We start from the raw sequence: 144,179 nt of genomic DNA on the forward strand, positions 1-144,179 counted from the left end.
AATTAGTTCAAAGTGGTCAGTGAGACTGTTCTCCGGGAAACGAATTTCATGTGCTGTGACATTGCAGCTCGTACAGGGAACACTGTTATCACAGTGACGCTTTTTCGGAACAAGTGCACAGATTAGTGTCACACACAGCAACGAGTGGGGACTGGACCACACAATGTGGCCATAGCCTGGGGTGACCTCCATCTTGACTTGGTGGCCATAATTGAGAAAATGTTGGACTGCTGCAACGTGAGCGGATTTGTCCTGCAGGCAGCACCCATGCCATACAAAGCTTGGCCACATGTTTTGAGGAATGTGTAAGCTTTCTTCAAAGAACGACGTGTATTGCTGATTTCGTGACCTGCTCGTACGCCTAACAATTCGCCCATTTCACCTGTCTGGGATAACGTCGTTCAGCAACTTGATCCTTCTGGTACTCTTGGAACAACTATTGATGCTTTATGGCTGCTCCTACAAACCGCGAGGCAGGGTGTGCTGCAGCAGCATTCCAAGCCCTCTTTGATTCTACGCCTCGATATCTACAGGCTCTAAATGCAACATGTAGCATCTTCACAATATAATGATATCTGAGAGTCAAATTGTGTCTACAGTTCTGTACACATAGTCATTAGCGTGCTGCCACGTCCTGAATCTGTATAAGAATTTGACTGTAATTCGACGTGTCTCCTTCTTGGTGTTGCAATTTTCACGAAAAATAGTGTATATTAGATTTATCAAACTTTTATTTATGTGTACAAATAATGTGAAAATTACAGTATGTCATATGTAATATCACACATGTATTTCTAAAACATATGTTGTCGAAATTAGCTATTTCCACTAGCGGTAGCGTCTTTAGTAATCAAATGTCTTCGATTCCGCCTTCGAAGGCAACCACCGCATAAACTACGAATAAAAATCGTCAGCAATGGTAGCCGATTACTTCCAGCATAAGAAGTCAACCCCATTCCGCCAATAGGTTTCTCAAAGAGGGTGGAGGACTGGACAGAGGCTCAGGGCACTTTCTGGCCCTTGGGATGGGAAATTGTCCCTATAGGTCGAAGAATCAGCGATGACATATGAGAACGCACAAGGCAGTAGAAACCTAACATCATGTGTTACCACAGGATTTTTGGCCTGTACTCCAAAAAGTGTTATAATGATCTCTACATCGGCAAAAGATTCCGGAATAGTCCCCCATTCGGATCTCCGGGACGGAACTGTCAACGGGGAGGTGACCATGAGAAAAAGATTGAGTAACCAAGGAAAGGATAACGTTCCACGAGCCGAGGGGTGGAATGTCATTTATATATGAACGTGTTACGGAAAGTAGAAATATCAAAAAGGAAAGGCTAAGGCTCAATTTAGATATAGTGGGGGCCACTGATTACTTTCAGATGAGTGTAGGTAATATCAGCAGCAGCTGAAAATGGTATAACGAGAGTAAGATTCATTATGAATGGGAAGGTAGGGAATAGAGTTAGTTACTGTAAACAGTTCAGCGGTAAGGCTGGTCTCATCAGAGTAGACAGAAAGCCACCACAGACAGGTATACATCCCGACGTAGCAATCCGAGAACGAAGAGATGAGAAAATATATGAGGACATTGAATGGGTAATTCAGTACATAAGGAAGATCAAAATCCTATAACTATGCGGAACTCGAATGCGGTTACAGGGGAAGGACTAGAAGAAAAGGTTGCGAAGAATGTAGTCTTCGTACTAGGAATGAGAGAGAAGAAAGACTAATTGAGTTCTACAGTAAATTCGAGCTAGTGATAGTGAATATTCTGTCCAAGAATATCAATAGGAGAAGCAATGCTTGGAAAAGACCGGGAGAGAAGGAAAGATTTCAGGTAGATTACATCATAGTCGGCCAGATATTCCGAAATCAGATGCTGGACTGTAAGATCACAATTTAGTAGTGATGAAGAGTAGGCTTAATTTTAAGAGACTAGTCATGAAGAATAAATGTGCAGGGAACTGGTACGTCGAAGTATTGAGGAATGAACTGATGCGCTTGAAGTTCTGTGAGGCTACAGATGCTTCCATACGTAAAGCTCAGTAGGCAGTTTTGTTGGAGAGGAGTGGACACCTCTGAAGAGGGCAGTCACAGAAGGTGCGAAAAGAAACGTTGAGATAAAGAAAGTAAGTGCGAAGAAACTACGTGTAACAGAAAAAATTCTTCAACTGATAGATGAAAGAAGAAAGTACAAAATATTGAGGAAATTCAGAAATACAGAAATGTTAGTCATTTAGGAATGAAATAAATGGAAAGTGCAAGGAAGCTAAGGGGAAATGGCTCTATGAAAAATGTGAAGAAATTGAAAAAGGAATTATTGTTTGAATGACTGGCTGAGCCTGTACAAAAGTCAAAGCATCCTTCGGTGAAATTAGCAACCATGGGAACGTTAAGAGTGCAATGGGAATTCCATTGTTAAATACTGAGGAAAGAGCTGGTAAATAGAAAAAGTTCATTGAAGACCTCTATGAGGGGGAAGAGAGAAGAAGAAAAAGGAGTCAACACAGAAGGGGTAAGGGATCCAGTATTGGGATTAGAATGTCAAAGAGCTTTGAAAGACTGAAGATCGAATAAGGAGAATAGATAGATAACATTCCATCGGAATTGCTAAAATTGTTGCTGGAAGTGATAACAAAATAACTATAAAAGTTGGTGTGTAGAATGCATGAGTCAGGCGATAGAGCGTCTGACTTCCGGAAAAGTATCGTCCACACTTTTACGAAGATTGCAAGAGTCGACAGTTATAGCACAGTCATACCAACAGCTCATGCATCCAATTTCCTGTTGTGATACCCGCCACTACTAAATCTCCGCAGCGATCAGCGGCGCGCTCCATTACGCGCGGCCGAGAAATGCGTCGCTGGCTGCACTTCTCCGTGCGCGGCCCCCCGCTAGCATTGCAGGCCAAAGTCGTGCGCGAGCGGTTCAAAACGCAGCCACTGGCCGCCCAGAAAGTACAGCGCTAATGATGTCTACAAGCCAATTCTCATACTGCTTGTTTCTACTCCCAAGTCGGAAGTGCTACGCTGCGGTGGAGCTGATGTCAGATGTTGATTCAGCTGGGCTCTGGACTTAGAATGCTGTAGTGGAACGTGGACATCAACGTTCACTAGGGTTAGTATGTCAACAGACTTCTGATTTCCGACAAAAATATGCATTTCACAGGCAGTTCCTGACTTCGTACTCGTGGTCTAGGAGTAGCGCCTTTGATTCATAATCAAAACGTTTTCGGTCCCGGGTTCGAAACCCGCCACTGCCTAAATTTTGATAAATAATCAGTTTTGGTGGCCGAAGACTTCCGGCATAAGAAGTCAGCCTCATTCTGCCAACGGCCTTGTCAAAGAGGGCGGAGGAGCGGATAGAGGTTCAGGCTACTCTCTTGTCCTAGGGGTGGGAAATTGTCCCTAAAGGCGGAAGAGTCAGCAGTGATCAACGACATGAGGATGCAGAAGGCAATGGAAACCACTGTATTAAATACACGTAACGTGTATCCACAGGACATGTGGCCTGTAGTTGAAGAAGTGTCATGATTATCTCTCCATTGGCGAAAGATTCCGGAATAGTCCCCCATTCGGATCTCCGGGAGGGGACTGCCAAGGGGGAGGTTACCATGAGAAAAAGATTGAATAATCAACGTTCTACGAGTCGGGGCGTAGAATGTCAGAAACTTGAACGTGGTAGGAAAACTAGAAAATCTGAAAAGGGAAATGCAAAGGCTCAATCTAGATATAGTAGGGGTCAGTGAAGTGAAGTGGAAGGAAGACTAGCATTTCTAATCGGATGAGTATCGGGTAATATCAACAGCAGCAGAAAATGGTATAACAGGCGTAGGATTCGTTATGAATAGGAAGGTAGGGCAGAGGTTGTGTTACTGTGAACAGTTCAGTGATCAGGTTGTTCTAATCAGAATCGACAGCACACCAACACTCTCAACGATAGTTCAGGTATACATGGCGACGTCGCAAGCTGAAGATGAACAGATAGAGAAAGTGTATGAGGATATTGAAAGGGTAATGCAGTATGTAAAGGGGGACGAAAATCTAATAGTCATGGGCGACTGGAATGCAGTTGTAGGGGAAGGGGTAGAAGAAAAGGTTACAGGAGAATATGGGCTTGGGACAAGGAATGAAAGAGGAGAAAGACTAATTGAGTTCTGTAACAAGTTTCAGCTAGAAATAGAGAATACCCTGTTCAAGAATCACAAGAGGAGGTATACTTGGAAAAGGCCGGGAGATACGGGAAGATTTCAACTCAATTACATCATGGTCAGACAGAGATTCCGAAATCAGATATTGGATTGTAAGGCGTACCCAGGAGCAGATATAGACTCAGATCACAATATAGTAGTGATGAAGAGTAGGCTGAAGTTCAAGTCATTAGTCAGGAAGAATCAATACGCAAAGAAGTGGGATACGGAAGTTCTAAGGAATGGCGGGATACGTTTGAAGTTCTCTAACTCTATAGATACAGCAATAAGGAATGCCGCAGTAGGCAGTACAGTTGAGGAGGAATGAACATGTCTAAAAGGGCCATCAGAGAAGTTGGGAAGGAAAACATAGGTACAAAGAAGGTAGCTGCGAAGAAACCATGGGTGACAGAAGAAATACTTCAGTTGATTGATGAAAGGAGGGAGTACTAACATGTTCGGGGAAAATCAGGAATACAGAAATACAAGTCGCTGAGGAATGAAATAAATAGGAACTGCAGGGAAGCTAAGACGAAATGGCTGCAGGAAAAATGTGAAGACATTGAAAAAGATATGATTGTCGGAAGGACAGACTCAGCATACGGGAAAGTCAAAACAACCTTTGGTGACATTAAAAGCAACGGTGGTAACATTAAGAGTGCAACGGGAATTCCACTGTTAAATGCAGTGGAGAGCGCAGATAGGTGGAAAGAGGACACTGAAAGCCTCTATGAGGGTGAAGATTTGTCTGATCAGATAGAAAAAGCAACAGGAATCGATTTAGAAGAGATAGGGGATCCAGTATCGGAATTTAAAAGAGCTTTGGAGGACTTACGGTCAAATAAGGCAGAAGGGATAGATAACATTCCATCAGAATTTCTAAAATCATTAGGGGAAGTGGCAACAAAACGACTATTCACGTTGGTGTGTAGAATATATGAGTCTGGCGACATACCATCTGACTTTCGGAAAAGCATCATCCACACAATTCCGAAGACGGCATGAGCTGACAAGTGCGAGAATTATCGCACAATCAGCTTAACGGCTCAGGCATCGAAGTTGCTTACAAGAATAATATACAGAAGAATGGAAAAGAAAATTGAGAATGCGCTAGGTGACGATCAGTTTGGCTTAGGAAAAGTAAAGGCAATTCTGACGTTACGGCTAATAATGGAAGCAAGGCTAAAGAAAAATCACGACACGTTCATAGGATTTGTCGACCTGGAAAAAGCGTTCGACGATATAAAATGATGCAAGCTCTTCAAGATTCTGAAAAAAGTAGGGGTAAGCTATAGGGAGAGACGGGTCATATACAATATGTACAACAACCAAGAGGGAATAATAAGAGTGGACGATCAAGAACGAAGTGCTCGTATTAAGAAGGGTGTAAGACAAGGCTGTAGCCTTTCGCTCCTACTCTTCAATCTGTACATCGAGGAAGCAATGATGGAAATGAAAGAAAGGTTCAGGAGTGGAATTAAAATACAAGGTGAAACGATATCAGTGATACGATTCGCTGATGACATTGCTATCCTGAGTGAAAGTGAAGAAGAATTAAATGATCTGCTGAACGGAATGAACAGTCTAATGAGTACACAGTATGGTTTGAGAGTAAATCGGAGAAAGACGAAGGTAATGAGAAGTAGTAGAAATGAGAACAGCCAGAAACTTAGCTTCAGGATTGATGGCCACGAAGTCAATGAAGTTAAGGAATCCTGCTACCTAGGCAGTAAAATAACCAATGACAGACGGAGCAAGGAGGACATCAAAAGCAGACTCGCTAAGGCAAAAAAGGCATTTCTGGCCAAGAGAAGTCTACTAATATCAAATACCGACCTTAATTTGAGGAAGAAATTTCTGAGGATGTACGTCTGGAGTACAGCATTATATGGTAGTGAAACATGGACTGTGGGAAAACCGCAACAGAAGAGAAATGAAGCATTTGAGATGTGGTGCTACAGACGAATGTTGAAAATTAGGTTGACTGATGAGGTAAGGAATGAGGAGGTTCTACGCAGAATCGGAGAGGAAAGGAATATGTGGAAAACACTGATCAGAAGGGACAGGATGATAGGACATATGCTAAGACATGAGGGAATGACTTCCATGGTACTAGAGGGAACTGTAGAGGGCAAAAACTGTAGAGGACAACAGAGATTGGAATACGTCAAGCAAATAATTGAGGACGTAGGTTGCAAGTGCTACTCTGAGATGAAGAGGTTAGGACAGGAAAGGAATTCGTGGCGGGCCGCATCAAACCAGTCAGTAGACTGATGACAAAGAAAATGCACTTCCTGCTCATCAATTTATATAATTTTCCATAAAGTGTTCAGCTACTACTTGATGCTTGGTAACAGAATTATTTATACCAGTATTGTGTCAATAAACCGTAGAACGGTGATACGTTTATTACGTTATTCCGCGTTATAACAACTGTTAAAAAATGGCTCAAATGGCTCTGAGCACTACGGGACTTAACATGTGAGGTCATCACTCCGCTAGAACTTAGAACTACTTAAACCTAACTAACCTAAGGACATCACACACATCCATGCCCGAGGCAGGATTCGAACCTGCGACCGTAGCAGTCGCACGGTTCCCGACTGAAGCGCCTAGAACCGCTTAGCCACCGCGGCCGGCTATAACAACTGTCAAGGATAATACGCAGGAGAATGGGAAAGAAAATTGGAGATGTGTTAAATGACGATCAGTTTAGCTTTAAAAAATGTAAAGGAACGAAAGAGGCAGTTCAGACGTTGCGGTTGATAATCGAAGCAAGAAAAAAGGAAAAATCAAAGCATGTTCATAGGATTTGTGTACCTGCATATACGTCGAACAAAAATATTCAAATGTATGTGAATTCCTAAGGGACCAAACTGCTTAGGTCATCGGTCCCTAGACTTGCACATTACTTAAACTAATTTAAACTAACGCATGGTAAGAACAACACACACACTCATGCCCGAGGGAGGACTCGAACCTCCGGCGGGAGGGGGCCGTGCAGTCCGTGAAATGACGACTCAAACCACACGGCCACTCCGCGCGGCGTCGTAGAAACAATGAACAAAATAAAAGAAAGGTTCAAGAGTCGAATTAAAATTTAAGGTGAAAGGACATCAGTGATAAGATTCGCTGATAACATTGCTTTCCTGAGTGATAGTGTTGAAGAATTACAAGATCAGCTTAAAGAAACGAACAGTCTAATGCGTACAGGATATGGTTGCGGGCTACAGCGAAGAAAGACGAAGATAATAAGAAGTGACAGAGATGAAAACAACGAGGATTGTTGAGAACCAAGTTGATGAAGTTAAGGAACTCTGTTACCTAAGCAGCAAAATAATCAACGACGGACGGATCGAGGTGAACGTAAAAAGTAGACTAGCACTGGCAAACATTGCATTCCTGCACAAGGAAAGTCTACTATTATCAAATATAGGACTTACTTTGAGGAAGAAATATCTGAAAAATGTACTATTTGAGCACAGAGTTGTTAGTGAAACATGGACTGTGTGAAAACCGGAAAAGAGATTCGAAGCATTTTAAATGTGGTTCTACAGAAGGATGTTGCCATTAAGGTGGATCGATGAGGTAAGGAATGAAGATGTTCTGCACATAATCGGCGAGGAGAGGAGTACATGGAAAATACTAAGAAGAAGAATGGTTGGTTTGTTGGCTGGCGGTTTGTGGGGGAGGGGATCAAACAGTGAGGTAATAGTTCCCATCGGATTAGGGAGAAAGTCGGCCCCGCCCTTTCAAAGGGAGAATTTAGGCATTTACCTAAAGCGATTTAGGGAAATCACGGAAAAATTAAATCACAATGGCCGGAAACCTTTACGAACCGCATCTTCCCGAATGCGAGTCTAGTGTGCTAAGCATTGCGCGACCTCACTCGGCCAAGAAGAAGAGACAGGATGGTAAGACATCATTTTGAACACCTCGAAATAATTACTATTGTACTAGAGTGAGCTATAGAGGGGTAAGACCTGCAGAAGAAGAAGACAGAGACAGAAATATATCCAGAAAAATTGAGGATGTAGGCTGCGAGTGCTACTCTGGGATGAAGAGGATACATACAGCTGAGGAATTCGTGCGGGCCGCATCAAACCGATCGGAAGACTCAAAAAAGAAAGTTCAATTCAAATAAAGATCGCTTACATTACAGCGTACTACAGCCCATGTTCCTTTCATTAAGTGCTTCATTGACGCATCTGTGCTGCTCAATACATTAGGTCAGTGGCCGGTTAGCTGTTGAACTCTGCTTGATTGGCTGCCAGCAGGCCCACGATGATGACGCGGACACTCCAGCGAACACAAGTGGTCTCTTCATAGAAGTCAGCCGTGTGGTCCCTGTGCCAGCGGTTTGTATTCGACGACGGCGTACCTGCTACGGCCCCAGGTGACACTGGCTGCGCCACAGAAGTGTGAATGCCCACTTGTTAAGACCGGGGAGAGGCGTAGTGGTTAGGGTTGTCGCCCTGTCGTGGTATTTAACCGGTGACTTCTACTGGCAGATCTATGTTGTGTCCTCGTCTGTCACAGCCCCGTCATACTCATATGGCTACAAGACCAGGAGTAGTGCGCAGTATTACGTAGTTGGCAGCGGCGTGCTTGATGTTAGTGAGTGCCACTGCCAGTCATGTATCCCAAAACACGATTGCGTCAGTGAGGACATCTGCCTTACCCCTTGCTGCACCAGTCTGTGCAGTGCTGCCGAGTTCGTTGTTTCAGCTAGTTAACCTGCCTCGCAATACTGCATTACAGAGTCAACACCCTGTGGACACGTGACGTCAGCGCCGTTGCAATGCATCGCGCAAGCCCACACTGATATTCACGTAGATGGTCGGTCAGCTATATCTGCATTCACTATTTAGTCTCTCCTTGCAACCCACTGATCTAGTATTGTATTCCTCTCCCCTGTTTTTAGGTAGTCGTTGCCTATGCTCCCTTTTAAACCCTCAGAGACTTGTGCTTCTTTCGATTTATCAAAGTCCCTTCATCATTTTCTACTTTCCTGCAATTTTTTATCTCAGTTGATAACCAATAAATTATGGTCACAATCCTGATCCGCCGCTGGAAATGTCTTGCAGTTTAATGTCTGCTTTCGAAAACTTCGTATTACCATTTTGTGATCTATCTGAAACCTCCCATTGTCTGCAGGTATCTTCCACTTATAAAATGTTCTCTCATAATTTTTAACCAAAAGGTACTAAAGATAAAAAGAGTAATCTACCAGAGAACTATACAGGTTACCTTTTCAGGCTTTCTATGCAGTCAATGTTCGATGGCTAAGTGTGTAAATTACATGTGAAATCCCATAACCTTCTTACGATCTATACATACATAATCCCAAGAGAGAAATAATTTATAGTAAACAAAGAGATCAAGCTCATGTTAACGTAGAACGTTAGTTAAGGGCCAGAAAGTCCTTACGGTAACACTTTGGTTTTTATTTCGAAAACTGAAGATACACTACACTTTGTTTTAGACTGTTGAACAGTCAGCTGAATGTAGATTCCAATTAAAACGGGACCAGAAAACTTAGAATAACACTTGTAACTTTTCAAAAGGTAAAATACTTGTTTTGTATTAACGTACGTGTATCCTTCTGGCAAATGCCACCAAGAGTAGAATCGCACAAGAATCCAGTTTATTACATAGAGGTAGAAGTTGTCAGTTTGGAATGCCACCATTCGGACTAAATGTGAGTGCCGGAGTGTTTATTAATGCGCTTGATAACGGTCTTTGAGCAGAGCTGATAAAAAGAAATAGTGTGTACGTGAACAACATACTGAACGCCATGCCTACCTCGGAGTAACACTCTTAACCGCCTGAGAAAGTATTGTAAGCTTTCGGACTGTCTGGCGTTAATGCAAAGCTTACCGAGATAGAAGAACAGAATCTGTTCACACATCAGTGTATGCGCACGGAATCAGAGTAGTCTATATGCTTATCTTAGTTTCAAGCCATTATGGTCTGTTTAAAGAACGCATCCACTAGCTTCACACTTAGTGAGTTATATTTTAGACGGCAGGAGAACAATGCTAGTGCAGCGTAACCCCAAAGTACGAGTATAATGAGAGAGAAGAAAACATGAGTGAAGCAGTCATCTCACTGGCGCAAAAACAGAGAAAAATAAGAAATACTTCAACAGGAAGATTGGCCACGTGCTTTTCTGAAATTATCTGAAACTGTCAAGCTTGACAAAACTCATTAGAAAATTGGAATATGTGTATAACTGCTGCTGTGTTGTTGCATGGATACCTAATTCTAGAGAATTTTTACTGAGTTATCCAATATTACAAGGAAGAAAAGAACTATGTCATTATCAGAATTTGAAGCAGCTTTATAAATGATGGGAGTAAAAATGTGATGTGCATCCACATCTCATGTTTTGAATTTGTGTGTATGCCCATTTACTGTGCTAATCTTAAGATCCGATAATGAGGAGGTACCGAACCGAAAAAGGGAGCAAAGTAGTTTACCGCATAATTTCACCAAAAGAAGAGGTTGGTTGATTGGTCACATTCTGAGACATCAAGGAACGGTCAAGTTGCTGATGGAGCATGGTGCGTAATAATTGTAGAGGGATTGCTGTTCAGACAGGTGCGGGATGCAGTAGTTGTGCAGGAATGAAGAGGCCAACATGCGATGGAATAGTGTTGAAAGACGCATCAAACCAGATTGAAGACAACAACAACAATAGCCTGCATGTAGGCAGTTTGTCCAAACGTCCTAAACGAGTTCTTTGGGTGTGGATGAGGGGAGATGGAAGAAGCAAGCTCCGCCCGCCGACTCCCAGCGCCCTGGTGGAGGAGTGGCAGTGGCAGTGCGGGAGAATAAGCTGCGCATAGTTTACTCAGTGTTGGCGCTACACTTGTGCGTACTGGCTCTGCACAGAACGGCACGATAGCTGCTTCGTAGCAGCTGTAGTACACATGGGTACTGTATTGTTTTATCGCCCTGTTGGCAGTACCCAGGCACCAACAATTAGTGGCCCAAAGTGGACCTACCGACTTCTACCGACATCTGTCGATGTAGAAGAAGGGAGCCGTCGTTCTGCACATAGGAATAAACACTAAATAGCTGTCTATACATAATAACGAAAGGCGATTATTTTTTATGTCTCAAGGGTATTGATAAAGTTAGGCAAGGTGTTAATTTAGTTTGATGTAATTAGTCTGACAGCGAATTAGCCAGATGTCCAGGTTAGATTCAGACATAGCTGCTGGTAAACCTTTCGGGGTGTGAGGTCGTGGCCCAAGAAACTCTTCTGTTCCCGACCCATCGTCCGGGACTACGATGGACGTCCTCACAGCCGTTCCTCTGCTGAGTCTTACCGAATGACAGGTCGGAAGTTCGAGAGCGAGTTTTATCTTTGACAAGGATTATCTCTGCTCATCACGTTCTACTTCGACCACGCCCCCTTTCCTACAGTATATATGTCGCTCTCGGACGTCCGACCAGTCAGTCGGCAAGACTCAGCGGAGGAGTGCCTCTATGGATGTCCAGCGCAGTCCTCGACGAAACGTCGGGAGCAGAAGAGTTTCTTGGAGCACGACCTCGCATCCCGAAAGGTTTACCAGCAGCTTTGTCATCTGGTTGTGAAAGCCTTTATTCTATGATAAGATTCATACAGCCATATTTAGCGCGTAAAGAGTTTACCACAGGCTTGCAGGTAGTTGATTTAGATATCTGCCTTCGTCTGATTCGGTCTAATGCAGATGAACATTACTAACATGTTTAGGCAATGGCCTGGAATCTCTTGACATCTGACTCGGAGGAACTGTAAAATAACACAACTTATTTTTTTGGTACTGCTATTGTCAATACAATGACGAGAATGTAGGATTAGTTATAAATATTAGAGTATTTAACACAGGTTATGGTTTTTATTGGTTGGTTATATCATTGACAGGACAGATAAGCAGCTTCTTTCCTGAGAATCTGTCATGAGAGTGGCCTAACGTCATTTACTTGCCAATGAGATAAACTGTGGTATTGCTTGAATACAGAAACATAGTTCCTTGGGATTACTCTACAGTGATAAGAACATAGTTAAACACAATAATTGACCGTGAATTGGTGCAAAGACACAAGTTAGGAAGCTGTGGTGATGATAACATTGTTATCCGAGGTGAAGGGTGCGAACATGACTCCTGCGCTGTAGAAAGACACTGCACTGTGTGAGCGTTAAAGTTTGAATTGGCGTAGTGAACTTACCCACGATCTTAAAGTCGGTCACCCCGTTTCGTGCTGAAGAAGGAATGGATTCACTTGTGGCTAATTGAAACATGACGTGCGGTCAGACACATACTACGAACTGTTAATGTATCTTGTGTTGGGGAGCAACTCATGTCACATGACTGCAAAGGTGTCACAAATTTCAGTAAGTATTAACTGCCTAATAGGGCCATCTTATAGCCCTTTTCTCTGGGAACTAAATGTGAAATATTTTAGTTGTTACTCGGAATTTTCGTTAATTTGAAATCTGAAATAATTTTCAAGGCATATAAACTGTATATACAGTTTATAGTTTATTCACCTTGTAAGAATGTTTCATATGATCTCATTAAGTAAAACGAAGTTCAAAATGACTTTAAATTGCTGTAGATGTTGCTTCATTACTGAGAACAAGATGTGTAAGTCTATAACTAGGGGTCACCCTCGGTTGCGCTCGGATATCAATAGTTTTGTGATAATGAGTGTAAGTATGCTGCTGTACGTGCTGTAACCTCAGCTGCCCTCACGTGTTTGCCTGTTTGGGTGAGCGCAGCTCGTGATGTGCGCCCCACTCTCCTCCCCGCCTAAGCTGTCACATCGCACAATACATGGGGATGCGTAGCGTCGCTGTCTGGCACTGGGTACAGAGGGGTATGTGCAGCAGTGCGTATGAGTGCATCCTGCTGTTGAGGTACCTATGCATTATACAACGTGTATATTATGCAACAAATAATGTGAAAGCATCAATTAAACGTATTGAAGGTTTTACAAAAATTGTATTCATTACACTGAATTGCACCATGTAGCACATACCAACCAATAAAAACATTTTCACAAACATGATAAAAATCAAGTCAAAGAGTAATCAGCTTTTTTGAAAGACCAAATATTTTACTCTAATTCCTGTAATATTCCTCAAATCATTAAATTTCTTGACTACACACTTCATGAAGTAGCCAATGTTCTTCCTCAGGGATCAAGCTGTCTCCACGCCAAATTTAAAAGAAATCTACTCAGTGGTTTAGTCGTGCAAACGTAACAGAGTTACTTTCACGTCTATTACATTAGTACGGATAAAACTTACAATTACGGTATCTTTTTGTTTTCTGTGATCCAGTTTTGATGAACTGAAGCCTAAACGGTGCCCGAAGTTATTTTCAAGTTATGTGTGGAAACCTCATGAAAGAGATAGAGTTTTGAGACAGACAGACTGGTATGATGGTTTTAGATCTTTTTTCCGCCATCAGACTGTGATTAAATAAAGCCTGCACGGTTCCCTAAGCTCCACTCAAGTTACCCGTGAAAACCTAATAGTTTTTTAAAAAGCGTGTTCAAGCAGGCATACAGACACGCCAGTTTTACAAATTTATTATTAGTGTACACAGATAAGACAATTTTAATGACAGTTGAAGACGTCCTTCTGTGTGTGTTTTTAGGACATGATTTTCTCACAGACCGGGGATTGAATGACCGGACGTTTGAGAAAATTCCAGCCCAGAAAATACTAATCGAAATAAGACCAATGGGCAGTAAAAACGTGAATGAGTGGACGACAGCGGCAGTAGATGAATCACCAGTTACGGCAGGCTTGTCATGTTTACTCCGCCCCCACTGCTGTCAGGATTTTTTTCCCACAGTTCCGAAATAATTTAAGGTCGCTGAATTGCAGCATGTTTGTCTGCTGTGACTCATTATATGAGTAGATTTTTTTTTCAGCGGTCCATTCAACGCTCGGCAAAAAGGAAACAAATGAATAGGTTATTGACGGATAGCTCTGGTATTAACCGAGACTGGGATTCGCTGTACTCGTTTGTTGATGTCATTTGCTGTCATTACGACACACACGTTTGTAATGAACTAGATCGTTGCAAAACTTTTTAAAGTGTTATTATTTATTAATAATAAAGGTGTCATTCTGATTCAGAGCAAATATATTCTATAATGACTAAATAATTGTGGAAGGGGCAAACACCTGAGATATTACATACTAAAGTTGGAACTTATCTTATCGCCTGGCGATAAACAAGACGTAATCACTCGTCTTTAGTGACTAGTTATAGAGTTATAAGATAAAATCGTAGTTAAAAAAGTAAGCTTCGTACAGATCGCTGTCTGAAAATGCACCATCCTCCTTGATATTGCCATTGAACGTGCGACTGAAAGGGTTCAAATAATTTTTTCCTGTTGTAGCACAACACGACGTAGCAAATATTTCACACGTAGCTGGTCAACCACTACCTTGAGTCGTTTCGCGTATGCAGGGCAGTAATGACCGATAAATCCGTTTCTGGTCACTACTACACTCATAGATTACCTACGATAAACATCTTCTTCTTCTTCTCTGTATCTCTGTAACACCTGATGATCCTTTTCACTACTGTCATTGAGGTCAACAACAGTTTAATAACGTTACGGCTCCGGTTGCAGTCGTTGTGCTGACTGTGGCTGACCCCTAGTCAGCCACTGATCAGACCTTGTGTTAACAGGGACCACATCCTGCTACTGCATCACTCCATTTTGTTTATTCATTAGTCTTCGGATTGGTTTGATGCGATCCACTACGAATTCCCGTCCTTTACCAATCTCTTCATCTCAGAGTAGCACTTCTAACACCGAAAACGTAGATAAAAAATATCTTCTGCACCATCCAAGATTTTTCGGTGTTCATTATCCGTTGATAAATTGTACTGTACTCCTATTTCTGAATCTGTAAGCATTATTACAGAAACTATATTTAATATGAAATGGATGTAACAGTGTATTTATTTGTGAATGTATATAACTGATTGTAGTTAAACTGTAAATGTTGTAAGTTGCTGGGTAATATGAAAAGAAACTTTCTTTAAACGTATCGATATCAACTACGGAATGGAGTAGCTGTGCCGTTGTTTATCTTTCCGTATGGAGACTCACCGTCGCGCTGTGAGCACACAGGAAGCAGAGCAGCTTCAGCATTGATAGAGCGCGGAAGTGTTTGTTGGGCACTCCTGTAGCCGCGGTGTGCAGCTACGATCGCGCCAATGAAGGTGCGCCCACTTCGTTAACCAGCAAGTATTGAGAGCACTGTAAGAGTTGACAGACGGAGGAAGCTGCAGTTCTAACTATCTTTCAATAATTAAAAGCAAGTTGCTTGTCATTTTCCAAGTTTTGTATTAACTTAGCTGAGGTTACTAAAAATTAGTTTTTTTTATGTAACACACTTTCAGTTATTATTAGTCAATTTAACCAACAACTTCATTTAACTTTGCTTTCAAAATTTAGTATTTCAGAATGAGTAACTCCAAACTCAGTGATTTCTGATTCATTTATTTTCTTGTGATCTGTGAATGGTGACCGTAGTGGGGACTGTTTAAATGATTGAGAATGTAGGCAAAAGTTACTGTACTAACAACATTTATTTTCCCAAAATAAATAAACAAACCTAAATAACACTAAACAAGTTATTGATTGAATACCGTAAACAACTAACAGGTGGTTTAAAACTACAATGGATAATGATCCTGGGTGGCAGAAGTGTGTCATGTACTCTGGCCCGAAGAACGTGGACAACGCAATCTGAATTGATCTGACGCTGAGCAGAGTTTGATTCAGAAAATCTACTGTAGTTTCCTTACAGTGCTGAGAGCAAGTGGCGATTGAGATCTGTACGCCCTGGCAATGCCGGAGCGGCAGTACGTTACCCTGTTTGCTTCGTGCGGCGATGTAGCTTGCAGCTGACGAGATGTGTGCGGCGGAGCTGAGACTTGGAGACGGCACATGTTAATTGATCGCGTCTACAAAACAAATGCATGGTCTAGCGATCAGGCAGCGGGATCGCAATTTACTCTCTACCAGAGTCCTGAAAGCACGGTAAATTTCATTGTGTGAAACACCCGTCCACTGGTTGTGCCAAGGACCAATTTGCCTCACTTATACGACAACGTGCACAACGATACCAAACGTCAAGACTGGTAAACCAAAAAAGAATAAGGGTGATCTCGGCAAATGAGTAGTCGAAGACATCTGAAGTCACACTGTCGTTTTGCTGCAAATTGCACCAACAACGCCTCCTTCATCCCATCTTGAGCCAGTCACAGGGCTCTAGAGGCGCTAAGTCTCCCCTCCCACACGACAGCACACACTTATGTTGAACCAGCACAAGAGTTAAGAAACCTGCGTCTCTGAAAAAAAAAACGCCAGTTACTGGCTTTTTTAAGTTTTCACAGAGAGGGAAGACAATTTTTCTCCAAAGTAGTGTCACTTCCCATGGCAACAATCAAACAGATACAACCTTAACGATCTTTATCTATATCGCTTGTACCTTTAAGCTTGTTAGTCCTAGCTAGCTTGTAGTAAAGATTCTATTCCTAAATGTTTCTCAGACGCTCGAGTTTCGTGTACAACCGAGGCGGCCGATGGAAGTAGTTCACAGGCCTATTTGCAGTATTGGCAAACATGAAAACTTGTCAATTTTTATTACCCGTGACTCTGCACACAATGCCCAGTTTATGAATCCACTGTCTAGATGCATTCTTTCAGACCATTGTCTCCAGCGCAGACTTCCACTGGCGCCACGGAAGGTATCGCTGCATTGTTCTGCTGGAAACCTGTCTTGACGAGGGGCTGCCGTGTCTGGTCTGTATGGCTGTGGGCCTGTCCAGCAGATTTACTGAGGGATGGACTCACCGCCAATTATTTTTAACTTCCAACATGCTGTTTCTACGAGCTAAGAACCATAAAAATACCTCATGCTTTTTACGCCCTACCAGACTCCATCAACGTGTGCTCAGGCCATTAGCTTTCTACATCTACATCTACATTTATACTCCGCAAGCCACCCAATGGTGTGTGGCGGAGGGCACTTTACGTGCCACTGTCATTACCTCCCTTTTCTGTTCCAGTCGCGTATGGTTCGCGGGAAGAACGACTGTCTCAAAGCCTCCGTGCGCGCTCGAATCTCTCTGATTTTACATTCATGATCTCCTCGGGAGGTATAAGTAGGAGGAAGGAATATATTCGATACCTTATCCGGAAACTCACCCTCTCGAAACCTGGCGAGTAAGCTACACCGCGATGCAGAGCGCCTCTCTTGCAGAGTCTGCCACTTGAGTTTGTTAAACATATCCGTAACGCTATCACGGTTATCAAATAACCCTGTGTCGAAACGCGCCGCTCTTCTTTGGATCTTCTCTATCTCCTCCGTCAACCCGATCTGGTACGGATCCCACACTGATGAGCAATACTCAAGTATAGGTCGAGCGAGTGTTTTGTAACCCACCTCATTTGTTGATGGACTGCATTTTTTAAGGACTCTCCCAGTGAATCTCAACCTGATACCCGCCTTACCAACAATTAATTTTGTATGATCTTTCTAGAGCCTTGCTCAGGGTGAACTTGGTTGTAACGAAACCTTTAATAATTCTCTATATGCGAAAAATAGGTGAGGGAGTAACTTCTCCTGTGGAAAAGCGTGACGTCCTTGTCTTGCCATACCAGTGATTGTTTGCTTCATTTCCTCTGGCACTACATTTCTTAGGATTCTGGATATTCATTTCCATAATGGGCTGGCGACCATTTAATTATCCTTTATCTCTAATCAGTATTTTTTGTTAAATATTATGTGGTATATTAAAACTTGTTACAAGTTGAAATTTATTACACAACTCAATTATTCTTCCTCGACTCTCATTCCTTGTCCCAAGCTCGTATGCCTAAGTGGCCCCATAACTCGCCTAACATTCGAGTTCCCAATTACCAGTGATCCCACCCTCTGTGACTGCCGGTAACGTGCAGACTGAGGAGCTTCCTCTGAAACAGGACAAGCGAGTACATCTGGCTGAAAGACATTGTAAGTCACAGATAGCATCTGGAATCTGTCTAACTGGAGTAGACTTACATTCGGCCCCCTCTGGAAGTCGTTCTCTGTCTGACACGCTCTGAGGTGACCTCCCACTCGACCACAGGTGAGGGGTCAACCAACCTCAGTCCGAGCAGTAACTGGGCTGGTGATCGGTGCGGGCAAATCGGCGGAAGCGTGCGTCATGCTGGACGTCCGTTGTGTCCCCACAACGGTGATGCACATCCACTGCAACCTCAAGCTGTGTAAGTAAGGCTTACATAGCCATCACCAACACATTTCGTATTCGCACACAGCAATCATAGCCCCAATTCATACTAAAGAGAGTGGAAAACTACATTACACAGACAAACAAAAGACCGTTGATACTTAACTCCAAAGACTTGTTTGTAGTCAGAGGTTCAATGTGCTTTTAACTCTGGCAATAGATACACATGCATACCTTCTTTAGTATTTTCCTCTCTCTGTGCATTAACCAATTGCAGTCGTGGTTTTACTGGTGTGAATGTAAAAGTTTTGTCGGGATATGCATTCACAAGAATAACATTCTAGATTTCTTATCCAAGTTTACCAAGGTATTAGTTTAATCATAATTTAATCGTTTGGATGATTGTTCAATTTGTTTATCGTGAATTTTTTATGCACGCTTAGTAAACGTAGTTCACTGAGGTCACCGTTTAATTTCATTGATAGATGAATTCCTTTATCAATGATTTGATGGAGGATGATTTACTAATGTGAAATATTACAGGGCCAAATTAATGATTCCATTTTAAGCATTCCACTAACACGAAACGCAATGGCAAAAAAAGAAAAGTCTCTGGCGTTTGTCTATTACAGAATTCTGGAACATCTTTTCTGCATGCACATTTTGTCTTTTGTTGAGCTTGGGAATTTTTTCTACAGGACTCAAGATGGGTTCCGAAAACAATATATGTGTTAAAACTCAGCTATCCCTGTTCGTCCAAGATATCCGTAAATACATAGATACCGTGTGCGTTGATCACTGGATGGAAGCATTTCTACACTGCTTCCTAATGAACAAAATACGATTGTGTGGAATATCGGAGCAACAGTGTGACTGGATTGAAGACTTACCACAAAATAGAGCACAGCATGTCATTCTCAATGGAGAGAATTCTTCAGACACAGAAGTATCTTCGGGTGCACCCCAAATGATTGTTATAGAACCGTTATTTCTCACTCTCACTCTCTCTCTCTCTCTCTCTCTCTCTCTCTCTCTCTCTCTCTCTCTCTCTCTCTGTCAGGAGGAAAGGTACATGCTTTGAGGGCTGATAGTATTAGTGATTCTGAACAAAAAACTTCCTATTGACTTACTCTGTTTCGAATGGTTTCCGAGATGAAACAAAAATTAATATCACTTTTGTACGTTTTTCTTGAATAACTCGAAAACCGCTCCCTCCAGCGAAAACGTGTCGCAGTAAAAAAATTACACTTTATTAAATTTCCTTCAAAAAAGGTCCTATTCATTTTTTGCCTCTAGAGCTGATGGTTTGTGCGAAGAGAGCGCGAATGTTGAAAAACTCGGTCGACGCGCACGCGCTTTAGATTACGTAGTTTTTGTAGGCCAATGTGAGGTAGCATGTTGAGGTACTAAGATGAGACGAACAGTATAATGCGGGACACTTGTGGTCTATCAAGTCGGGAAACTACCTCAAGTTAGCGTACAAAAACTAAGTAAGCTACAGGGCACGCGTGCCGAGCTTGTTTTTCAACATTCTCGCGCTCTCCTCGCACAAACCATTAGTTCTAGAGGGAAAAAATGAATACGACCTTTTTTGTAGGAAATATAATAAGTTTAATTTTGTACTGCGAAGCGCTGGAGGGAGCGGTTTTCGAGTTATTCAAGAAAAACGTACAAAAATGATATAAAATATGTTCTTTCATTGCTTCGTCCGAGGCAAATCGACGGCCCCTTAATGCCTGTTTGAGTGGACGAAACAAGTGACAGAAGGGGAAAGATCGGGACTATATGGAGGATGATCCAGTACTTCAAATTTGAGTTTCTGGAGCGTTTCGCAGTGTGGGCAGCAGTATGCGGACGGTCATTGTCGTGTAACAACACACCTTTTAACAAGAATCCTCGGCGTTTGCTTCGAATTCCAGGTTTTAGCCTGGCAGTAAGCATCTCACTGTAACGTACACTGTTCATTATTGTGCCCCTTTCCCATAATGTTCCAGTACTGGACCTTGTGAGTCCCAAAAACCCGTAAGCATCAGTTTTCCTGCGGACAGTTGGGTGTTGAACTTTGTCTTGCAAGGTGAATTTGGATGTTTCCATTCCACACTCTGCTGTTTCCTCTCCTGCTCGTAATGATGGATCAGTGTTTCGTCACTTGTAATTATCCTGTCTAAGATGTTGTCCCCTTTGTTACTACAGCGATCCAAGTGTTTTTTGCATATATTCAAGTGCGTTTGTTTATGCAACTGTGTGAGTTGTTTTGGGACCCATCTTGCCCAAAGTTTACGAAACTCAAGTCTGTTGTGGATGATTTCGTATGCAGAACTGTGACTAATTTGCACACGATATGCCACTTCATCAATAGTTAATCGCCTGTGTGAGAGAATCATTTCACGTGAACGCTCAATGGTTGCTCCATTTGTGGCGGTAAACGGTCGTACGGCTCCTTCATCATGCGTGACACTTGTGCGACCATTTTGGAATTTTTCAATCCATTCTCAGACACTCCGTTGTGGCAAAACACTGTTCCCGTACTGCACTGTAGGTCTTCGATGAATTTCGGCTCCTGATACGCCTTCTGACAACCAAAAACGGATCGCTGAACGTTGCTCTTCTTTGGTACAAATAGATAGCGGGGGAGCAATGATTAACAGCACGGCAGCGCTAATGAAACTAACCTAGTAGCTTGAAAATTGCAAAGGTATAACAACAAATAAACAATAAACAAAGCATGCGTCATCAACGTAAAACGACAGTACTACCAATAAAAAAAGCTCTCTCTCTCTCTCTCTCTCTCTCTATATATATATATATATATATATATATATATATATATATATATATAGAGAGAGAGAGAGAGAGAGAGAGAGAGAGAGAGAGAGTTTTTTTATTGGTTGTACTGTCGTTTTACGTTGATGACGTATATATATATATATATATATATATATATATATATATATATATATATATAGAGAGAGAGAGAGAGAGAGAGAGAGAGAGAGAGAGAGGCTTTGTAATGGAGTCATGGATAAAAGCGGCAACACGTCGTGTCATGGAAGCAATGAGACCTTGGTAGGTCGCTGGAGAGAATTGGCACCGCATGTGCACACACAAGTTAGCCAATTCCCGTAAATTCCAGGGAAGTGGTCGATGAGCTCTATCGCCACGTTCATTCACATTCCAGATGTGTTAGATCTGGTTCAGATCCACCGAGCTGGGGGGCCAGCAACTAAATTGGAACTCGCCACTGTGTTCTTCGAACCACTCCGTCACATTCCTGGCCTTATGACATGGCGCGTTACCTTGCTGAAAAATACCACTGCCATTGGTGAAACATAATTGTGATGAAGAGGTGTATGTGGTCTTCAATCACTTTAAAATACTCCTTGGCCGGCATGGTGCCATGCACGAGCTCCACTGGACACATGGATGCCCACCTGAAGGTTCCCGAGAGCATAAAGGAGCCGTCGCCAGCTTGTCTCTGTCCCGCAGTACAGATGCCTAGGGGCTGTTCCCCTGGAAGACGATGGATTCGCGCCCTCCAGTCGGCTTGATGAAGAAGGTGTGATTCATAAGACCATTCAACACTGTCACTGCGCCGACGCCCAGAGTCGACGGTCACGTGCCCATTTCAGTCGAAGTTACCGGTGTCGTGTTTTAACATTGGCACATACATGGGTCGTCGGCTCCGAAGGCCCATCGTTACGGTGTGTTCGGTGTACTGTGTGTTCTGACACACTTCTACTCTGTCCAGCATTAAAGTCTAATATTAGTTCCGCAACAGTTCAAACATGTCCCGTTTTACCAGTCTGTCCAGCGTACGACGTCCGACATGCGTAATGAGGGGTGGCCGCTCAAACCCACGACATGTAGGAGTCACCTGGCGTGTTTGTGTTGATAGTAGGACGGTGATCATAATGTTCTGGCTGACCAGTGCACACAGAGAGGTAGCAACGCAAGAAAATTGTAGCGAAATATAGGAAAATCTGCAGAGTATCGATGGTTGGTGCAGGAACTGGCAATGGACACTCAACAGAAAGAAAAGTAACATACTGCCTGCATATAGATAGGAAAACCCATTACTGTATGATTGCATACAGAGCGATTACAAGAGAGACCACCACACAAAGGCAGATGTCAGACTGAGACGCATTGGAAGAATCCTCAGAAAAGTCCATCAACAAAGGAGTAGCTTACGAAACACTTGTCCTACCAATACTTGAATATTTCTCGTCAGTCTTGGATCCGTATCAGATAGGATCGATTGGACAAGTAGGGCACATTCGAGGAAAAGCAGTACGTTTCGTTACAGGTTCGTATAATAAGAATGAAAACGTTACGGACATGCTCAGTCAAATCCAGTGGCAAACGCTGCCTGAGAGGCTTTCTGCAAAATGTTTTGATTTACTGTCAAACTTTCGGGAGGATACCTTCCTGGAAGAATCAACCAATATAAATAAAATCAGTGATATACGATCTCACACAGAGGCTAGACGGTAATAGTTGTTCCCGTGAACCATTCAAGATGGGAACAGGAAAAGGGAGCTGCACAAAGTATTCTCCTCCGCATAACGGGAGGTGGCTTGCAGAGTATAGATGTACATGCAGGTGAAGAAAGCGTTGATAATTTTGTATTTGTCGATGGGTCCACAATAAACCAATGTCAAATGCAATTCAATATACAGGGTGTAAACCTTAAGCTGATAAACCAGAATAACTTAAAAATAAGCTTCATACGAAAAAAATTTGAAAAATCAAAAGCGTGGAGCGGGAAGCAACTTTAAAATTTCAAATGGGAACCCTCATTTTTTTATTGCACAACCAAATTCTACATAAAAAAGCTACATACATTTTGTCTTAAACATTTGTTTTGATTCTTCGTAGTTGGCGCTGTAACTCAAGAAAATCCATGTTCTCATTTTTGAATGGAAAATGGTTACGGATACATAAAAAGCAGGATGTTTGGTTAGTTAGTTAGCTAGTCAGATGATTTGTTTGATAATTAAGAGTTGTGTGGCCTCATGACCACTAAACAAACAAAACTTATCCGATTTTGCGGAAGAAATTAATTACAGTATTTGGGTCAACATTTGTAAAACTCTAATTCCTCTCTCTGAAACCTCACCCTATGGGGAGACAGGGAGAGTTTTAGTTTTAGCGACTCAAAATTTTAAAGTTGCTTCCCGCCCCAACCCGAAGGGGCTGGGGTGGTGGACTAATTTTAGCACCAGCAGGTGTCCCCCTTGAAAATAATCAGCTTTGGATTCTACACATTTTTTTCGTGTGAAACTTATTTTTCGAGTTATTTTGGTTTGTCAACTTAAAATTTACAACCTCTGTGAGCAGCGTTTAAACAGAGCAAAGTCGTATTTTACTGTGTAGTTGTAATTTAGAGGGACAATAATTCAGCTGTAAAGTTATGCTAAGTCCCGCAATTAGATGAATAGATAATTTTGCAGTTTTGTAGATTAGAGCAGAAATACAGTATATACGTAGTGGGCACTTGTTTCATCCATACGCATAAAATTACAGGTATTGTCACTAGGAAATTCATAACCTCTACACGCGTCGTCGTAAATCAATAATACACGAGCACTTCTAAGAGATATGTACGATAAAAAACGTGTAACAGCAAATTTAGACCGCGACGCATTCGTATAAATTAATGTTTTGACAGAGTCTAATACGTTGCGGTTGTTTTGGAAACATAAACACTTACTGCAAATAGGGGTATGCATCAGTGTTCTGCACAGCCCATTTCGAAGAGAATGCTCAACAAGAGAACGCCTCCGGAATCTCCGATCACATATTGCACTCTATCTTTTCTTTAAACAAAAATAAAAATGCCGGTATGTAATGTCACTACATTCCCTTTCAATAAATTAATTCTATTTATCTGTTTTCCTGTAGAAATGCAGTTGATAAAGTAAAGGAGTAATTCTTCGTGAGGTAAATTAAATGCAACGTAACCTAACAAAATGGAAATTATTCTTGCTAGACTTACTGTTGTGACTTCTAGTGAAATAAAATTTCACCTCATTGTTAAGATAAAATAATACTTTATAGAGAGGAAAAAAATTGAACGGAATGTCCTCTTGATGAGTCAGGCTTTGAAAATAAATTTTTGTTTGAACGTTCATGCACATGATTAAATCATCAAAAGAATGGAAATTATAAACGACAACTTATTGTTTCTTTTAACGTAAGTGTAAATCCATTTACTACTTTTTGTGGTTTTGGATTGTTAACGAAAAATTTGCGGTTAGGTGAGCTGTGTGTACGTAAGACCACGGCGAGTGGAAGACGTAAGCTAAATCAGAAAAACTGTACCAAAAGCTGATTTTGGTACTCACATCCTTGTCACTTTTCTCTGTTTTATCCCGCCTTGTCGGACCCTTTCGTACGATAGCAGGATGGTAATCTCCAATGCCGTAATTCAGATTCACTTGCTACGTTTCTGAAAGCTTCATCATAAAAGTTGTGAGTAGACAACCAAACACTGTCAAATATCTATTTCCGACAGTCGGAGCTTGCACATGATGGATACTATTCCAGTCTGTTTTTTTTTTTTTTTCAAATCTGTAGTGGTTATGCCGTACCTGTTAGGACATGATCGCTTACCCTGGAAACGGGGACAGGATAGATTTGTTTACGCCGTTCGTCTGTGTCATTTGTAATCTTTTTACGGCGTATTTCTGTGCTTCAGCTGATAGCGCCTTGTGATTTTCGAGTGGAGATGAGAAATAAGTCTAGCATCTGCATGGGGGAAACCTCTTAAAAATCACATTCAGGCTGGCCGTTATTCCACATCAACGTCCATCGGTCCGCAGCAATAAGTCGATCCTGGTCTGCCTAATCATCGTGTACCGCAACGTAATGTGCTAAACCTTAAACTGGAGTTGCTGGTTTATCATGGGCAGTAAATAAGGCGTTCTTATTTTTCAGAATAAGAAACACAAACTACCATTGCGGTACTAGGAGATGTTTATTTCGTTATTTGCCTGAAAATCACTATTTTCTTACAGTGTTCAGAACTGTTCTCATAGTCAGCAATCAGTGTTACTTAAATATTACATCGTTTAATCACTAACAGTATTATTTGTTTTTAGTTTGTGGTAAGTTGCTATGGCACCAAACTGCTGAGGTCATCGTTCCCTAGACTTACACGCTACTTAACCTAACTTACGGTAAGGACAACACACACAACTATGCCCGAGGGAGGACTCGAACCTCCTACGGGGGGAGTCGCACACAGTGTGGCAATACGCCACAAACCGCAAGGCCACCCCGCGCGGCACACTATTAATAATAACTTAAGTTAGTTTACACTAACATTAAAAAGACGAAACACCTTTGTTGGACATGCTTAAATGTTTCTTACCTCGGACATGGTGAATATTAAGAAGCACACATCCAGCACGTTGGTGAGAAGCAGTACCGATACTGAATAGTCCATAATTGTCTGCAGCAAGCCGACCATCCTGTATCAGAAGAGGCATGGTTACTGCGACGCTTCCTCTCAGTTTTAAATGACTCGAAATACGTACCACAAACTGTACACATTCAGACAAATTGTGATTGTCACCACTTACGTTTGACACATACAGCACTTAGCTAGGGCGAATTTTGAATGTAACGTAAACTGTGAGACTCCTGCAAGCAATTGACTCTCTTCTCTCAAGAGTAAAGTCAGATAAAAGATTGCAGAGGGCAAAAGAAGTTGGTTACAAGCTGAAAGAGTTTCATGAAATCGTTGCTGTTGCATTCTAAGAGTGAATCGTGAATGTACATAGGACCTACGTTTCGAGTATGAAATTTAGAAGACGGTGGAAACCCTGACCGCTGCGTTGAGAGGCGAATGTCAAATACGAATGTACAAGAACATCATACGACAGTGAAGAATTGGCCTTCAGAATGAACCAGATGACTGAATCAGATAGGCTACAACTGCAAAGTTAAACGAAATTTTCATGGAAAGGAGCCAAAGTAACTACCTTTGCAACCGTCCAGCTGAAATCAAGATGTAGAAATACTTGTTAATTACAACATTGATAGAGATATTTGATGTCGATTGATCGTTAGTGAATCACAAATTCTGACAGATACCTTTTGAGGTGTAACACGGTTTTACAGATACAGCACTCTGAAACTATAGCGAGAAGAGGACAGGTCGAGTTCGTGAATTTATGGTCTGGCGAGCATTTTCTTGCAATTCTCTAAGATGACTCACTCCTCTATAAAGAAAACTAACGTGATTTAATAATGTACTTTTTTTTTCAAATGTTCCAAGCTTGTATACGTTTCAGCCAGGAGATTAACCAATAAAGAAACGCACGATATATTGGCACTAAAATAACCGTCAATCTTCACTGTTGAGAAATGGGTATTTGCTAGACTGCTGCATATGAACATTTCACTGAGGGAACCACAAGGCAGCATGATAAAGGCATGAGTAGGTATAAAATGAACCATTTCGTAATTCAGTATATTGCAAGTCCCGACCGCAATTTTAAAAAACTGAAAATAAATAATTAATTCACTTCAGCTGACAAAGCATATTTTCATGCCTTTTTCATTTTTAAATTGACGCTTTAAGCGGGTGTCTCTTCTCGTTTAGTCATTAACGTAATTACATAATCAAATCATGGCAACAGCTTGTTGTCGATATAATTGTGAGTCTTTTGCGTTGAAATTCTAAATACGTAATCACTAAATGGCTTTTTGATGATACTGTCACAGAGCTAAGCCATCTGCTTTCAGTTTTCATAATAACAGTGGCACATTTTGCGGAGCAAGGCTCCTCATCTTAAAGTCCTCAATCAAAATGTGACTTTGTGACTTAACCTGGAAGACATAGCATTCACCGCAACCAGTCTCCGCAGAAAACATTGGAAATGAGCGTATGGCATCGTTGGCCGAGAGCCCCAATCCCGGGTAGGCCGGCCGCCAAGTGTACGTGTAATTTCAGTAGACGCCACAATGGGCGACTTGCGCGCGCGTGACGCGGATGAAATGGTGATGAGGATATCACAACACCCAGTCCTCGAGCAGGGAAAATCTCCAACACCGCCGGGAATCGAATCCGGGCCGGCTTGCATGAGAGGCTAGCACGTTACCACCCAGCGAAGCAGGCGGACGTCTTTGCAGTGTAATGCACCGATATTTCTCTTTTTATTTGCCTGTCAGCTGCGTCATCTGAAGTAGCTGGAACACGCACACTGCATAGCTCTGTAAAGTTGTGGGACTCCTTTTCGTAGTTGGTGAAAAGAGAGCATAAGATCAGCCGAAGATTAATTCAGTCAAATTCTTCTGGGTGTGTGATAAGATAAAATTAAACACGGAAGTGTTTTGTCATATACAAGGTAGTGACGCATCAAGAAAAATAATTGAAAAGTTAATACAATACATTACTGAAATAATATTTTTTCAGTGTACGAACAAACGTTATGAAATATAGTTGTTAATACGTTAGCTAATGAAAAGGCCTGAAACACACGTGCCCACTCTAAAGGTACAGAACAATTTCTCCAATATACCACAGCTACTTTAACATGACTACTCATATGATATTTCATATCTATCTAAACAGTTTCTGATGTTTCTTAGCAACAGTCATACAATAATATTTAAATTTTTAAATGAAAACACCGTCTTATGACTGCATTGTTGTTTATTTAACTACGACCTAAGTTTCATCCTTCACTGCCATTTCCGAGTGATTGAGTTTATGTTATTACCGTACAGTGCGGTGTGTTCATTTAAAAATCATATCCATCTGTTTCCCGTGCGAAAAGCATCTGCTTAAAAACACTACTACACTATAAATACATTACGTATTATATTACACTAAAGCGCCAGAGAAACTAGTGTAGGCAGGCATATTCAAATATAGAGGTAAGCAAACAAACAGATTACACCGCTACGGTCGGCAACGCCTATATAAGTCAACAAGTCTGTGGCGCATTTCTAGATCGGTTACTGCTGCTACAATGGCAGGTTATCAAGATTTAAGTGAGTTTGAAGGTGGTGTTACAGTCGGCGCACGAGTGATGGGACACAGCATCTACGAGGTAGCGATGAAGTTGGTAGTTTCCCGTACGACCATTCCACGATTGTACCGTGAATGTTAGAAATCCGGTAAAACATCAAATCTGCGATATCGCAGCGGCCGGAAAAAATCCTGCAAGAACGTGACTAACGACAACTGAAGAGAATCGTTCAACGTGTCAGAAGTGCAACCCTTCCGCAAATTGCACCAGATCTCAATGCTGGGCCATCAACGTGCGAACCATTCAACGAAACATTATCGATATGGACTTTCGGAGCCTAAGGACGCGTATTGGTATGGAGACAACCTCATGAATCCATGAACATTGTTCAAGCTGGTGGCGGCTGTGTAATGGTGTGTAGCGTGTGCAGCTGGAGTGATGTGTGTCCCTGATAGTGTAAATACGATTTTGACCGGTGACACGTACGTAAGCATGCTGCCTGATCACCTTATCCATTCATATCAATTATGAATTCCGGCGGACTTGGGCAATTCCAGCAGGACAGTGCGGCACCCCACACGTCCAGAACTGCTACAGAGTGGCTCCAGGAACGCTCTTCTGAATTTAAACACTTCCGCTGGACACCAAACTCCCCAGACATGAACATTATTCAGCATACCTGAAATGGCCTGCAGCGTGCTGTTCGGAAGAGATCTCCACCGCCTCGTACTCTTACGGATTTATGGACAGCGCTGCACGATTCATGGTGTCAGTTCCTTCCAGCACTACCTCAGGCATTAGTCGAATCCATGCCACGTCGTGTTGCGGCACTTCTGCGACCTCGCGGGGGCCATACACGATATTTGGCAGGTGTACCAGGTTCTTTGGCTCTTCAGTGTTCCATAAAAAATGGTTGCTGCACGTGTTGGACACGACGTCTTGGTGGTATGTCCTGCTTTCAGCACTGATCTCTGGAACATGCCCACACCTGTAGACTAGGTCCTGGACGTCTGCGTCGTACCGACGCACGTCAAGATGTACGCGTTGTGTAAGCAGCGCTGGCAGATCGAACATCATCCAAAAACAAAATCCGGTCGTATTCTGCACCTTCTGTATCATCAGCGACCACTGGAAACGGTCTGCTTAGATCATAACTAAGGCCACGAGGGCCTGTTCCCTGGCTGTGACTGACGCCACGACACCGGTAAGCATGGCAACTCTGGTGTCGTGAAACAGTTGACTGGAGAGTGGAATAGAACTCTGCTGTCTTCAGTGATGAACCTGCTCTGACTACGAGTAACGGAGGTACGCGTTTATGCCGTAGGCCTGGTGAACTGCCTGTTACAGAGTCCATCCTCCCACGACACACAGGTTCCATCCCTGGATTCGTGGTCTGGGGGTCATCGGTTCATCAGTTACAGCTCGCGGCCACATCTGGCGTTCCTGCAGGGTAAATTAAACAGTGTCCACTTCATTGGACAGGCTGTTATCCCCGTGATACTGACAATTCTTCAACAGGAAGGTAGTGTGCCTTTTCAGCAGGGCAGCACATGTCCACATACGACTATTGCTACGCAACGTGGTCTTCCCGGTGTGCAAACAGTTCCCTGGTCAGTGAGGTCATCAGATCTCTTGCCAATGGAACACGTATGTTACTTGGGAAAGAGAGAAATTCTCGTTCTCCAGGGCGAGATGCTTAAGACTGCATGCGAGAATAGACGCCTGGGTCGTCGCAAGAGGGGGTGCGTTATGTATTGGTGTGACTGTTAGGGCACCCTTCACTTTGACATGTATGTTTCTTGTGGCCTGAATACCTTGTAGTATACTCCTTACGATGGTGAGCTACCTGTTACCTCACTTGTCAACAAAATTACCTTGTCCGTGGACGTGTATTTTCCCGGCAGTGTATTTGCTATAATTTCATTGAACCGGGGTAGCTAGAGAAAGGAAAAGAAGCTAAATTTCTCCTGGAGTTCTAAATTATCCCAATGTACAGTCGAGGAAGTCGCTCGGTTACAGTGTTTCGATAAAAATTATTTTCTGTCAAAAATGTTCCTATGATGGATGTACGTAATGTTGTAAATGTTTTAATGGACTTGTTTTAATACGAAAATTGATTAGAATATAGCCTTTTACTTGCATTCGATTGTCCGTACCGATATAGTTTAACAGCCCCGTATCGCCAGCAAAAGCACTTGTCTCCGATATTTGCTGTCATCAACATGATGCCATATGAAATATGCAAATCACCACACTTGGAGTTGGCTGGAATTCATTGGAAGCAGTTTAATATATGACACCGAGCCTATTATGTCACCGTGAATGATATGCGCTCCTTTGTTTGAGTGGCAGTGAAATTTCCCTTAAAAGCAATGCGGTGAGCCGAAACTGTCTACTGTCACTCACATTTACGCACACGTTCAAAAGTATCTAGAGAGTTCCGCATCATTCAGCTAACAAAATTACAAGGAAAATTATGCTGTTAGGACAATTTGTTATTTAAAATTAGAATGTAACTTTAAATACTGCACAAATTCAGTAAAGAAATGAAGACACTCCGGACTGCACGAGCCGGTCAGGAATCAACCCCGCAATGCAACTGATATTTGCTTGTGGAGTTTAATGGACAAGCGACATTTTACTACGGCACATAAGCCTCTAAAAAAAAGTAATTTTTTTATGATCATTTTGTACAACACCCTGAAGAATTCGCTCCAGAATATTTCAGTCTTCAGCGGTTTGTGCAAGCTTTTGGAAATTCATCGCAGATTAAAACTGTGTGTTGGTTGAGTCCCAGTCCGGCACACAGATGTAATCTGCCAGGTAGTTCAGTGCGCTCCAGTTCGTCTTGCGTATTAAAGGGGATTGTTGAAGCGGTATTTCCATGCATGTTGTACTTTCAATTCTACGTTTTAGTTAGTGTCCTACGTTTTTTGTTAACGTTCCACGTTCTGGATGATTTTCTGCACTCTCCCTTGACATTTCCTACACTTTGAGGCTAATATTCATAGGTCTTGTAACTTTCTTTTGAAACATGCCATTAAGACCCACAAATTGCTATACATTTTCATGGTTAATAAACACGGAACTGTAGAATATTTCAGTTAACACCACTGCATTCCCTGCAACGTAATTTTAATTTAATTAAACGACGCTCTGTAGCAGAGGTTGCTAAAGCACGTTTATATTGTAGAGCTCGCCTTGTGGTAGCACATTTGCAGAACGACAAGGGAATTAGAGACAGTAAAAGCTAGGCTTGGGAGAGGATGCCGTAGCAAATACTTTCAAAGGAAGCGTGCCTACATTAATCCTAAACTACACGGAAAAATCATGGGAAACCTCAATAGCCAAACGCCAGTTTTAACAGTGTCTTACCTATGCGACACCTTTTTTGGTAGAACCGGTTCGATGACAGATGGCGGAGGAAAACTGTTCATCGACGTCTGTAGTCTGCAACCTCCGTTACGGTGTTTCATGGAGCGGTACGTGAGGCACCACAATCATTTCTCTTCTTCCCAGCTCCACTAGCGAATGGTACGTGGAAAAGGGAACTGTCGTTTAATCTGGGCGTGAACTCTAATTTCTCGGATTTTCTCGTCGTGGTCAATTCGCAAAACATACGACTTGATTTCGTAACGATATTACAACTTGCAGGGATCTCAGAGAAAGGTAAATGTATCACTTTCAGGCAACGCCCTAGATCGAAAAAGACAAAGTTGAAAGTTGTAAGCTAAAATTGTTCTGATGCATCTGACAGTGGAAATCATGTGCTGGCACTGTTGTTGCTGAGACTATACGGTGGGAACCTTTCAGAGGTGGTAATACGGACCAAAACAAGAAAAAATGTCTAGTAAACGTCGACCCTGAAATGCATACCTTAAGAGCTATGTGCATTTGTTCGTTTTTGATACAGTGGAAAATATTTCCCACTGAACAAGTACCCATAGCGCGTAAGGTATGTTTTACTATGCGCTAAGTGCGGTTGAAGAGGATGGTCTTCATACAGGGATCCTTGGATGACAAGCCAATGAGATTTTTCTTTAAGATTTCGGCTTATAATCATTTATTAGATGTCGCAATAAATACTCGCGTACATTGGTAATTAAACAACACAAACGAACAGTTAATTAGACCAAATTTTTAAAATAAATGCAGCAACTGCAATTATAAATCTTGATTTAATAAACTAGTAAAATTCTTCAGAGATCTTTCAACAGCTGAGACCAGTAAAATTTTCAATTTACGTAGAACGAATGAACTTCTAAACCTTTGTCAGCAAGAAATTCTTTCAGACCGATGAATAAACGAATTAAAAAAAACTTAACAGTAGTGATGTAGCCTTTTGAAGAAGTTACTTAAGACTTGATCACACCAATGACAAATACCAGGAATTTTTTTTTTTTTAGTATCAACTGACTTGGTTAGAAATATTCAAGGGCAGCTGACACCAGTACTCCACTTAATTTTCAATAATTGACAAAGTGACTCAGTTCCAAACAACTGACAGTTTACCCAGGTCACTGCCGAAAATGCAACGTCGTAACCTTGATGATATGGCCAGGTCCCACCTTCACTTGAATACAAGATCTACAATTACCACGTTACATTAACAACGACGAAAGAAATCGGAGGGATGCCCCATGCTCGCGGCGAGTGCGTACCAGAGTGAACTCACGTGCACCGGTAAATACGCCCCTGAGCCAAGGTGTCTTATAATACGGTATAATACGGACACACACAAGTCAATCACTGTAACAGAGAAAACTGCATAAATTATACAGCACTGGTAAGGCAAACGAATAACAAAGTCTCTCTCTTTATTTCTTTTTTTTTTATCTTTTTACGCGGCCCGCAGTGACAGGCGTATAACTTGAGAATTAGGTCAGTGGTATCCATTTGGAAATAGTAATGCAAAATTTAATACCGAGATAACTGACGGTCGCAATGGCTGGCCACCCAATCGTGAAACTTGAAAATCAGTCATTGAGTCGCTTTACATTAAACGTGAGCTAAGTTCCTACTTTGCTTAAACTGATGACCAAAAAAAAGAAACAAAGAAACGATAAGCTCCACCGTGCAGCTTTTCCTCAAAGTTTTCGAAAAACAGTCGTCACGGCGGCACTTGAATTAATCTGTTTTGGCCGTGTAGCTAAAGAGACCGTAACAACACTGACTTCGTAGGAACCAGGAAAGTTAGCTGGCGCTCACTCGTTATGGATCAGCAGACAACCGGTAAGCTCACGGGGTTCAGGTTGATGCGGCCACCACACTCATGCCGACCCTTTACTTTGTCCGGGCGCCGGTTGTGTACTGCGGTGCACTTCCCCAACTCGGCCGACAGCTCCAACAGTTGCTGCCCTGCTCGAGTAAGCTCAAGTATCCTGCAAGCAAGCTGCTTGGCACACATCAGTCACGCCCTCTCTTTCTGCAGGCTTCTGCTGCAAGCCAGACGCCGGCTACGCGCCTGCGCACCACTTAAGAAGGCACTTTCATTCCGTGCGCGTGGCCTCTGACCACTGTTAGCCGGCCCAAATACTCCCAGCGGCGTTGACAGTATCAGTATTTTAGAGCCCACGTTTACTGGACTTTTTCTCTTGTTTGACCTCTGAAAGTTTCCTACAAGCAATAAGAGTCCCAGTATGTGCATTCCACGGTCACAGGTATGAAATTATCTCCACTTATAAATTTCGACTAGGTCGTGACCGGACCAGGGTCTCTTACCGGGAACTGACATCAGCCTTGAAAGTTTCTAACATCTTCGCGGAATCACCCTGTACGTAAAAAGAAAAAAACGTTCCTGCACTTTTAGACCACTCAAGACCGACCGCCATGTCATTCTCTGCCATTGGCGTTACTAGATGCGGCCCGGAGGGTCGCGGGGTCAGGCCACCGCTCTACCGGGCTTGGAAGCTCAGTTTCTCACTCAACTATCCAGCTACTCAGTTGACATCACGAGGTTGAGTGCAACTCGTTCCAAACCTCCCATCAAGTAAAATTCCCTATCGATACTGGGAAACAAACCCAGGTGTTCCGCTTACTAGCCAGACATGCTAACAACTGGGCTACCGAGACAGACGAGACGTATGTGGGAAAAGTAATATGTTTCCAGACTATTCTTGGAACACATGCTCACCGAATGTTCACACTAAACCTCTCCGTGATGCACAACGTCTCTCTTGTAGCATCGACCAAACCCGGTGGGTTTCACAATGTCTTCTACTAATTCAGCGTAGTGATGACCCACGACTGGTAGGTAACATTCAAGAATCTGTTGCTTGATCGTTTCATCAATTATTTGTTGTGGAAGTGGCGTTCAATAAGTAGTGAAATACATTTTTCATGATACCATGTTGGCTCTGCCCAAGATACCAATACACCCTCTCGTTTGGCTACAAAACCCAAATTTTTAAACATAATCCCCGTTCAACACGAACAGTCTTACGCCATGTTATTAGAACGGCTTTTACGCCCACATAGTGCTACTCTACTGGTCGACGTCGGAGTCAGGGTATTGTTGTATCAGTAACCTCCTCATCATCTGTGTACTGCTCCTCGGAGTGCATCCCTCAATGGGTCAAACAGATGGCAGTCACAAGGTGCGAGATCCGAACTGTTGTGTGGGCGAGGAAGGACGGACTAGAGAGTTTTGTGAGCTCCTCTCGGAGGTGCAGACTTGTGTGAGGCCTTGCATTGTCGTCAGGAGGTAGATGCTTACTCGGATTTTTGTGGTGGCGAACACGCTGATGCCATTTCTTCAATATCCTGAGTGCAGTACAATACTCTTCAGAGTTGATCACTGCAGTACGATTGAGAACGTCAACACCTTCAGAGTCCCAGACGACCGTCGTCATCACTTTACCGGCCGTGGGTGCGGCTTTCTACATCTACATGACTACTCTGCAATTCACATTTAAGTGCTTGGCAGAGGGTTCATCGAACCACAATCATACTATCTCTCTACTTTGAACTGTTTCTTCGTAGCAGAGGTGGTGCGGCGCCACTCCATGGAGTGCCGTTTTCTTTCCAGCTCGAAGTAATGAACTGTCGAAATGATGAACTCATCTTCCATCGCCTGCGACGACGTTCAACAAAAAATTTTCACAAACAGCCACGTAAGGTGCACGCAAAAAATTCAGCACAGGTGGTCCTTCGTTACTCTTCATGGTCTACTGTTAGGCGCCGAGGAGTCCAGCGGGTATATGCCTTTGAGTACCCCAACCGGTGGACGAGTGCGTCAGCACCACCAACAGAGGCATCCAATTGTGCAGCAGGGTATCTGACTGTGGTCCGTCTATCACCTTGAATGAGAGTATCCGCACTTTCTAACATATTAGGAGTCACAGCTGTGTTCGGCCTGCCGGTAAGCGAGATGTTTGTGCGACTTTGTTTCCATTATGACAGATGCACCGCCCAACGACTCACCGTTCTTTTGTTCACTGTCAGGTCTTCGTAGACCTTCTGCAAGCGCTCATGAATATTTGCGATGCTCTGTTTTTCCACCATAAGAAACTTAATGACAGCTGCCTGTTTGGAACGCACACTTTGAAGCTACGTATAACGACTCCGCCTGTCTGAATTTCTTGAAACTATAAGGGCTAAAACAGAAATATGGCACGATGTCCCACAACAAAAACTAGATATTCTCAACCTAAACTGCCTGAGGAAAAAAATGTGTTTCATCACTTATTGAGCGCCCCTCCTACATACAAGGGGAACAGGAACTCTACCAACTAACGTGCAGTAGTGGTAGTTCAAATGGCTCTGAGCACTATGGGACTCAACTTCTCAGGTCATTAGTCCCCTAGAACTTAGAACTAGTTAAACCTAACTACCCTAAGGACATGACACACATCCATGCCCGAGGCAGGATTCGAACCTGCAACCGCAGCGGTCTCGCGGTTCCAGACTGCAGCGCCTAGAAGTGGTAGTATGGGCCAAAAAAGAAAAAAAGTCTAGTAAGCATGGTTTCTAAAATGCATACTTTAAGGGCTATGAGCATTGCAAGAGGTGTGTTTCGCAGCAATGAAGATGGACAACTGTTGATACATCTTATGACATGTACTTTACCGACTGGTACGTAGTTCCGAATAATCTGTCGAACGAGTATCACATGAACCACTTCTTTCCTGGATTAATTACATTTTCTTAACATTTTTTCGGTGTATTTCCGAGTGTCATATGATTTTCCTACAAGTTTCATGGTGATCATTCCACTTTGAACACTCCGGACTGGATGAAGAAGACGTACTAACGAAAAATTCCCTATCTTCTGACTTTAAGCCAGTGTCCTGGATTAATTTTCATATTTCTCTGCAGTATCCCGTGAAGTATGGGCATGTGACACTCTATTGATAGCGATAAGTTCGTGGGATGGAGACGTTTAACCCTGCAGCAGCCTTGACGAAGGCTGTGTAACGGCATCTGGTATCTCCCTTTTGTCTTCAAATAACACAAACTCAACACCACGCTGTACATAACACCCATTACAGTCAGCTATAGTAAGAAGATACCCATGAGATACAACTGCCAGTCGCCGCGAGAAACGGCCAGTCGCGGACGAATTAAGAAAACACTTTCCAATTTGGCGATTCGGAATCTCCCAGCTAACAATCGCACGCGACTAGTTTTTTGTTTGTGAGCATTTTCCTGAGTACGGCATGCAGTACACTAAACATATCTACATATATTCAGGTTTTACTGCTGTGGAGGTTTTCAAATGAGATTATACCGTCCAGTAAGTTATAAAAAGGATGGTAGTGAATTCTTCAGAACTCTTCATAAAACTATCGTACAATATTTACTATTTGCAGAGAGTCCTATCCCACACGTTAGCTACTTTCTTTTACAGAACAATATACAGTAAGTAGTTGAAATATATACATTAATTCAGCTGAAATGCCTTAAAGAACTCCATTTAGGCAACCTCATCAGATATTCTCGGATAAGTCATTTTTATCGACAAGAGGCCAAGATGTTGATTTCATTGTGCAGTTATTCGGCAACGTAATAATGTGGAAATGCAAAACATGTATTTCGGTAGGGATTTCAATATAAACACGGAAACGATTGTTTGAGCATTTGTTGCTAGTTTCCGATTTTAGAAGTTTGCTTTAGCATCGTTTCTGTGTTACTGTTGAGAATACACTGGTATGCAAAACTTAAGGACGAAAGTAACTTTCGCATGAGATGTCAGTGCCAAGTAATTTTGTTCCATGAAAGTTGGACCTCACACTGAAAGAACTTCTGCCGCATAGCACAGAAGGCAACTGAAAGATATATCCAATAAGACGAACGGATATGACACTTTCGTTCAGAGACAATAATTACACTGAAGTGATGGCGATTCACGATGGACCAATAGAAATTACAAAATGTTGCTAAGGAGATCTCGTGATAGTGCGTTCCATTCATCCACCTACACAATTTTTACGACTTCTGCACCACTTGTTACCAGCAGACACAGTGGCTGCGCCAAAGACTGAGACGGCGTGGAGTTTTACAATTATTTGTTGCACTTTCTTTACAATTTTTGCCTCGTTGTCGCTGCCCAGCCCTGTGGATCCCTCCACCTGGCTGCTGCTGTGTAGATTCTCCCACAATGCGCTCAATGCGCGCCGCTGATCGCACTCGGGAGCCTCAGGCCACCAGTGTTCCGCTGAAGCCAGGATGCCCTGTGGTTGAGATGAACTCGTCGCCGCTCGGCGCCCCAGTACGTCACGCCCATGGAGCCGCGTGGCCGTGAGGTCAGCTGCAGACGCCTGCTCCACCAGAAGCTGGGAAGCAGTCAGTTCAAAAATGGCTCTGAGCACTATGGGACTCAACTGCTGTGGTCATTAGTCCCCTAGAACTTAGAACTACTTAAACCTAACTAACCTAAGGACATCACACACATCCATGCCCGAGGCAGGATTCGAACCTGCGACCGTAGCAGTCCCACGGTTCCGGACTGCGCGCCTAGAACCGCGAGACCACCGCGGCCGGCAAGCAGTCAGTCACGATGTCCGCGAGGTCCCGTCATGGACGTACCATGCGCTGTGGGCCGGGTTGCCGTGAAGTCCGGGCGTCAGTCCTCGGCAGCGCCTGTGACCAAGGCCGCACTGCGGCCGGGCCTGTTGGAAGTTCTCGCTGTAGTTAGTCAGCCACTGTGCCGACAGAACTCGGGCTGACCTCCAGAGCTGAAGTTGACATCTGGCGGCGAACTGATGACTCCTGCGAGCTGGAACAGACTTCCGCAATCGTCACCTACGAAGATGGAACATTCGGACACGGACCACGTCCGTCCTCAGATCCGAACTGCTTCCTAATGGCTTCTGTCTGTTGCTGCCTGAGCTCCACTATTTATATCCAGCAGGAGGATGTTTTTTACCCTCGGTGGTCGCTTTTTGTTATTACTCCCGCAGTATACTGCAGCGTAACTTACCGTGCTGGTCTCACTTCCCCTTACTCAGCACTCTCCAAGCTTCGCTCGGCGCTCAGTCTGTGCGGGTCCTTGTGTCAGCCTCCTGGTAGACTGCTGCTGTCAGCAAGGCTATCTGTGCCTGCCTACTTCGCAACGCCTCCGTCACCGGCGTGCCTCTGTTTTGCCATTCTCCACTGCGTGAAGTAACGCTTACCACATGTGGCCGCAACGCAATTTATAACTACTGCATGTTCGTTGGTGCATGCAGACATGCAGACATGCTGTAGTACGCCTCCGCAACACATCGTATATGTGCTCGGTGGGATTTAAGTCGGAAAAATGGCATGCCAGTCCATACGCTGCATATCCTCTCGTTCGAAGAGCTGCTGCTCCCCTCTACACTGTTCGATGCGGTAGCGGATTGTCATCCATGAAAATGAAGCCCCAGTAGAATGCACCCCCCGAAAAAAGAAAGACACTTATGCGAAAGGAGTATAGTGTCACAATAGCCTTGACCAGCGAGTCTGCCTTGTTCAAAGATTTGCAGGTCCGCACGCTTATGCATCATTATGCCTCCCCGCACCAAAGCGGTCAAGTTTGACAATGTTCTTGGGCTCATTGCATGTTCTCACCTCTTATCATATGAGAGCATGTTCAGCATTGTCTAACATGACAGTTCTCGTGTCCAAGAGATATGGTGTGGCGAGGCATAATGTTGTATGGGCTTCTCCAAATCTTTGAACACGTAAAACTCACCTACAACATTATATTGACACTATTATTTCCCCACGTGCCTTTTTTCATCCATCGCATCGAACAGCGCTGGTGGAGAAGCTCTTGGATTGAGAGGATACACGACGAACTGACTGGCTTACCCGTTCCCCCTCCTCACCTCACCCCAACTTAAATCCCACCCAGCACGTGCGGAATGCATTAGAGAGACATATTACAGTACGTCACATGTAGCAACAACCATGTATCAGTTGTCAACCGCCATCATGGATGAATGAAACTCTTTATCACAAAAACTCCTTTCCAATCATGTCGTCAGCATTTGAACGCGTCTACAGAGCACGCATTACCGCCTGTGGTGGCAACACGCCCTATAGACGCGTCATTTCTGTTCGTCTCACTGTCGTATTTTCTTCAGTTATCATCTGTACTACACCGTACCAGCTATTTCTGTCTACGATCCAGTTTCATCGAGTTATGTTACTTGGTAGTCGTACCCATATGAAAGTTAATGTGTCCTCAAGTTTTGCACTCCAGAGCGATGCTTTCTTTTTTTGTTGTTGTTGTTGGTTGTTTTTTTCACTGTTGTTTATAGGAATTCTTTTTCTCCTTTTAGTGTGAGAAAGTTTGCAAAAGTGTGATACATCCTATGGCGATGAAGGTAGCACAAAAAGGAAAATAAACTCGCAGAATTAATAGTGTTTAACCGCGAAATAATGTACTCGGCGCAGCTAAGAAAAACTTCAGACACCTTCCGTGGGAATGCAAGAAGCAGAGGAGGAAATCGAGTCAAGCCATAACAGCCCGGCGGAATTTCCGCAAGAGGAGTCTGCTGATATTTCAAGTATTACGGGCACACCACGAGCTGGTTACGTCACCTCGTAGCCAGACTGGACAGCCAGGGAGCCAAATTACGGACGAGATACACAGAAACCACGACTCGGAAGGCCTCATTTCCCCACACCCAGGACGCCTACAATAGATTATTTTCTCTTAACTATGTGTAACTTAGTGACGAACGATTAATTCTACAAGAGACAGAAGATAATTTATTAAGACTTTTAGAAAGTAGACATCTCAATAGAAAAGTCCGAAGCATTCACATTTAGGGTCAAGCACCCTAAGGTCCAAATTGTTTATAAATAATATGCTACTAGAACAAATGTGGGAAGTATTATCTGTTATCAGAGGGACCTAGAAGTGACTGAAGATTATGAAGTTACTAACAATCTCTGAAACAGTCATTAAACAAACTTTAAAGGCTAAATATCGATGGAACACAATGCTAATTTTACACTGAGGAGCTAAAACATTATGACCACTGTTCATCGCGATGTGTAGATGTCTCCTGGAGGCGTCGCTGGTACATGACGGGGTAACGAAAGTATGTAAGCGAAGCAAACATGGACGGGGGATCACCCTAGCGAAGATATGGACTGGAAATGGGGAAATCCATTGAGATAAGTGACTTTGACAAATGGCAGATTATTATCACGAGTAGCCTGTGAACGAGTACCTCGGAAACGGTAAAAGTGGTCGAAAGTTCAAGTGCTATCGTCTTGATCATCTACAGAAAGAGGTAGAAGGACAGCCAAACTTCCCCTAGGCCCTGAATGGTTGTACGTCCACGACTCTTCACAGAACGTAGGGTTCGGCGAATTGTCTGCTCTGTAAAGAAGGATGTACGGTGATCTGCGACATCTCTGACGAAAGAGCAGACTGCTGGTGCACGCACGTGTGTATCGAAGCACACTGTTCAGCGTAAATTGTTGAACATCGAGATCTGCAGCAGACTACCCTTAAATATCCACATCTTAACCCAACGGATTCACCAGTTACGATTGCAGTGGGCGCGGGTCCATCGGGATGCGACCGACGATCAATGGAAACCTGTCGGCACTTCAAAAAATGGTTCAAATGGCTCTAAGCACTATGGGACTTAACATCTGACGTCATCAGTCCCCTAGACTTAAAACTACTTAAACCTAACTAACCTAAAGACACCACACATCCATGCCTGAGGCACGATTCGAACCTCAACCGTAGCAGGCGCGTGGATCTGGACTGAAGCCCCTAGAACTACTCCACCACAGCGACCGGCTGTCGGCTCTTCCGGTGAATCACATTTTTGCTGTACTATATCGATAGTCGTCTCCACAAACGCCGTCGTCGAGATAAAAAGACTTAGGCTGGTGGGAGCAGTTTTATGCTGTAGAAGACGTTCTTCTGCGCTTGCATGAGACCTTTGGTATTAATCGAAAACACGCTAACAACTGCGAACCACTGATTCACTTCGTGCTTGGTGTCTTCCCCGACGGCGATGTCAGCTTTCAGCATTACAACTGTCCATTTCTCGTGGCTATAACCGTCCTACAGTGGTTTGGAGCATTATAATGTACTCACACTGAAATCTCAGCCACAAAATTCGCCTGCTTAAAATCCTATGGAACCCCTCTAGATCGCTGTCGGGCGGCGAGGACACAGATCAGCGGCCCCAGTTATATGACCTGTGCGTAGACATCTTCACTCCTGGAAATGGAAAAAAGAACACATTGACACCGGTGTGTCAGACCCACCATACTTGCTCCGGACACTGCGAGAGGGCTGTACAAGCAATGATCACACGCACGGCACAGCGGACACACCAGGAACCGCGGTGTTGGCCGTCGAATGGCGCTAGCTGTGCAGCATTTGTGTACCGCCGCCGTTAGTGTCAGCCAGTTTGCCGTGGCATACGGAGCTCCATCGCAGTCTTTAACACTGGTAGCACGCCGCGACAGCGTGGACGTGAACCGTATGTGCAGTTGACGGACTTTGAGCGAGGGCGTATAGTGGGCATGCGGGAGGCCGGGTGGACGTACCGCCGAATTGCTCAACACGTGGGGCGTGAGGTGTCCACAGTACATCGATGTTGTCGCCAGTGGTCGGCGGAAGGTGCACGTGCCCGTCGACCTTGGACCGGACCGCAGCGACGCACGGATGCACGCCTGCCATAGGGGACCGCACCTCACTTCCCAGCAAATTAGGGACACTGTTGCTCCTGGGGTATCGGCGAAGACCATTCGCAACCGTCTCCATGAAGCTGGGCTACGGTCCCGCACACCGTTAGGCCGTCTTCCGCTCACGCCCCAACATCGTGCAGCCTGCCTCCAGTGGTGTCGCGACAGGCGTGAATGGAGGGACGAATGGAGACGTGTCGTCTTCAGCGATGAGAGTCGCTTCTGCCTTGGTGCCAATGACGGTCGTATGCGTGTTTGGCGCCGTGCAGGTGAGCGCCACAATCAGGACTGCATACGACCGAGGCACACAGGGCCAACACCCGGCATCATGGTGTGGGGAGCGATCTCCTACACTGGCCGTACACCTCTGGTGATCGTCGAGGGGACACTGAATAGTGCACGGTACATCCAAACCGTCATCGAACCCATCGTTCTACCATTCCTAGACCGGCAAGGGAACTTGCTGTTCCAACAGGACAATGCACGTCCGCATGTCTCCCGTGCCACCCAACGTGCTCTAGAAGGTGTAAGTCAACTACCCTGGCCAGCAAGATCTCCGGATCTGTCCCCCATTGAGCATGTTTGGGACTGGATGAAGCGTCGTCTCACGCGGTCTGCACGTCCAGCACGAACGCTGGTCCAACTGAGGCGCCAGGTGGAAATGGCATGGCAAGCCGTTCCACAGGACTACATCCAGCATCTCTACGATCGTCTCCATGGGAGAATAGCAGCCCGCATTGCTGCGAAAGGTGGATATGCACTGTACTAGTGCCGACATTGTGCATGCTCTGTTGCCTGTGTCTATGTGCCTGTGGTTCTGTCAGTGTGATCATGTGATGTATCTGACCCCAGGAATGTGTCAATAAAGTTTCCCCTTCCTGGGACAATGAATTCACGGTGTTCTTATTTCAATTTCCTGGAGTGTATTTCCACATTCTTCCACAAAACTACCAACGACTGCCGGTTCCAAGATATGTAAATCAGTGAGATATTTCTTTCCGAAGACGGACAAAGAAGCAATTAAGCATTTGGTCATAATATCTTGGCTTATCAGTCTATAAAATTGTGATGCTTGCCGCACGGGATTAGCCGAGCAGTCTAGGGCGCTGCATTCATGGGCTGTGCGGCTGGTCCCGGCGGAGGTTCGAGTCTTCCCTCGGGTATGGGTGTGTGTGTTTGCCCTTAGGATAATTTACGTTACGTAGTGTGTAAGCTTAGGGACTGATGACCTTAGCAATTAAGTCCCATAAGATTTCAGACATATTTGAACATTTTTTTGTGATGCTTCCAAAATTGTAGTCCCTTCCTGAAACTTGGACATTCTTCAATATGGCAACTCAAATGACGACGATCAAAACATGTAATCTCTTAGTTCACTTTAAAAATGGCGGCACAAGAACTACACATGAAATCAGTGTTAAAAAAGGTCTTAAGGAAAACGTATACTGGGTTATAGAAGGAAGATTTTCCAAAAAGTAACAACATATCCATCTGATGATAAAACGAATGCAGACAGACAAATAGGGGAGAGTTTTGTACCTAAAGAATAGTGTACCTAGGAACACATGGTGCTTTTTGATATAGTAACTGATTTTAGATCTCATGAAACAATAAGCACTACGGATCCCCATAAGCATTTTCCGCTATTTTCTTTAGTTTTTATTGTTATTAGACATGGGTTTCTATTTTGGGCAAAATTTGTAAATATTTCGCTGTCTACAAATGTAACTGCTGTATAATATAGTAACTGAAGCTATTTGGAATGTGTTGTTAATTCGTCACGTACAGAATTTTATAGTGAGTAAAACTGCTATATATTTTTGGAACTACTTCCACATGGAGTCCCAGGAGGTGTGCTTAGTATTTAAGGATATCACAAGAATGATCATTTGAAGCAAAAGACTTCATGTGGGAATATGTACTTTTCCGAATGATTTCCGAGACAGAACACGTCTAATGTGTATCGTTTATTTTGTGCGTTATGAAGAGACTGACGCAGAGGAAAAAATCGTGACGAACTGCGTGAAATCAATCACAAGGCTGACGATTCAACAAACTACCGAAAAACATATAGCGATAATTGAGTCAGTTCTTTGATGGTTGTGTTGTATGCAACGCCTTAAAATGTAGAAGAAAGTCTGAGCGTCGGCTATCGAGATAAAAGGTTTGAATCTAAAGCATAGTTGCAAACCAAAACAGAAGATAGTCTTTTTTTACATTGTTGATGACAACTGACAGTAAAATCTTGATGAAGGCTTGGTAATTCGCAGGATGTGGAAACTAGTTGGTGTTGCTCTCCTCCGGATGTCAGTTGTGAGAATGTAGAGATGATATTGACTTTGTTGGATACCATCGAAGCTTTCTCTGCGCCTTGCTGCTGAGGTATCCAGACAAAACTTAAGAATATTCTTAAAAAAAGACTGCTTTAATTGTTAATCCTTTATTTATAGGCTCGATCGGTTTCGTACCATTTTCACGACGTCATCAGGTGCAATAAAATCAAGTCAGGTTTCAATCGAGAAAAGAGAACTGGATGACCCAGTGTTTATAGTCAATCATTTTCGATAAGTAGCGGACGTGAAACATAAAATAGCACATAATGCTCTAGTGATACCGACAGTAACAGTATCGTTTGATCTAGCTTGTTCCCCATACACCGAAATAGTGATCCGAAGTACAGACCGTATATGACCATCTAACGGAATGTAAAATTATATCACCATAATGCTCCGTCATTCGCCACAGCAAGCGCGCGCACTGTATTTCGTACTAAACAGGCGGCATGTCAAGACGCTAGTACTATTTTTGTAACTTCGAAATGCGTTAAGGAACCATAAATGACTTACAAAATCAAAATATGGTGCGAAATTTGAGTTTGTAATTGATACAACCTAGTACTTACTTGATTATAATTTGATGGTGCTGTATAATTTCAACTAAATCAGAATAGTTCTTCTCCGTGATTGTTGCTTGGGGGTTCGACAAAGAAGCTCCGCCTTCATTCTGTCCGTTGTTAATGACGTCAGAAAAGTTTTGCTGATGCTCTCCCGCGTCTTTAACCCTGAAAAAGACTTCCTTCTCGTAGGGTGACGCGACCCTCCCAACCACTGAAATATTGTCGTTGAGAACCTGAAGCTCGGCGACGATCATCAGCGTCAGGTGGAAGAAGAGCGTGTCGACGCCCAGCATCGCCCCCGCAGTTGCCACGGCGCACAGCACCTGGCCCAGGTAGATGAGTTCGTAGGACGGGGAGAGCTGCATGTCGATGGGCAGCCAGATGGGGATCGGCGTTGGCCAGTCGATGTTCGTTGATCCAGCAGTAAACACGCGGAACGGCACCGTCACGAAGAGCCAGGCGATCGAGGATACCACGATCATGACCTGAAAGTAGAAGTTTCATTTGTGTTAGACGTTGTCATCCTAAAGATAAGAGCCTTCTTTCAACGGCTATACTAACGACACTGACACACTGATATCACGCTTTCATTATAGTGATAAAAGTTACCCCTTCTTTGTGTCTGTTGCATTACACTTCGACTATACTGCGATTTGCATAATAATATTTGTTTCAGTAATTTATTTGCGGCGCAGGTAGTTCAAGCGAAAATATCAGATCGTGACACAATTATCTCTAATTCGCTAGCAATAGATGTGAAATATCATTTACTAGACTGCATAAGAAATAACACATTACTTCAATACTTAGGTAACTGTACTTATATTTTACTTCTTTTCATTTATTTACTTATTTATTTATTTATTTATTTAAGTTGATTTGATTAGGGCCATCAGACCTTCAAATATACATGTAGTGGTGGTGGTGGTGGTTAGTGTTTAACGTCCCATCGACAACGAGGTCGTTAGAGATGGAGCGCAAGCTCGGGTTAGGGAAGGATTGGGAAGGAAATCAGCCGTGCCCATTCAAAGGAACCATCCCGGCATTTGCCTGAAACGATTTAGGGACATCACAGAAAACCTAAATCAGGATGGCTGGAGACGGGATTGAACCGTCGTCCTCCCGAATGCGAGTCCATTGTGCTAACCACTGCGCCACCTCGCTCGGTCAAATATACAGTGACATCACAGTTAGCTAAGAGATAACAACATTAATATGACAAATAGTACAAAAATGATCTGTCTACACAGACAATGTGAATACATTGAACTGACTGATAAATAATAAATTAATAATTGCACTTCTTGTACCACAGTAGTTCTACTACTGCTGCTGCTGCTGCTGCTGCTGCCGCTAATAATGGGGGAAGTTAGGGTTAACTCGACCTATTTTTGAAAATATATGAAGATAGTAACTGTACTCGAAAGAAAAGATACCATTGATGGAGTGCAGCTTCTCTAGAATAAATGATAATTAATTGAAATCCTCAGCTGTCGACAAGTGTTGTTGATATACCTCGATGGGGACAGCTGAAAATATGTGCACCAATCGGGACTCGAACCCGGGACCTCCTGCTTACATGGCAGACACTCTATTCATCTTTATATTTTTCTTTTTTTCATTTTGTTCGTTGTTGATCGTTGTGTTTGGTCGTTGCCGACGTCACATGACATCCGTTCAAGTTCGTTGTTGATCCTTTCACTCAGCTTTTTTTTTTATTACAGATGCCCACCAGCACTCTAACCGAACTCGCTGAGCCACCGTGCCGGCGTCCGAGGACACACATGAACAACGTGACTGCAGGGGCTTATCCCTTGCACGCTTCCCGCGAGACCCACATTCCTTCCCCTGAAATTTTACTTGAAAACCGGACCTTTATAAAATTTTTAATCTGGAGAAAAACATACGCAAAGATAGCAGGCACTTTCACATTTGCAGTGTCTCACACAGATTTTACAAAACTGGAGAAGAACTTCGACACTACTTTCGAGCCATTTAGTCCCACTGGATAGCTTAACTTGACCATATATTGAGGGTTAAATGGATCTCTCCATTAAATAAATGAATGAAAGGACCCTGCAGATAAAATTTTTTGGCAACAAAATTAGCAAAAAACGCCTTTATCAGTATGTTAATGAAAACTCTCTCGGAAATAATAAAACTAGTGCTCACTGAGTTTACGACATCAACCTAGTACCAAGTCATGTTTTCATAGCAAGTCGCAGTGCCATGTATTGGATTAGGTTGTTCTGTAATTATTTCATCTGAAGCAGCATCAAATTTTGTAGCAGAAATATTTATTTTAAAAAAACTTCTGCTTCGCATCCATCATCGTACATATTATTCACTTCAGCAACATAACTGCCACCACTCGTGGCAGTTTTCCTTGTACTGTAACTACAAAAATCTCTTTCTTCTCTGTTTCAACATTTATGTCACTACCTTAGAACAGGTCAGCATCAGACGAATCATTTGGCGTTTGTCGGAAGGCTTTATTGTCTCGAGTTTCCATTCTTTCTCTACCTTACCGTTTTCCTTGCAGCAGTGTTAGGGTATGGCCACACTTGGCAGTATATTTAATATCTGTTTGCTGATTTTCCTACTGATGCTCAATATTCGCTACATTGTCATCTGCAGGTTTGTCTCCATCTTCTCCCATCTGCTCTCATTTGCTGTTCGTTGCTGCATTAGCAGAATATCTATTGCATTAGATCACAAAAAAATCTTGGTCAGTAAAACTGTCTGAATTGAACAACTCCATACCACTGACGTTAAAGACTTTCAAGATGTTGAAGACGGTAAATGCCGAAGGATATGCTACACCTATTAGTGCTGCTCTGCAGGTGTTCTTGTGAAATTCTCCACGATATTCATTCACCAGCAACTTTCTAGGCTTAACTGAACTAGTCTACTTAACCCCAAACTTTATTAAATCAGTTAAAGCCACCTACAGATTGTCAACAATCTTCAAAATAGCTCTCATGTACAGACTGTATTCCTTGGAGTATCATACAGCAATGAACACTGAATTTAACTGAAACAAACAAAACTGTTTAGTATTACTATATAAAACTTCTGAGAATTTGTTGGACGTGAAGAAATTAACTCTTACCATCACTTTTATGTACACTGTGTATCTGCGAATCTGGCCAACGTACAGCAGCCATATAAGTGCAGAGAACCTCATTTCCGAGGTTTCTACTTGCAATTTAGCCGTGGACAGTGACGCAACAATGCAGCAAGCACCTTCATCAGTTCCATACAGTCAGATAATTTCCAGTACAGTCATGCAACCGATCACTGATTCCAACATCTTTGCCAATGCCGATATTACTTTGTCGCAGACCCAAAAAAAACCACAGTTGATTTCCAGAATTCCGCTTAGACTAACGATTTGCAAAATTCGCCTCAGCCTACTAATGTCACGAACAGTAGGGCCTACACATATTTTTCCAGACAACACAACATGTAATGTAAACACCATTAAAAAATCAGTTTCACAACCAGAAATTCCTTGTATTAACACAGGTGCTAAAATCATGTTTCGAAATATTATGCAACAGAACATCCAACAAACCCTACAACTCAGATAGTAAAACAAACAAAACATGCAACGACTCTAACAGGATGTACAGCAAATCGAACAGAATGTAAAACAACTCGAACATTTTTAGACAAAAAACAAGAAGAACGCGACGAACGACTCGAACACACTTTTACCACAGGCTTAACACGCTGTTCAACTGTAAATCGAAGAGACAGAGAATGAACAGTCAGATTTAAAACAATAGTTTACAGAACGACAGACGGTAGTTGACGAAAAATTACAAAACATTACAGACGTTCACGAACTGGACAAAGCTTTATTAATTACCATGATGAATAAGGAAGTTCCAAATGTTTTGGTCACTAAGGTCCACAAAAAGACGCTACTGTCGTACCGGAAGATCAAACACATTCAAGTCGACATGCATAATGTCAGAGCATTTGCTCACGGCAAAATCCGAAATTGAGAATCTTACAAATAATATTGCACAAATTCAGCAGAATATTGACAATTCCGACTCAACACAACCGGCAAATTTTGCGGAATCGTGAGAATTTCAGTCCGCCCAACGAGCTATAGAAAATCCGTCAAGTGCGACCGACAGACGTCAGCAGAAGACACGGAGCATAAATTCTGAGATTGCAAACATTAACAGGAAGCTTGCTTCGTCTAATTTTACGCACAACGAGCCTCCAAATTTTTATGAACACACCTCATCGCAACATCAACAATCGGTCCCATTCATAAGTGAGAGGAACGTTTCTTTTAACAACAACTTCTCTCATTTAGATTTTAATAGACGAAGATTTAGTAATTCGTCGAGACATAACGGCTTTGACTTCAATCACTTCCTCTCTAATCTTAAGTTCAAAGGTTTTCGAAGTAGTGCAAATGATTGGATCCATCAATTTATTGATTCTTTATCACCTCAATGGCCCGTAACTAGGAAACTGGAATTAATATGGAGCCAAATAGACGGCGAACCACCCATGAGGATGTGGCCAATTGCGTGTCAGTGCTATTCGCTGGAAGAGTTTCAAAACGCTTTTCAAGCCTCATATTTGTCAGACACAACACAACGTGGCGTGAAACAAAGTTCTTAGTTTACCACATTTCCATGAGTCACAATATGCAATCAACAAACCATTTTTTGAATACATGGTACAGCAAAACCAATACTTAAGGGATCCGTGCAGTTCCTCCGTGCTTATACAACTTTGTATCTTAAAACTGCCGAAATCTTTACCTATTCCTTTACTGACTTGTCATCAAAAAGATAACACGAATCCATTTCGCGATGTCTGACAGCTTCTCGAAATCGATGTTTCTCACAATTCAAAGCCAAACAATTTTTCTTCGTGTAGTAACCAAAATAGACATGACAGCCGTAATTGGAGACAACGAAATTCTTTTTACAATTCGGATCATCGCCGTGGTAATAATCGGCCGAATTACAATCATCAGAATCACTACGCCAACAACCAGTTTTCAGGTAATAGAGCCAAAACCTGGAATCATCAAAACTATAAGCAACAACAACCTCTCCCATAATTTTTTCACAGCAGAATAATTTTGGCAACAGTTTTAGGCACAGGAATCACAATTGACGAAATAACACACAACGACCGTACGCTAATAATTATTGCAACCAACAAAATTTCATCCTAAGTCGCCCGGACACTTGTTTCCATTCATCACAACAATCTTACAACAATTCCGAATAGCAAATATCACTGCGCGTAATTGAATTACCAGCAAAAACGAAGAGACAGTGAAAATTAATAATCACTAGTCGACTAATATCCGACCCAGGCCGAACCTGTGATTACACTAGACTCCACACTTTCTCGGTATATTACTGGAAATTTTATCTCCTTCAAGAGATTAGGGACGCCCTATTACAAGAAAAGAAGAACCTCCAATACATATTTTTCATCTAGTTGTTAGCATTAAGATAGGCAACAATACTTTAAACGAAGTTCTTGATTCCTGCTCTCCTGTATCAGTGATCAGCGATTCCGCTTTCAATAAATGTAATTCTGATGGCAGTTGTCTAACATTACTTTTAAATTAAACAAAGATTAGAGGTGCAGTTTCTGGCAAAGGAGTGGATGTCCAACTACAAACTCACTTGGAAGTTTCTGTTCAGGGACATTCATTTTTCGCCAGTTTCCGAATTGTTCCCTTCTTACTACCGAAATAATCCTAGGCATCGATTTCCCTTCATAAAGATGACACTCCGATCGCTTTGCATTTTGAACATAATGTGTCTATGGAAGAATAGGGTATTAGAGTATTACATTTTTTAACGTCAAGTAAAAATATAAACTGGTTTACATTATACTTTACTTCAGCAGATACCTTTTTTCATTCTTCAGGCAACCAGTCGCAATCTGACATCTTATAAATAATGCAAGCCAAAGTTGACACCAGTGAGGAAGCATCCAATGAAGACAAATTCCAATTACAACAGACTAAATAAACACTCATGTTTTTGCCAATGTTCCTGGTATCATTCGTGGATTCTTATATTAATTTCAAGTTAAATGGCATGATATTTTTGTTGCCCGGCACTCTCTGTCATACAGACCAAGTACAAGAAAAAACTGCGTCTATGTTATGGCAAGGCAATATTGAACCAGCCTCCAGTCCTTATTCCAGCCCACTTCATGTTGTACACAAAAAAGGAGCACCTCTTAGACTTGTGCTTGACACACAATGGAACAGCAACACCATTGTTCCAGAAACAGATCGACGTCAGATGTTAGATGAATTTTATGACGTTACTGACTTTTCTATACTATACTGGAAATCTGGTTCTTGGCAATTTTAATTGCGTCCCAACTGCCTCAAACACACAGTCTTCCACTTTTTCGGTAGCTGCTACCAACTTTGCAAATTATGATTCAGGTCAAAGATTTCTTCAGCAGCCTTCATTTGGGGTTTAAATTCGAATCTACCAGACGACCTAAAGAACGGAATTACAACGTATGTTGACAACATTCTTATTGCAGAGAAAATTTCACAGCAATATAACAACCTCTTTGACTCCTTTTTCTTCAGACATTTGCAAACAATGGCATTACCATCAACCTACAGAAATCTGAGTGCAGCAGAACAAGTATCAAATTTTTATGCCACGTTATTTCCATTTCCGATATGCAACCGGATCCAGACCATCTCCAAGCCATTCGTGACATAACAGCACCAACAAATAAACGTCATGTTACGAGTTTTCTCGGCCTAATTAATTTCTTTCCCCGTTTCATTCAGTACAAATTATGTGAATTAACCGGAAAAAATACAAACTCGACTTGGGACGAGCACACAAAAAAAAGAATTAGACACACTTAAAAAAGCCTTGTTAGAAGCACCTCTGCTTTCCCACCCTGACCTTTCACGTGGCTTTTGCGTCGCCACAGACAGTTCAAAGACAGCTACTGGAGTACATCTTTTTCGGGAAGTTGAAGAAAATGACATTAAAGTCATTAAAAACATTGCATTTGGCAGACGTGTTTTTTCACCAGCAGTACGTAATTATTCCATCACAGAACTGGAAGCGCTAGCAGATGTTCGGGCTTTCTTCAAATTTCTTCACTTTTTACTGGTATACCGACCATCACGCATTGTAGTTTACGATGTCTGCCAAATTATTGCGCGATGTGTTGGGCAGATGGATCTTATTTCTGCAAGAATTCAGCTTCACAGTTGTACAAATTCCTGGTACAGACAATGCTTTCTCACGGTCACTGAGAGGCTCTCAAAACGAGTCATGTGCAGATTATTGTCAGTCTAACTTTAGTTCACCATCCAGCAGGTAGCTTTCGAAAACTATGTTTTTTCAGCCTTAAGCGACGTTGGCAGAACACAAGATAAAGACGAGATTGAATGTTGACTTGTTTAGGTTACGCATTTTTTAGCAGAATGTCTGGTGTCATTTTAGGTTCTATTCTCTCCTATGCCAATCTTGACGTATGAACGAGAAGTTTACAATACAATAAGTCATTTTTAAAGAATATTTTAATAATAAGAACAACTATGTTTCTTTTATACTACATCTTGCACTCATATGATACTACATTGCTTTTACAGATTAACATAAGTTTATAATAAGTTATTCTATTTAGTTTTTCCCATGCAGCACTATAATACAGCGTTAACAGATAAGAGTCATTTAAGAGGATACAAGAAAATGAATAATTTGCACCACCTTGTGTACCATAAAGAAGAAAGCATGAATATTCTAACAGAAATTATACTGCTTCATCACCTCATATAATGTATACTAATACTAAAACTGTAAAACTGTCGGGTCTGTCTATCTCCCTGTCTTTCTATCAGCCCCAACACGCCACTCTCCAAAATTACTAGACCAAGTTTCATGGTGTTCCCGCACGTAATTTCAGCGTCGCTTGGGCAACGGCTTTGTTTCATTATAGTCGGATCACGAAAAAAATTCGTGATTTAAAGTTTTTTCTGAAACCGTTGTGTGTGTCTGTTTCAACGCATTGGGTTTCAAAATTACTAGACCAATTTTCATGGGGTTTCCACAGGTAACGTGAGCGTAGCTTGGGGCAACGTATAGGCTTCATTTCATTAAAATCTGATCTCATAATAAAGGGATATCGTGTTTTGAAGTTATAAAACCGTCGTGTCTGTCTGTCTGTTTGAACAATTTAATCTCCAAAACTTTGCATGGGCTTCAATAGGCAACTTGACTGTAGCCTGCACCAACATATTGCCTTCATTCCATCAAACGAGAACACTAAAAGAAAGGATGTCATAATTAGGGTTTTAACTAACGTCTGCTCAGTTTAGTATTATGGATGTTTAACAATCACGGTGTACTACAACAGATAATCGGTAGATGGCGCTATTTTTTTTCTTTTCTTTTTTTCGTGTCAGTCGGGGAAGTGTTTTCAGAAATTTATGTCAGTGACAGAGCTAAGCGTCGCAGTCTTATTTTTACGAATACGAACTGACAGCGAATTTTCTTGGCTAGGATATGCAGATTTACTGATTTCGCTTAGTGTATTAACAGCTGAACGCTGTTATTAACTTTTGTGATTTTGGTAGCTACTCTTAAAATTTCGATATCGTTTTGTTTACGAATAAAATGCTCAAATCTTTATGAATACACCAGATCTGCTAAATGAGTGAGGACTATGCGGTCTGAAGAATCCAATGAAGAGACTTGCTGCGACTCGAGAAAATGAGGTTTCACCTTTGCTGTTTGAAAACTCCTCCAGAAATTGAGGTGACACCACAAAGGCGAAAAGTTTGTCGGGACGTGGCGCAGGGGAGTGAGGTTTTATAACTCAAATCCAGATATTCCTAAAAATTCAAAATTTTGCTTTAAACATGCACAGTTCGAGGCGAGCTTACGTTATGCCACGATCATAAACAAAGCACAAGGCCAGACGCTGTATGTTGCGCGCGTGTGCCTTAGTGCCACTTGGTTTTCGCTTGGCCAGCCCTGCGTGGTCCTCTCCCACCTCACTGAAGTAAACAGGCTTTTGACGTTCTGGATCTTACTACGTCAAACACTGCGTTCAAAGAAGCTTTACATGTGAAAAATAAATTGCACGTGCACGAAGCCTCGGCAGCCCTCAAGTTGGAGTTGCAATACTTAGGTTGTTAAGAACAGTGTCACACGAAATAGTTATAACGAGTGGCAAAAGAAAAATAGTTTATCACAAGAAAGAAGGAGAAACATCGTGAACAGTGTGAAGGAGGTCACAACGCAAAGCTCATACGTCAGTAATAAAGTGGCAGTGCGACCTCCAGACCGCATGGGAGGAAACGCAGATCAGCATATCGTAAGTAATTTATTTGTATATAAAAAATCGTGACGTGAAGTGTTTGTAATAATCTAAAAATAACAAAACTGTATCGTTATAGATCTCACTGATGATGCCTTAGAACAAGAACAAGGCGAAACGCATCTGGGATAAATACGTGTCAGCAGGAAAAGGCGGTTTTAAAGGACTCTAAGCACTGAGGGACTTAACGTCTGAGGTCATCAGTTCCCTAGACTTAGAACTACTTAAACCTAACTAACCTAAGGATATCACACACAGCCATGGCCGAGGCAGCATCTGAAACTGCCATCGTAGCAGCAGCGCAGTTCCGGACAGAAGCGCCTAGGACCGCTCGGCCACATTGGCCGGCAAAGGCGGTTTATTTACAAAACAGGACAAATAGGTTGTTTTGAGACACTGTGCACGAAGTATCAATAAAATCTCGTAATTAAGGTATTTCAAGTAAATGTAATGTAATCTTTAGTTAAGGTAAGAACTGTAAATATAGCATCTACAGTAACGACATATTTTTAAAATTGTAAATTCTACCTAAAACTTTATTCTTAAACCACAAATTTAAAAGTTGCAAATTGTTTGTTTCTGATAGTAAGGTTTGTATTAGCAATTTTGGCAATAATAAAATATAACAACCTCAAAATTAATCTACATATCATCGCAGTACAAAATTTATTTTGGGAAGCACCATAATTTAGCACGTACACACGGCTGAGGATGGCCCTTAACTTTTCTACCGTAGCTCTGGCACGTAAATTCACACAAACTATGGTAAACATCATAACTTGACACTGTTTACTTGCTTAAATAAATATTTATATTTAGCTGATTAGCAAGAACTTTTGAAGCGCATTTGCGCTCGGGAATTTATTCAGGACTTGTAATGAGTAATAGTTAAATACATCAAACTTAGATATGTGAAAATCGTCCTGAAAAGCATTTTCCTGTCACGAACACCGCAAGCCTTACTCCTACTACTACTTCTACCACTACTTGTGTCAGCTACGTTTTCTCGCATTTACCCCCGGTTAGGGGCACACATCTTGACAAATGTGCCATTCGCTAGAATGTGAAATCAGACACAGAGCTGCCATTTCACAGCTTATCGTAGAAACATAAACTAATATGAATAAAGTGCATCATGTATCACTTTTTCTTGCAGTTACTCTGCTTCTCATCGACTGTAACTTACTGTTGACAGCCAAAGTTTTCGTATGTGGTCATTCTTTCATGCATTCCGCTCAGTATTTGCTACAAAATATTATGAAGCAGAATACAAATGTAATCGATAATTTAAATAATTAGTAGTGTGAGAATTGAAATTATAAGTGAGAACGTTCTGTAAACAGTGTAACACACGAAAAATACAACATCTCTGACAATGTCCGAACTCTTCGAGTAGTGCTACTGTCGTAATACTATATCTTCGTACCAGATTTTGGTTTCACAGAAGCAAGCAGTGTGAGTGGTGCGTTACATGTGTGTGCATTCCTGCACAATACCTTAAAGTCACAAAAAGGCGACTGCATAGAAAGCATGGCAGACCAACACAAACATCACATGAAATATTATTGTACCTATTTGCGCTCGGTGATGAAAACAAATTCTCGAAATGCGTCGTGGTGTACATACAAAAATTTAAATAGAAACAACCACTAAGCACCCACTTTTTTATAAAACTTGTTCAAAAAACAACTGAAGAACCATCATGTTATGCAATCGCTTATCCATCTTGCAACATAAAGTAATGATGTATCTATAATACGGAAGTAACGTACAATTTTTACTTTGTCGTAAATATTATAATATATTAGATCAAAACCATGGTTTTTTTCACGGGTTTACTGTTGTAATTTATGCATAGTATTATGATATATTGCAGTGTCATGATATGTTATAGTTCATACATTTACGTTTGAGCTCCAAGATACGTGGATAATAAATATATTTTTACTTCTTGGATCATATCTGATAATTCTTTCTAACGACCAAATGTCAAAAAGCAAATGCACCTGGGAGCTCTAGGAAGCAAGCCTCCTAAATCCGATCTTGTATACATATTTGTCATTTATCATAATGTACAATGCACTGTTACTCAGAAGCGCCAAAGACACTGGTATGGGCATGTGATTTCAAATATAGAGAAATGTAAACAGGCAAAATAGGGGCTACGGTCGGCAACGACTAAGTAAGACAACAAGTGTCTGGCGCAGTTGTTAGATCGGTTACTGCTGCTAGAGTGGCAAGTGGTGTTATTGTCGGCGCGCGAACATGAGACACAGCATCTCTGAGGTAGCGACGAAGTGAGTATTTTCCCGTACGACCATTTCACGAGTGTACCGTGAATATTAGGAACCCGGTAAAACATCAAATCTTCGACATCGCTGCGGCTGGAGAAAGATCCTGCAAGAACAGGTGCGACGGTGAATGAAGAGAATCATTCAACGTTACAGAAATGCAACCCTTCCGCAAGTTGCTGCAGATTTCAACGCTGAGCCATCAAGAAGTGTCAGCGTGCGAACCATTGAACGGAACATCATCGATATGGGCTTTCGAAGCCGAAGGCCCACTCGTGTATCCTTGATGGCTGCACGTGACAAAGCTTTACGCTTCGCCTGGACCCGTCAGCACCGAATTGGACTGTTGATGACGAAGTATGTTGCCTGGTCGAACGAGTCTCGTTTCAAATGGAGACAACCTCATGAATCGATGGACCCTGCATGCCAACCAGGGGACTCTTCAAGCTTGTGGAGGCTATGTAATGGTGTGGACCTTGTGCAGATACGACTCTGAAAGGTGCCACGTACGTTAGCACCCTGTCTAATCACCTGCATCCATTCATTTCCATTATGCATTCCGACGGACTTGGGGAATTCCAGCAGGGTAGTGCGACACCCCACACGCCCAAAATTACTACAGAGTCCTCAGGAACGCTCTTCTGAGTTTAATACTTCCGCTGGCCACCAGATTCCCCATACGTGAACTTCATTGTTCATATCTAGGATGGCTTGCAGCGTGCTGTTCAGAAGAGACCTCCACCCCCTCGTACTCGTACGGATTTATGGACAGCCCTGCGGGAATCATGGTACCAATCGCCTCTATCACTACTTCATACATTAGTCGAGTCCATGACCCGTTGTGTTGCAGTACTTCCTTGTGCTCGCGGAGACCCTACATGGTATTAGGGAGATGTACCAATTTCATTCGCTCTTCAGTGTGTATCACAACTAATATGTTATAAAAATGTAAGCATACAATATACGATACCTTTAACACCAGACGTGCACGGTAACAATGACCATTTTCAGGAACCACGTATTTTATGAAATGTATTTTAATATTTATAGCACAAAGTAATTACGTCTGTTGTATAGTATAACGATTGTAGACTTATTTTTGAACAGGTTTTTGTAAGAAAACAGGTGCCTAGGAAGTGTTTTAGACTCAATATTGTTAGAGCCTATCAAATACAGTTCTTTCATCATACACTACTCGCCATTGAAATTGCTATACCACGAAGATGGCGTACTACAGACGCGAAATTTAACCGACAGGAAGAAGATGCTGTGATATGCAAATGATTTGCTTTTCAGAGCATTCACACAAGGTTGGCGCCGGTGGCGACATCTACAACGTGCTGACATGAGGAAAGTTTCCAACCTATTTCTCACATACAAACAGCAGTTGACCGGCGTTGCTTCGTGAAACGTTGTTGTGATGCCTCTTGTAAGGGGGAGAAATGGGTACCATGACGTTTCCGACTTTCATAAAGGTCAGATTGTAGCCTATCGCGACTGCGGTTTATCGTATCGCGACATTGCTGCTCGAGTTGGTCAAGATCCAATGACTGTTAGCACAATATGGAAACGGTGGGTTAAGGAGGGTAATACGGAACGCCATGCTGAATCTCAACGGCCTCGTATCATAGCAGTCAAGCTGACAGGCATCTTATCCACGTGACTGTAACGGATCGTGCAGCCACGTCTTGATCCCTGAGTCATTAGATGGAGACGTTTGCAAAACAACAACCATCTGGACGAACAGTTCGACGACGTTTGCAGCAGCATGACTATCAGCTCGGAGATCATGGCTGCGGTTACCCTCGATGCTGCATCACAGACAGGAGTGCCTGCGATGGTGTACTCATCGACGAACCTGGCTGCACGAATGGCAAAACGTCATTTTTTCGGAATAATCCAGGTTCTGTTTACAGCATCATAATGGTCGCACCCGTGTTTGGCGACATAGCGGAAAACGCACATTGAAAGCGTGTATTCGTCATCGTCATACTGGCGTATCACCCGGCGTGATGGTTAGGGGTGCCCTTGGTTACACGTCTCGGTCACCTCTTGTTCGCAATGACGGCACTTTGAACAGTGGACGTTACATTTTAGATTTGTTACGACCCGTTGCTCTACCCTTCATTCGATCCCTGCGAAACCCTACATTTCAGCAGGATAATGCACGACCGCATGTTGCAGGTCCTGTTCGGGCCTTCCTGGATACAGCAAATGTTCGACTGCTGCCCTGGTCAGCACATTCTCCACATCTCTCACCAACTGAAAACGTCTGGTCAATGGTGGCCGAGCAACTTTCTCGTCACAATACGCCAGTCGCTACTCTTGATGAACTGTGGTATCGTGTTGAAGCTGCATGGGCAACTGTATCTATACACGCCATCCAAGTTCTTTTTGACTCAATGCCCAGGCGTATCAAGACCGTTATTACGGCCAGAGGTGGTTGTTCTGGGTACTAATTTCTCAAGATCTATACACCCAAATTGCGTGAAAATGTAATCACATGTCAGTTCTAGTAAAATATACACTCCTGGAAATTGAAATAAGAACACCGTGAATTCATTGTCCCAGGAAGGGGAAACTTTATTGATACATTCCTGGGGTCATGTACATCACATGATCACGCTGACAGAACCACAGGCACATACTAGTACAGTGTATATCCACCTTTCGCAGCAATACAGGCTGCTATTCTCCCATGGAGACGATCGTAGAGATGCTGGATGTAGTCCTGTGGAACGGCTTGCCATGCCATTTCCACCTGGCGCCTCAGTTGGACCAGCGTTCGTGCTGGACGTGCAGACCGCGTGAGACGACGCTTCATCCAGTCCCAAACATGCTCAATGGGGGACAGATCCGGAGATCTTGCTGGCCAGGGTAGTTGACTTACACCTTCTAGAGCACGTTGGGTGGCACGGGATACATGAGGACGTGAATTGTCCTGTTGGAACAGCAAGTTCCCTTGCCGGTCTAGGAATGGTAGAACGATGGGTTCGATGACGGTTTGGATGTACCGTGCACTATTCAGTGTCCCCTCGACGATCACCAGAGCTGTACGGCCAGTGTAGGAGATCGCTCCCCACACTATGATGCTGGGTGATGGCCCTGTGTGCCTCGGTGGTATGCAGTCCTGATTGTAGCGCTCACCTGCACGGCGCCAAACACGCATACGACCATCAATGGCACCAAGGCAGAAGCGACTCTCATCGCTGAAGACGACGCGTCTCCATTCGTCCCTCCATTCACGCCTGTCGCGACACCACTGGAGGCGGGCTGCACGATGTTGGGGCGTGAGCGGAAGATGGCCTAACGGTGTGCGGGACCGTAGCCCAGCTTCATGGAGACGGTTGCGAATGGTCTTCGCCGATACCCCAGGAGCAACAGTGTCCCTAATTTGCTGGGAAGTGGCGGTGCGGTCCCCCACGGCACTGCGTAGGATCTTACGGTCTTGGCGTGCATCCGTGCGTCGCTGCGGTCCGGTCCCAGGTCGACGGGCACGTGCACCTTCCGCCGACCACTGGCGACAACATCGATGTACTGTGGAGACCTCACGCCCCACGTGTTGAGCAATTTGGCGGTACGTCCACCCGGCCTCCCGCATGCCCACTATACGCCCTCGCTCAAAGTCCGTCAACTGCACATACGGTTCACGTCCACGCTGTCGCGGCATGCTACCAGTGTTAAAGACTGCGATGGAGCTCCGTATGCCACGGCAAACTGGCTGACACTGACGGCGGCGGTGCACAAATGCTGCGCAGCTAGCGCCATTCGACGGCCAACACCGCGGTTCCTGGTGTGTCCGTGCGTGTGATCATTGCTTGTACAGCCCTCTCGCAGTGTCCGGAGCAAGTATGGTGGGTCTGACACACGGGTGTCAATGTGTTCTTTTTTCCATTTCCAGGAGTGTATTTGTCCAAAGAATACCCGTTTATAATCTTCATTTCTTCTTGGTGTAGCTATTTTAATGGCCAGTAATGTAATTTAGGTACTTTATTCAGTGATTATATTATGTATTATAGATGCCTAGTTTCTGTTGTGATATGACAGACATTACACTTCATTTAAACTGTATTATACACAACGAAACAGGACTGCATTGAACGTATGGATTCCAGTCCCACTCGTCACATACATTGATGGTTCGACATTACACCGCCTGATGTATAAATAGGCGGTTCATTGTGGCCCAGTTCAAAACAGTCACTGTCCATTACATCGCCTGTAATTGACAGCAAGAGGGGAACGTTGCATATCTCGAATAAGTCACTGACTTTAATCTGCGTGCTGGTAGACAATACACTTCCATATACACTAAGCTCTAGAGTTTTTTGTCAAAAATATATTGTTCCAGGATTAAATCAAAGTAGCTACCAACCGCCGACCCTGACGCAGTTCTTCGAGAGTTTTCCTTTGGTTGTAAGTCAAAAGTCGGAAATTTAAACCGTCTCCCAGAATACACTGGTAAAACAAATGGTTCAAATGGCTCTGAGTCCTATGGGACTTAACATCTGAGGTCATCAGTCCCCTAGAACTTGAATTGCTTAAACCTAACTAACCTAAGGACATCACACACACCCATGACCGAGGCAGGATTGTAACCTGCGACCGTAGCAGTAGCGCGGTTCCAGACTGAAGCACCTAGAACCGATCGGCCTCAGTGTCTGGCGTGGAAAAAATCCCAATGTCAAGAAGCAGTGGTGCGACATAAACGAAATTTCGTACGAGTGTTTTTACATCTTAAATATGATGTCTGTTAATATTTCACGCTAGTCACATGAGGATGCAAATCAAATTTGCTTCAAGTAAACGCATTTAATACCCACTGCATAATCAAGAAGTTTGCTAAGTATCGGAATGATGATTCCTTGTTTAACATTTTACATTGCCGTCACTGTGATTTGAAAGACTGACAAACACGTGGCTTGAGTTGTTACTCAAATTTATAGGAGTTAGGATGTTTGGGGGAGGACACCAAACACCGAGGTCATCGGTCTCATCGGATTAGGGATGGAAGTCGGCCGTTCCCTTTCGAAGGAATCATCCTGTTATTTGCCTGGAGCGATGTAAGGAAATCACGGAAAACCTAAATCAGGATGTTCGGACACGGGATTGAACCGTCGTCCTCCCAAATGCGAATCCATTGTGCTAACCACTGCGCCACCTCGCACTGTCATATTTAGGAAGAAAACCCTTACAAGAGCCCTAGAAGGGAATAAATGGCAAACCAAAAATAGTTTGGCAGAAAGTGGCAAGATATTTACCAGGCTACTCGCATGTAGGTTGTTATCTTAATCATTTGTAGCATTATTTACTTTTAAAAAGAAATTGTGACGTAAGCTTTAGTTTAAAAAAGACTAGCAAACGTAACTAAAATATCCATACGTACTCATTTCAACAATGGTATCCCAATTTCACATGGTCTAGTAGAGAAGAATCGAGGGTGAAATGCCTCTCCCCTAAATTCTCACTAGATCAGGAAACGAGCTCTGCGTTAGACTACCGAGCGTGAAACATCTACTCAGCCATCAAAAAATTCCATGAATAGCAAGAATTTTGTCAACTACGAAGTACTACAAATACTGGCTTGAGTGGAGTAAACCAAATCAGCTGGTGGAGGTGTCGGTGGAGATTATGTTTACATCTCAGAGAAATTCTAAATATCTTGACAGGAAGTTTACATATTTATACATGCCTAGCTGTTCTTAAAAAATAGACTATTTGCGAACAAGGCTAGTAGGGTCCAACGGTACCGACCGACCACTGTGTCATCCCCAGCCGACAAGACTCACTGGATGCTGATAAATATGCAGGCGCATGTGGTCAGCACATCGCTCTCCTGAGCGCTGTCAGTGTTCGTGACTTGAGTCGCTACTTCTCATTTAAGTTGCTCCTCAGTCGGCCATCCCGCTTACCAACAGCGCGCAGCACGCCCGAAGGATCACCAGTCCAAGTGCTGCCCAATTTAACGTCGGTCACCTGACGGGAAATGGTGTTACATTTGTCGCTATGCCGCTGGTTTTATGCCTGTCATTCTCTGCCTACAAAAGGAAGAGTGGGATGCTCAGGTAACGGTCACGGAAGGGTAAGATTCTGTCAAATTCCAGGCAAGCTAGTAGCGGGGCAAATCCCTACCCAATAAGGAATATTTTGGAGGACAGTTCTGGTTAAAGCATTTTCCTTACAAACAACGGAAACTTCCAGAAAATCTTGGTCAGACCCAGGGGTGGGAACTACTTGTAACTTAAATCTGGGATAATATGTACCCAGACGAGAAATGTGACAGGGCAGTTTATGTAACATGTGTCTGTTTAAAATCGAGGACAGCGAAGTTGATGAATTGCTCGCATGTTTAGTGTAACCATACCGCTGCCAGTAGCAGGCACTTTGATGACAGAACGTTCATAAAACAGCACTAATGTTCCATCCTCACCTGCAAGTATCGGTACAGCCTGACAGATGTCCGTCCGTAACTGCTGCGAATTTCTTCGTTATGCTGTACATCGATGACGTTCTTCTTTTTGGCTTCTGCCAGTAGTGTCACGAGCTCGTGGAGGGTGTTCCGCTGAAGAAGTAGACAGCATGCCTGTAGCAGAAAGAGGTATTAAGTCTACTTTGAATAATATTTTGCACGTACTATTGATATGCCCCACTCCGCCGGCTAGCATGTGCGATCAGTCGCCTTTCCGTCCCCACTGCCACACACACACACACACACACACACACACACACACAGACACACACACACACACACACACACACACAGACACACACACTTTGATGATTGGCTATTTAAAAGGTTGACGAATACCGTCATTTGTACAACAATCAACATAATACAATAGTAATGGAAGAAGAAGAAAAATTCGTAAAGCAAATAAATCACATGAATCTCTTTGGACCAACACTTGCTTCCTCTTCACTCTCAACAGATTATCTAAATTGTCACTTTTGTTCCTGAGATCTTTAGACCGAACACTGGTTTGTTCCAGCTTATCTGTGGGTTGGGGCAGAGCAACTTGCTTATTTAGAAACGCCAATTAAAAAAAGTAATGCAGATATGGTTTATTCTTTGAACAGTTTCGGCATATAAATTTGATGTTTACACAGTTTTCAGGATGATATCATACAGATGGCGTCCATTATTCTTAATATACTGCATTAATCTAACATGAGTTTCGTTTAGCTCTTTTCAGCATATCGACAAGTGTGGTGGCGACATCTTGACGAATGTTGTTCACGTGAGCCGTGGTCCTAGTACGATCGTTCTACGTAACTGATTTTAGATGAATCGTTAAAATAGTCGCAGGAGGCTAAATCAGGCTACCGTGATGGGCAGTGTGGACGGCCGCTCAAGGAGAGGAGGTGTCCTTGGAAGTGTTGTCGCAAAACAGTCGCCGACACACGCGCTATGTGTGTCATTGCACCGTCCTGCTGGAAACATACATATTCCACATCATCATGTGGACTTGATGCTTATAAATCACCGAAATTGCCCGTTCGTTTTCTTAAAAAAACCGTTCATCAGTTATTCCACCTAGCGATTGTGCACACCAAACAGGTACTCACTGTGAATATTTGGGACCCTGATGAAATTTTCTGGTACTATGTGGGCTCCGATAGCGCATGTTATGCTTGCTTACAGATTCCTAAAGATAGAAGCGAACCTCATCACTGAAGAAAACAAGAGTGTCGTTTGGTATGCCAAGAAGCGCCTCACAAGCATTTTCTCGAGCAACAAAATGGCGTGGATAAAGTTCCTGTCCTACAACCTCATTGTGCTGATGAAATTTTTAGTTCTTCCTGGAAGACTCGCCTCAGAGAACTTGCAGACAGCCCAACAGCAACTGCACGCTAGCAGTCAAAATGCTGAGAGGATCGCAAAACATCCTAACCATGTCAATGTTTAGGCGTGACCTTACTGTTAGTGGATAGTCAATTTTTTTTCCATCACATCGCCAGTTTCTCTAAAGTTGTTTACCCGTGAGAACATCGACTACCAGCCACAAACACGACCTTGCGGCGCAATGTTGCAATGAGTACGGAATGCAGTTTGCGTGGCGCTGACTGAGCGACCATTAGAAACATATGGCTCGAGCGTTAACGGCGCTCTACATTCGTCCAATCCTACTGTAAAACGGCGCCTACAAACCACAGAGTATTTACTTAGGAAACTAGTGCGATAAAGAAGAGCAGTGCATGAAATTTACAAAGGAAGGAACTTTAATGGAGAATTTCGTTTATATCATCAACTACAATGATCATCACACAAATTTTTTGAATATATGTGGATGTGTCAACCCTCTCTCTTTGGAGCAACCATTGCTTCAGGGCGCGAAATTCAAATAAGTATGTTGCTCTGCCCTATCAAGTTTGTGTCGCCAGTCTCTTCATCATCACATAATTTCTGCAGTCTATATACATTTGAATCTGCATACTGTAACAAGCTTTGGTCTCTATAACACACTCCAAGATAAGTAACGATGCGTCATGAATGAATTATCCATACCGAATGGAAACCCCTTAGATGTGACGCACATGTACACACAAATAAATGATTACAGTTTCAGAAAAGTCGTATGATCTATTCAAGAGAAGAAATTTCGCAAATTGGGCAAGTCAATAACGTGTTGGTATACCTCGGTCGTGATGCAGTTATTCGAATTAGCATTGACTGGTAGAGACGTTGTTTTTCTTCCTGAGGAATATCGTGGCAAATTCTGCCTCAGTCGTGGGTTACATAGTCAACTGGGGAGAGATCCGGCGATTTTTCTGGCCAAGGCAGGGTTTGGAAAGCACGAAAACAAACTCTCGCTGTGTGAGGACAGGCATTATGTTGCTGAAATGTAAGCCTAGGATGGCTTTCCATGAAGGGCAACAAACTTTGGTGTAAGGGTGCCACGGGTGATAACCCAAGAGGTCCTGTTATGAAAACAAATGGCACTCCAGACCATCTCTCCTGATTGTCGAGCCTTCTGGCAGTATCCCACCGCTGTCTGAGGCGTCTTTGGACTTGTCTTCCCCGCTCATCAAGGCTCACCTTGAACCGGGACTCATCACTGGAGACAACTGTAATCTTGGCAATGAGATTTCTGGCCAAAAGCATGTCTGAAGACACCTCGAATAGTGGTGGGATACCTATCTGATTGTTGCCCGCCAAATGGCCCGATAACCTGGAGTGATGGTCTGGGTTGTTCCCACATTCCGAAACTGATCTTCCTTTCTACCACTCTTTCCATTCTTCTGTAAATAATTCGTGTCTGTACTCTGCATCGTAATCACCTTCTTGGTATCCCAAGTTGCCATCTTTTTTATGCGTCGGCAGGTGAGACCACTCCAGCAAATTCCGTCTTAAACTTCCCTACCTCGTCGATGCTGTGTCACGTAAAGTGCTGAACACAATTAATGGAAACACAACTAGAAATGGCTGAACATAAATGCAGGTACTAGTCAGTACAGCAGAGGGCGCTGTGATATGTAGAAAGGCGTTTTTCGTTGCGGCGGAATCTTCTCACGAAATTCCAATCACCAACTTTCTCCTCCGAATGCGAAGATATTTTGTTGACACCGCCCTACATAGGGAGGAACGATCACCAAGATAAAATAAGGGAAATTAGAGCTCGTACGGAAAGACATAGGTGTTCGTTCTTTCCGCGCGCTATACGAGATTGGAATAATAGATAATTGTGAAGGTGGTTCGATGAACCCTCTGTCAGGCACTTAAATGTGATTTGCAGAGTATCCATGTAGATGTAGTATCTGACCACTAATCGCATACGTGTAATGTCTTTAATACTTTGCGTGTGTCGGTAGTGGTGACAACAGTGTTCTATGCAGTCATCAGGGCATTTTGTCGGAGATACATCAATTACAACGCTGGCAAATTGTTAATGCTCGTTTGGTGGGTGCTTCTGTAACCGAGCTACCCGAAGTGTTTAGCGTTTCAAGAGGTACCGTACCAAGTCCAAGATCGGACCGAAGTGTGTGCTGAACGAGCGTAAAGGACAATCATCGGATTGTGACGATAAATAAAAGGCCGACAGTTGCGAAAGTCACTGCAGAACTAAATGTCACCCTCTTGAACTCTGTCACCATCAGAACACGCTAATCAATGATGCGAATCCGCAACAGGCAAAGTCATTCCGAAGACATAAAACATGGCTGACGGAGCAATGGATCAAAATAAAATGGTCGGATATGTCTCCTTTCACATTGTTTACAACTTCAGGACGAGTTTACGTCCAAAGCGTGGAACAAGGCGAGATTTCGATTATTTGGGTAGTCAGTCCTCCGTGGGGGACTTAGGCAGCCATATAGTGGTATTCCTTTGGGCCCTCGGTTACGGTGTAAAGGTCGTATTATTGCAAGTATTTTGTAACAGTTTTGACTCTTTAGGTCCATCCTGTGGTACGATGTTTGTTCCCCAATGGTGATGTAATGTTCAAAAACGCGAGACCTCTGCTCACACAACAGGCATCGTCCATGATTAGTTTTGTGATCACGAAGATGAATTGTTGCTTCTTTCCTGTGCTCCACAATTATCAGCTATCAATATTTCTGAGATTTTGTGATCTACACTGGAGAGAATGGTGGATGGTCATTATCCACCTCAATTAGTTTTGCTTCAATCTGTAGCTATTTTGCACAAAGAATGATTTAAGATTCTCTTGAAAACGATACAGGTAATTATCGATTCAGCGATGTCTAGAAGCTATTTTGAATGCTAACGGTTTTCCAACTCCGTATTAGGGATGGTATCATGTTTGTGTGTTTCTACATTTTTGCCCAGCCCATTTATGTCCTCTCTGCTTGACGTCAGATTTTACCACATCTTTCTAAATCTTGGTCTTTTGTCTTCGAGATTCAAATCTTACGTTAATCCTGACAGCCTGTTAACATCCAAGTATAACTTATTTCCATTACATTTACGTCACTGCGGGGTTATTACCTTTTATAAACATGAGCCTGTTTTCAGATTTCCTCACACCAGAATCTATACTTCAGTGTCATTCTGAACATGCTATGAACAAAGCAGATCTCAGCTGCCTGGATTCTACCGATGTCTTTATTTCTCATGGTCCATGTTTCACAGACGTATGTCAAAGTACAAATAGGTTTCTTTAACTATTTGATAGACGTTACTACCAGCTTCTGTTATATTCGTGATTTCTTCGTCTACACAACAAGTATCGGAGACAACACTGCGAAAGTATTTGAAGTTATGAGTAATCTGTACCTGATTATCTACCATTTCAATGTATCCATTTGGTAGCCAACATCTTTTCATGATCATCATCTCATTTTTGTCCCAGATGAAGATGAGACCGAAGACTCTGTAATTTTGGGACAGGTATTTTTTTGCTATTGAAGGTCTTCTATAGAATCGCCCCACAGCCATAGTCATTGGCAAATAACATGACAATCATGAGGATGCAGCAATATTGCCGGCCGCTGTGACCGAGCGTTTCTAGGTGCTTCAGTCTGGAACCGCGCTGATGCTACGGTAACAGAGTCGAATCCTGCCTCGGGTATGGACGTGTGTGATGTCCTTAGGTTAGTTAGGTTTTAGTAGTTCTAAGTCTAGGGGGCTGATGACCTCAGATGTTAAGTCTCTTAATGCTTAGGACCATTTGATTTGAAGTGTAATATTCACACCTGTCAGCTCCTACCCTCTTTGGAGTTCGCAGTAATACATTACTTTTGAATCCTGAGGTATTTCTCCCGTCTCACATATCATGCATACCATGTGGAAGTTTCTTCGTGCTATGTTTTCATAAGGATCTCAATAATTACGAGGGAGTGTCGTGTGTCCCGGATGCCTTGCTTCGCCTTACCTTGACAAAGTTAGCGGTTATTATAACGAACAAGTAGGCACAGACGGTGAGCTCCGTCAGCTCGGTGGGCGTGTCTATGAAGAGCCTGGAGGCGCAGCTGAGGGAGAGCAGGCCGATGGCCACGCAGCTGAGCGCCCCCGGCAGGGAGGCGGCCGCCCCGGCGCACGCTCCCCCAGAAGCCGCGGCCGGCCTCCACAGCCCCATCAGGCGCAGCACTGCGAGGCTGGGGCCGATCAGGCCGCCGGCGTCCTCCATTCCGGGCTGCTTCTTGCTCTGGAATTAAAAACGCTGAATTTCTGTCCTCTGCACAGTTATCCATTTCTTGGCTTCCCCACTTCACCACTATATACTAAGATACTTCCACGGTGATCCCAAAGGGCTGATGTTTCAATTTCACATTTTAATTAACTCATGCACCTCTCATGATGAACCATTTTCTGACTGGAAACAAATTACCCTTGGATAGTGTTCATTTCTCGGACAACTATTGTTCACTTTTTACGAATGTGACGCAATGCAGTGCGCCATTCCCTTGCAGGCGGTAGTTTCACTGTTGATTCATAAATCTACTCAACAGGGGAGGGGGCAGAAGTGGCTGATTGAAAGAGAATAAGCTGCGATAGCTGAAGCTATTAGGCCATGGTATATCTCAAAGAGGACACGCCGACAGAATGAAGTAACTCTGGCCTAGCTCCCGCCCCACAGCAGGTCATCGGAGTCACTGAAAATTCATCTGTCTGTTTTACGCATTAAAAGATTTGAAGGTCCACTAGTGGAGCCATCTGACAGTGCATTTGCCTTCATAATTTACAGTTCAGTCCAGTCTCACATTGATTTGCTTTTCTCCAGCATCTGTCAAAGGCTATATCACCGTTACTGAAGCACCCAGCATATCTAACGTTGCACGATATCTTCATTTTATACTCTGAGCAAACTTAAAAATTCTACTATCTTATGAGCTCTCCACATTTACGATTTGGCACATTTTCTATGAATGCCAAAACCGACGAAATAAATCTCAGGTGAATAGCTTGGTATGAGTGTGCATAGGTCACAATATTTCGGCAATCGACCACGTTGCTATCATCAGGTGCGCTGATGTACTGACCGGCGGTGGGCCGGTGCCATGTATTTTAGAACAATCCCCCTCCCGCTCCTCCCCAGGCTGTTCAGCCGAGATTTATTTCGTCATAAAGTACGCCTGGAGGAATTGAAGAGCCACAATGCCAAAACCACTGCTCTTTCAATTTTCTTGTTAGTTTCTCGTTTGAACTAAATGGGCACTTTTTCACAATAAAGTAACGTTCATATCATGCTGTTAAGGTCCTTCAGTAAATTATTCTTCATTTTCTGCAGTCTTAGATCTATAACATCGTCGTTTGACTCATGTCTCGGTACCAAATTAACTGAAAAAGTAGTCAAGGCACTGATGTTAGAGATCGTACTTGGTGCTCTTTCATTGTACTCAGATGGTCTATACAATAGGTAACTGCTGTTAGCAATTCAGACGTAAGCACAGCAACGGTCCAATGAAACAGCAGTATCTCAGGAATAAAACTCAGTGAGACAGTACAGTGAGTAGGAGGTTAGCCTTGAAATCAATAAGGTGGGGTTCGACTTCAAGTCCTGGCTTCTAGATCTGAGTTTCGATGATTTCTCTAAATCACTTCGGCGAGTACTGTGATGGTTTCTTTGAAAGCAACAAGCTCCATCTCCTCTCCTAGCCTCAACTAGTGTGACTTTGTCCTCCCCGTGATTGATCTCGGCCCCGATATGACTTTAAATCCTGATCTTTCTTCCTTTTAACGCGTGTGAAAGCTGCGTTTGTCGCCATTGCACAAACACAATTGTCAAACAAATTCTAGCACATACACATTCGAGACCAAGATTCATAAGCTCGCGAGTATGTCTGTATCACTTAATCATCTCTGGGGAACTGACTTTTAGGGATGATGATGAAGGCGGACCACGTGATTGGCTGATGCCGTACGATGACGGTGACACTGGAAAGCGGCTGGCGAAATTCAGAGGTGCGACATCATCTGAAGGCAGTAGTACGAATTCGCCCCGGACAACATTCGTTTTGTCTGGTGAAGATGCAAGAATCTGGGTACGCATTCAGAAAGAACGGGGTTTCGATCCCAAACCAGCCGTCTAGATTTAGTTTAGCGTCGTTTCCTCAAATATCTTGAGACAGGTCGTTCTAAAATAATAATGTCGAATTTATTTAAACTCCTTAGCAAATTTTGAGCTGCTGAAGGAAATATAGAATGGCATTGATGGCTGGAGGATCAAAAGTGGCTGCACATACGCCTCTTCGGAAGCGTTTTCTTCTATAGCGCATGAAGGCTCCTCTTTGCACTTTTAGGTAATACTTTTTTGTGTGTATCTAACATGTGAAAGTTGTGTAATACATGTATACAGCGAGGTTTCACATTTCTGGTCTATGATGATGAGATCCGACACACGGATTACCAGGAATTGTGTCACACGCCCTCACTTTGTGACACATTGCAGGGAGGTGTGAAACTTAATCCAGGTGCTGATTAGAATACTGGTATATATATAAAACAAAAAAAGTTTTGCATCACCTCGGTTCCGAGAGTTCCGGAACCTGTACGGAAAATTGCAATAGAGATACACATAAGCATCATCTCCGCCCTTTTTATTGCTCATGAAAACCACGTATTGCATGTTGTACCACCATACAATTAGAGCTTCACAGGTGCTGGTCCAGATTTCTGTACACATCGGTACCTCTAATATCAAGTAGAACGTCCTCTTGCATTGGTGCATGCCTGTATTCGTCGTGGCATATTGTAGACAAGTTCATCATATTGTCCCACTACTCAACGGCGATTAGACATAGATCCCTCAGATTGGTTGGTGGGTCACGTCGTCCATAAACAGTCCCTTTCAATCTATTCCAGGCATGTTCGGCAGGGTTGATGTCTGGAGAACATGCTGGCCACTCTAGTCGAGCGATGTAGTTATCCTGAAGATTTGCACGATGGGGGCGCGAATTGTCGTCCATGAAGACAAATGCTTCGCCAATATGCTGGCGATATAGTTGTACTATCGGTCGGAGAATGGCATTTACGTATCATACAGCCGTTACGGCGACTTCCATGGCCACCAGTGACGTACGTCGGCCCCACAGAATGCCACCCCAAAACATGGGGGAACCTCCACCTTGCTGCACTCGCTGGACAGTGTGTCTAAGGCGTTCAGCACGGCCGTGTAGCCTCCAAACACGTCTCCGACGATTGTCTGGTTGAAGTCATACACGACACTCATCGATGAAGAGAGTGTGATGTCAAACCTGGGCTGTCCATTCGGAATGTTGTTGGGCCCATCTGTATTATCCTGCATAGTGTCGTTGTTGCAAGGATGAAAGTTGGGAGTGACATTGCGCATCATACAGCCTATTGCACACAGTTTGAGTCATAACAAGACGTCCTGTGGTTGCACAAAAAGCATTACTCAACATGGTGGCGTTGCTGTCAGGTTGCCTCAGAGCCTTAATCTGTAGGTAGCGGTCATCCACTGCAGTAGTAGCCCTTGAGCGTCCTGAGCGAGGCATCTCATCGACAGTTCTGTCTCTCTGTATCTCCTACATGTCCGAAAAACATCGCTTTGGTTCACTCCGAGACGCCTGGACACTTCTCTTGTTGAGAGCCCTTCCTGGGAAAAAGTAACAATGCGGACGCTATCGAACAGCGGTATAGGCCGTCTAGGCATGGTTGAATCATAGACAACATTAGCCGTGTACCTCCTTCCTGGTGGAATGACTGGAACTGATCGGCTGTCAGACCCCCTCCGTCTAATAGGCGCTGCTCATGCATAGTTGTTTACATCTTTGGGTGGGTTTAGCGACATCTCTGAACAGTCAAAGGAACTGTGTCTGTGATACAATATCCACAGTCAACGTCTATCATCAGGAGTTCTGAGAATCGGGGTGATGCAAACTCTTTTCTGATGTGTGTAGCTGACCCTGGGGGTGGAGGCTCAGTGACCGAGATGTGCTAATGGATGGCAGGCTCATGACGCCCAGAAAGAAAAATTGGTTCTGTGGAGTAGTGCGCAGACACTTGTTCACACAGGAGTGGAACCGAAGTCAGCCAGCCAGTGACTAATGCCCGTCCAACTGGCTGCAACCCGTATTGGTGCCCGGCGTTGCTGGTATCTGCGGTTGGCGCCTGGTCAACGGCTTCGTTGCGTGAACCACAGCATGGACGTCAGCAGTACGTACCGTTATCTTCTCACAAATTCTACTCGTAACCTGGTACCGGCGCCACTAGTAGTACATGCTGGTTATCAGATGCAAAGATACTGACGCAGCCGACCTTTCGGTTGTGTTGCAGTGGCCTCCCTCAGGGTATACAATGAAATCCTGAGGATGACCATTGTGAAAAACAGCTTATTTTATATATGGGTTTTTGGCACTTAACGTATTTTATAAGGTGACATGACAGTACTACCAGAACGTTTGTAATGAGACGTGCTCCACCCTTGTAGTCCGGTGTATTGTGTAATCCAGGACACTGACGTGAAATCTGATAATGAAGAAATTGACGCCACCAACAGCGCTTGAACCATGTACCTGGGAGCCGAGCGAAGCCCCACGGGCGTCCATAAGCATCCTCGGTTGTGGGGACAGGTTTTGTACTTACGGGACTTTAAACCCTAATCTTCCTTTCTTTGCTGTTTTCTTCTTCAAATATTGGATCTTCCGTCCCCTTATTACCTACTAATGTAAAATTTTAATGTATCCAACAGTTCCCTCCCTGCATCCGCACTAGTACACTTCTTACCTGCTGCTCGCCTCTACAATCCTACCCCCGTAGCTCTCTGTCTTACGGTTGACAATCTTCTTACTACGTTAAACTCTTATTTTTGCCACTGCCAAGCGAAATATTTCCTTCAGTTTTCACTGTAGAAAGAGAGCCCAACCTCTACCATCAATCCAGCAAGGATAGGTTCTTTGTGGGAGTGGGTTGATTATATCTAGATTTCTGTATTCCTGTGTAACTTCTCGTGTAGAATATGTCGACCAAAAATGTAGTTCCTCTTATTGAGCTACACTTTTCACGACGCTATTTCACCATCAGTCATTTACTGAAGGAACTGTTGAAGTCTACTCAGCACATTTACTTCTATCACTGATGTGATAGACTGCAGGATAGGAAATACGGCATTTCTCAATTAGAGAAAAGGTGGTGGCAACTTTAATAGCAAGGTATTTACGTCTTATATTTACGTTATATCTAAGAGAAAAAGAAAATATTTCATGTACTTGCATTAGAAATTACTTTTTTTTACAAAGTGTTTCGTGTTACTGTATTTTGTTTTTGCTATGCACATTGTAGCATTATATGAGTATGTCCAATATAGTCGGATCCACTTTGCGTCACGTGAGTGACGGGGAGTGGAAACAAGTAGTGACCCGTGACGTCACATCAACTTGAGATTATTTTTATACATGCAATTCATTTCTAAATTTTATTGATTGTTTACAGAGTAAAGAATTTTATTATGCACAACATTTATTAGGTAATGAGTTTTAATGAGACAGATATAAATAGGTTTTGACATAGCAAATCACCTTGTTGCAGTATGCATGATTTGTTTTCTTTTTGTAAGAACAAAAACTTCTGTGTTGCTCGTGTGCGCGATCAAATAATCGTCGAGTGCAGATCTGCTGTAACTTTCATGAATAGGCGCAGAATTGTTAATTTACAACGCGCAGTTGATTTAAAAACTATTCTAGGGAACCACGGTCCAACTTTGGTGCAAACAAATCGCACGAGAAATCTCAAATTTCGTCGCGGAGTTTAAGATACGCAGCTGCATATCGGGCGTTATCGTAGCGTGTATAATTCAGTAACATTAACTACAATTTACGGACATTAGCTTGATAACAACTATCAAAGTCTTATATGAGCGGCATAGTAATCGTCTTGATGCTTAAAGCAAGCAAGAAGCGATTTACTGTCAGGATACGACAAATATTAATCATTACATAGTCAATTTGTTGATACGTTGCTTAGCAACTCCTAAACGGACAGTGATAGAATTACTGAAACGATCTTTTAAGTATCAATGACCACTAAACACACATCATAAACTAATTACTCTAACTGTGAGTGACTTCTGGATTGGATGATTTCAGCTAATTGATATTAATAAACTTCTTTCGAGGTTGAAAGTTCATCAATGATGTCGCGCTCATTCAGTTTAGTAGAACGATAGGTAGTACTAGCTACGCTACTATTTATAGTTTTAAAAGAAAAAGAGAGCACATACCTGTTTTTTATTTTGAGAAATATTCGTAGTTCAGTCATTAGTCTTCTCAAACCAGAGGCACGAGTGACGCTCCCTCACACCACATATTTCTGCATTGAAAACCCTGAGATGTAGCCGCGGTAAGAAGGAGGAAGATCAGCGAAAGAAACGGAACAAAGAGAGAAGAGGAGGTCACAACATCTTATGAAATATTCTAAAGAAACGTTGATATCGCAATGTATCCGACTATTAAAAATTATTTTCATAAAACTTGACACGTTCAGTTATGCAATTATATGGACCAGCGATCTCTTTTCTCAGTATAAATCGGCGATCTAGACAAAAAAAATTATGTACTGGATACTGAAAAAGTGTGACCACCTATGCATGGCATGAAGCTTTTTTCACAAAGTACCTTTGTAAATCGTCGGCCTCAACTATTCGAATAGCCCACGGAAATGCAGGAGGGTAAAACAGACACCACCGATGACAGGAAATCTGCCCGTCATTAACAAGAACTTCGTACCGTGAGAATGAAGCTGTCAAAATATTGGTGGTGTTTGACGATTTCTCTCTAGTTCATTCCAGCGAGCTTTTGGTGCCGTCTACACGCCGGGAAAAGCTTCAAGTTCATCGAAGTGAGTGATTAAATTTTACAGCTGCTGCACACTTTACAACCGTTGCTGGGGTTTAACTATCTAGAAACTCCAAGTATGCCGTTCTTGCTCTCCCTGCCGTTCTACTAACGCATGCGGTTCCATTTCCCTGCTCTTGGTGTATAGAAAACGATAATTCCGTCTTCTCCGGTTCATGTAAAATTAACATCATTTTATTAGGTGGTGCACTATAAACAGTCTTTTGATGTATTCCTAGTATTTAAACTATTGTTGTTGAAAAGATGTGTCTTTTTCTTTTTCATTATTGAGCCCTATTTCCTGTTTTGTCGTCTATGTATCGGGCTAAAAGTAAAATGATGAAATAACGTAAACATAGCGAATCTGATTTTTTAAATTATTGTTTTTGTTTGTTGACGTTGTGTATGTAGATTCCTCGTTTTTTGATCTTAAACTTCCGTATATGTCTGCGTTCTATGCGTTGTAATGTGAACCCGAACAATGCACGTGGTACGCTTACGTAACGCCAACTGATAAAACGAGTCACCAAATCGACCTGAAATTGTATAACTGTCCTGCACTTTTATCAAAAATAATTAGTAAATAAGCTACTCCGTGAAATTCAGTACTGTGCAGTGCAGTCAACAGTGCTACAGCGCATACCATCACAGTACGTGATTTGCAGCTTCCACATACAAAACAGAGTAAAAACTCAACACAAAACTACAAACCGAATTTTCAAAGAATAAGTATAAAAAATGCTTTTTTCAAAGTGTCTTGTAAATTTACGTATGCAAATTCATTAAGTAAATTCTCGAACACTAAATGCCATACGCACGCGAATGTAACACAGCATTATAGCAAGATGATTTTCTGACAAAGTAAACGAGATCTGAACTAAACTTTACTGAACTGAACCTGACAATAATTTTGAAATTCAAAGCTTGACTGGTAACGATGTTACTGTGTGATGACTCACGTTACACTGGCCTTAAGAAACGTTTGTGACGTACCTCACGGCAACTGAAACTCCGTACTGCTCGTAAGACCGAATGTCAACAAACAGAGCAGCAGCAAACAAGCTAAAGAGAATAAACCTTGACCAAGTGTATTGAAGCTAAATGTAACTACAATCGGCACACTACGCTTTACTTTGTTCCGCTACGTGCATTACAGCGACACTCCATTATAAAAAAAAATTTCGTGAGTAGACTTACTGAATGATGTAGAAGAGACTAACATTCAAAAACTGTATTGTAAAACTCTGATTCCTAAACAAATACAATAAAAATTACAAAATTCATTTCTTATAAAAAAGCAATTCCACCATGTCATTAGTTAGTGAAATGGTAATGGGTTGGCGAAGCTATAAATCTCAGTGCAAACAACATGAACCGATAATTTTGTCTAATCTCGTCAATCAATCTAACTGACGCTAAATAATAAAGAAAAAAACTATGCTAAATATTCGCCTTCTTCAAACTCATGATAAATTACGCACGCGAAAGGAATGGTGTGACAACATTACTTCAATAAAATGGTTCAAATGGCTCTGAGCACTATGGGACTCAACTTCGATGGTCATTAGTCCCCTAGAACTTAGAACTAGTTAAACCTAACTAACCTAAGGACATCACACACATCCATGCCCGAGGCAGGATTCGAACCTGCGACCGTAGCAGTCGCACGGTTTCGGACTGCGCGCCTAGAACCGCGAGACCACCACGGCCGGCATTACTTCAATATCTACGCACTTTACGTATCAATCTTTACAAAATCATACTTGCAAAAATCGATGTCTTTTGTTTTTGCGTCTCTGTATTCTGCTGCGTATTTCCAGATCACTTATCAGCGCGACCAGCACCCAAATTTCTCATTTACTTCTCACTGCATGCTACACTGGCAACGACGATGCTGCTGGCAACCAAACATAGTGTTGCTTCTACTCAAAACCTCTGTAGAATAAGATATCGACAATTGATGACTTCTGTTAGAAAAGTATCCAGTGCATAGATATGAAGTTTGACACATCGAATAAAAAGATAGCTCATCTCACTTTCATTGGATACAAAAAATATGCTAGAAACCATAGAATGGTATCGATGGTGCGAGGTCGCTTACGTGGTTGCGTTCAACTTGGAGATAGCTGATCCGAATCATGATACAAGAAATGTATGCTGATGGTGAAGCCAGTATTTAACCTGCAAGGTGAACAGACGTGTAGATGTAAAGTCCGATTATATAACGCAGTGACTCATATAGTTACGCCATATGACGCTGTCGATGGTTATCCGTCATTTGGAAGGGGCTTTTAGCCTGGCGGTCTGATTGACCCTAATCGCGGGTAGTAGGCTATGTCGAGCACCAAGTCTCAGCATCTCCAGTCATAGAATAGAGGCCTATCAGTACATTATAGAAACATGGTAGCCCGGCGGGGTGGCCGCGCGGTTAGAGGCACCGTGTCACTGACTGCGAAGCCCCTCCCGCCGGAGGTTCGAGTCCTCCCTCGGTGTGTATGCCGTTCTTAGCATAAGTTAGTTTAAGTAGTGTGTAAGTCTAGGGACCGATGACCTAAGCAGTTTGGTCCCACAGAAATTCACACACGTTTGAACATTTGAAACATTATAGGCACTTACACTCAACAGATCATTACAGATACATCATACACAGTGTGGAAGGAGACCATGTGCACAGTGGATGAAAACCGCACTCCGTAGGGGGTTGTTCCGCAGCTCGTGGTCGTGCGGTAGCGTTCTCGCTTCCCACGCCCGGTTTCCCGGGTTCGATTCCCAGCGGGGTCAGGGATTTTCTCTGCCTCGTGATGACTGGGTGTTGTGTGCTGTCCTTAGGTTAGTTAGGCTTAAGTAGTTCTAAGTTCTAGGGGACTGATGACCATAGATGTTACGTCCCATAGTGCTCAGAGCCATTTGAACCAATTTGAACCATAGGGAGTTGTAACTATCACTTGTGGATTCACAGGCAATGTCATCTGAGTCTACCTTTCTTTTTATGGAACCGACATCTGCATCTACGTCGATACTCTGCAGTCCACTTTATGGCGCGTGGCGGAAGGTACTAAGTACCACTACCAATCATTTCCTTCCGTGTTTCACGTGCAAATAGAAAGAGGGGAAAAAGGTTGTCTTGTGCCTCCTAATTTCTCGTACCTTACCTCCGTTGTCCTTATGCGCAACGTATCTGGAGGCAAAAGAATTGCTGTGTAACCAGCTTCAAGTGCCGTTTCTCTGAAATTCCTCAATAGAAAAGAGCGTCACCTTCCATCCAGGAATTCCCATTTGAGTTCCCGATGCATCTCCGTAATACTTTCGTGTTGTTCGAACCTACCACTAACAAATCCAGCAGTCCGCCTCTGAATTGCTTCGATGCCTTCCTTTAATCCGACCTGGTACGGATCCCAAAAACTCGAGCAATACTCAAGAATAGGTCGCATTAGCGTCATATATGCAATCTCCTTAACAGAAGAACAACGCTAGAATTCTCCCAATAAATCGATGTCAACCGTTCACCTTCCCCACCACAATCCTCACATCCTCGTTCTATTTCATATCTCCTTGCAACATTAAATAAACGACGTGAATGAGTCAAGGACAGTAATGCTCTGTCCGAACATTACGGGTTTGTTTTTGCTACTCATCCGCAAATACTTAAGTTTTTCTACATAGAGCTACACCAATGTCCGCAGCTCGTGGTCTAGTTGCTAGCGTTGCTGCCTGGGTTCCTGGGTTCCATTTCTGGACTGGTTGGTAATTTTCTCTGCCCGAGGATTGGTTGTATGTTACCCTCATCATTTCATCATCATCCGTGACAGTGGCTCTATTGGACTGTGGAAAAATTGAGACTTTGTTCGGGCGCTGATGACCATGGAGTTGAGCGCCCACAAACCAACTAGAAATTTTGTCTAAGTTACCCTGTATCCTTCGACAGTCAACTTCCACACGCTACTGCACGCTACAGCATCATCAGCAAACAACCGCAGATTGCTGCCTATACTGTGCGCCAAATCATTTATGTATACAGAGCACAGTAATGTTCCTGTCACCCCTGGGGCACTCCCTATGTTATCCTTATCTCTGATGAATAATCGCCATCGAGAACAACATAATGAGTTCTATAATTTTAGAAGCCTTCGAGACACTCACATATCTGTGAACGTACACCATATGCTCGTACCTTATTTAACAGGCTGCAGAGGGGCATCGTGTCAAACGATTTCGGAAAATCTAGAGGTATGGCAACATCTTGACATCTCCTTACTTTAGATTTATCTGAAATTTTTTCATTCGCCTCTAAATGCTCACAAATGTTCTCCACTCCTTCTACTTTTGATTTTCTGCGTAAGATATGATCCAACATCAATAACATAATCACAGGCGTTGTTTTTTTATCTAACATTAGGATCTGACGCCCAGTTTACCTTCATCAATGGACTGCGACAGCTGTACAATAGAACATCAATTTCTGCGGTAGGAAACTTTTACATAAGTACAAGCATAAACTGGATAACGATTCGAAAGGAATTCAGTTGTTGAGAAACTATTCTGGGATTCTCCTTATCTAATTTAAGAACCCTTCACCCCATAAACCATAGACCATGCCGTTGGCGGGGAAGCTTGCGTGCCTCAGTGATACAGATGGCTCGTGCCGTAGGTGCAGCAACAACAGACGCTCATCTTTTGAGAGGCCAGACAAACGTGTGGTTCCTGAAGAGGGGCAGCAGCCTTTTCAGTAGTTGCAGGGACAACAGTCTGGATGATTTCTGATGTGGACTTGTAACATTAGCATGGCCTTCCTGTGCTGTTACTGCGAACGGTTGAAAGCGAGGGAAAACTACAGCCCTTATTTTTCCCGAGGGCATGCGGGTCTAGTGTACGGTCAAGTGATTATGACGTCCTCTTATGTAAGACATACCAGAGTGAAATAGTCCCGCGTTCGGATCCGCGTGCGGGGACTACTCAGAAGCACGTCCTCATTAGATCACTTAATTGTGCAGATAGATTAGAAAATTCGAAAAAGGAAATTGACAGTTTGAAGTCAGGTATACTGGGAATGAGGGACGTTCAGTGGCCGGAGGAGCTGGATTTCTGGTCAGTTGAGTACAGGGTTACAAATACAAAATCAGATAAGAGTAATCTGGAAGTAGGTCTAATAAAGAATAAGAAAATTGCAAAGCGGGTAAGCTACTATAAACATCATGGTGAACGCATTGTCGTAGCCAAAGCAGACACGATGCCAACCCCACCACATCAGTATATGTTTATATGATAACTGTCTCCGCAGATGATTAAGAGATTTAAAAAACTATGTTGAATATTAGACAATAATTGATGGAAACCGGTTAAAGGAGTACCATGGAAGACGAATGGATTGTTTTGAGAGACGAAATGGTGCAGGCAGCAGAGAATCACATGGGTAAAAATACTAGGCCTAGTAAAAGTCCTCGCAATTCACAGAAGATATAGAATTTTAATGATGGATGGAGAAAATATAAAAGAATATAGAAGCATATACGATTAGGAGAGAGACAGATAGCACCAATAAGAAATTTAAAGAGGTTTTTGAAGAAATGAGAAGCAGCTGTATGAATATAAACAGCCAGTACGGAATACCAGTACCAAGAAAGGGCTTAGATGTAAACGATGTGGGATGTGGGATACTGCGAGAAGAATGTGACAGAGCATTGAAATACCCACGTTGAAACAAGGTCTCTGAGTAGACGACGTCCTCTCAGAACTAATGATATCGTAGAAAATTATTCATGGTTGTGTTCAAGACGTATGAGACAAGCGAAATACCCGCAGACTTAAATAAGAATGCAATTATTCCAATTCCAAAGAAAACAGATGCTAACAATCTGAATATTATGGAATTATGAGGTTAACAAGTCCTGGTTGCACAATAGTAACACGTATTATTTAAAGAATATTGGAGAGACTGGTAGCGGCCGACCTCAGGGACGATCAGTTTACGTTCCGTAAAAATGTTGGACATACGAGGTGATACTGACAACGAATTGCCTTAGAAGTAAAGTCAAGGAAAGGCAAACACTCGTTTGTATGTAGCACTTGTAGACTTAGGAAAAACTTTCGACGATGTTGACTGAAATACAGTCTTAGAAATTCTGAAGGTGACAGGGGTAAAATACAGAGACGGAAAGGCTATTTACAATTTGTACAGAAACCAGAGAGCTGTTTTAAGAGTCGAAGGGCATGAAATGGAAGCAGGAGGTGAATCCGGCCTATTTCCGATGTTATTCAATCTTTAGGGGCTACATTGAGCAAGCGATAAAGAATTCGAAAGTAAAATTTTGATGAAGGAATTGAAGTTCATGGAGGACAAATCCAAACTTAGAGGTTTGCGACGGCATTATAATTCTGTCAGAGGCAGAGAAGGACTTGGAAGAGCAGTTGAACATGGACAGAATCTTGAAAGGAGGATATAAGATTAATATTAACAAAAGCAAAACAAAGATAATGGAATGCAGTCGAATTAAATCAGTTGATGCTATGGGAATTTTTTGAAATACTAAGAGGACAAGATGAGTTCTGCTAAGCAGGCAGTAAAATGATCAAGGCCGAAGTAGAGAAGATAGAAAATGTACTGTCAATGGCAAATAAAGTGTTTCTGATGCAGAGAGGTTTATTATTGTCGAATATAGATTTAAGTATTAGGAAGTCCTTGGTGAAGGTATTTTCTGGAATGTAAAGTTGTATTTAAGTGGAACAAGGACAAGAAAAACTTCAGAAAAGAGAAAAATAGAAGCGTTTAAATCGCGGTGCTAAAGAAGAATGCTGGAGATTAGATGGATAGATACACTCCTGGAAATGGAAAAAAGAACACATTGACACCGGTGTGTCAGACCCACCATACTTGCTCCGGACACTGCGAGAGGGCTGTACAAACAATGATCACACGCACGGCACAGCGGACACACCAGGAACCGCGGTGTTGTCCGTCGAATGGCGCTAGCTGCGCAGCATTTGTACACCGCCGCCGTCAGTGTCAGCAAGTTTGCCGTGGCATACGGAGCTCCATCGCAGTCTTTAACACTGGTAGCATGCCGCGACAGCGTGGACGTGAACCGTATGTGCAGTTGACGGACTTTGAGCGAGGGCGTATAGTGGGCATGCGGGAGGCCGGGTGGACGTACCGCCGAATTGCTCAACACGTGGGGCGTGAGGTCTCCACAGTTCATGGATATTGTCGCCAGTGGTCGGCGGAAGGTGCACGTGCCCGTCGACCTGGGACCGGACCGCAGCGACGCACGGATGCACGCCAAGACCGTAGGATCCTACGCAGTGCCGTAGGGGACCGCACCGCCACTTCCCAGCAAATTAGGGACACTGTTGCTCCTGGGGTATCGACGAGGACCAGTCGCAACCGTCTCCATGAAGTTGGGCTACGGTCCCGCACACGGTTTGGCCGTCTTCCGCTCACGCCCCAACATCGTGCAGCCCGCCTCCAGTGGTGTCGCGACAGGCGTGAATGGAGGGACGAATGGAGACGCGTCGTCTTCAGCGATGAGAGTCGCTTCTGCCTTGGTGCCAATGATGGTCGTATGCGTGTTTGGCGCCGTGCAGGTGAGCGCCACAATCAGGACTGCATACGACCGAGGCACACAGGGCCAACACCCGGCATCATGGTGTGGGGAGCGATCTCCTACACTGGCCGTACACCTCTGGTGATCGTCGAGGGGACACTGAATAGTGCACGGTACATCCAAACCGTCATCGAACCCATCGTTCTACCATTCCTAGACCGGCAAGGGAACTTGCTGTTCCGATAGGACAATGCACGTCCGCATGTATCCCGTGCCACCCAACGTGCTCTAGAAGGTGTAAGTCAACTACCCTGGCCAGCAAGATCTCCGGATCTGTCCCCCATTGAGCATGTTTGGGACTGGATGAAGCGTCGTCTGACGCGGTCTACACGTCCAGCACGAACACTGGTCCAACTGAGGCGCCAGGTGGAAATGGCATGGCAAGCCGTTCCACAGGACTACATCCAGCATCTCTACAATCGTCTCCATGGGAGAATAGCAGCCTGCATTGCTGCGAAAGGTGGATATACACTGTACCAGTGCCGACATCGTGCATGCTCTGTTGCCTGTGTCTCTGTGCCTGTGGTTCTGTCAGTGTGATCATGTGATGTATCTGGCCCCAGGAATGTGTCAATAAAGTTTCCCCTTCCTGGGACAGTGAATTCACGGTGTTCTTATTTCAATTTCCAGGAGTGTAGATCGAGTAACTAATAAGGACGTAATGAGCCAAATTTGAGAAAAAGAAAATGTATAGCACTACTTGGCTAAAATTAGCTATCTTTTGATAGGATACATACTGACAAATCAAGGGAAGACCAGTTTAGTACTGGAGGGAAGAGGGAGGGGGAGTTGAAAATTGTAGACGGAGGCCAAGAGTGGAATACAGTGAGCAAGTTCAAATCGATGCAATGGTTATTTGTTGGAGATGATGAAATTCGCTCAGGACTGAGTAACATGTAGAGCTGCATCAAACCATTCCTTTGACTGTAAACCACAACAATTTCAGAAAATGACAGTGCAAATCAGAATGGCGTGGTTGGAAACTGCACTCTACTTTCTAACGTGCGGTGACCTCTGCAACACTCCTTTTTGTGCCCATATCCATGTAATCTGATGTTAGATTCTGTCGAGTATCTCCTATATCGGTCTGGTACTGGTACTGAAAATAACTGATAGAAGACGGAACAGTAAATTCCAGAGTTAGAAATATATTCAGGCATAAGCGTGCTACTATCATAACCATGTTTGACGTCTACACACACTTAAAAATCTGAGGTATTGAAATACAGACTACCAGTATTGGTGCGTAATGAAAACTGCTCGAAGCTGACGAGGCACCAGGCCATGACGGAATTCCAATTACTTTCTGCTCTTAATACGCTGCAAAATTACCTAGCAAATATTTATCGAGAACCTCTCGCATAATGAACCGGCGCGGTTCTCTCCTTTTCATATAAAAGCGTAGAAGAACTGACAGACTATTAGAGAACACCATCCCTAACGTCACTCCGTTGCAGTAAACTGGAGCATGTCCGAAACTCGATCATTATAATATTTATGGGGTGAAAACGCTTCTCTTGGAGAGCAGCATCTGGATAGGAAATACTGATTTTGTGAAATACAGCTCTCTGTTTTTGATTCCCTATATCTTGCAAATAGGAGACATAAATCGGTAGGAGTATTTTGTCCTCCTGCACATTCGAAATGCGTTGAACACAGTGTCAAGTATCAGTTGACATCTTGAGAATTAGATGAAGGGCTGAAAGAATCCCTCTCTTATGCATTCCAATATACCTACGTTATACTCGGTGGTGAATGTTCACAGAAGCGAAATTAACATCAAGTCTGGAGCCCAGAAGCTTAATAGGACAGTTAATTTTCTTATGCATATAAATTGTCACACAGGATTGATTTCCCTCTGAGGAAAACATCGGCGATGGATAAAAAAGAGTTAATGGAGAAAGACTTAATTGGAGTTTCCATTATGTGATCTGAATAGCAGCTCTCTTTAAATCTGAATGAATGCAAAGACAATATCCGTTAAAAAGAGTAACATCACCACAGATTTCAGAAAAACGTAAAATAATGAGACTTTTTGATCCCTATTCTAGCAGACGCTAGATAATGAAATCCATTTTGGTAAATAATGCTCTAAAAAGGAAACTAAAATCCCAGGTGATATTGGAAATAAAATTTCGTACTATTTTATCCTTCTTAACAATACCATAACACAATTTATAGTTTTTTTTTTATTAAGTGGGAGCTGTAAATACATAACGAGACTCTCTTATCGCGCCAAATACGCTGAGGTCACCCCAGTGCCTTGACTGTAGCGAAGTTTTCGGCATGTGAGATAGAAAGAGTATAACTTGTAGCGTTTACATCCTTAAATGTACATTCATGTAGTTATATATCATTAGTAAAAAAAGTATGATTTCGACTCGAGAGAGAAAATGGAATAATTTCATTTCCTTTAACGCTTCTAGATTCATGATACCAGATCTATAAACTACACTCTACCGTCTTAATCGAATTAAAATTGTTCCAGTATTTACTTTTTATGGTGATCTAAACACAATGAGATATTTTAGTGCTTTCTTATACAATGGTGTGTAGTCCACACTGACAACTCAAAAAGTAGAAACAAATTGTAAATAAAAAGTCTGTTCCTATCTCCTTATGCGCAGATAGTAACACTTTTTTGAAGAATTTTTTAACGGGAAGCACTGAAATAATTTCCTTTTAGTTTTTTTTCTTTTGAAAACTGTGGGAGTTACTTCAAGCGACGTACTTTGGCCGACTGAAAGATAAGATGAGTGTAGACTGCCACAACGAAATACATATTTTCGTCTTCTGATGTCAAAGTACCACGAAATTGAGCAAGAAGTTGCAGGAAACGAAATCTGGAGGATAATAACGAGTGGAAGGGAAGTACGAAACTAGGGAAAATCAGGGAAAAAGAAAAGCTAAGCATTTGATATATGATGCAACAATAGAATGTAAAAAATTCTCTTGATATATAAGCGAGAATCAAAGAGGTGCCACAAAGAAATCTGACAAAGACTTTTCCCGCAGGAAGAACAGGCTGTTGAGACATCTGCTAAGCAATACAGGCATTGTTTCTGTGGCACTTGAAAGAGAAGTTGAGCAGAAAATATATAGAAGAATACAAAGACGAATTTGTAATACCGAGTGCAGAGATATTAAATGTGGTTTATAAGTAGAAATAAAACAACATCAGTCCTCGGCAGTGTAATTTTTCTTTAAAATTCTTTCCTTTTGATTTTTTGATCTCGTACTGGGTTGGTTGATTGGTTGTAACTATGCCGTTGTTTAGCTATGGGTGACGGTGCATTCCCAACTGCCAGACAAACCTATTATAGCTGCCTGCGACAATACAACATGAATTTTGCCATGTTTTGTGTGCTTTCTAAAAAATGTGCCAAGTGAAACTGATTAAATGCTGAACTTAAATATTAATTTCCTTAATTAAACAAAGTCGTTTCTGTACGTTAATGATCTGCCCAATAATGCTTTTCATGAAATTATCCCTGTGCATTGATAATTTTCGTAGCAAACTGATCCTGAAATTACTTATGTAATTACTTAGAAATGCGCCGCTTGCAGCTCTCTGTGGACCAGCCGCAAATTTCTGACTATAGTTGCTGAGAGCTTAGTGTAATGCTCCAGCCAACAAATAAACTATTTTATACACATCATCGAGTGAGACCCCCTTTAAACAAAAGTGACTTGGATCAAGGATGTGGACAATGCTCTTGAGCGAAATATTCCTTTAACAAACTGTTTTTAAATTATTTGATATGTTATTAATTTTATGAAATTCATTTTACAACACTCATTAACATTGGTAAAGGGCAACATTGATATTATACATTTACCCTCAGAATGTTAGACAAATAATTAATAAACACAAAAAACACTTTACAGTGAAAATAACAAAATCTTTTATGAAACGTCTGAAGTTCCCTGATGTGGCTGCCCCATTCAAAAATGGTTCCAAACCATGCAGTACTGCAATGCAACTGAATAAAAAATACCTTCACTCTTCTTCACATGGTTTTCAAATCTCGTTATATGTCATTTTATTCTAAATCACTAATCGAATCTTTCTACTCTGTTTCACAATATTCGAACACAAATCATTTTACATAAACACAGATGTACATAACTTAACATCTATATTGCCACGAGTCCTCTGGTCGGCGTGTGTCTCACAAATCCTCTAACGACAGAACTTCCGCGCTGCTCGCTGCTCGCTGCCAAGAACAAAACAAGCACATCTTCCGGTGACAGCTACTCCGACCAAAGACTAGGCGTGAACAATCAGCAAATCCAAAATTGACACCTAGTGTTTGAGACATCCAAAGTATGCACAAATTCCAGAAATGCAAATAATAATTTCCCAACTGAACTGTTTCGTTTGGAATGGATGAGGATGGCATCAGACGAGAGACTCGTTATCGATTCTGTAACGCCACTGTCCATATCTCGCTTAATTTCAAGATATGGGCAGCGGCGTTACAGAATCGATAAGTGATTTTTTTTCTATGACGGACTATTATCGATAGTTACAGTTTATATTTGACCAGTTTTCTCTCTGCTACTATGCGCAAGCTAGACCACGCCCACTTTCCTCGGTGTATAGGCCGCTCTCCGACGCCCAACTCGTCAGTCGGCAAGATTCAGCAGGACCAGCCATACCTCTGAGGATGTCCAACGTAGTATTGGACGAAACATTAGGAATAGAAGAATTCCATGGACCACGGCCATATAACTCGGAAGAATTATCAACAACAGCACCATCCGGTCTTGAAAGCCTTCATTGTATGAACGAAAACGGTGTTTCAACATTTTGAAATACCTCGAACAAAATAATCTACTGATATAACCAGCATGGATTAAGAAAGTCTCGTTCGTGTGGAACACAACTGGCTTTCCATCGACCACAAGTAGGGGATGCTAACGACATAGGATCTCCATTTGACCTTATACGAGGTGTACTCAAAAAGTTCCGGAACTTTGTCTACAAGATTTTTCTGCGCTTAACTTTTCCTCGCTGTGCACGGTTTCCTTCGACATACTCTCCTCTACAATTGATACACTGCTCCCAACGCCGTTTCTATTTACGGAAGCAGTCTTGATACGCCTCTTGCTGGATCACGCGAAGCGCCGTCTGCGAATTGTCTTTTGTCTCGTCTGTCGTTGCAAATCTTTGTCCTTTCAGCGGGGTTCTCAACTTCGGAAAGAAAAAGGTTCGCAGGGACCAGGTTTAGAGGGTAGGGAGAATGAGGCACCACAGTCATTTCGTTTTTTATGCAACAGTCGCATACCAACAGGGGGAATGCGGGCGTCGGCAGGTTTCAGGCCTTCTCACATTTTCTTGCAGGCATCGCAACACGTCCCGGTGGTACCATCGAGTAACAGTTTGTCCCTATGGCACGAATTCATGATTAACTAACCCTTAAAAATCAAAGAAAACAATCAGCATGGCTTTGACATTTGACCTGAAGTGAGAAGCATTTTTTGGTCTTGGTGAATCTTTCCCGATTTTGAATACTGAACCTTGTTCTCGACATCATAATCGTAGACCTACGTGTCATCACCAGTTATGATTCTCCTAAGGAACATCTCGTTCTCACTTGCGTGGTCCAAAACCCTCTCACAGTTTGTATGCCGAAGGTCTTTCTGGTCTTAACTCATGAGCCGTGCGACGAACTTGGCGGCAATACGATGCATTTCAAGATGCTATGTCAAGATTCATGACAGGACCCAACTGAAATGTTACATTCTTCTGCAAACTCTCTGACAGTCAGTCTTCAGCTGGTACGCACAATTTCGTTGACGTTCCTGACATGAGCATCGTCGGTAGACGTCGAAGGGCGTCCTGAACGAGGGTCATCATTAACTTCCGACCGCCCATTTTTTAGCTGTATGAACCACTCGCACCACCTAATACGGCTTAAGTACTTATCACCGTAGGCTTTCTGAAACATTTGATGTGTCTCTGAAAGGTTTTCTTGGGTTTCAGGCACAACTGAGTGCAGACGCATTGCTCCTCATTCGGCCATCTCCAAACTTGCAAACTGCACGACAACATTCTACTCAGTACAGCACTGAACAATAACTAACAGATATACAACAGCGAAACTTACGGCAGTCAAACATGAAACACAGGCGTATGCAGAGGTGCCAAGTGAATTTCACTCCAACACACCATTGGCACGAAATTATGAATGTTCCGAAATTTTTTGAGCAGACTTCATTTCTAGATTCCAAGAATACTTTGAAAACGTGCCTCATAAATGGCTCCTAATAAAATTGCATGTGTATGGAGTAGCGTCTCAGTTGCATGACTAGATTCGTGAATTTCCTGACGAAAAAGTCCCAGTCTGGAGTAACTGACGGGAACTAATCACTTGAAACTGCAGTGATATTGATATCTGTTTGACCTATGGCAGCGCCATCTAGCGGGCCAACCATAGCGCCATCTGGTTTCCCCCTTCAAGCAAGACAAGTTTCGTACCTTGTAGTTTTTTCGTTTGACGCTTATCTCGTGAGATATTTGGCCCGGTCACGATCAATGGTAAGAGATGACGGAGGAAGCTATGGTTTACTTCCAGTCCAGCAATCAAATGGTCAAATCGAATGCCAAACTGATTTAGACATAATATCGGCACAGTGTCAAAAGGTGTGAAAAGTGGTAGTTCACTGTAAACAATTAAAAGTGTGACGTCCTCCACACGAGTGTCATTAAATTTCGATCGTACTATAAATAACTCAAATCTAGAGGGTGTCAGTTCATGTAAATACAATTTCGACCAACTTAAATTGGAACCATCACATACAAATTGTTGTGGCGAAAGCGAACGAAAGACTTAGAAGATGCTACAAATCTACATAAGAGATTATACTCCTATGTCGTCTTCCGAAGAAGAAAATATTAACACAAAATCGTTTTTCTTTGCGTTGAAATCTTTTCACAAAATTTCACTCACTAATATTCTCCTCTGAGTACCAAACATTTTGTTGGCTCCCACCTACATGGGGAGAAACGACCATCAGAACAAAACGAGAGAAAACAGAGTTCGCACGGAAAAAAATTACATGTTCCTTTTTTCTACATGTTACTCTGGAGTGGAACGATCTGTAAGCGGTTCTACGAATTCTCTGCCAAACACATGTTTGAACTACAGGGTAGCCACGTAGAGGTAAATGAAACTGTGTTAAGAATTCTTGTTTTCAACGAAACAGCAGACTGGCACATAAGGAAACTTTAGAAAAAAAGTAGTAGGCCTTAGTAAAATTGAGATAAAGTGGAAAGGAGTACAAAAAATGGAAGTGAAGTGTAGTGAATCTATTATTAGATTATATTTGTAAATAAGTAAAATATTCGTACTATACCCCATCAGTAGTTCGTGTGCCCCTCACTCTGTCATTTTTAATTAGTCGCTCGAAAGATGTAGTGGGCGCAATGTTTGCTTTTGAATAACACAGGAGAAGAGGAAAGGCGTCGTAGACTGCCTGTTGTGTGAGTCATCCTTCTCTTATTTTGATAAGAGAGAGATGACTTTCCCGTGAAGAAATCTCAGCGCTGGTGGGACCTTTGTGAATGTCCTGGGTGCTGACGCTATTATCCAGCACCCATTGTTGTTGGAGATGCCACCGACTACGTCAGCCACGCTTCCAGCACGTTAAATAAGAAGCACAGCACTGCGCAGCCGATATCAGATTGTAAAGCAAGAGGTTGTGAACTACGTGTTCTTTGAACAATAGCTTTCGCCTGCCCCTACCTTTGACGACAGATAAATCTCCGAATAAACACTTTACAAAACCACGTTGCAAAAGAAACGTAAGTGCAATAGTATCGGAACTTTTGAGGTCTAACGCAAAGTAGCTCGTTTTCAGCAGCCAGTCAGGTACGTGACTACTGGCAGAAATTTATATGTGAACTGTACGAACTTCGCTAAGAGAGTCTTTCCTCATGTGAGGCATCACGAACAGCATCTTCTGGCTTGTGGTTACGCTATAGACAGTGACGATAACTGTTAAGGTGATATGTGTTTTCCTGTAAAAATCATTCAGAAGAAGTGAACCACGCTATTACTCCTATTACGGAGGTGATGGCAGTTAAAGCAACCTGAAAGTGGACTAGTAAAGGCAAAATAATTGGTTCAAGACTGCTGTAATATTCACTATATGTAGCGCATTTCTTTGCGTTTGTTCGGAATTTATCAAATGGACTACGAGGCATTCTGTAGCAGACAGAGCAAATGTTATTTAATAGATTTGAGTAAAAGCACCACAACAGTATTTTTTCATAGTTTCACTGAACCGGTTAAATAAGTCTTCACATACACTAAGTTTACAGTTTTTGTCCGAGACCTACTGTGAGGTTTCCAAATTTATGGACGACACCTCTCATTTTTGATGAACCGACAAATAACTGATTTTTTTCTGTACGTCAATAAATCCACGAACTCGAACCCAGCAGAGGTTTGATCGGAAAAAACCACCTGTAAGAATAATAGTTTAGAAGAATATTGTACTCATCGGCAAACTATATGAATCCACGTGGTACAATTCGGTGAACGCTGGAACGCTGAATCCCTGGTGAGGAGACGCCAGAGCAGCGTCAGTTGCGTCACAACTGAACAGAGAGGCGAAAGTGGTGTGCATGAGAGTGATGTTTGGCGGATGGTATTGGACTTATTGAGATAATTAACGTCTGTAGGCAGAATACTGAGGGCACATGATAGGTGTGGCTGCTGAACGATAAAACTGTCGAACAAGCTTCATTTTAATAAAATGATGAACACAGTGAAATAATGTGGTACAATCAATGCAGAGGCTGTAGTGCCATAAACAAATTTGAATTAATTAAGGGATAGTTCGAAACGCTTAGTTATATGCCTACTAATTTATTTAAACTCGCATCTACAAACGGACGTCAAGAAATGATCGACGTCCGCAAGCTGACCTCACCATCATTTTCAAGGCAACAAAGAGCAGATTATACGCATGTTTACTAGAACACTTACGAGATAACGACTCAGGAATTTCAATGATCCAGATTAAATTTTTATGTAGAAGACTCTTTCATAAATACTGCATAGCAGTCACATTACCTCATACTGAAAAAGTATAGAAATCTAATACACAAATTAATATTTAAAAATTAACGCTTAAACGTTTAAAAACGCCAGAAATCCGGTATCATGCGAATTGTAATAGAAAAGGGTAGAAACTGTTTACAACTGAAGCCCACGTTGTACTATTGTACAAGTATTGAGTTAAAGTAGTTCTCGTCCACAGTTCTGACTAAAGATTTCGGGAGGTTCCCCTTGACTGTAATCCTCAAGCTCTGGCATTGGAATCCCCGAGCTAAGTATTCCTAACTGGGACTCCCTCAACCCCTCTGTCAGCTCCCCTGGTGATTAACTGAAAAGACCCTCACCTGTCACTGGTTATTACTAGAAAAGGATCTAAAAAGGAGAACTCCGAGATACACCACATATTCTAAATTTGTACCTGGGACAAGGAACAACACCGAACCAGAAATAAACTACAATAGTTCCAATCCCACCACATCCGACTAAGATATTGAGGAGTTTTCCCTTGACTATGTGAATACCAGTTCTCTCAGTTTTTTGCAACTGACATCCCTCAACCCCACTTCCAGTCCGCTATTTAGCTGAAAAGAATAATATCCTACAACAGCCCACCTTGCCTGAAATGATCCAATGAAAGTTTCCCCATAGATAAAATAAAACAGTTCCGCTACTGTAGTTCCAACCAAGGTTTATGGGAGGATTTCCTTTCTTATAAGACAAATTCCGAAATGGGAACCCAACACATACCCTTATGGCAACACCTCGATCCCACTACCAGCTAACTTAGCATTTCGCTAAAAAGATCCGTAGTCTACACAGCCCTAAATTTGAAACAGACCGACTTGACTACATGGTCCATGAATCTAAAAAATCGAGTCCCGACTATAATAGGATATTAAGGCAGCACTAGTCAAGTAAGTTATTACCTTTGGTCACTTCCACACGAATGAATAGATGCGCACGGACCTAGGCCTCCAGATTATTGTGTGAAACATACGGTCTCAGAAAAAATTACAAATAGCTTGTAACGTCCCGTTTTCATTTTGCATAAAGAAACCATCTCCAGTATTTGTGTTGGCGCCACCTGCAATAAATATCGAGGAGTGAGGTTATGTAAAGCGGTAATGTGGTCAGTTGCTTGGCATAATTGTAAACAGTGCTTTATTATTTTACATTGAAATCTTGCTACTGTTTACTTTAATCTATGAGTTTTTCAGAGAGTATGACCCCGTTTTTATGCCTTGAAACATTACTCCTTTATATAAGATCTGACTCACATGTGAGTAAATGCTGGCTGACTAATTTTAAGTTTCAAAACGACAAAACTTTCTCAAAAGACAACGGAATAATTAGAGTTTGACAGGTTTTAACGAAGACAAAGGTTAAACTGTAAACCTTACAATAAATATCATGGAGTTACTAGCTATACATGTGTAAGACTTGATCTTATAGATACAAGTGCTGTGCCGATATTTGCTCTCTGTGTTCTGTAACTCCTAATTACTAGAAGAACCCAGAGCCTGTGTACTAGCAGAAATCATCTCAATGTCTCCGTCTTCACAGGTGCGTGTTTCCAAGTAGAAATCATCTCAATGTCTCCGTCTTCACAGGTGCGTGTTTCCAAGTTCAATACCGTCATAAACTTATCTACATAACTGAAAACTTTAATAAAACTGTAAGCTCTTCTTAATGTAGGTTATTCGGCAATGGTTTTCATTGCAGTCAAAATGAATGTACGTTTCGTGGACGTAGTTATTGAGTGAACATATGTGGAGATACGGAACACGAGGAAGATTAACTTGAATACAGACCAGGGAGAGTGAAAATAAGCTCATAAAGATCCCAAATAATGCTCATATGATGTTCATTAGTTGAATACAAGTTATCATATTTCTTACATAAATCCAGTTCAACAGATCATGTGGCCTTATATTACCCTCCGAGTATAACAGACAAAAGAAAGTGACTGTATATGAAGGCACCAAATATTATTTTACTAGTGGAAGCTTAGTGTAATTAGTTATCTGAAACTTTAGATGACTAAGATAAAACTGGGTATTGATCCCGCGTGTTCTGAAAAGCAGAATATGTAAACAAACTTCTCACGTTAAGCCAGACTGCAAAAGGCATCGCAGAAAGAAATCTTACGTTCCGTAATATGGAAAACCACGTAACTCTCAGCCTTATAAACGCTGTGCCAGCATGCAAGCCAGCGACCATCTCCCAAAAATCTGAACAAAGTCGGTTGAATATGCTCAGTTCACTTTCACAAAGCAAAGCGTCTGCATCACAAGGTAGAATTGAGAAACGGTGCTTCGATATCATGACAGCAAACAGAAGGTGAGGTGTTATCGGTAGCCATAATGTGACGCCGAGAGCAGCATCGTCGCCTGTGCCAATCAGGACGAGGCGGGAGCTACGCCTCCCAGGGTTGCTAGATGCCACTGCTGCGGACCTGTTATGGAGTACGGGTGCAATGGCCAGGAGACATTTCTGTGCGAGCTCAGAGTTGGTATGCATCTCCAGTGAGTGTTCTGTTTGCACCTGTAGAGTACAGAGTCGATGCTTCATAGCTTGACAGAGCTACTGACAGACTTGGGCTTAGATAGTGCATTAACTACGCCTACGGATATGTGATGTTGTAACTGTATTCAGACAAGTATTTCCATTTAAGACTCTGGTTTTACATTATATTCTTCTCGAATTATCCCTAAAATACCCTAATAATCTTAAAATCTCTAGATTTAGGGTGCATAATTATAGTTAGGAATATAATTTCACATATTTAATACCACAAAATATTTGTAGAACATTAAACAAAACATTCATAGATTTACAGCATCAAAATGAAGCATTTCTTTTACACCCTTCCGCTGCATTTAGCACGGCACTTTGGGTTCTAAAATTGAGCAACTGTTTGCTAGCAGTACCTGTTAAGAATTCGTTCTTAAGTTTATATCTTTTTTTGTATTTTTACGTTTCTAAGGATACTGAATAATGTTTCTTCCTCTATATTTGAAGATGGAACTGTTAGTCGAATTGAAATGAACGTTTGCAGGTTTCCGTAAATAAAATTGCCACGCTGATCTTTCAAGCTTAGTACCTTATTTCAATAAATTTCGGCAGCCAATTTTTTTTTTATTTCTTCCTCACCTTCAACGTCAAAACGTTTGACTTCGATGACAGCTTGATGTCTCCAAACATTGTATGCTAACTGCATACTGCCATTTGTCACAAAAGAAACACATCTTTCACAGACTGTTGCTACTTGGGACTTACACTTTTACGCAGCTTTTCTTATCGATCAACGTTTCATGTGATTACTGTTGATATAATACGGCTAAGTTCCGATGTTGCCAATAACAACGGTAGTAGTGCAATTAAGTTGAAATTAGACGGATTGCATTTAGAAAAAGTTCGAGGGAAGCCCCTTTAATAAATCGGTGTGGCCATAGAGTAAAGTAATACGCTGAGTGGTCTTTACTATAAATAAGAGGGCTACAACCTTATGTTAGATTATATCCTAAATTTCCGTACATCCCTGTCAAAATGAAATATCCCTGAACTACGCATAACATAAGACATTCAGCCTTAAAAAGAACGAAATCCCTAAAAGTGGAAACACTGATAGAGACATTCAGACTTCAAGATTCAGACTTGTCACTTTACACAGCTGTTTGTCTATAAAGAGTTGTATCTGTATATACTACTCCACTCAACTCACAGCAGTGGAGAACAATAAAGATAAGTTTCATTTTATAACAAAGCATTTTGTTGTTCACTGTTGGTGTTACCAAGTTGACTTTTCTCTGTGCTCATCTTCGTGTAGAAGCACAAAATACAACTGAAGACAAGAGTGTCTTTGTCTGCCAACCAGGCGGCCTCGCGGACCAATTATGCCGTCAAACTTCCCAATTGTCTGATCTTCGCCAAAGATCGCACGACTTGGTAAGACATAACTTACAGTTGCCACCCAGAGACGTACTACCTCAGCCGACAGTTAAGTGACAACAGATCTTCTGGGCAAACAAGTGGTAATGGATGAGCGCACAAATACGTGGTAGGAAAGGTGTTTCACAGCAGACGCCTTTCAGCATAGCGACTCACAGTGAGTCGTCCAAAGCAAGACCACATCCATCTCACACATCGGCAAAAACGAATGCGCAGGTTGATACATCGAGGGAGAACTGCACAGAATAATATGTTACTAAATAAACATAAAATGTATTTATGATAGTCCGTGAAAAATGTAATGATTGCTGGAAAGGAGGACAAGCGCTGTTCATTTGACAAAGTAAATGAATTGGGAGACGTCTAGTGTCTGGTGCTGAAATTTGACGTGTTTGTCAGTAGAAGTCGCCTATTGCAGAATTGTATAGGGGAACACCAGCGTTTGTTCTACCCCATGTTTTGTGTTATCAGTGTACTGTACTACGCTTTTGTGCGATAGTAAGTCATTAATGGTTTAACGTTTGAAATTCAGATTTCTGACAATGGACAGATACATCACACAGCAGACAAAAAAAAGGAAAGTGTTTATCTCGTAAAGTCAGTAATATGGCACAAGTTTATATTTAGTGTCATGAGACACCTTTGTACCCAGTGGTCGTAATTTGAGAAGAGTAATCTTGCTGACGCCAGATCGTGTTGTTGGTACGGTTACTGCCAAAAGTCATCTTTACATCAAAGTAATAAGGAAACGATTGCGCGTTTGCGATGAGTAAATCGTTACGTCACCAAACCGACCACGTAGTTCAACAGGCTGAAAAACACGTTAAAGATGTGTGATCAGTGGAGTATGGTATTAAACATATCTCTGCAAAATAAAGCATAATGATGGTCGAAGTAGAGAGGATATAAAATGTAGACTGGCAATGGCAAGGAAAGCGTTTCTGAAGAAGAGAAATTTGTTAACATCGAGTATAGATTTAAATGTCAGGAAGTAATTTCTGAAAGTATTTGTATGGAGTGTATCAATGTATGGAAGTGAATCATGGACGATAAATAGTTTGGACAAGAAGACAATAGAAGCTTTCGAAATGTGGTGCTACAGAAGAATGATGAAGATTAGATGGGTAGATCACATAACTAATGAGGAAGTATTGAATCGGATTGGGGGGAAGAGAAGTTTGTGGCACAACTTGACCAGAAGAAGGGATCGGTTGGTAGGACATGTTCTGAGGCATCGAGGGATCACCAATTTCGTATTGGAGGGCAACGTGGAGGGTAAAAATCGTAGAGGGAGACCAAGAGATGACCACACTAAGCAGATTCAGAAGGATGCAGTTTGCAGTAGGTACTGGGAGATGAAGAAGCTTGCACAGGATAGAGTAGCATGGAGAGCTGCATCAAATCAGTCTCAGGACTGAATACGACAACAACAACAACAACAACCTTAAGCGTCTCATTATTATTTCATTATAAAATTACGATAACAAAATGTACAGGGCATACTCGTGTAAAAGTTCGAAGAGGAAGAAGAACAACAAGAGGAAGATGTACATGTTCTCAACATTTTTCAAAATGTTGTAAAAAAGAAATTCCCACAGATCACAGAATATATACTGGTGGTAACCTTTCTGCACTATGTGTCTTTGAAGTTGAGTCATAATGATTTGATGCAGCCGCTACCGAGATTTGCATTTGCATTTGGAAACACTGGGACGAGTTTACTCAGACAGATGGCACTTGATGTGGCAGAGAAATGTTCTTTTTGGTTAGTAGGCAAAAAGTGGACCTTTTTGAAGTATTCTTCGTTTCGGTAAGTGGTGAATCAAAGGGAATAGGTACTGTGGAAAAAGTACTGTTTATGATTTTTTAATCTCGTTAGCCTACAACACGAGTATATTAATTCTGTGAATAAGTTTCGTAAGTTGTTTTAAATGAAACTCTAGTGCTACAAATTAGTAGAGTAGCACGTAAAAGTCATTGTAATTAAAACATGTCGGCGATAGAATGAAGTGAAGAGAATATTACTTTATGAATTACGAGTAAAATTAAAAAGATTCTTTTAGCAGAGTTAGTGCTGCGATTCTATCAGTACGTGGTTGATTCCCCTGCAGAGATCGATGGTGTGTAGTTGACAGAGCTTGGTTTTGTAATAATCTGCCACAAATGCAAATACTTGTATTCAACGAGTGCTGTTAAAATGCATGATACAGAAAGAGACTTTGTCGCTTTCAGTAGCGGAAAAATTTATTACGAGATTTGCCAAAATTGTCAGTCGTTTAATGTCGCACTTGACTGAACATCTAGTGGTAAACAGTCTTCGTTCATTGTCATTCACGACACGCTGCTCGTCTGGTAACATTAAACAATTCGAAGCACACAACAAAAATTAAGTCAAAATATTTTTAAATGACATCATTGCCGTTTTCGATAGTTAAAATTACAAACTCCACAATAGCCGTTTCGTGCTCGGAAATGACCCAGAGGCTGAAACTGTAATCGTGGAGTTTGTAAACAAAGTAAATTTAACAGTGTTAAAAGAATGATGTCCTTCAAAGCGAGTAGTATAGCTGTGAATCTAACCTAAGAAGAGAGAATTCGGAACAATTGTGCAGAAACCAAGCGAAAATCTCTCGTTGGTGGATATATTATCAAGCGAGATAGCAGCCACGCCAGTGTGTTACCAGCAAAAGCAGGGCCATCTTCTGAAACTTTAAAAGCTGATTAAACTAAACTTACTTCCTTCCACCCAAAATGTTACGACTGCCCCTCATATAAGAAGAGCATCTGTAAGTAACAGATCAAGACCGAGAACCGTTATAAAAATCGCGCTATGGTGTAACTATGAGACTAACCTCGTCGGCTGATGGCTCTTTTGGTTGGCCCCGAGTGGCGTTCTTGTTGGTAATCACTCAAAAAATGTGGAACGTCGCCAGAGTAATTCTGACGACTGCGGGATCCGAAATTAGACTACTACTTGCTCGGTAAACGCTATGCTTTTATACTGAAAAGCGAAGCAACGTTAGCAAACAAATTGCATCCAGTATAACTAACGTATTCCATTTCGTCGCTTCACGAAACGCTGCAAGCACTGATTTCAGTGGGAGGGCGCCAGTGACGCAGGGACCATTTAGGTCTTCCATTCATAGTACTATAAAAGCGCTGGGCGTGAAAAGCAAACATCGGTCTCGTGCGGGAACGGACAAAAAAAATTGTACCTGCGGCTGGCTTCGTCTTTGATCACTGATACAGTTTCCATATTCTCTTTATGTATTTCAAAATTATGACCCCATACGTGTGGTGGGTAATACCTCCCTATAGACTGCTCCAAATGGTGGATTTATTATTAATGCAGCTCTGCTGTAACAGCACTGCTGTCGTACTGCAGGACAAAAAGAATGCCTCTCACTTCGCCTATCTAATTTTGCGTGTTCTGATAAATGAGGAAGTGTAACTGCATAATACAAAATTCGGAATGTTATTAGTATGAGTGTGTGTTGAGTGGCGGAGAGGAGAGGAGGAGAGGAATGGCGAAAGGGACTGAGTGAACGGGCGTGAGAGAGAAAAACGGAGTAAGAAGATTAGAAAAAGGGAAAAGCGAGTGATGGAGAAACGGAGGTGGAGCACATGAAAGGATGGAGATATATAACAGTAGAAGTTAATCGCTGTTGATAACACGTGCGCTTCGGGGGATAGCTAATCACAAAGAAGCGGAAATAACACAGAAAATAAACCTTTTAATTCTAAACGTGATTCCCCGTTGACATCGAGCTCACTACAAAAGTGTACAGTACCAGAAATCTGAATTTCCATTTTACTTTTTCCACTTTTAAGATGAAAAATAGATACTTGACTCCTGACATTTCGACAAAATTGAAGCTTGTAATTTTAATACAGGACAAAAACAAAAATAAAGAGTAAAATAAGGGTTGGGTTCTTTGGGGGAGGAGACCAGACAGCGAGGTCATCGGACTCATCGGATTAGGGAAGGACCGGGACGGAAGTCGGCCTTGCCCTTTCAAGGGAACCATCCCGGCATTTGCCTGGAGCGATTTAGGGAAATCATGGAAAACCTAAATCAGGATGGCCGGACGCGGGATTCAACCGCCGTCCTCCCGAATACGAATCCAGTGTGCTAGCCACTGCACCACCTCACTCGGTACGGTAAAATAAGGAAAAGGTTGTAATGACCATTACGAATTTGTAGTAGTTCTATGAAACGAAGTAGGTCATGCAACCAGTAATTACCCTCCCTACATCTTCTGTGAGTTGGGTATAGATGTCTGACGTTAATTATTGGAATTAAAATGAATTCGCCAGGCTTTCGTCAAAGGATTATTGAAAATATGTTCTATACACTAAAATTAAAATTTTGCAGTCTTCTTTTCATAGCATTACACATAGTCCTCTGTGTATCCTGCTCATTACACAATTCAATTCCTCTTCACCCTGACACATGTCAGTTTTCGCTACTAATGAGACGCATTGTAAACAAATCTCTTAATTGGGTGCTCTTTGCTCCCCTCACCTCGAAGCCATAGTGGTCCGGTAGCAGAATCCGTTAATCATAAGAATAAACCTGATGTAAACACACACAAACGCGATGATTGGTCAGAAGCCATAGCACACGTGCAATGGTGTTACGTTCTTGGAAGTAGGTCCTACTTATGTAAGAGGTATCTTATTACTAAGTTACGTTAAATGAAACTTTAAGGTATTCATACGTATTAACGGCCATCAACGATTTTCTTAATCATGCTTTACCTACGTAGTTTTTATTTCAAAAATCGTGCACAGTCACAGCCTCTGCATGGTTATGCTCTGATTGTCGCACTGTTAATGCGCAGTATGAGAATCGCTAAGGCTGCTTTCTGTTCCATAGTGAGATGCGCGAGTGGGAGACGGTTAAAAAGCGCTGAAAAATAAGCTGTTATTAATGTATTTCGTAAATTTACGGAGATATTCGGCTATGAAGTTTTCCGAGCGTTCTATATACGGCAGTTAATCTTAAACCGAACGGATAGCGCAGTCAGTAATGTAATGGGATGGGAATCAAATACGGTAATTCGTGCGTTGGTTTAAATCTCCCCAGTTTCGTTTTTATTTCTCGTTCAGTTTGAAATACCTAAATCTCGTAATTACAAAACTCAATTTTTTTTATGAATAATGCACTTCTTGTTTCTAATTACATATGGGACGCGAAATTCCTGTTTCCATTCAAAAACAAATTCTTAATTATCGATGTTTTATGAAAGACTTCATTTTAAAAAACAAAATTAAGGAAACTTAATTTAATTCTTTAAGGCAAAAATGACAAACCATATTCTCTTTATTTGTACTAGGTCCATACTTTTATACCACAAAGGTAGATGAGTATCAAAGAAACACGAAAAAACCATCACTTTCACATTATCGAGCACGCCATACAAATGCTGCATTTTTACATTTACTACTGTACCATAACAATATGAACCCAACAGAACTGATCTGGAGCCAAGCTGCGGGATTTGGCCCGAGAAGTAACAAGACGTAAGCTGCCAGACGTTCTGGAACTAACGCACGCAGCTTTTTCACACGTCACTGCCGAACACTGGCGGAATATAGTACGGCTCTTCATAAAAGAAGACGAGAAAATGCTGCGCCTGGTTGGCTTCGTGTATTCTGTTGTTGATAGGCGCGTTATCAACGTAGCAGGTAACACTTCCAGAACTGAAACGTATTTATCGGATTCGGATAATGAAGGAGCTAAGAGATTGCCATACGACTTACTGTAAGTAATACGTTCAATAGCTTCAGTAGTTAACTACGCTGTGAAACCCTGCAGTACTCTCTTACGCTACACACAGCTTATGCAGAAAAATTACCCTGTGTTCAAGTCAGGAATTTTCATCATTCTTGTTTTTAATTACAATAGTACGTTAGCTAGAAACGATAACGTGTTGCGGTTTTCTTATAGTCGTCTAAGGAGCGTATTGTAGGAGATTTGTAGTGTATTATTTCATCCTACTTAAAAATTAAATGACAATCCAAGCCGTATTGCTTCTCTGCTCGTCTCTTTTTACGTGTGAACTGCTGCTGACCACGTCACTGTAGGCTAGCTGTACCAGCTGACCGGTCAGTGCTGTCCAAGTTAAATGCGCCGGTAAGCTGTTGTCCCGTATTAGCGCTAAATCGATGTGCGCGTAACGCACAGCACAGAACGTACCCTTATTATCCTAATTCACGGTACTCGGGACAGCTACTCGGGACAGCTTGGCTGCAGTACCACGTGAAACGGAGATCCAATGAGGTTCCCGCAACCACCGAAGAATACATAGTGCATGTTTGCATCAGGTTTATTCTTATTATGAACGGATTATAGTTTTGCTACGACTGTAGAGCTATAATTTGTGGCGCCTCTCGTCCACCTTGACGCCTCAAGCGGCCGCTTGTGACACTCGCATTTAAAACCAGCCCTGACTGTTCATAATTTTTTCTTTCTTTTTGAGAAACGATGAGTGATACTTCACAAAGATTCCTCCTCATTCCACAGTATTTTCAGTTCCATGCAATATAGTATAATAACGCCAAAATTAGTGTAACACAAGTAATAGGCTTATTGTATAGCGTAGAACGCTCCAGCGTTTTGGTTTACACTTTCATGAAAAACTGAACACAAAGAGCTATGCAAGAAGCTGTTTCAGTATCTGACTTTCTTCACGCAACTGCTAGTTTGGGTAACAAATAAATCGAAATCATAGTACAGTGACGGCAAAATATATGACAACAGCAGGAAGCAGTTCTGCAGTAGAAACGATATACGGTAGGCGTGTTTCTACTTCTGAAAGATAATGAGCTGTGGTACTGCTGACCACAGATATTCGAAGCTCCTAGGGAGCTAGGGATCTTTTTTGATGGAGAACTTGTGGTTGGTACATAATTTCAACTACAGAACAAATTTCAGGATAATATAAATTTTTAATTCGGACCTTTGTCCTCTTAAGAAAATATACATCTGGCTTTCACAAATGACAGAAGCTTCTACATAAAGTTCTAAATTGTTTACACTGTTAAGCTAATGAATTTAACAAATGTAAAAGCAACAAATTCTATTAAATCAGTCGCTAGCTCCATCAACAAATTAAAACGTCAGCTCTTAAAAAACGACTGGATGATGTTACCTTGTAAACATAATCATGAGAAAGAATGAGATTTTCACTCTGCAGCGGAGTGTGCGCTGAAGGTTTGGAAGGTAGGAGACGGATACTGGCAGAAGTAAAGCTGTGAGTACCGGACGTGAGTCGTGCTTCGGTAGCTCAGTTGGTAGAGCACTTGCCCGCGAAAGGCAAAGGTCCCGAGTTCGAGTCTCGGTCGGGCACACAGTTTTAATCTGCCAGGAAGTTTCATATTCATGAGAAAGGTTAGCAACACCAACTGAAATACGGCACTAATAGAATGTTCAAGGGAATTCCTTAGTTGGCCGAGGCTCCGCAGGCACCTACAGTGAATTTGCTGTCAAGTAGGACGCCAACACCGCCGTTAGGGAAGCAAAGGCCGTGTCCGCGCGGCAAGGCAAACTGACAACCTGCCAGACCAGAAAGAGCGCTTCCGAAATCTATAAAAAACTGAAACTAAAGTTAGAATGCACAATGACAGACCAAATACACACAAAGGAATATTACGTTAGCACAGGACCCAAAGAGGGCCTAAGACGGGCAGGCTCGAGTGACAATGTCTATTCCTACAAAAGGCCTTTTAAATCTGATCAGTGGTCACAATGAAACTGACTTAACGAAAGCTCTGCCCTTCATATCAAAGAAAGGCCAAAACCAATACCGGACGAAGGGCACATTAACACACTAGGCAAAATTAACGTTGCAAGGAACCTTTAAAGTAAGCAGTATGGCTAATTAGACTCCGCTCCAGGGAAACAACACTTCGAAGTCTTAGACTTCGTTAAGTTCTGTGTAACAGTCTCTTACTCAGAACATGCCTTGACGGATCTCCAGTAGATATAACATGTCACCATAAGTTCCACAAATCTTCGCAGGTTTACAGCAGAATGCGAACCATACGTATATTAACACTTCCAGTTACGCGATGAGATGTCCAGCATGAGACGACGGACCTGCCACAACGCGCCGACTACCCATGGTCGTCCATCCGGGAACAGCAGTACGGCGGGAACGGCGAGGCGCCGGCACAGCGGATAGAGACGAGAGCCTTCCTTCCAAACATGTCGCCACGCTGAATGCCGCACACCAAGCCGGAAAACCAAGGCTGGCCGGTCAGAGATACAAGACCAGACGAGTGTCGAAATCAGCCATGCAAGTGGAGCATAACTAGCGCCAGTCGCCACGGCTCAACCTCGCCCTCCTACTCGAGAACCACCCGCTAGAGGGGCTAACGCCAAAAACTCTCAAGCCAACTAAACCTGGCTCAAGTTTATCCTGAAAACCCTACCCGAGCTAAGCTCCTTTACCTGGAAATTCACTGGACTAAGAATCTTACACATTCGGCACAGCCCACGACATCTCAGGTTAAGCTTCCCCTTTACATCCTGACCCATGGGAGCGGCCGAATTGCGAACAAATACCAAATCGCCAATTTTCCACGAAAAGAGTTTTCGCCCCTTTATCGTACCTCTTTGCCTGCCGACTGTGCGATAAATATATATTATTCCGAGCCTGCTGCCAATTTTCTCTCAAACCTTCTGGAGTGGTCGATGCCGGCAACAAATCACTGATACTCCACAAGTTAGACACGGGAGAATTAAAAGGAAACGCGAACATCAACGCATTGGGTGCGGCACCAGTCTCGCGGAATTAAATGCCCGATTCAGCCAGGGAAGACTCAAATCCCATCTACTCGGTGACTTAAAATGGTATATGGTCAAGGCCACCTTTAAATTAGGGTTGACCCTCTCTGCAAAGGACGCCTTCGGACGATATGGAGTGGTGGTAATATGTTTGATCCTATTGTTGAAGTAAAAGGCCTTAAAGATCTTAGATAATAAGTCCGGGGCATTGTTACTCACCAACGATTTAGGTGGCCCAAACGATGAAATGACTAGTCACCTGGTGAGTGTTAGTATGAGCCGTAGCCCACGAGTTGAACCACACAAAGCTAGAGAAGGCATCAACTATAACCAATACATATTTTTTTACCCCTTCCAGTACGCGTCAACGGTCTGATGTAATCAACAAAGACTATCAAGAGGGTAATCTTCCATTTGAGATTGTAACAGCTCCTGAGGAGCGCCCGTGTTGGGTTTCGCCCTTTTGGATGCCGGACGACTTGCAACCAAACGACGCACGACGCCGTACAGTGAGGGTCAAACAAATCTTTCCCGTACCTTGGCTAAGGTCTTATACAGGCCTAAATGGCCACCAACTACAGACTCATGAAAGTACTTAAATACCATAGGTGAACCGTAAAAATTTACTTTCAAATTCTTTTCTTAAAGAATTTATTTACTAGCGATTCATCAAGAACATCAACACACTATGTGAGCGTGGAAGTAGTTGCCAAGGAGTAACTGACGGAAACAAATTAAATTTCAACCAATGGAAATTTTATTCATAAAAGCATTTTCAAAAACAGATTTAAAATTTATAAGCAGAAAAGCACCTAGAATATCAAGTTACAATTTAACAAATGTAAATTTTATTCCTAAACCTTTTTCAAAACAGTTTTAAAATTATAAGCAGAAAAGCACCTTCGAAATATCAAGTTACAATTATTCAGGGGAATAATTTTTTTTCATTGTTACAGTAGGAGCCTTCCGGCTGAGAAGCTTCCGCTCCCTTTCAACACGACCGCTCACAGCGACCTCTGAGAAAAACTACAATGGTGCAAAATCTGCAACACACCAGATTACTTTAAACTAAAATTTCTTTAACAACTCACACGAACACATTAACTATGCACCCTGTAAGAGGGATGGAAATGGTACTTATTTTCCAGCAAAAGTGCAATTTGTTGGAAAGGGCTCTTACGGTGGAAAGGTGGCAACTTTATAAAAATGACTATCTAAATAAAACCCATGAAATTCAGACTTACATAAAGTGTACAACATGCTCTACATTACACATATACCGCATCGCAAGATGATAGGCAAGATAAAAACATATTTCAGGACTTCGGGCCTTATCTTAATTCTATAAATTCGTTAACACGGAATCCGACAAATATTACAGAGGCAGCTATTAACGTATGGCAGATTGACAGGGGGAGGGGATGGGGATTACTAAACAACCCGAACTGCAGATTGCTCTAAACCTCCCCAATTCCACAAGGGAAAAACGGACCACCCAATTCACAATAACCACCTTCCCGCGGGTGGGCACACGGAGAAGAATGGTGGGACGACCCCAAAACAAAGTGGCTGGTGACGTCACTACGAAAACAAGTAGAATTTAACAAGTAAATGAAACAACATATCTCCAATCACTTAACTTATAATAAACTGCGATCGCTGGCGAAGACCTGGCGCAGCACCCTCAACGCTCTCCCGAACCGCCCGCTGCCAGCTGCCAGCCGCTTCAACGGACGCAGGAAGGCGCGCCGATCTCCCGTCGCACCGCGTCGCAGCTCTCCCCGGCCAGCCGGATGTCGTGGTTCCGCTCCTGTTGCTCTCTTGTGAACCGCGAATCTACGACCCCTTTCTATACGGAGCTGCCCACTGGACTCACGTGAGGACCTCACATACGCCGACGCTCAAGGCGGATAAGTCACCTCGTGTCTCAGTGCGCAACCAACCAACCGACCAATCCAACCGCCAATGACCGTTGTCCGATCCACTCGAGCAGACCGGCGGCCTAACGTGCAGACTCAGATGCAGGATCTCAGCCCCGACCGGGTGACCGCTAGCTGAGTTCTGTATAGTGGGTGACAGTCAGATTGGTATCCCACCGCTATCAGGGACGTCTCAAGACACGTCTTACCTGTTGGAAGCGGGACTCATCACTGAAGACATCTCTACTAGAGCCAATGAGATTCCAGGCCGAAGACGCGTCTGGAGACAGCCCGGACAGCGGTGGGATACAAAGCTGTCATCCATTATACGCCTGACAACCAGGAGTGATTTTGCTAGGCTGTCTTTTCTTTACATAGCAGATCCCCTTCCGTTGTCATCCGCAGCACCGTTACAACACAGCTGTACAGCGACGACATTTTAATCTCCGTTGTGTTGCCACCCTGTGCTTAAATTTCAGGAAGATTGTGTTGGTCTACACAGGGCGAGAGTTTTTACCGCTTGTCTTCGTGCTTGACAAACTCTGCCTTGGCCAGCAAGGTCGCCGGATCTCTCTCTCTCTCTCTCTCTCTCTCTATATATATATATATATATATATATATATATATATATATATATATATATATATATATATATATTCAGTCATTTGCACAATAACAGAAAACGTCTGGCACTTACACAACCAAATCTTACATCTAATCTGAACAGTTTTCTTCTAGAAAAGTCATTTCCTTCCACACACGAGCATCTTGCTGAACACTTTTAGTATGTAAGGTATAGTAGACAAATAAGTTAACATTCTTGCTAAACTTGTGTTTCATTTGTATTATGAGTACTGATAAAGACTAATAGAATCAATTTTATTAACTTTATGGCGCCATTATAATATGCATATCACATATAATCCTGTAAATTGACCTGTTTGACATTGTCTGGATATATAGCACATGAGTAATCTATGGGATATGTAGTTAGGTCACTTATGTGATGGAGAGTTTTATCCCACGTAATTACTATGTACTGATGCAAGAGAACTTTCTGCTTTATTACTTACGTACATTTTAAAAATTATTCCATGTTTTTATTGATTTATTGTTTTGGTTCAAATGGCTCTGAGCACTGTGGGACTCAACTGCTGTGGGCATCAGTCCCCTAGAACTTAGAACTACTTAAACCTAACTGACCTAAGGACGTCACACACATCCATGCCCGAGGCAGGATTCGAACCTGCGCCCGTAGCAGTCGCATGGTTCCGGACTGCGCGCCTAGAACCGCGAGACCACCGCGGCCGGCATTGTTTTACAAATAGTAAAATCATAGGTGTGTATTCGAATGTATAAAATTGTATTTGCATATATAGTTTTTCGTTATATTTTTGTGCAATGTTAATGTAACATTTTGTGGTTTACATAACGAAGTACTATTCCCCTTAGCTTATACTTATTATCTATATCCATAAATGAACAATAAGACAGTTGAGAGCGAAAAGATGTTGTGAAATGATGGGAGTACTCTTATGCTAGAGAACCAATGTTTTATCTGTTAGTGAAAGAAGTATTTTGAAGTAGTATTCAGACTTGAAGTTGCGGAGAATTGTACAGAAAGAAGTACTGTAGTATCAAGGAGTTAAAAGGAATATGTTTCAGAGGACTAGTCAACCAAATGAAAACTACATGAAATGAAATACAAATAACCATCAGCTGGGTAAGGGAGAGACGACAATGAAAATTTGTTCTGGTCTGAGACTCGAACACAAATTTGACACCAGAAGCGAGCAGGATCCCTTAACCATATTGGTAATACGAGTATGACTCGTGACCGGACCCAAAGTTCCATATGTTCTCGTTCCCGTGTCACAACCTGTACTCATACACCTATTATGTAATTCTCATGCATGGGTGGACATTTTAATGTAAAGTTGTTGCCTGCTGCAGTGTTCCTTCAGCAAGCATTGTATTGTACTTCTTAACAATACAGGCACAGTAATATGGTATTTACCTGCTAACACCAGCTTTTGTAACCTACCTTCGGGAGATGAACTGTGGAGACATCTTATCTGCGTCTCATCCGCAGAGTAATTAGCAAGCATAGTTTGTTTACTTCTTCGCCACAGCAAGTACTCGAGTCTGTTAACACTGAGTCACCATGGCTCATTCCTACAGAAAATTTACCATCCAAATCACCTTCCAACGCGGCCATGCGAAACCATGAGCGTCTGAAACCGAACACTTCTTCTGTGACGAAGTTCAATAGAACCACAAGACAACGTCAGTATACGCCTCTCCATCACAAGTAGCGTCATCTACATCAAAATGGCCGAAGACAGGGTATGTAACGCTATTGTGAGCAGATATGTGAGCGCTCTCAAGTTAAAACACTCTTATGGTCACATAGCTTAGCGAGCATCAACGTTGACGCCATTCGAAAACGTACAAAGTTGTCGCTGCTCCAAGACATGCTAAATGCAGCAGACATTGACACTGTACTTCTCCAAGTGGCCTCCTCCATGACTGTTCAGGTATGTATGGTTATACAGCTCACGTGTCCGATGCCTCGCCAACTAGCAGCAGTGTCGCAGTTCTCCCCATATGGGGCAGGATTTGGGGGGGGGGGGGGGTGAGGGGGAGAGGCTGCGAGGCAGATGAAGTACTGTACCACCTCAACGCTAGGGGTGTGCTGATAAAGGTCTAAGCATCTAGTTCATCAATGTGTATCCTCTTCCGGAGCGAATGACTGCGACTGATCGATCGCTCTTTTTCACGGAGAGAGTAGCACGTTTTTTCAGAGCTGGAACGACGACTTGGTGCTAAAGGGCAAGTTTAATACCACCCAGGCACGTAAGGACAAGCTGCCGTGCGATTCACTGTGCCCTGAGATTGGGGCCCTTGACTGCGATCCCTAGCTGGTAGATACATGGAAACATTTCCATGGAAATCTATTGGGATTCACTCGTTTTACAAATCACTCGTGTAGTCGCATGGATAGTATTTACGTCTCCTGTTCTCTTAAAGCAACAGTAAAGAGTGACACAGAGGTGTGACCTGTAGCCTTTGTGATCACGAGGCCTATATATGTGCCTCAATTCTTCGTCGCCAACTGGTGTTGCGCAGCCGACATCCCTAGAAAGTAAACCTAGCTCATCTCGTTTCTCCGGGTTGTCGGTGTACCATCGATGACACATGGAGTTCATGGATGCACTCCCTCCCAATGTATAGTACATCGAAAAGTTTGTGGTTAAACCGCGCCAAGCCCACCCTAATAAGAGCCTTGGTTATGTATGGCTGCTTGGAGGTGGCGAACCATAGCTTTTAATTCACTGTCCCTCTCGAATGTGGCTCCTTGCCACCCACGCCGACATGACAGAAGACAGTACAGCATCTGAAGCCACAAATTGTAGCGCATATGCACTGACACCTTGAAGGGACGATCGTCCGAGGGCAAACAAATGACAGAATAAAAACTGAATGACCCGCCACGTTCCACATCATTCAAGAATGTAAACTACGATGAAGGACGCTGATACAGGCCGTCACTACTACTGACGTCCATGGCATCATCACGCAAAGAGGTATTAGTGCAGAGTTCTTCGATCATTACCCACGACTTCTTTCTGCTCAGTGTTCTGCGTGTTGGCGGTGACAGGAGTCTCATGACTAGTTTACGAAGCTGTTCCACAAGACTTACAAATTGAATTACTTGACGAAATTGCGTAAGGAGAAGCTATTGACGCCATAGGTAAAGGAGTATCAAACAAGTCTCCTGGCCCCAACGGGATCCCTGTGGAGTTCTACAGAACATTTCTGTATTTACTTCTCAAGTTGAGGGAAATCTGTCAGGAGCTTATGTCCCACCACAGTGCTGCTCGCTACAGCCTTCATCGAAGGAAAGATTACACTGGTTCAGAGACCGATAGGTGGTGCTCGAGTGTATGGTTACTGCCCGCCGACACCCCTCAAATATGTGTGTGTGTGTGTGTGTGTGTGTGTGTGTGTGTGTGTGTGTGTCTGTGTGTGTGGGTGGGTTCCTAAGGAACCAAACTGCTGAGATCATCGGTCCCTAGACTTACACACTACCTAATCTAATGCTAAGAACAACACTCACACCAATGCCCGAAGTAGGACTCGAACCTTCGGCAGCAGGGGCCGAGCAATCCGTGACGTGGCGCCTCAAACCACGCGGTCGCACCGTGCGGCGACACACCTCACCTCCAACGTGAAGATATTCACTTGACTGTTAGCGAACCATAACCGACAGACCCCGCCTCTCATAATCTCACCGTAACAGGCTTTCCAAGGAGCCATCAATAACATCTGCACAGTACTGTGTTTGTACTGTGACATAATAGCACTAGCGGGGCACGCCGCATCCGGGTAGCTCTGGCGTCACTAGATTTTAGTCAAGCTTTTGATCGGGTGGATCACGTCTACCTGACGTTAATCCTCCAACAGTGCAGTACCCACAGCAAACCATAGACATCGTGATGCGCCTCCTCCAAGGGACGACCTCCAAGGTGCTCATCAACATGACATGCTCATGACTGGTGGGAGCAGCTGCTCTCAGTGAGTATAGGAAAAATGAGCATTAACTTAGAGCTCTGACTTTCATGATCTAAAATACCTAGAAAATAACCACCAAAATTACCGGAAAATATTTGTGATGGGACTTAAAATGATACTAAGCATATGTCAACTGAGTTACAAAAAAATATGAACTTGAGAAACAAAAGAAACCTGATCGGACGTTGGAACTGAAATTACAGAAATGGTAATAAATTTACAGTAGTTTTTCGTTAAGAAATCTCATTCTTTGAAGATGTATAAAAATATTTATATAATCTTCCTAAAACTGTTATAGTGATAGCATACAGAGTTTCTTGAAAGTGGGGAAACTTCTGTTGTCGAACAATATGTATCTATAGCTTGCAAATATTTCAACATTTGCAGAAACATCTTGAGTGTGTTCTTTGATATTTTCGTTTAGCTTCAAATACTCTTATTAAAAATAACAATTCAGTACTGCGATTTCTATTCGATGAGATGTTCCTTTACTCCCAATTCCTAGCTCCCGCTTTTGAGTGCGAACCAAGTAATGAGACATGCTGTACCACGTCTCGTTCTGATTTTTCAAGCAGTAATCGCTTAAGCCTTATGCTATCTTTGGCGCTAGGCCCCAAACTGGCGACGAAATTACGTACAATTCGATTTTTAAGTAATTTAGAAATAGGCACCTTAAGTGGAAGTTAAATGAAAATCAAAAACTTAATTACCAACCTTAAGGAGTAGGACAAAATTTCTGTTATAGTCTTACATTGCAATGAGGGTAAAAAACAAAATTTTCTGGAACACAAATAAATATCAGCATAAACGCGCCAGAATTAATATGTAAGCAAAGACGATTGTGGTTCTATTACCACCAGTCATTACAAGGGTATCGCATTTAAATGGTGATGTAAGCAAGGAGAAAATACAATAAATCGCCCTGCCAATAACTAGGAATTATTGTTGTAGCGTTGCTTTAAAAAGTAAATCCCATGGCAACAACCAGAAAATATATGCGGCCGCGTGGTGTAGCCGCCTGGTCTGGGGAGTCTAGTCACGGTCCGTGCGGCTCCCCCCGTCGGAGGTTCGAGTCCTTCCTCGATCGTGGGTGTGTGTGCGTGTGTTGGCCATAGTGTAAGTTAGTTTAAGTTAGATAAAGTAGTGTGTAAGCTAAGGGACCTATAACCTCAGAAGTTGGTCCCATAAGACCTTACTACAAATACATTCAAGGTAAGAGGATGTTTTACTAAGATCATATTTCAAAACTCATTTCAAACACGTTAGAGTCAATGCTAACAAGCACACCAACAGTCGGGTTTTAGGCTACTTTGGCACAGAACAGGTACGTGTATTGTTCGTTACTTCCAATGTTAAAAAAAATGAAACTTCCTGGCAGATTAAAACTGTGTGTCCGACCGGGACTCGAACTCGGGACCTTTGCCTTTAGCGGGCAAGTGCTCTACCATCTGAGCTACCCAAGCACGACCCGTCCTCACAGCTTCAATTCTGCCAGCACCTCATCTCCTACTTTCCAAACTTCACAGAAGCTCTTCTGCAATTGACTTCTTGTCTCATAAATCGACGCGAAGCGCAAACATGTAAAAATGACGTCATCCTTGGAAAATAAAATGCAGTACGCTACATGTATGACGGAAAATTCTACGTTAAATGTGTATTTCCGTCTCTTAGATATTCAGAGCATTAGTACTTGTGATAAATGAGTAGCTCACCAGGAAAGGCAGACTGAACGTAGACAAAATCTGGACATTACCGACAACGTAAAATACAATTAAATGTGTGCGAAGAAATAACTACAGTAGTAAGTGGTCTCATTAAGGAGAATATCCGTGGTGAGAGTTCCATCTTGAAAATGTTGCCTTCCTAAGGAATGAAAAAGGTCACACTCCCTGTTCCCATGTCGCATCACTAGGTGAGCGCATCTTCGTAAAGCTGAAATAGCTGTTGGTGTAACAAAAAAGTTGCCCAATAAATCTCATTCGACAGAAGTCAAATCCTTCAAATTTCAAATAATGGTTAACAACCGTCAAATAGTGGTTAACAACTATCCGTCGCTGATATACAGTAGGACTTCGAGTTGTATTTCTTTTAATTTGCTGAAGGTGTGTTAAGTTGCGCTGTCTTGCCGCTGATCGTTACTAGTCGGTAGAGGTAGGAAGTCAGTGTCACTGAACTGCAAGAAGCTATAGAACCCAGCAGAGAGGGTGGCGCTCATTGAGCAATTCTTGCAAACTGTCTTTATTTAATTAATATCAGAATCACTACCGCAAGTAAGCACCGCATTTGAGCATGCACATAAAAAAATGGGCTTTCATGTACTCCAGGTGATCGGAAGGACGTGAGAGTGTTGTCAGTAGTGAATAATGTTATCTCTCAAATTTTTATGGTAAATAATGAGTCGTAAGTGGGCAGTAGCATGGGAATGTTGTTTACTTAGAAAAGCTTAGGAAATAGAATGAAAGCAACCGATATTCGTAAGTTTCTTGTTTGCCGTAAATGAATTAAAACAGAAAGTTAAAGTGAGGAAACTGAAATATATATTACTTATGATGAAATACCACAATATAAAGCTGAGTCAAACTCAAATATATTAAATACCCCAGGAAAATATGGACCTCTGCTTGCTTCAAGTGCTTTGACAAAGTGAATAGTAATCTACCGTCTACCGGCCATTTTATCCAGTGTCGGAAATTACGTTAAAAAAAAAGATTCGCATTTCTCTAAAGTACAAGTTTTTATTGTATCCGTATCAGCCAAACAATAATTGTGATTTCAAGAATGACGTAGACGGCGCGTAAAGAGATATTTCATTTGGTCTGGCTGTCATTATATCCACGGGTGGTTTATTCTAAAGCGGTTAATGTTGCTCTTTGTGAATCTTGTGTGCTTTCATTTTCATGTAAAACGCATGGTAGTCAACATGAGTCACTCATAAGTTTTCCTTCACCAGTTTCAGAGAGGTTCACCAATCTACAAAAATGAATACGAATTCCGGATGGCATAAAGATGCAGCTGAAGGGACAAGCAATTTTGCTAATGTTATGACGCTCAATACTAGGCATGTAGAAGACCTCCTCAACGTGAATCTTCCAAAATCTGTACCAATTACTAACGCTAAACTGAAATCAATTGTGTGCTAGAATGCGAGAGCGAACTAGCTCACACGGACGTGTAATTCAGGTATTTTGTATTTAGCTTCTGCCTTTAACAGTCACGTATTTCGTTTGTGCACAGTAACTTGTAGTCCTAAAATATACGAAAATTAAAATTTCCTTTCAGTGTCCATTTTCTGTCTGAAAAGTGTCAGCTACAGATTGTCAAATTGAAACATTTAGAACATTCAAATTTTCAATAATTACTTGATTGAAATGAGCTTAGGTACAGATTTACTTCACGATAAATTTCTTGTTGCAGTTTAGGAGTACTAACAATGTCTGGGGCTCAGTTTGATGTTAAGTTCCTTCCTGCTCTCATTTATGCTATTTCTTGTTACCTTCCTCTTCCTTCGATTTACCCTCACTCTATATTCTGTGTCCATTGTTCATTGTATTTAACAGATCTTGTAGTTCTTCTTCACTTTCACTGAGGATAGCAATATGATCAGTGAATCTTATCACTGTTATCCTCTCACGTTGCATTTTAATCCCACTCTTGAATCTTTCTTTTATTTCCCTCATTGCTTCTTCAGGGTATAGACTGAACAGAAGGGGAGGACGCCTATACACCATTTTTAATACGTTATTGGTCTTTCATAAGAAAACTATTACAGATACTGTCAACATTACATCTCAAACTGGTCACTGTCAATGTGAAATGTCGAATGTATGTCATGGTCTAATTATGACCTGAGATTAAAGTTTCAAGCAGATTAATTGTACTTCCTTATATACGCAAACCACCTTCCATTAATACGCATTCCAATTTTGGAGATGGCACGAGTCTTGTAATCGATCCTAGTAAAACACAGTAACAAATGATATTGTTAGAGGTACTTTATGAGGAGTATTAACTTGTTTCCTCCAAAATTGCGTTTCCCTTATTTTCGATAAAATATAGTACATTCACGTCTTCACATCGATAAATGCAGTACCAATCATATATATAGTAAGAGGTCAACAAAACCTTCTGATTTTAAAATATCTTTAAATGCCAAACTTTGAAGTGAGAAAAAAACACTTAAGTAGCTCATAAAACACCATTAGAATAATCTGACACAAACAAATCAGTTAGTTGAGCAACTCTCTCCGTTTTTCATTGAATGATGTGATATGTAACAACACATTCGATATATTGACAAAGAAGAAATGAGACTATCTGCATTATTCGTCATGACATGCAAATGTGCGACTCTGTTCTTACGAGTTTCATCAAAATGGGCCACCTCATTGGAATTCGGTGAGGTTAATAGAAACATGTTATGGGACTTCACTGAAGCTCATACACTGCCTTGGGGAAAAGAGCATGCAGAAATGTCTCGAACAATGGAGATTGGAATATTACCTCTCGTGTTAATAAATTTGGTCCCATCGCACTTGACGAGCAGCCGCTGAGGACGCTACTTCTGCCAGATGTCTCATTCTGTCTGATACGCCGGTTACACTGAAGAGCACAACTACATTGGTTTCAGGCAGTTTTGAGGGTAACCAACGTACGATCTGCCAAGGCCCACATCGCATCGCTCAAAGAGAATTCGATATTAGTTATTTCTAGGTGCGGTCTAACACTTCGTGTCATATGCGACCGCCCTTCGGAAGTGATGTTATGTTTGACAAGTACCAGATTTACAGCCTCAGCCTTCTTCCTGTTTCAGATCTCGTACACGACATTTTCAACGTCTGTAGTGCACTTTTAGTTCACTGCATAGGAGGTGATAAATTTTGATTAATCTTGACACGAACAAAGGTACATAGCCGAAGATGAATCAGTCGCCTATCAGTATACTACGTCAAATTCTTCCTTAATATCTAATTTTTGTCATACACGCCTGCGAAGTGAAAGAATAACACACTGACGCAAGTGAATAAGGTCTGTTATACTTGCACGGGACACTATGAGAGGGCAGTGTTGTGGTTGGCAGGAGAGCCAACCGTGTTTTTCTAAAGGAGGCCGAAATGCACGCGTTTCAGCTAATGCAGGCTGGCGTGAGGTCTGGAACATGGCTAGGGAATTAGAATTGAGAAAAACGGACGTAGCTGGTGGAATACATAACTTTAATCCATTAATGAAGAACGTCGCTCTTTATGGTACATGATTCACAATATGAATAGTACGGATACTAGCGCCTTGCTAGGTCGTAGCAAATAACGTAGCTGAAGGCTATGCTAACTATCGTCTCGGCAAATGAGAGCTTAGAAGTCAGTGAACCATCGCTAGCAAAGTCGGCTGTACAACTGGGGCGAGTGCTAGGAAGTCTCTCTCTGGACCTGCCGTGTGGCGGCGCTCGGTCTGCAATCACTGATAGTGGCGACACGCGGGTCCGACGTATACTACCGGACCACTTAGCAAGTGTGGTGTCTGGCGGTGACACCACATTCCTCCCCCGCAAATCGGCGTACGGTTGTGGCGTAAGGCTTCCTCCCGCCGCGGGGAGGACCGCATGTTGACGTATGCGACGAGGTGGGGAGGCGAACAACAGGCGAGGCTGTGCCACCCACACCCTGCCATTCGGACTGCGGGGAGCTAGGAAACGCCTGAAAACCTGCTCCAGGGTGCACGCCAACATGCGGTGTCTGAGCCCGTAGAGAGACAGGAGGGGCCGAAGGGTCGACCTCCATCGGGCCGGGGCACCCGACGGGCGAAGACGACATATGGTCCGGAGCGGGCAAGAGTTCCACGTCGGAGGACAACTGGTCACGGGAAGCGATCGGCGGCGCGTGACCCAGGGAGGCGCCCGGCGGTTGCAGCGACGCGTCCACTGCGGGCGTCGCCGGTGGGAGAACAGGCGGTGGTGGCGGCGGCGCGTCGCCATGGGGCAAAATGGAAGGCAGCGTCGGTAACACCTGGAGCTGAGGCGAGCCAGTAGATGGGTCCCCAAGGCGCTGACCGGACGGCACCGTCGCTGAAAGCAGACGGCGAGCGGCAGATCCCGTGCGACGACAGAGGCGCAGCTGATTGAGATGCCGACGCACCTCACCAGAGGTCCAGAAAACCAGGTACATAGCGCGTCCGAGGCAGCGAAGAATGCACCCTTCGAGCCAACGCTGTGAACCTCGATAGTGGCGATAGTAGACAACGTCGCCTGGAGCAAAATCAGGTGTCTGCCGCTGCACAGGAACCTGATGCGGCGGATGTAGCAACGACATCAAGGTTCGATGAGGGCGACCGTGGAGCAACTCAGCCGGCGAGCGACCATCTCGGGGCTGAGAGCGATACGAGGACAAAAAGAGCAATAACGCGTCCTCCCAAGAATGAGACTCTTTTAACTTCAACATCTGTGACTAGAAAGTCCTGACCAACCATTCAGCGGCACCGTTTGACTGTGGCGAAAACGGCGCGGACGTCAGGTGTTGAATACCACTGGCCTTGCAGAATGACTGAAATTCTGCAGACATGAATTGTGGGCCATTGTCGGTAACAATAGTCTTAGCGGATAACGCTTGGATGGTGGCAGAGGACGTCGTGGAAGACATCCGGACAACAAAAGGAAAATTATTGAATGAATCTACCACAACCAACCATCGAGCACTCCAGAACGGACCAGCAAAATAGTTGTTTAAGCTTTGCCAAGGGAGGGTGGCTTTTGGTCATGCAAAGAATTTCCGCAGTGGTGCTGACTGTTGTTGGGCACACACCATGCAAGAAGAGCACATATTCGAATCGCGGCATCGATTCCGAACCAAGTACAGTGTTGACGAGCAAGTTGTTTCGTTCTCACTATACCCCAATGTCCTTGGTGGAGAAGCTGTAAGACAGAGGACTGTAACGAACGTGGTACCACGACCCTGGACTGATCATTATCAGAACGCAACAGCAAAACACTACGTCGTACAAAAAGTCTCTATTTGTGAGCAAAAAATCGGCAACCAACGGGTCCCCGACCGTGACTTTGACAAGGGCCATTGCGTAGCAACAAAACGCAAAACGGTATCAAGGACAGGGTCGGCAGCTGTGGCTGTAACTACACGACGAAAATCAATCGGAAACGATTCGACCACATCATCGGTTTCCGCATCAACGAACATGCAAGCAAGTTCGGAGGAATCGAATGCCCTATCCTCAGCAACAGGCAAGCGGGACAACGCATCGGCGTTTCCGTGCTTAGCAGTGGACCGATACAAGATATCGTAGCGGTACTGCGAGAGGAAAATAGACCAGCGAATGAATTCCTGCGCTGTACGTGGAGGTACAGGCTTGGTCGGATGAAAAAGCGATGTCAATGGTTTGTGGTCTGTGATTAAGGTAAAGTGACGACCATACAAGAAATTATGAAACTTTCTAACACCAAATACGAGAGCCAATGCTTCTTTCTCGATCTGTGAATAATTTCTTTGAGCAGACGAGAGCAATTTGGACGCAAAGGCAATAGGGCGATCGTGCGATCCATCTTTGTGCGCAAGCACAGCACCGATCCCGAAATACGATGCATCCACCATCAACAAGAGGGGCTTCTGGGGATCGAATGGCGTAAGGCAAGTATTGGAAAGCAACGCCGATTTCAACTGGCGAAAGGCGCGTTCGTATTCTGTCGTCCAGACGAACGGAACACCTTTACGGCGTAAGAGATGAAGCGGAGCTGAAATGGAAGAGGCATGCGGCATATAGCGATGGTAATAATTTATTTTTCCCAGCACACTCTGTAGCTGCTTCAAATTTTGGGGCGACGGCAAGTCTTGTCTGGCACGGAGGTGCGTTGGACTGGGAAACATGCCTTGGGCATTGAGTACATGTCCCAAGTAGGGCAAGTCCCGAGCAAAAAACACACATTTGTCCTTCCGCAAGCAAAGACCATTATGTCACAAGACCTGAAACAAAGTTCTGAGATTGGCCAAATGTTCTTCTTCCGACTTTCCAGAGATCACAATATCGTCCAAATAATTTGCTGCAGCAGGGATCGACAAACAAACAGTTTGTAGATATTGCTGAAACAATGCAGGGACGGATGCACACCCGAATGGCAGGCGTTTGAATCGATACAAACCAAGATGCGTGTTGACCACCAAAACGCGCTGGGATTCTTCGTCCACCGGTATTTGCAAGTACGCATCTGTGAGATCCAACTTCGAAAAATATTTACCCGGGCACAGTTTGTCAAAAAGATCTTCCGGGCGGGGTAAAGGAAAAGTTGCAATCACTAGTTGTGGATTCACTGTTGCTTTGAAGTCCGCACAAAGTCTTAACTTTCCGGAAGGTTTTGGCAAAATTACTAAGGGTGATGCCCAGAGAGAAGCCCGCACACGTTCAATTACACCTTGTGATTCCAAATCGTGTAATGTTTTTGCGACCTCATCACGCAATGCTTGGGGAACATTGAGCGCCCTGAAAAATTTCGGTTGCGAGTTTACTTTCAGTTCCAAATGTGCTTTATAGTTCTTAGCGCAACCGAGGCCCGGTGCAAAAATGTCTGAAAATTCATCACATAGACGAGAAACACTGTCTGAAGGCACAGTCTGGTTCACTGATAGGACCTGATTTACTATAGACAAGTTAAACAACTGAAATAAATCGAAACCAAACAAGTTCACTGCAGAAGAAGAACTAAGGACGTAAAATGACACAAGTTTTGTTTGTCCGTTGTATATTGCAAAAAGGGTGCACTGTCCTAACATAGGGATCTTGTGTCCTGAATAGCTAGTTAACTTAACATTAGCGGCACGCAACGGAGGTGTTTCCAGCAGTTTGTAAGTGTCTTGATTGATCAGTGAAACTGCAGCTCCGGTATCGAGCTGGAATGGTATCACTTTGCCGTTAATGACCAAGTCCACAAAAAGTTTATTGTCCTGCTGACGACAAGAGCGACTGTCTCGTGCAACGTGAACTGACACTGGTACATAATCACTTGCGACTTGACGGGAGTTCCGGCGATGTCGACGCACACTATTTTTGGGACGAACACAGTCACTGTTAGAGAGAGTGGCACTGCGCGGAGTGGAATGAACTACATGAATATCGCTGGGCGAAGTTTCGCGAGCCTGTGTAGCCTTTGTTCGATTCCGATTCCGGCGCGAAGCAAAGGGCCTGGAACGGTTTTGAGCATCCGATCTGAGCTTTTTCTGGCAAACACTCTGAACATGTCCTTTTTTATTACAATAAAAGCAAATAGCTTGGCGTGACGGGCAGTGCTCACGCGAATGTTTAGTAGCACACCGCGGGCATGATTTGATCACTGCATTTGCTTGCCTGCGCGGCACACGTGGCTGAGAGCCTGGCGGCAGCACCGCAGCCGGGCGCGAGGGCTGTTTACTGCTCCGTGCAGCTCGCCCGGCGGGCCGGTTAACCTGACACACTGCTGGCGAAGTTTCAAATGATTCCTGAGCAAAGTCAAGTGTGTCCTGTCGATCCAATATGTCCATCACTTGTTGAAGGGAGGGATTGACTAGTTTCAAAATATGTTCCCTTACACGAACATCAGAAACGTTCTGTGCAATTGCATCATGTACCATAGTATCTGAATAAGGGAGGCCACATTGACACTCGAAAGCACAATCCCTAGTAAGGCCTTGCAAGGTTTCAACCCACTCCCGATTAGTCTGACCTGTCGTACGTTTTGTACGAATTGTACGAAAGAAGGTATACCGTTTGGCAACTACATTGACTGATTCTTTGAAATGTGCATCTAATGCACACAAAATTTCTTCGTAGGACAGAGTTGCGACGTCGCGTCGGGGAAATAATTTGACTATCACACGGTACGTAGTCACGCCTACTGAAGAGAGCAGAAAAGGCTGCCGCTCGTTACCTTGAATTCTGTAGGCGGCGAGATGGAATCCAAACTGGCGTGACCACTCCGCCCAGCTTTCCAGTGCAGCATCAAAAGGTCAAAAAGTGGGTGCAACAGCGTGTTGTGGCTGCTTTAGCGATGAAGCGGCTGCTGCTGCATCGTTTTGCATCGCATGTTGATCCTGGACGAGCTGTCCAAGGGCATCCAGTAAGGCCTGCGTCTGCTGCTTCTGTAAGCGAAAAAATTCGGACAGTACATCTGGAGATTGTGGCGAAGCCATTACACAAGTAAATCAGGGCAATTTATATAAGAACACTTGTACTCTCGTCGCCAATGTTGTGGCTGGCAGGAGACCCAACCGTGTTTTTCTAAAGGAGGCCGAAATGCACGCGTTTCAGCTCACGCAGGCTGGCGTGAGGTCTGGAACATGGCTAGGGAATTAGAGTTGAGAAAAACGGACGTAGCTGGTGGAATACTTAACTTTAATCCATTAATGAAGAACGTCGCTCTTTATGGTACATGATTCACAATATCAATAGTACGGATACTGGCGCCTTGCTAGGTCGTAGCAAATAACGTAGCTGGAGGCTATGCTAACTATCGTCTCGGCAAATGAGAGCGTAGAAGTCAGCGAACCATCGCTAGCAAAGTCGGCTGTACAACTGGGGCGAGTTCTAGGAAGTCTCTCTAGACCTGCCGTGTGGCGGCGCTCGGTCTGCAATCACTGATAGTGGCGACACGCGGGTCCGAAGTATACTACCGGACCGCGGCCGATTTAAAGGCTACCACCTAGCAAGTGTGGTGTCTGGCGGTGACACCACAGGCAGTGCATCCGAAGATCGAAAGCGCCACACTACGGACACACTAGGAACTGCGTTATCAGCCGTAGAATGTACCAAGCCGCTAAGGCGCTTGTTCACCGCCAAGGGCTTTGACAGTCAGTTTGCCGTGGTATACGGAGCTCCTTGTGTGTCTTCAACATTGTCAGTACGCCAAGACAGCGTCTAAATGAACCGTTTGTGAAATTGACGGAGTTTCAGGGAGGGCGTACAGGGGCCCTGCGGAAGGCCGGATGGACATACAGCATAATTGCGCAACACATGAGGCGAGAGGTCTCCACAGTGCATCGATGTAGTCGCCAGTGGTCAGCAGAGGGTGCACATGCCCGTCAGTTGCAAATGCCTGTCGACCTGGGTCCGGACAGCGGCGACGCACAGACACACGCCAAGAGCGTCGCATCTTACGAAGTGCCAAACAGAACCGCACCGTCACTTCACAACAAATTAGGGACACTGTTGCTCCGGGGGTATAATCGAGAAACATTCGCAACCGTCTCCGTGAAGCAAGGCTACGATCCTGCGTGCCGTTAGGGCGTCTTCCTCTCACGCCCCAACATCGCTCAGCCCTTTTCCAGCGGTGTCACAATAGGCGTTTGTGAAAGAACGAATGGAGACGTGTCTTCTTCAGTGATGAGACTCGCATCTGGCTTGGTGCCATTGACGGTCGAATGCGTGTGTGGCGTCGTGCAGGGGAGCGCCAAAATCTGGAGTGAGTACGACAGAGGCACACAGGACCGGAATCATGATTTGGGGAGCCATACCCTACTCTGGCCGTTCTCCACTGGTGATAGTAGAGGGAACATTGAACAATGAGCGGTGTCCCGGTCTTGCTACCGTTCAAGCACCAACAAGGCGACATGCTTTTCTAACAGGACAATGCACATCCACGTCTCCCATGCCACCCAACGTGCTCTTCAAGGTGTACGCCAACTACCCTGGCCAGCACGATCCCCAGATCTGTCCCCCATTGAGCATGTTTGGGACCAGATAAAACGTCATCTTGCGCGGTCTGGACTACCGGCACGGAATCTGGCCCAGCTGAGGCACCAGGTGGAAAGTGCATGACAGGCCAGTCCTCAAGACTACTTTCGGCATCTTTACGAGCGTTTTCATGGGAGAATTGCACCCAGCACTAGTACAAAAGGAGGGTATACACAGTACTAGCGCCGACATTGCTGACTTTACTCACGTGGGTATGGCTCCGTCATTGTGATCGTGTGTTGTATACGTCCCTAAGAGTGTGTCAATAAAATTTCCCTCTGCTGGGTCGACGAATTCATGGTATTCTTTCTTAATTTTTCAGAAGTGTATATCCTATCCCCGGCTAACCAATATTTCACGCAGAAAGTTTTCTTTATTTCCTCTGATAACACAAACAAAAGTAGCAAGGGTAACGAAAGGAGAAATTTCTAAAGGGAATTAAAGCTCAGGCTGAAGAAATAAAAAACTCCTACGTTTTGTAGATGCCCTTGTAATTCCATCAGTCACAGCACTTGGAAGAGCAGCTGAACGTAATTATTAATGCGTTGAAAAGAGGTTACAGAGGGACAAAAAAAGTAAAACAAGGCTAATGGAACGTATTTGAATTAAATCATGCAAAGTTGATGGACTTAGATTGATAAATGAGACGCTAAAAGTGATAGCTGGATTTTGCTGTTTGGATAGCAAAGTAAGGCCGTTACTGATATAGATGTGACATAAAATTCAGACTGGTTATTACAGGAAAAGGATTTCGGAAATAGAGAAATCTGTTAAATTTGAACACAAAGTTATGTGCTAAGAAGTATTTTCCGAAGGAGTGTAGCCTTGTAAGGAAGTGAAGCATGGCCTTTAAGAACTGCAGACAAGAAGAGGAGTTTCCGAAATATGGTGCTACATTCTGTCAGCTGAAGATTATTTCGGTCTATCGGATAGTAATGAAGATGTATTTTACCGAACTGGGGAGTTATTATATTTATGGCAGAACTTGACTAAAAGCAGGTATTCGTTGATAGGACAAATGTTGAGGTATCAAGTAAACGTCATTTTGGTAATGGAGGGAAGTATGGTGGGTAAAAGTGGTCGAAGGAGAGAAAGACTTGACGACAGTATGCAGATTAAAATTGGTGTAGGAGGCAGTTTATGCGTCGATGGTGGGTCTTGTACAGGGTAGACTACAATGGAGAGCTGCAGCAAAGCAGTCTTCCGATGGCGTACACACCAATACCTTCCAGTAAGAGTAAGAGTTAGTCCTCGTCCTAAAACACCTTAAAGAAACCTCTGTAAGGAGTTAGAAACGTCAAATACAGAATGTACTGTGCAGTAAAACAGTTAGGGCATGTCTTGATTTGTGCCCGGGAGCTCATCCCGTAGAGCATTACCTGCGAAAAGCAAAGTCTGCGTAACACACGTCTTTGAAGCGTAATGAATATGTTTTTGTCGAAAAATGTTTTTATTCGTTGCTTTTAACCTAAATAATGTAAAATTAAAAGTAATTAATTTGCTGTTTCTATGTATTCAGATACAACAAATATGGTTTTAGTATGCCATGAAATCTATTCACGTTTGTAGGTGTAGATAAATAAAATTCTGAAAACTGAAAAATTTTCGCATTTAAAGTGAAACAAAAAACTAAATCCAGTTTCTTGGTAACACGTCACAATTATTTAGACCGACAACAAAACCACAATAATCTCCAGCTGGATATATCTTCGCCCTCTCCGGGGCTCCAGGCGAAAATGTTTTTTCGAGTCACAGTCTACCGCACCTGAATTGTTTGCCGGTTGCTGACGACGAAATTCCCCGAAAGGCTGTCGAAAGGCATTATCTGCTTCCTACCCGCGAAAGTGGTGAGGGGATTTGGTAGGGCTTCGGGGATTTTGCCGGGAAAATCGTGGGAGCCTACCACACAGCTCCGATCTTTCGAAGAGTGGCTTCATCAGCAGCCTAAATGCTTCTACGAAAAGCGGAATGGGTTTTTGTCTCCCACAGGGAAACAGCCTCAATAGTGGAAGATTTCTACTCAATGGTTGTCGTAGGATAAGTTCATGTGGTGTAGGGATGTACTTGGTGACACTGTGAATGAAGCTATAGATTTTCTTCTAGAACAGTAGTCGATTCTTCACTTACTGGGACAGTGCTGAAGTTGTACTGCGTCCTGCAGATCAGTGATTTAGTGACGTTTGCAGTAACTTTCACGCTTGCTTTGACTTCGTGTGACACAGCTCCACAATTAACGCGTAACGGTACGTGGCCACTGCAAAAGCTGAAGGTCTCCTGGAACGTTAAAGGACGGCATCATTCTGCTGCAGAATAACTCCCGGCAGTATGTTCCCAAGGTTGTTTCGAATACACTGCAGAACTTTCAGTGGGAAGCCCGTAAACATCCTCCACACATTTCTACTCTCTCCCCATGTGATTTCCACATTATTATGGTTCTGGAGAAACACATTCGTGGTCGTCGATTTGATTCGGGCGGAGACGCATACGCCATTTTACATTCATTGTCGCACAGACATCTGCAAATATTTTTCCATAAAGGCAATGACCGTCTCGCTCCACAGTGGGATAAATGTATTAACAACTATGTCGAACACTTTTGAAATAATAAACAGTTCGCTTACTTTTTTCCATCTGTCTCGTTGTCATTTGACTGCCCCTACATCAGTTGTTGCCATTTAGAGTTTCTCTTTTCACATCCTACGTTATCAAAATCCCATTCGGCCTTTCTCCATAGTGAGATTACAGCATTCCCCGTCGTTGACTATCATTCTGGAGCTACAATTTTAGTGAAAGTTATTGTTAAACAATTAAATGATAATCATAATTCAAGCAAATCAACGATGCTGTGTCCCTTACCGTAGTTTACGTGAATTTACTTGTTATCGTTAAGGAAGAGGAGTTAAGGGCTGTAATAAGGTGGCATAGCATTTCTTATTTTGATGAATCATAAACTACTTTTTGACATTATTGTACTTCGTTACTGCAAAAATTGCTAATGTAGGTCTTATTATCATAAACTGAAGCAACTCGTAACTTTTAAATTTGTATTTTTGAGAGCTTTCACAGTTACGTTTTGTTAACTTGTTCAAATGCGTGTGAAATCTTATGGGACTTAACTGCTAAGGTCACCAGCCCCTAAGCTTACACAATACTTAGCCTAAATTATCCTAAAGACAAAACACACACCCATGAACGAGGGAGGACTCGAACCTCCGCAGGGACCAGCTGCACTTTGTTAACATGCCAAGAAAGGAATCAATGATAAGTCAATAATAAGCCATGTTAAGTGTACCCACTTTCCAAACAAAGAATGTTTGTACATGGAGATCTACATAATTACTCTCTGCTTCACAAATATGTGCTGGGCAGAGGATTCGTCGAACCACCATCAAGCTACTTCTATAACATACCAATCTCTATCAGCCCGCGGGAGAAACGAACACTTGAATCGTTCCTTGCGAATGCTGGCTTCTCTTATTTTGTTATGATGGTCATTTCTCTCTATGTAATTGGGCGCCAATAAAATATTTTCACACTCTGACGAGAAAGCTGGTGACTGAAATGTCATGAGAGGATCCTACCACACCGAAAAACGCCTACGTTTTAACGTCTGCCACACCCCCTCTCGTATCATACCTGTGGCACCCTCTCCCCTATTTCGAGATAGTAGAAAGCGAGCAGAGTTTCTTTGAACTCCGTCAATGTTACCTGGTGAAGACCACACACCGACAACATTACTCAAGAAGAGGGCGAAAAAGCATGTCGTAAGCAGTCTCTTCAGTAAACCTGTTGTATTTTCTGGGTGATCTGCCAATACATCGTAGTCTTTGGTTGGTTTTACCCACCATGTTATCTACGTGATTGTACCAGTTTAAGTTGTTAGTAATTGTAATCCCTAAGTATCTAGTTGAATTTAAAATGTTTAGATTTGTGTTATTCGGGTAATCATAATTTAACGACTTCCACTTAGTACTCTTGTGGATAAATTCACTCTTTTCATTATTTCGAATCGGTTGCACCCCTCACCCACTCTTTTCACACCTTGCTGATTTTTTTACATAATTTTGATATTGATTTTGATCATCTCATGCCTTTACACGACGATAAATGACTCATTCATCTGCAGACATTATGAGAGGGCTGCGCAGACTGTCTCCTAAATTGGTTATGTAGATTAGAAACAGCAGAGGTATATAACACATCGTTGGGGAAAGCCAGATGTTACGTGTTTTGTTCGATAGTTTTCCGTCAATTTCTGCAAATTTTACCTTTCTTACGTGGAACGAATCTAGCCGCACAATTGAGACGATACTCTATAGGCACTCATTTTGATTAGACGTGTCTTGTGACGAACAGTGTCAAAAGCCTTCTGGATATATTTGTAAGTAGGCTGTTTAGGTTTTTTTATTAGTAACGCCGCCGCCACGTAGCGCTCTGTATGAAAATCACTGGCTGTGCCGTGTGCAGTCTGTGGCCGGTTTGCATAGTTGTCTGCTATTGTAGTGTTGGGCAGCGGCAGCTGGATGCTAACAGCGCGTAGCGTTGTGCAGTTGGAGGTGAGCCACCAGCGGTGGTGGACGTGGGGAGAGAGATGGCGGAGTTTTGAAATTTATAAGAATTGGTGTCATGAGCTGATATATATTATGACTATTAAGGTAAATACATTGTTTGTTCTCTATTAAAATCTTTCATTTGCTAACTGTGCCTATCAGTAGTTAGTGACTTCCGTAGTTTGAATCTTTTAGTTAGCTGGCAGTAGTGGCGTTCGCTGTATGGCAGTAGTTCGAGTAACGAAGATTTTTGTGAGGTAAGTGATCTGTGAAACATATAGATTAATGTTAGTCAGGACCATTCTCTTGTAGGGATTAATGAAAGTCAGATTGCGTTGCGCAAAAAAAAAAAAAAAAAAATTATGTGTACATTTAAGCACAATCGTGTATAATTGTTCTAAGGGGACGTTTCATATTAAAGTATGGAATAAATTTGATATCCCCGGTCGATAAAGAGCATTTCGCTCTCACTTAAGTATATTGCCGAAGGAGTGAGCCTTCAGGAACTGTGAAACCAGCCCTGTTGTCCAGGACCGTGTCCCACAAAGAGGGCAGATTGGCCACGAGACGGGGAAATTCACAGGCGTCTATTGCGCTCAATGAGGCCTAAGCGCAGTAGTGTGCGAGTGAGACAGACGAGAACCTACGTCATAGGGAAACCCTGTAGAAGGTGATCGTGGTCAGGGAGATGCAGCAGTGTTAAATATCGCGGACCTAAGATCGGCCATAAAGGGAGACATTCATGAAAACTATTTAATTCTGTAGTAATTCAGGGAACAAAGCCACAGTAATTTTAATCTACCCTCTTCCATACATTTTCATGATGATCCCAACAGAACTTGAATATTGATCATATCTATAATAGTTTAGGATTTACTGTCTAACATTCTGGGTGGTGTCTGTTTGTTCTATATCGTGTCTCCCTACCACTTTTGCGCAACGATACTCTGAGTGTGTTTTTTGGAGAATTGACTAGTTTGAACCTGGGACCTGTTGCTGGTAAGGAGACGCCAGACCGCACATGACATGTATAATTCAGAAGAGTTCAGTGAGATTTCAGCGTCAGCTCCACTGCACTCCCTGTAAAAGAATCTTAATACTAACTAAATTTAGAGGAAGGGGTTCAAGGCTCTCCTATTTTTAGTTAGCTGGTAAAATAACGTCGAAAAAGCAGTTAAGTTTACCATTGGAAATTTTATTCTACTCACAAAACATCGTTTATAAATTGCACTATTGATAAAAGGAAATGTTTTAATACAGGATGGTAAAAACCAACTGCGCGAAACAAAAATGTGAACGAGTGTTCCCTGAATGGATTTCCAAGTTCTACAATGGATCAAAGGATGACCTATGCCATATAACATCTATAATCTAGGTTTAAATTAAGTTTCACAAAAGAGCAAACTATCAAAATGGTCTACAGTGACCCTCAATTATCTTTAATTACTTATCTAACTTGTCGTAAATTACAGTGGCTGATGTGGCTTCTCAATAACTATATAACACAAAAATCATCGTGTTTCAGATTTTTCCTTCAAATGACAAATGTGAACACCATGAGCTTTAATTGACAATCGACACTAGTATTACACAAAAAGGGCGTGTAACAGATGAGACTTCTGCAGTTCTGAATGAAGCCTTATGCGCTCAAACATGCGGCACCGCGTGCGTTCATTACCTTGTCGGTGTTTAGGCAGCGTCAGGGCGGCGGCGGGCAGCACAGCTCCGTTCACTCACCATCTCGTAAGCATCTCCTCTCCTAACTTCTCCTTACTACCATTTACCGAAGTTGGTTAAAAAAACTATCTAGCTGTGTTTTCATCTGACCAATCAGGGTCTCAATGTTAACTTTAAGCTCCGCCTACAAAAATTCTGTCTATCCAATGAGAAACGTTATACTTTTCGTGGTGGGGCAATGTTCTGAAAGTCTGCAACGTAACAGACGCGAGAAAGTCTCACGCTAAAACTGGCGGGTGGTGTGGCCCTTTTTGTGTTATCGTAAGATCTATACTGTTTTTCTGGAGGGCCCTAGCTTTTTAACAAGGGCTGGGGGTGGTCCCTGACGTAACAGAGACGCGAAATACTCTAATGCTAAAACTTGCAGCTGGCGTTGTCCTAGTGGTTAGCTGGCGACGTGGGTGTCCAGTCCGTCCCTTATCGTAGGGCCTTCTAGCTTAACACGGTTCTGCTCTCGGCTTCTGTTGTCGTTTCTCCCCTCGGAACTGCGTCTGCCTCACGGTGAGAAGGTATGACATGCATTTAGGCATGTTGTGTTAGTCTGTGATATTCCATTTGCTTACTCGTTACTCGTATTACTTTGGTTAATTTAATCTCACGATTTATTCGGAGCTATGTGACATACTACTGCATTTGCTTATCATGTCAGGGTTTTCATGGAAGATGTTGGATTTGCCTGACACCTTACAACTGTTAAAGTGAAATTAACAAGTTTTGTAGCAAAGACCTGAATGCTAAAATCTGAAGGCTTCGTTCGATCTGAACGAGCGACATTTCATGTCGAAGATTTGTTTAAATGATATAGTAAATTTAAATTATCAGTATTTACTGCTCAGTATCAGATCATCTTTTTCTCCACACAAAACGCAATAAACGATGGCAGCAAGGCCGGCCGGTGTGCCTGAGCGGTTCTAGGCGCTTCAGTCTGGAACCGCGCGACCGCTACTGTCGCAGGATCGAGTCCTGCCTCGGGCATGGATGTGTGTGATGTCCTTAAGTTAGTTAGGTTTAAGCGGTTCTAAGTTCTATGGGACTGATGACCTCAGATTTTAAGTCCCATAGTGCTCAGAGGCATTTGAACCATTTCTTTCTTTTTTTATGACAGCATGACGCCTTATGGAATCATTACGTAACAAAATATTTGTTGTAAGCTTTAGTGCATAATATTTACTTTTGTTCTTTATTTATTTATCAGAAAGCACATTGGTGTAAGGCTGCTGGCCGTAACATTCGAAGTTTATACGAAAATTCTACTGGTTTTATGTAAAGTATTTTAACGTTTATTATGTAATGGACATTATTGTTACTTTATTTAGAACGTGAAAAGGGTCAAGCTTTGATTATTTAAATATGTTAAAATGTAAAATAATGTAGAATAAGCTGTAGCCAATCGCATGGATGGTTTCCGGAAAGGGAACTGCACTAGTCAGTTGAGCGAGGAAGTTCGGACGGAAGAGGGAGAGTACTGGTGGAGACGCGAAAGCGTACAGTCAGTCTTTAGGCAGCTAGGAAGTGAAAGTACTTAGAAAATTTCGCGTTGTGTGGCATCGCGGCACTTAGCCTCTGACTGGTCAGCAGCCGGGCGCCTAGTGTGAACGTTTCGCGTAGTTGACGAGGTGGTGTATTGGACTGATAATTCGCGATGAGATTGTGAATGATCAAACTGTGTCAAATGGATATGTGCTCGAGTGTAATAGTAATTTTAAATACGACCACTTTACCTATTACTTTGCTTTGTGAATAAACATTATTCTAACCAAATCGCAACTGTGTGGCCTAAAATGTTTGAAATGGCTCTGAGCACTATGGGACTTAACATCTGAGGTCATCAGTCCCCTAGAACCTAGAACTACTCAAACCTAATTAACCTGAGGACATCACACACATCCATGCCCGAGGCAGGATCCGAATCTGCGACCGTAGTGGTAGCGCGGTTCCAGACTGAAGCGCCCAGAACCGGTCGGCCACATCGGATGACTGGGTGGCCTACATCATTTTGTATCGTTAATTAAGCTCCCGATATTATTATTACTATGGAAGGCATCCGGGAAATTATCAACGGAACGCAAACAATTTTTTGGTGAGAGAAACGGTAACAGTAACACATCCAATGATAAATTCCAAAGGGAACGGATACTTTCGTGACCTAATGTGAGTCCGAAAATCTTTGGGATGTTATCTCGCACACTCATTATTTGGTAAGAATAATCGTCTACTTGTGTTTCACATGAAGGATATCTTCTGAGTCTTAAGTACAGATTATCGTATTTTTAGAATGAAATTTTGGACACAACTGACGATTTTAAAAATATGTCGTTACACTAGAAACATTTAAACAACGACTTACTAGAATAAAAAATACACGATGGGTGTACTTGAAACATTTATAAGATTTTATAGAAAGGTTACTGTGAAATTTATTAAAATGGCCAACTTGTCACTTATCACTGTTTACAGCTGAAGCTCACACACAAATGGCGAGCCAGGAGAGGAACATACTTTGAGGGGTGATGATATTGGTGATTCTGAAGAAAAAGCTTCAGAGAGACCTATGCCAAACTCCGAATGGTTTCCGAGATAGAAGACCTTTAATGTACATTGTTATTTATTTTCTGTCTTATTCAGCACATTTTCTTTCTTTGCAACGTACCACAGTACTGTAGACGAATTCGAGACAAGCAAGGCACGCTACAAATATTTGGTATGACTTTGTAAAACACGTTCTAGAGGCTTCTTCTCACGTACTGGAGAAGACAGACTGGAGAATTACCCGCTTTCTCTTCGGTTTGCAGACCTATGAAAGAGAGCAGTGCATGACCACAATCTGGCTACCAACTGTTATATTAATTTATTTGTCGTGATGTTTTAAGTTTCGTTGGAATATTATTTGGACGAGATTTTGGTTTCTACTGCTGGCTTTCAAGTGATGTGCTGTTAACTAAATTCGTCGTTGGCGTAACATATTCAGTGACAAAATGTTGGTAAAACTTTGATAATGCTATTTAATTGCAAGTTCTTGAGTCTATAAAGAAATGCCGTGTGACTGAAGGTTCGTTCGCCACGTCTCCACCGTCTCTCCAAATGCATGTCAAAGTAGATATCTGGAACTATCTTGATATTCATTAGAAAGTAATTGTATAAGAATAATTAATTTCGAGTCTCACCTGTTAATCAGTTGAGATGAGTTCTTCTGTTTATTCTGATCAATATATCTGTATTGTTGTTGTAGTTCCAAGATAATCTTAACGAGGACAGTAGTCCGAAGAACAATCGTCAGAATAATTAACTTCTCAGATAATAATAAAAGTTAGATGTAAATGATAATACTGCTTATATGTCTCGACAAGATTGTAGTTTGATTCCTACATAAATCGCGCACTGTGAAAACAATCATTTCTCTAATTAAATTGTTCATATTAAATTGTGACGTACAGCAGAGTGAGCACAAAACCATGATGTACTCCTGCACAAACCTTTCATAGTACACGATTTTAATAACACTCTGTTAAGTTCTTTTAATGTTTTAGATCACACATAAGTGGTATTAAGTTTTTGTCCAATTGAGCATTGTTCATGATTGACATGACAATAATTATACTTTTATGTGCATCTATAATTACATGTTATGATGTAGGTTTGGTGTTGTGTAATGTTCACTAAGTCTCATTACAGTTTTCAGCACTTCATTCTAACTGTAAGTAGGCGGTTTAGATTTTCTTATTGGAAACGCCACATAGCGCTCTGTATGAAAAATCAAAGGCTGTGCTGTGAACAGTCTGTGTTTAGTTTGCATTGTTGTCTGCCATTGTAGTGTTGAGCAGCGGCAGCTGGATGCTAACAGCGCGTAGCGTTGCGCAGTTGGAGGTGAGCCGCCAGCAGTGGTGGACGTGGGGAGAGAGATGGCGGAGTTTTGAAATTTGTAAGAATTGGTGTCATGAACTGATATATATATTATGACTATAAAGGTAAATACATTGTTTGTTCTCTATTAAAATCTTTCATTTGCTAACTGTGCCTATCATTAGTTAGTGACTTCCATAGTTTGAATCTTTTAGTTAGCTGGCAGTAGTGGCACTTGCTGTATTGCAGTAGTTCGAGTAACGAAGATTTTTGTGAGGTAAGTGATTTGTGAAACATATAGGTTAATGTTAGTCAGGGCCATTCTCTTGTAGGGATTATTGAAAGTCAGATTGCGTTGCGCTAAAAACTATTGTGTGTCAGTTTAAGCACAGTCGTGTACAATTTTTCTAAGGGGACGTTTCATATGTCGACCCTTAGCCAAGGATACCTCACTGGAATCTTCAGATTTTTTCTTGTAGTTTGTGTAGTTAGTGTAGCCTTTGTGTATTGCTAGCGCGTAATCATAGAGAGAATTTCCTTTGAAGTTGCAGTCTTTCATTGTTGTACAGCAAAACAGTTGTGGCATGCATGTAGATTTGCACCAAGTATTTCGCAGCTGCGCTTGCAATTAACTAGATATTATTTTCAGTGCTACATTAATGTGTTCTCTTATTTTACTTTTTAAATTGTGGTTTTCTGTGTTGTTGTGTGAAATATTGTGACAATAATGGCGTGTGACAAACGTAACACTAGGCTCCAAAGTAAACTGAGAAATAATAGTGACGACGAGCGTAGCTTACCAGCACCACTGTGTAATGAATTAACAGACATTCTAAGTAGTAGTTTGGTAACTATGCATAGGGAAATGGAGTGGGCGTCAAATAATGGTGTAGACAGTGAAACAGGTAGTGAACAGGGAAGCATTATCGATCGATCGGTCGGCAACAGCTCGCCTCAGGAATCGGGAATGACAGGACACAACCTTGCAAATACTATACATTCAGGTTTTGTGTCCTCACCGTTTTCTCAAATAAGTCAAGACACATTTTCTGGCTATCAGAATGTAAATGTTGCCGGTGAAAATGCACTGCCAAAAAGCATAGAAAAACAGATTCCAGACACTAATACATTATTATTGCAATTAATGCAACAAATGGAACAAAATCAGAAACAAATGGGACAAAAGCTTCAAAAGTTAGACACAATGGAACAAAATCTTCAAAAGTTAGACACAATGGAACAAAATCTTCAAAAGTTAGACACAACGCTTGAACAAAATCAGAAACAAATGGGACAGAATCTTCAAAAGTTAGACACAATGGAACAAAATCTTCGGAAGTTAGACACCACACTTGAACAAACACGTGAAGATTTAACTACTGAGTTACGTAACATTGAATCGAAATGTCAAAAAATCTGTAATGACGTAAAAACACAAATTTGTGAGCATTTCCAACCCATTTTTTCGCGGCATGAAAAGCATTACAGAATCACGAAGCAGCCATAAAAGAATTGCAAACTATTGTTCGTGAAAATCACGACACCTTGCAAGCTAAAATGGACTCAGTTGCATCCACCGATTCTGTTACGCAACTTGCAAGAACTCAGGAAAACTTAAAGGACACAGTAGATTCGATTTCAACACAAATGGACACTCTGAAACTTGGTTCAGAAAAACACACTGAGGAAATGTGTTCACTATCGGAGAAAGTAGCCGAACTTTCGGATCAGTTCACTAATTTATCTACGAAGGTAGATGATAATCTGAATGACACTAAACCGGTTGTCTTTAATGACACAGAAGAGTACGAACAAATTAGGAAATTGAAACAATGTCTGAATCAAATTAGTACGCAACACCAAAGAGAAATCCGGGAAGTACAAGATCAGCTGTCACAGGTAATACAACAATTACGTATTTCAGAGGACACTCGCGCTCCAATACGGGAAGAGGGACATAGAAATACGGAACAGCCACAAAATAATAACACAGGGCACTTCGAAAATTATGAAAGAAATTGGCAAGGTGCACCGAATTTTGAGATGGAACTGCCGACACGACGTAACAATGAACGATATGCTACCCACCGACACGATGATTTTGACTATAAGCTGTTCATTACTACACGTAAATTCAAAACATTTAAGAATTCTGGCAACGACATTCATCCACAAGCGTGGCTCCATCAATTCTCTCATTGTTTTCCTCCCAACTGGTCACTAGAGCACAGATTAGAATTTATGTGTGGCTACTTAGAGAATGAACCAGCTGTAAGAATGCGATCGGTCATTCACGATTGTCACAGTGAAGGAGGATTTCACCATGCATTCCTCTCAGCATATTGGTCCCAAGCCACACAAGACCGAGTAAAACATGGCATCATGATGATGAAACATTTCGAACAATCTGAATTTTCCAGTCTTGTCAAATATTTTGAAGACATGTTACATAAGAACCAGTATCTTTCAAACCCATACAGCCCCTCAGAACTCATCCGCATTTGCTTAATCAAATTACCTGAACATTTACGACAGATTATTTTAGCAGGACGATGCAAAGACGACATTGAAGCTTTTCAGGGACTGTTACAAGAACTGGAAATTGACACTGACAATCGCGGAACGCGAAAACAGGAGCACAACAATTACAGGTCACACCTGTCACAATACCGCGATGACAGAAATAATACACGACAAGGCTATTCGTACAACGTAAATCGTGACCAAAACAGACACCACCCGTATGACAACCACTGGCAGAGTAATAGTTACAGAGAAAGATCGCATTTCCGTAGTAATGAATATCACAGAGACAATCAGAGAAACAGACAATATGGCAACCAAAATAATTATTATCACGGGAGACAGAATAACTTCAGACGGAACGGTCCACCCTGCAGTGATAATTCAGGGAGAAATTCTCCACCACTTAACCGACAAGAAAGAAACTATGGAATCTACCGACATGACGACAGACGATATGATCGTAACGACAGACCTGAATTGCAGCAGAACTGGCGGGAATCAAACAGAGCAGGCCCCTCTCGGCAAGGTGAATTTGTAGAAGTTAGGTCTCCTAATCCCAGTAACGACGCGCGCCAACAAAGAGGTAACAGACAATGACTCGCACCGCAGGCAGCCACGTGCGCCGGTTGGCTCAGAGGAAAATAACATAAGCTAACCTTGAGCAAAATTCCAGTGTTCCTTACCGACGTAATCACATGATAATTGCTTTTCATTTGACAGTCTGCGTACTTGGAAGAGTAAAGGTTTACACCACATTTCACATGTAAAACCGTTTATTGAAATATAATCTGCTTGTTAGCTTTGTCTTTGCCATACAATTTTTCACTTCACGTTACTAGTATGCTTTGTCAGACTTAGAAGCTGTTAACATGTAACAATGTTTTGAAGTTCACTATCCAGTCTAGAACCTAGGGAATATTTTTAAACGGAAATTACGAATGCATTGTTATAGTGAACAGATGACACAGTGTTGTTATTTGTACATTCTTTCTTGTTAGTTGCACGATTACGTAACGACTATAAGGCTTACATACTTAGAACATATACTGTTAATGAGGTTTTAATGCAACATTTTGGTTTACTTGAAAATACATTCTGGATTTAAAGTACTTTCTGTGAGATACCAGATGATACAGTGGTTAGTTTATGTGACAGGTACACGATTTTATCACGGCGCTACTAATGAGTGACAATTTACAATGTTGCTTTTGCAGTTTATCTGTTTTATATCTGCACAGTTTTTCTGAATTTTTCTGGAAAGTAAAACATGTTTTAGTAGTAACGTTTGTGGTATAGCTACAATGAGACAGCCTTTTCTGTAGCACAACAATACGTACAGTACAGTACTTACTTCATCACGGCAATAAGCGTAATAACTAAGATATCTATACGCAAAGCATTTCAATTTCGTTTATCATGAGGTAAGTACATTGACTTCTGCAGAACTTAGCTTTCGGAGGACGATAACTACGACACTTCCACAGAGATTGTCTTACAGCAAGACGCACATTTAGCGCTACAGGACACCCATTAAACTACTTATTTTTCAACATATTTGAATTACAAAGAAAGTTTTCCGTGATACATTTCATTCCATTGCTGTAATCTGTAACACCTGAGGATATAATTACATTATTCCTCAGGGGGGTACACGCTTACTTTGTGTACCATGTGTTTGGCAAGCACAAGGAGCCCTAGCTAATATGGTATTTGTTTATACAACTTTACACATCGGTACCATATTTCTCTAACACATAAATTACACAGCTATCTGATCATTTAACTGAGAGAGACAAACATTTACTTTACTACATCAGTGACAGATGTTTACGTAATTACACCATTGGATAACTTCACACTTACGAAGTTGTATTTTGTCTGTACTTTGTGAACAGTTCACATTTTTTCGGAACCATTGTGATACTATGAGAGCTTTGAATGACATATTTGGTATGGGATCACGATTTTTAAAGTACGTTTGAGGCAGATGACACTTTTGACATGAGCAGAGAATTTTTTTTAGATTTTGAAATTATTGGAGGAAGTTATGGAGATTTTGAGAATTTGACTGTGGTTTTATGATGTTATTATTACGATGACGATGTGAATTATGCTGCTGAGGTATGTTTAAGCTGATGCTATATGAGTTATTTGGTTATGCTACATATCTGTTATGATGAAATATTCAAGAAGTGTCGACGAATATATATATATATATATATATATATATATATATATATATATATATATGTGTGTGTGTGTGTGTGTAATAAGGTAAGAGATAATTGGTAGAGGTTAGGGACTCTGATTTGTGAAAAAGGATGTTGGAAACCGCGAATCGTACTTTAAGAGTTATGAAATGAGTGTATATGCGTGAATGTATCACTACGCTGGCGAAAACTTTTTTGGACACTATTCTATTTAAAGGATTTTATTTCTACATATTTGTAACGCAAATTCTTGACCTGTGATTTTTTTTTATATGAGACTGCCACTGTAGCGGAAACTGGTGTCGTAAATATTTCGATAAGACAGTTAAGTTACCACCTGCATGTAATGCGTCGTGGGCACCCAGCTGCGCGACAACCACCTGACAAAAAAAAGCCATTAGCGTGTGCCTTTCAGAGTCACAGGTGGAGAAAAAAATAAAGAGGCCTTTATCCTCGCTATAGACATTCCTTTGTAGACAGCATCTCAAAAACGACACGCTTATTACTTGGAAACATTCTTACATTTGCACACCTGATTATGACAAGTGTCTTTCTGCGAGAGTTGAGAGAACTTCTACTGACTTATGAAATGCCACATAGCTATTGAATGATGTTTTTATTCTTTACAATTGCTTATTTCATTTGATATCTGTTTTCCAGCTGTGTTACAGCATTGGTTTTATAAAATAAAATTAAATGCATCCACTAATGTGAAAACTTTCTGTCAACAGATCTATTAAATAATCATTTTATGATCCACGTTCTTCAGAAAAGGAGCACTTGGAAAGGAAAAAACAATAAGAAGGGATTAATAACAGTTAATGCATACTTAATTTTCTTTTCAACTACTTGGTAATATCTTTTGTAAGTTTAGTTTTTTTGTGGTGCACCACTTTAATTATATAGACATTAAGATGTGAATCGACATCTCCCTTTTCTGCATTGTTGTCTTTACTGTAATATTTTTTCTGCTTGAGCTTTGTCACGTTTAGTTATAAGCTGTTGCATTTGCTTCTACTGTGTACCAGGCATAGTGCTGCTGAATTTCACTTTGTATTACTCTGTTAAGCCAGTTTTACTACGGATTTATTTTTTCTTGTTTGCTGCGCATTGCCTTATATTAGTTCTAATATTGCTGCCTTTTTTTTGCCAATTTCCATTTTTTTATCATTGCTGTTTGTGTTAATTGTTTTGTGCTGCTGCATTGCCTCGTCCCTTAGTTTAGTATCTGAGCTCAGTAGATTTCAGTTAGCTTAAGAGGGGGTAGACTATATAAGAAATTAACTATGATGAATTGGAAGAAAAGCATTGAGAACCTATAAGGAAATGGTTTGGCCAAAAAAGTAGTGTACAGAGGAGAAAAACTATTTTTTGAAAGAGCATGTGAACAGAATACAGAAAGCAGGTTTAGATAGGACTTTTTGGAAATAATGATGAACTAAGGTAGATCTCTATGCAAAATACTGCAGTAAAACAAACCCTGTCCTTTCCTTTCGTATTATCCCTCTATGTGTTTATGTACCCTTGTGTATTTATCTTTTTCCTGTCTTTTTGTGTTTAGCTAATAAGATTTATGTTGTAGAATTTTTCAAATACTATGTCATTTTCTTTGAAAATATGTTCAGACATTATTGATTGTGTTTTGTTTTAATGCTCATGTGTGAAGTTGATGTTTCAAAAGTTATTCTGATCTTTTTTGCATGTACTTATGTGGTAATTTTTGTAACACTGATGTATTTGCTATTTCGATTCTTTTGTAAAGCCTGTACTACTGCAAATGTTATCAGTATTGTTATGTTCTTTAAAGATGTATTTTGTACCTTTGTTATTGCATTCTTATGTTATAAAATTGTAACTGACACCAGTTCATCAAATTAAGTAACTTGTAAATTACATTTCACTGCACACGTTTCTGTTGGTCATAGTATATGGACAATATGTGAGAAGTAGGGACTGATAGCGTTTCCACGTGCGTTAATAATTCAGCAAGGGACTGGATAACAGCACTGCTGGTTCTAAGGACATATAAAAAAAATTGTGAGTGCACAAGTGGTGGTTTATGGACTTGCTGTATTCTCTGCAAGACTCTTCGATGGTGATTGTGCACCTGCGCAGTCGCAACAGATGGCTGCTGGCCATCTCTACAAGGACTACAGTGGGTCTGCATCTTTGATGGCCCACCAATACCATTATTTCTACAAGGACTGCAGTGGGTCTGCATCTCTGGTGGCCTACCAATACCCTAATCTCTACCAGGACTACAATGGGTCTGCTCTGTGATGACCTAAGTACCAATAGTCTTCAACTTCGACTGACTCTGCTATGGGTTTGCTCTGTTGTGGCCCATTACCTATCTGCATGTCAAGAGTCAGCACTGTCTTTCCGTTGGAAGGACAACGCTACTTCTTCAAGACTGCATGGAAATCCACTACTTCCGTGTGCATTTTCTTTTACTACTCAGACTTTGAGAAAAACACTGCAATTTTACTTTGATGAATGATCAGGACTGTCTTTATGGACTGTGAGAAAATTTTAGCTTTTGACCAACATTGTATCGATAAGTGTGTGCCTTTCATTTCTTTGTTATTATAATTATAAAAAAAAATTTTCAAATCTGTATTGGCCACTGCCCAAAACAATTTGTAAATTTTTTTGCGGGGAGCATGGGGGCTATGTAAGTAGGCGGTTTAGGTTTTCTTATTGGTAACGCCACATAGCGCTCTGTATGAAAAATCACTGGCTGTGCTGTGAACAGTCTGTGTTTAGTTTGCATTGTTGTCTGCCATTGTAGTGTTGAGCAGCGGCAGCTGGATGCTAACAGCGCGTAGCGTTGCGCAGTTGGAGGTGAGCCGCCAGCAGTGGTGGACGTGGGGAGAGAGATGGCGGAGTTTTGAAATTTGTAAGAATTGGTGTCATGAACTGATATATATATTATGACTATAAAGGTAAATACATTGTTTGTTCTCTATTAAAATCTTTCATTTGCTAACTGTGCCTATCATTAGTTAGTGACTTCCATAGTTTGAATCTTTTAGTTAGCTGGCAGTAGTGGCGCTTGCTGTATTGCAGTAGTTCGAGTAACGAAGATTTTTGTGAGGTAAGTGATTTGTGAAACATATAGGTTAATGTTAGTCAGGGCCATTCTCTTGTAGGGATTATTGAAAGTCAGATTGCGTTGCGCTAAAAACTATTGTGTGTCAGTTTAAGCACAGTCGTGTATAATTGTTCAAAGAGGACGTTTCACATAGACCAGTCTTGTATAATTGTTCTAAACGTTTCATAACTTGTCTCCTCATTCGAATATGGATAACCGGAAAAACCAGGAGAAATCTCATCGAGGCCTTGAGTATTGAGAATTACAATGAATGTGTCACTGTATATCAGCAATACACGAATGAGTCTAGATATCTCTGCACATAAATCGTGTTTGATGACTATATTTCACTACAGTTTTCCATGTCTCTCTCTCATTTGTTAGCCACATGACTCGTATAGTATAGAATTTACAATCTTCTAAATATATACAATCATTGTCTTCTTTGTGGTCCTGGTGCGCAGGTGGTAGGCGACGATGAAGTTGACGGGAAAATCGACCAGAATCAGCATTGCAGAATGACCGGATCAGGTTGGGCGATGGACCTGGATCTTAACCTTGCTTCGGGTTGGTGTGGGAATCAGAGCGAAGATGGGACATGGAACAATCGTAATGGGACATTAGAATTTATGAAAAGTCAGTTTTTACACGTTTAAGAAATGGATAAGTTCTTATAGATACTCCATCCTCACACGATGAATCTGTCGTCCTTAGAAACTCGGGTTCAGATTTTATATCCGAGAATTTAATAACCGGCAACACAGTCACTGTATATTATCTGGTCCGCATAAATCAGCAAAAGCTTCAGATCACACAGTTGTTTCGAGTCTTTTTTAACAACTCTGAATGACTTTATTATAGTTTAATTAATGATTACAGCAAATAACCGGTATAAACGTAATATTCTGTTGCAATACTAATGTTCATAGGAATTTGTGCAAATAGATTAGATCACATTTCATGACACTAATTGAGCATTCACGACGGATCACATTGCATTACATGGCAGCATAGTCTTCACAAAATTACAGATTGAAAAATCATGTAGAAGCACAACTTCCAATAAAAATTGACATTAATCACTGCACTAAGTTCGTACACATAATTCTGTGCCTCTGAAAGTCATGGCACGGGTAAAAACTTCACTGAGTTGTTCTCTGAAAACACTGGGTCCGAATTTCCTTAGAAAACAGACACTCCCACAGTCATTACTGCTAATGCATGTTCTAATATTTTTTAATGCAAGTGAGCGACTATATAAAGTGTGGGTACTTGCCTGAGATGCAGTTGTACCTTAGTAAGTACAATTTCATATCCATCTCTCCATCTCTACTGAATCATCTCATGAGGATTGATTCGTAACAGGAAAGAGACAAAAGAGCAAAAAATACCCCCAAAGGAGTCGAATAGACGCCATGTGAATATGTATACATTAGCAATAGATAGACACTACTAATATTAAAGTCTATTGTCGTTAGTTAAGTGTGTATGTTTGTGTGTGCGCCACGTAGGAATAAATCACTAGCATCTGTTTTCTAGACAGTGAGAAGTTATCACTTAATGCTAAAAGAAATAACAAAATAACATGGTATCATTGTTGCAATGCTGACAGAAACCATTAAAATGAATAAACATAGAGCTCAAAAAACATAATACCAGTATTTAGATGTAAAAATTCATTTCGACTAGTTAGTGTAATTGTGACAAACACTTGTACAAAACTTATGTTTAAACATCTACTAAAATTATTAGTAACTGATTACATGAGTCCTTTGTGTGGTAAGGTTTCCTGTCGTGATGAGGGTACATTCCGTTCACTTTCTTATTATTAGGGTGACCTAATACATAGGTTCTACGATTAGGTTGAGTACACAAGGGACCATTTCTTATACTATATTTGAGAAATGACGCTTTTGGATGGGTATTTAGTAGTACTTTGTGCCCACTTGGTATGTCTGTGTTTTCTTCAGTCGCTGTTCACAATCGTTTTGCCTCTGTTGAGCTTCTCTCTTCAATGTGGCTAATGCTCGACATATCTTGCACTCCCAAGATTTTTCTAAACCGTGTACCTTGGGTAAACAGTGAGCCCCCTCATTGTTCTCTCTCTTATTCATCATTAGTTCTGTTCGTGTAGACTCAGTTGATGAATGAGTTAAACTGTTACAAATATCTTCAAATTGCTACAGATAATCCATCCACAATGTCTGTTTATGGTAGGAACATGTTCTAATAAATCTATTTACTTCACAACGTAATTTCGCAATCAGGTTAGCTTCTGTGTGGAATCTCGAAATCAAAATTTTTCTGCTCCCATTGTTTCATAAATATCTCCTCCATCTGCGTCCCATAAAACTGCCTGCACTGTCAGACAACAAAACGCGTGATTTCAAATAGGCGGAATGTAATCCGTCATGAGTCTGTATATGATGGACTACACAGTACATGCCTTTTTTGGATATAATTGTACATTTTTAATGAACAGGTCGAAGAATCCAACAATGTATTCGACGTTTCCTCTAGCATGATGCAGGGATCCCATTACATTCCTCTAGTACATGGTTCGAAGGTTTTGCCTTCTGACATACCTGACACATATATATCGTACTTTGCACAGATCTTCAAGGATTGGGAATACTGCAGTATCTTCCAATCTATTCTGAGCATGTATATACTTCACAATGTCCCCAAACTACATGTGTATACCATATTATTTTCTGAACGTATGTAAGTAGGCTGTTT

At 42.3% G+C, this 144,179-nt stretch overlaps 1 protein-coding gene across 1 annotated transcript; it reads right to left on the minus strand.

Moving 5' to 3' along the window:
* Positions 1 to 25,819: 25,819 nt before the first annotated feature.
* Positions 25,820 to 73,601, minus strand: LOC126360932 (uncharacterized). The gene is made up of 5 exons (XM_050007755.1): positions 73,563 to 73,601; positions 68,960 to 69,232; positions 63,559 to 63,711; positions 45,475 to 45,953; positions 25,820 to 25,934 (listed from the first exon to the last, which is right to left on the minus strand). The coding sequence occupies exons 1-5, from the start codon at positions 73,599 to 73,601 to the stop codon at positions 25,820 to 25,822; spliced, it is 1,059 nt and encodes a 352-aa protein (XP_049863712.1).
* Between the last annotated feature and the right edge of the window lie 70,578 nt (positions 73,602 to 144,179).

This window comes from Schistocerca gregaria, chromosome 1 (assembly GCF_023897955.1).
Source record: "Schistocerca gregaria isolate iqSchGreg1 chromosome 1, iqSchGreg1.2, whole genome shotgun sequence".
Taxonomy (NCBI): domain Eukaryota; kingdom Metazoa; phylum Arthropoda; class Insecta; order Orthoptera; family Acrididae; genus Schistocerca; species Schistocerca gregaria.

Coding starts and splice junctions, on each gene's coding strand:
- LOC126360932 (XM_050007755.1), bottom strand. CDS start 73,601: ATGCTTATGGACGCCCGTGGGGCTTCGCTCGGCTCCCAG. Junction 45,954..63,558: donor GGCTGTACCGATACTTGCAG/GTGAGGATGGAA, acceptor TTCTACTTTCAG/GTCATGATCGTGGTATCCTC. Junction 25,935..45,474: donor CACCATCAAATTATAATCAA/GTAAGTACTAGG, acceptor CTTCTGATACAG/GATGGTCGGCTTGCTGCAGA.